This window comes from Prionailurus viverrinus, chromosome A1 (assembly GCF_022837055.1).
Source record: "Prionailurus viverrinus isolate Anna chromosome A1, UM_Priviv_1.0, whole genome shotgun sequence".
NCBI lineage: Eukaryota > Metazoa > Chordata > Mammalia > Carnivora > Felidae > Prionailurus > Prionailurus viverrinus.
The window spans coordinates 88120397-88242292 of NC_062561.1; the positions used below are offsets into that span (position 1 = coordinate 88120397).

Here is a 121896-nt window from a genome sequence, read left to right on the forward strand (position 1 = left end):
AAAATGCTTATTTAATTATTTTGTTTGAGAGATTGAGAGAAAGCTTGAGCAGGGGAGGGGCCGAGAGAGGGAGACAGAGAATCCCAAGCAGGCTCTGCACCATCAGCATGAAGCCCGATGCAGGCTTCAACCCACCAGCTGTGAGATCATCACCTGAACCAAAACCAAGATTGGACGCTTAACCAACTGAGCCACCCAGGCGCCCCGCCTTGGCTCTTTTTGTGTGTGTTTCATTTACAATAATGGTGATGTTTGCCATCTTCAAAATACCTTCAAAATACCTGTAAAGAATAAGAGTACTTATTCACGCTCTGTTGGCCAGAGCATACGATAGGAAATATGCTTGGTATTGTGACTTTTCATTAATACATCTAACTTCATGAAACCAGGGTCACCAGGATTATATGAGATGCATTTAGTCTATTCTTATTTTTTAATCTATTCTATTTGTGTAAAATGCTGCTTTTCATTTCCCAAGTATATTTCACTTCTCACTCATTGCTGTCATTACCCTAATAGGAGACGACATTGAAATTCATGTTCTAAGTCTTTACTGGGGTAGGCTTTCTGTCAGAACAGTGAGGGACAAAGGCAAAGATCTTGGCTCTCCTATTCATGAGAAAGATGCAAACTTACATGTTTCACTGATGGCCAGTTTGCGTTTAGTGACCACTGTGCCCTAATTCAACCCCAGTGCTTTGGAGGTCGGAGGTGACACTATAAGTCACAGTTTCCTGAAATCTCAGCACCACATGACAGGGTTGGGTGTTAAAATTTTCATGCACATTCTGTTCTGATTTATGATAAGTTAAATGAAAAAGTCACCTTCTTTCTACAACTTACTGTTCCTTTCTGTTTCTCCACTTACTTATGTCTTCTTCTTATTATTAACCCAGGGATTCTAAATTATATGAAAAGTGGACATTGATCATCATCTGAGAACACCATTTTTATTATTCTTAAAAAGGTCTTATCTAAGTTTTTTTCTTGAAGGACCCTAACTCCTGATGTTCCTCTTTTCCCCCCTCCTTCAGTTCTTTCCTATAATGCCATGTCCAATGGAGCTAAAACCTGATTAGAAGCTGAATGCTCTCTGAGAGCCGAAAACGGTTTTCATCTGGGATTTTCATCAGTTTCCCTTAACATTGAACACACATTTCTTCTTCTCATGTTTATTTTTACACTCATTGGGTTGGGGATATCTGGCCACTAATTTGACACTTTTCCTACCAAACAGTGCATGGCCCTTCATCCATCATCAAATGTGTTCACTTCTTGATCCTCTAGGGGGTTCACTTTGGACTCTCTAGGTAAATATTAGACTTAAAATGTTATTTCATGCAAAGTATGTGCTGGTTGGATAACCCTAGAGTTTCAACCATTAAAAACTACCTGAATCTTACATGGTGTTCAAAAGTCTTTGTGTTTGAGGTCCAGTCCAAGATGGCAATGTAGGAAGACTTTGAATTCACGTCCTGCATGGAGACACCAAATCTCCACCTACTTATAGAGCAATTCCTCCTGAAGAAGACCTGAGGGCTAACTGAACAGCTTCGTCACAACAAAACATACAGAGACACACAGAGTATGAGAGAGAGACATGGTAATGAAGAGAACCCCCACCCCTGACACTGTGTACTGCAGTGAGGAGTGATAGCACATGAGCAGACTTGTTTGTCTTGGGGCACAGAAAAGAAATCCATGGTTTAAGGAGCCCTTAGAATGTAGAAGGGCAAGCCTTTGAGTCCTGCCAAACAGCAGGGACCTACTGGAACTCTCTCTGTGTGGAGTGGCTGGTGAGCACCATGGTTTACATTCTCCCTCCACCTTCATGGCATGGATGGAAGCAGGATCCAGGGGCTGTCAGTGGCCTGAGCCTCTAGCCCACACCAGTCCCAGCCATCCCACCAAGGTGGTGCCCGCACGGCACCAATGGAGACAATCCTGATCGGTGCTCAGTACATCTCCAACTGTCATGCCAAGGTGACACGTGCAAAAAACACCCAGAACACTCCAAGCCCACACCACTTAGGCTGCAGAAGGCTTGCTACAACATGCCAGGGGGAACAGTGATCCAGATCCACTTGGGTCATGTCTGTGTCAGCTCCAGCTGCCCTGTCAGGGGACTGACTGAATGAAGCACCTCAGCAACCTCCAGCCCACACCCTGCTTCAGCTCCAACCACCATACCAGGAGCACCCTAGGACATTCTGGCCCATGCTGGTCTTGGCTCCAGTTGTCTCCAGCATTGAACACCTCAGGACAACTAGTCATGCCCAGTTCAGCTGCTGTTGCCCATCTAGAGTCCCCTCTGCAAGGAGCAGCACAGGAAGCCTGCATCTGCCCCACCTCATCTTCGGCAAATCCTCAGAATGCCCCCTGTGCAGAGCACCTGGGACCACCCCGCCACCGCCCTGCATCAGGTGCAGACACCCCACTGTAACCACACCCTGATGAAAAAGTTCTCAGACACTTATACTGAGTAGATGTGCAAGGCTGCCCCTGCCAACCAAACAGCAGCAGAGGCAAATGGCACATAGCCTTTATTTCATGTTCTCCAGGAATAAACATCAAAGCATGTCAAAGCATGGGAGGAAAACACAAAGAACTTCCAGACATATACAACACCTACATCTGTTATATATGTGAAACAGGTGGATGTGCAGTTTCAAGGTCTGCCAGGTGATTATAGTGGGTCTGTTCCCTCACTGGTTCCTGGAAGATCATGGGTCTCTCTTCTTATACTAACACCTTCAACAGCCTTGAGACCAGAACATTGCTGACCTTTCAGCAATTACCCCATTCACTTTCCCAGGGCTTACAATACACTCAGTAAAAATAACTCCAAATCTCACCCCTTTTGTTTTTCATTAGCAGGACCAGAAGTTGTCATGGAAGTGGTGAGCATCTGAGTATTGGTAAGACCACCTTGGGTGACTTGTTAGAGGAGCAAATAGACATCATCATTTTGAACAACTGCAACAAAAAAACACAGGATTATTAGCAGTATTATAATAGTGTTAAACCAGGAGTATAGTTTGAACCTGGAGAAACAGTTTTTTTAGTTTTTCCAGTTAGAAATGTCATTGAGAATGTTAATGAGGCCTGTTGGCCTTCTTGCTGAGGCTGTTGTAATTGCTTTTGCAATCTATTTTAAATTGTCAATGGGGACATTCAAGGGCGAGTCAAATGCCCGATTAGGATGTCTATACATTTGATTCCAGGACTCATTGTGTAAAGTGGAAGTGATGCAGTAAGTTGTGAAACCTGAGTCACATATAAGTTGTGATAAGGTCCATAAGGCCTGTTGATGTTCTCCTAGCCTGACAAACAATGACCTCTAATGCCTGAAGTCAGGAAAGAATTTGTTGATCAATTATTGTTTTTTCTAAATCTAACGTTGTGTTTTGCATATATTGACTTATTTGGTGTGCAGTCTGTAAGGAGATAGCTAAGGAGGAAACTTCTGTAGCTGCTGTTGCTGCAAGTGCTGTAGTGGTTAAAATAGCCATCAACAAATGCCTAGAAACCTTTTGGTTTCTCATAATGCTATTGCATTCAGTAGCCTTGAGACCAGAACATTGTTGACAATGTAATGATTATAAAGATGCTCAGTGAACTGAATAGAACAGTGGGAGAACTCATGGAGAGCTTCATACAAGATATAAAAGATTAAAAAAAACAACTAAACAGAGTTGAAGAATACAATAACTGGAATAAAAAATACACTCCAGGGAATAAACAATAGATTAGTAGATGCAAAAAATGGGTCAAAAATGTGGAAGAAAGAGTAATGGAAAGTACACAAGATGAATAACAAAAATGAAAAAGAATTTTTAAAAAATGAGGATAGGCTAAGGGAACTCTTGGACAACATTAAGTGAACAAACATTTGTATTGTGCATCAGCTGGAGAAGAGAGACAGAGAAATAAAGGGACAGAAAAATTATTTAAAGATATAATAGCTGTAAAATTCCCTAATCTATGTAAGGAAACATTCAGGTTCAGGAATCACAAAGAGTTCCAAACGAGATGAATTCAATGAGTTTCACACCAAAATATAATAATAGCAATGTCTACAGTTAAGGAAAAAGAGATTATTAAAAGTAGCAGGAGAGAGGTAGCAGATTACGTACAAGGGAAACCTCATAAGGCCATGAGCTGATTTTTACTAGGAACTTTGCAGACAAGAGAGAAATGGCATAATATATTCAGAGTTGAAAGGGAAAAAAACATATAATGAGGAATATTTTACTTGGAAAGGTTATCATTTAGAATTGAAGGAGAGAGGGACAGTTGGACGGCTCAGTCAGTTAAGCATCTGACTTTGGCTCAGGTCATGATCTCAACAGTTCGTGAGTTGAGCCCGGCATTGAGCTCTGTGCTGACAGCTTAGATCCTGGAGCCTGCTTCACATTCTGTGTCTCCTTCTCTCTCTGCCCCCACCAAAACTAAATAAACATTAAAAGAATTAGAGGGGCGCCTGGGTGGCTCAGTTGGCTGGGTGTCTAACTTCATCCCAGGTCATGATCTCGTGGTTATGAGTTTGAGCCCCACGTCAGGCTCTGTGCTGACAGCTCAGAGCCTGGAACCTGCTTCGGATTCTGTGTCTCCCTCTCTCTGCCCCTCCCTAGCTCACGTTCACACTCTCTCTCTGTCAAAAATAAATAAACTTACAAAAACATTTTTTTAAGTTAGAATTGAAGGAGAGAGAAAAATTTTCCCAGACAAACAAAAATAAAGGATTTCATCACCACTAAGCCAGTCTTCCAAGAAAAGTTACACAGACTTCCGTTTTTAAAAAAGATTTTATGTTAATTCCAATTATTTAACATAGAGCGTAATATTAGATTTGGGTGTACAATATATTGATTCAACACTTTCATACAATACCCTCATCACAAGTGCCCTCCTTAATCCCCATCACCTGTTTAACCCAACCCCACACTCACCTTTGGGAATCATCAGTTTGTTCTCTATAGTTAAGAGTCTGTTTCCTGGTTTACCTCTCTCTCTCTTTTTCTCCCTTTGCTTGTTTTTTTTTCCTTAAATTACACATGGGAGTGAAAGCATATGGTATTTGTCTTTCTCTGACTTATTTCACTTAGCATACTACTCTCTAGCTTCATCCATGTCATTGCAAATGGCAAGATACCATTCTTTTTAATGGTTGAGTAATATTCCTCTGTGTGTGTGTGTGTGTGTATCACATGTTTATCCATTCATCAGTCAACGGACATTTGGGCTGTTTCCATAATTTGGTTATGGTAGATAATGCTGCTATTAACATCAGGATGCATGTATCCCTTTGAATTAGTATTTTTATATTATTTGGGTAAATAACTAGTAGTGCAATTTCTAAATTATACTTCCATTTTTATTTTTTTAAGTTTTTATTCAAATTATAGTTAGTTAACATACAGTATAATGTTAGTTTCAGGTGTAGAATTTAGTGATTCAAAATGTACATACAACATCCAGTGCTCATCACAAGTGCCCTCCTTAGCCCCCATCACCTATTTAACCCATTCCCCCACCCACCAGGGTAGTTCTATTGTTTCCACAGTGTTTCCTTCATATTGTTTCCACAGTATAAAAGGACTTCTTTAAGTGGAAAATTAAACATCATAATTAGAAGAAAATGATGAATAAAAAGGTATAAAATGTGATAACATACACAAAATCTGGAGGGAGGTGTAAGAAAAAGTTCTTTTACAAAATGTTTGACTTAAGTGACCATCAACTTAATATAGACTGCTATATAGTGAAGATGCCCTATATGAACCTCGTGGTAACCCCAAACCCCAAACCTACAATAGAGACATAACAAAAAATAAAGAGAAAGAAAGTCAAACATAACACCACAGACAGTCATCAATCACAAGGAAAAAAAGGAAAAGAAGAAAATAACAAAGAAGAACCACAAAAAAATTCCATAAAACAATTAACAAAATGGCAATAAGCACCTAATTATCAGTAATTACAAATGGAAATAGTCTGAATGCTGCTCCAATCAAAATACAGAGGGTAGTATAATGGATAAAAAAAATGAAAACCATCTATATGCTGTTTTCAAGAGACTCACTTCATACCACAGATACATACTGGATGGAAGGATGAAATAAAAATATTGTCTGCAAGAGAGGGGAGTTAAGATGGTGGAATATTAGAGGGGCCCTATGCTTCCTTTGTGTCTTGAAAACAGAAAATTATCAAATACTTCTGAATACCCAAACATCCATATGAGGACTGAGAGAACAAGCTGCACAACTGGAGGGACAAAAGAGGCCACATCATGGAAAGTAGGAGCTGCACAGAGGTGAATTGGGGGAGGAAAGAATTGCAGGTGTTGCGGAGGGGAAGGAGCCCTGATCAGAACCAGACAGAGAGAGAGAGAGAACACAGTGTGCAGGTGATTGCATAAGAAAAACTCTCTCCCAAAATCATCAACTGGGGAAATGAGAAGGACTGATTATCACAAGTTTTTACAAGTAGCAGAGCTCGAAGTCTTAAGTTTTAGAAGTCTACAACATCAACTGAAGTCGACTCTGCCAGGTGTAGCAGTGCTCCTGCAGAGAAGGAAAGCAGGCACATTTTCACTCTTCACAGATGACATGATATTTCACATTCAAAACCTGAAAGTCTTCACCAAGAAACTGCTAGAGCTGATACATGAATTCAGCAAAGTCAAAGGATATAAGTTCAATGTACAGAAATCGGTTGCATTTCAATACACCAATAATGACACAGAAAGAGAGATATCAAGGAATCAATCCCACTTACAGTTTCACAAAAACCATCAGATACCTAGGAATAAATCTAACCAAAGAGGTAAAATATCCTAAAATTTCCTAAATATCCTAAAGTCCTAAAATATCTGAAACAATCCTAAAATTTTTATGGGACCAGAAAAGACCCTGCATAGCAAAGTAATGTTGAAAAAGAAAACCAAAGCTGCAAGTATCACAATTTCAGACTTTAAGCTATATTACAAAGCTGTAATCATCAAGACAGTATGGTTACTGGCACAACAACAGACACATAGATCAATGGAATAGAAAAGAGAATTCAGAAATGGACCCACAAATATATAGCCAATTAATCTTTGACAAAGCAGGAAACAGTATCCAATGGAAAAAAGACAGGTTTTTTTTTTCCAGCAAATTGTGCTGACAGAACTATACAGAGAAATGCAGAAGAATGTACACTTATGCCATACACAAAAATAAATTCAAAATGGAGGAAAGTCCTAAATATGAGACAGAAAATAATCAAAATCCTGGAGGATAAACAGGTATCAATGTCTTTGACCTAGGCTTCAGCAACTTCTTACTTGGCATGTCTCTAGAGGCAAGGGAAACAAAAGCAAAAATAAACGATTGGGACCTCATCAAGATAAAAACTTCTTCACAGTGAAGGAAACAATTCAACAAAACTATTAGGCAACCAATGAAACGGGAGAAGATACTTACAAATCACGTACCAGGTAAAGGGTTAATATCCAAAATCTATAAAGAACTTAACAAACTCAACACCCAAAAAAAAAAACAAATAATCAAGTGACGATATGGGCAGAGGACATGAATAGACACTTTTCCAAAGACATCCAGATGGCTAACATTACTCATCATCGGGGAGATACAAATCAAAACCACAATGAGATACCACCTCATACTAGTCAGAATGGTTAAAATGAACAACTCAGGAAACAACAGATATTGGTGAGGATGTGGAGAAAGGGAACCCTCTTGTACAGTTGATGGGAATGCAAACTGGTACAGCCAATCTGGAAAACAATATGGAGGTTCATGAAAAAATTAAAAATAGAACGACCTTATGACCCAGCAAATGGCTCTACTAGGAACTTGTCCAAAAGACACAAAAATGCTGATTCAAAGGGGCACATGTACCCCCAATGTTTATAACAGCGCTATCAACAACAGGCAAACTGTAGAAAGAGCCCGTATGCCCATCGACTGAATAGTGGATAAAGAGATGTGAGATATATATATATATATATGCGAGCGCGCGTGCACACACACACACACACACACACACACACACAGGAATACTACTTCGCAATGAAAAAAATGAAATCTTGCCTTTTATCGTTTAATACGTAGAATTTTTCTTTTTTCTTTTTCTTTTTTTTTAAATGAAATTTATTGTCAAATTGATTTCCATACAACACCCAGTGCTCATCCCAACAGGTGCCCTCCTCAATGCTCATCACCCACCCACCCCTCCCTCCTACCCCCCACAAATCCTCAGTTTTTTCTCAGTTTGTAGGAGTCTCTTATGTTTTGGCTCCCTCCCTCCCTAACCATTTTTTCTTTCCTTCACCTCCCCCATGGTCTTCTGTTAAGTTTCTCAGGATCCACATAACAGTGAAAACATATGGAATCTGTCCTTCTCTGTATGACTTATTTAACTCAACATAACACTCTCCAATTCCATCCACGTTTCTACAAAAGACCGTATTTCATTCTTTCTCATTGCCACGTAGTATTTCATTGTGTATATAAACCACAATTTCTTTATCCATTCATCAGTTGATGGACATTGAGGCTCTTTCCATAATTTAGCTATTGTTGAGAGTGCTGCTATAAACATTGGGGTACAAGTGCCTTATGCCTCAGCACTCCTGAATCCCTTGGGTAAATTCCTAGCAGTGCTACTGCTGGGTCTTAGGGTAGATCTGTTTTTAATTTTTGGACGAACATCCACACTGTTTTCCAGAGATGCTGCACCAGTTTGCATTCCCACCAACAGTGCAAGAGAGTTCCCGTTTCCCCACATCCTCGCCAGCATCTATAGTCTTCTGTTTTGTTCATTTTAACCACTCTGACTGGTGTGAGGTGATATCTGAGTGCAGTTTTGATTTGTATTTCCCTGATGAGGAGCAATGTTGAGCATCTTTTCATGTGCCTGTTGGCCATCTGGATGTCTTCTTTAAAGAAGTGTCTATTCATGTTTTCTGCCCATTTCTTCACTGGATTATTTGTTTGTCGGGTGTGGAGCTTAGTGAGTTCTTTATAGATTTTGGATACTAGCCCTTTGTCCGATATGTCATTTGCAAATATCTTTTCCCATTCTGTTGGTTGCCTTTTAGTTTGTTGATTGTTTCTTTTGCTGCACAGAAGCTTTTTTATCTTCATGAGGTCCCAATCATTCATTTTTGCTTTTAATTCCCTCGCCTTTGGGGATGTGTCAATAAGAAAGTGCTGTAGCTGAGGTCAGAGAGGTTTTTTCCTGCTTTCTCCTCTAGGGTTTTGATGGTTTCCTGTCTCACATTCAGATCCTTTATCCATTTTGAGTTTGTTTTTATGAATCGTGTAAGAGAGTGGTCTAGTTTCATTCTTCTGCATGTTGCTGTCCAGTTCTCCCAGCACCATTTGTTAAACAGATTGTCTTTTTTCCATTGGATCTTCTTTCCTGCTTTGTCAAAGATTAGTTGGCCATACTTTTGTGGGTCCAATTCTGGGATCTCTACTCTATTCCATTGGTCTATATGTCTGTTTTTGTGCCAAAACCATGCTGTCTTGATGATTACAGCTTTGTAGTAGAGTCTCAAGTCTGGCATTGTGATGCCTCCTGCTTTGGTCTTCTTCTTCAAAATTACTTTGGCTATTCAGGCTTTTTGTGGTTCCATACAAATTTTAGGATTGCTTGTTCCAGCTTAGAGAAGAATGCTGGTGAAATTTTGATTGGGATTGGATTGAATGTGTAGATAGCTTTGGGTAGTATTCACATTTTAACAATATTTATTCTTCCAATCCGTGAGCATGGGATGTTTTTCCATTTCTTTGTATCTTCTTTAATTTCCTTCCTAAGCTTTCTATAGTTTTCAGCATACAGAACTTCTACATCTTTTGTTAGTTATTCCTAGGTATTTTATGCTTCCTGGTGCAATTGTAAATGGGATCAGTTTCTTGATTTGTCTTTCTCTTGCTTCATTATTAGTGTATAAGAATGAAACTGATTTCTGTACATTGATTTTGTATCCTGTGACTTTGCTGAATTCACATATCAGTTCTAGCAGACTTTTGGTGGAGTCTGTCAGGTTTTCCATGTATAATATCATGTCATCTGCAAAAAGTGAAAGCTTAACTTCATCTTTGCCAATTTTAATGCCTTTGATTTCCTTTTGTTGTCTCATTGTTGATGCTAGAACTTCCAACACTATGTTAAACAACAGCGGTGAGAGTGAACATCCCTGTCGTGTTCCTGATCTCAGGGAGAAAGCTCTCAGTTTTTCCCCATGGAGGATGATATTAGCTGTGGGCTTTTCATAAATGACTTTTATGATGTTTAAGTATGTTCCTTCTATCCCTACTTTCTTGAGGGTTTTTATTAAGAAAGGATGCTGAATTTTGTCAAATGCTTTTTCTGCATCGATTGACAGGATCATATGGTTCTCATCTTTTCTTTTATTAATGTGATGTATCACATTGATTGATTTGCAAATGTTGAACCAGCCCTGAATCCCAGGAATGAATCCCACTTGATCATGGTGAATAATTCTTTTTATATGCTGTTGAATTCGATTTGCTAGTATCTTATGGAGAATTTTTGCATCCATATTCATCAGGGATATTGGCCTGTAGTTCTCTTTTTTGCTGGGTCTCTGTATGGTTTAGGAATCAAAGTCATGCTGGCTTTATAGAATGAGTCTGGATGTTTTCCCTCCCTTTCTATTTTTTGGAATAGCTTGAGAAGGGTAGGTATTATCTCTGCTTTAAATGTCTGGTAGAATTCCTCTGGGAAGCCATCTGGTCCTGGACTCTTCTTTGTTGGGAGATTTTTGATGACTGATTCAATTTCTTCATTGTTTATGGGTCTGTTCAAGCTTTCTATTTCTTCCTGTTTGAGTTTGGAAGTGTATGGGTGTTTAGGAATTTGTCCATTTCTTCCAGGTTGTCCAGTTTGTTGGCATATAATTTTTCATAATATTCCTTGATAATTGCTTGTATTTCTGAGGGATTGGTTGTGATAATTCCATTTTTATTCAATGATTTTATCTATTTAGGTCCTCTCACTTTTCTTTTTTTTTAAATTTTTTTTTTCAACGTTTATTTATTTTTGGGACAGAGAGAGACAGAGCATGAACGGGGGAGGGGCAGAGAGAGAGGGAGACACAGAATCAGAAACAGGCTCCAGGCTCTGAGCCATCAGCCCAGAGCCTGACGCGGGGCTCAAACTCACGGACCGCGAGATCGTGACCTGGCTGAAGTCGGACGCTTAACCGACTGCGCCACCCAGGCGCCCCTCACTTTTCTTTTTGAGAAGCCTGGCTAGAGGTTTATCAATTTTGTTTACTTTTTTCAAAAAACCAACTCTTTGTTTCATTGATATGCTCTACAGGTTTTTTTAGATTCTATATTGTTTATTCATGCTCTGATCTTTATTATTTCTCTTCTTCTGCTGGGTTTGGCGTGTTTTTGTTGTTCTGCTTCTATTTCCTTAGGTGTGCTGTTAGATTTTGTGTTTGGGATTTTTCTTCTTTCTTGAGATAGGCCTGGATTGTAATCTATTTTCCTCTCAGGACTGCTTTTGCTGCACCCCAAAGCATTTGGTTTGTTGTATTTTCATTTTCATTTGTTTCCATATATTTTTTAAATTTCTTCTCTAATTGTCTGGTTGACCCATTCATTCTTTAGTAGGGTATTCTTTAACCCCCATGGTTTTGAAGGTTTTCCAGACTTTTTCTTGTGGTTGATTTCGAGCTTCATAGCATTGTTGTCTGAAAGTGTGCATGGGTGCATGGTATGATCTCAATTCTTGTATACTTATGAAGGGCTGTTTTGTGACCCGGTATGTGATCTCTCTTGAGGAATGTTCCATGTGTACTTGAGAAGAAAGTATATTCTGTTGCTTTGGGATGCAGAATTCTAAATATATCTGTCAAGTCCATCTGATCCAATGTATCATTCAGGGCCCTTGTTTCTTTATTGATCCTGTGTCTAGATGATCTATCCATTACTGTAAGTGGGGTATTAGAGTCCCCTGCAATTACCACATTCTTATCAATAAGGTTGCTTATGTTTGTGATTAATTGTTTTATATATTTGGGGGCTCCCGTATTTGGCACATAGACATTTATAATTGTTGGCTCTTCCTGATGGATAGATCATGTAATTATTCTATAATGACCTTCTTCATTTCTTGTTACAGCCTTTAATTTAAAGTCCAGTTTGTCTGGGGCGCCTGGGTGGTGCAGTCGGTTAAGCGTCCGACTTCAGCCAGGTCACGATCTCACGGTCCGTGAGTTCGAGCCCCGTGTCAGGCTCTGGGCTGATGGCTCAGAGCCTGGAGCCTGTTTCCGATTCTGTGTCTCCCTCTCTCTCTCTGCCCCTCCCCCGTTCATGCTCTGTCTCTCTCTGTCCCAAAAATAAAAAAATAAAAATAAAAAATAAAGTCCAGTTTGTCTGATATAAGTATGGTACTCCAGCTTTCTTTTGGCTTCTAGTAGCATGATAGATAGTTCTCCATCCCCTCACTTTCAATCTGAAGGTGTCCTCAGGTGTAAAAGAGTCTCTTGTAGACAGCAAATAGATGGGTCTTGTTTTTTTTTTTATCCATTCTGATACCCTATGTCTTTTGGTTGGAGAATTTAGTCCATTTACATTCAGTGTTATTATTGAAAGATATGGGTTTAGAGTTATTGTGATGTCTGTAGGTTTCATACTTGTAGTGGTGTCTTGTAGTTTGTAGTCCTTGCCACATTTCACTCACAGAATCCCCCTTAGGATCTCTTGCAGGGCTGGTTTAATGCTGATGAATTCCTTTAGTTTTTGTTTGTTTGGGAAAACCTTTATCTCTCCTTATATTCTGAATGACAGACTTGCTGGATAAAAGATTCTTGGCTGCATATTTTTTCTGTTCATCACATTGAAGGTTTTCTGCCATTCCTTTCTGGCCTGTCAAGTTTCAGTGGATATGTCTGCCACTAGTCTTATGGTTCTTCCTTTGTAAGTTAGAGCCTGTTTATCCCTGGCTGCTTTCAAAATTCTCTCTTTATCCTTGTATTTTGCTAGTTTCAATACGATATGTCATGCAGAAGATCGATTCAAGTTACGTCTGAAGGGAGTTTCTGTGCCTCTTGGATTTCAATGCCTTTTCCTTCCCCAGATCAGGTAAGTTCTCAGGTATGATTTGTTCAAGTACACCTTCATCCCCTTTCTCTCTCTCTTCCTCCCCTGGAATTCCTATGATATGGATATTGTTCCATTTAATTGCATCACTTAGTTCTCTAATTCTCCCCTCATACTCCTGAATTTTTTTATTTCTTTTTCTCAGTTTCCTTTTTTTCCCATAATTTTGTCTACTAATTCACCTATTCTCTCCTCTGCCTCTTCAATCCATACTGTAGTCTCCCCCATTTTATTTTGCAGCTCATTTATAGCATTTTTTAGCTCCTCATGACTATTTCTTGGTCCCTTGATCTCTGTAGCAATAGATCCTTTGTTGTCCTCTATGCTTTTTTCAAGCCCAACATTAATTTTATGACTATTACTGTAAATTCTTGTTCAGTTATATTGCTGAAATAGGTTTTGATCAATTCGTTAGCTTTGTTTTTCTCAATTGAGGATGATATTAGCCATGGGTCTTTCATATATGGCCATATTATGTTGAGGTATGTTCCCTCTAGCCCTACTTTGTTGACTGTTTTTATCAAGAATAGATGCTGTATTTTGTCAAATGCTTTTTCTGGATCTACTGAGAGGACTGTATGGCTTTTACTCTTTCTTTTATTAATGTCATGTTTCACACGGAATGACTTCCAAATATTGAATCACCTTTGCAGCCCAGGAATAAATCCCACTCTATAGTGATGAATACTTCTTTTAATGTACTGTTGGATTCTATCTGCTAGTATCTTGTTGAGATGGTTTGCATACAGGTTCATCAGAGATTTTAGTGGGGTCTTTGATTTTGGAATCAAGGTAATTCTGGCCTCATAGAATGATTTTGGAACTTTTCCTTCCATTTCTACTTGTTTGGAACTGTTTGCGAATAGTGTTAACTCTTCTCTAAATGTCTGGTGTAATTCCACTAGGAAGTCATCTGGCCCTGGATTTTTGTGTCTTGGGAGATTTTTTATTACTGGTTCAGTTTCTTTGAGAATTATGCATGCATCGCTTTGAGATGAATACGGATGCAAAAATTCTCCATAAGATACTAGCAAATCAAATTCAACAGCATATAAAAAGAATTATTCACCATGATCAAGTGGGATTCTTTCCTGGGCTGCAGGGCTGGTTCAACATTTGCAAATAAATCAGTGTGATACATCACATTAATAAAACAAAAGAAAAGAACCATATGATCCTATCAATCGATGCAGAAAAAGCATTTGACAAAATTCAGCATCCTTTCTTAATAAAAACCCTCAAGAAAGTAGGGATAGAAGGAACATACTTAAACATCATAAAAGTCATTTATGAAAAGCCCACAGCTAATATCATCCTCCATGGGGAAAAACTGAGAGCTTTCTCCCTGAGATCAGGAACACGACAAGGATATCCACTCTCACCGCTGTTGTTTAACACAGTGTTGGAAATTCTGGCATCATCAATCAGACAACAAAAGGAAATCAAATGCATTAAAATTGGCAAAGATGAAGTTAAGCTTTCACTTTTTGCAGATGACATGATATTATACATGGAAAACCTGACAGACTCCACCAAAAGTCTGCTAGAACTGATATGTGAATTCAGCAAAGTCACAGGATACAAAATCAATGTACAGAAATCAGTTTCATTCTTATACACTAATAATGAAGCAAGAGAAAGACAAATCAAGAAACTGATCCCATTTACAATTGCACCAGGAAGCATAAAATACCTAGGAATAACTAACAAAAGATGTAGAAGTTCTGTATGCTGAAAACTATAGAAAGCTTAGGAAGGAAATTAAAGAAGATACAAAGAAATGGAAAAACATCCCATGCTCACGGATTGGAAGAATAAATATTGTTAAAATGTGAATACTACCCAAAGCTATCTACACATTCAATCCAATCCCAATCAAAATTTCACCAGCATTCTTCTCTAAGCTGGAACAAGCAATCCTAAAATTTGTATGGAACCACAAAAAGCCTGAATAGCCAAAGTAATTTTGAAGAAGAAGACCAAAGCAGGAGGCATCACAATGCCAGACTTGAGACTCTACTACAAAGCTGTAATCATCAAGACAGCATGGTTTTGGCACAAAAACAGACATATAGACCAATGGAATAGAGTAGAGATCCCAGAATTGGACCCACAAAAGTATGGCCAACTAATCTTTGACAAAGCAGGAAAGAAGATCCAATGGAAAAAAGACAATCTGTTTAACAAATGGTGCTGGGAGAACTGGACAGCAACATGCAGAAGAATGAAACTAGACCACTCTCTTACACGATTCATAAAAACAAACTCAAAATGGATAAAGGATCTGAATGTGAGACAGGAAACCATCAAAACCCTAGAGGAGAAAGCAGGAAAAAACCTCTCTGACCTCAGCTACAGCACTTTCTTATTGACACATCCCCAAAGGCGAGGGAATTAAAAGCAAAAATGAATGATTGGGACCTCATGAAGATTAAAAGGTTCTGCACTGCAAAGGAAACAATCAATAAAACTAAAAGGCAACCGACGGAATGGCAAAAGATATTTGCATATCGGACGAAGGGCTAGCATCCAAAATCTATAAAGAACTCACCAAACTCCACACCCGAAAAACAAATAATCCAGTGAAGAAATGGGTAGAACACACGAATAGACATTTCTCTAAAGAAGACATTCAGATGGCCAACAGGCTCATGAAAAGATGCTCAACCTTGCTCCTCATCAGGGAAATACAAATCAAAACCACACCGAGGTATCACCTCATGCCAGTCAGAGTGGCTAAAATGAACAAAATCAGGAGACTATACATCCTGACAAAGATGTGGAGAAATTGGAACCCTCCTGCATTTTTGGTGGGAATGCAAACTGATGCATCTGCTCTGGAAAACAGTGTGGATGTTCGTCCAAAAATTAAAAACAGATCTACCCTATGACCCAGCAGTAGCACTGCTAGGAATTCACCCAAGGGATACAGGAGTGCTGATACATAGGGGCACTTGTACCCCAATGTTTATAGCAGCGTCTTCAACAATAGCTAAATTATGGATAGAGCCTCAATGTCTATCAAATGATGAGTGGATAAAGAAATTGTGGTTTATATACACAATGGAATACTACATGGCAATGAGAAAGAATGAAATATGACCTTTTGTAGCAACGTGGATTGAACTGGAGAATGTTATGCTAAGTGAAAGAAGTCATAGAGAGAAAAAGATACCATATGTTTTCACTGTTATGTGGATCCTGAGAAACTTAACAGAAGACCATGGGGGAGGGGAAGGAAAAAAAAAAGTTAGAGAAGGAGGGAGCCAAACCGTAAGAGACTCTTAAAAAGTGAGAACAAAATGAGGGTTGATGGGGGGTGGGAGTGAGGGGAGGGTGGGTGATGGATATTGAAGAGGGCACCTGTTGGGATGAGCACTGGGTGTTGTATGGAAACCAATACGACAATAAATTTCATATCAAAAAAAAGGAAAGAGAGGAGGTGAAGGGAGGAGAGAGAAGCAGATGAGGACAGGGAAGGTAGGAGGGGGAAGTGAGGGAAGAGGGGGAGGGGAGAATAGGGAGAAAGAGGGGGAGTAGAATGAAGAGGTGGAGGAAGGGAAGGGAGGAGAAGGAGTATGGAGAGTAGGAGGGGAGGGGAGGAATGAGAGGGGAGGAGACATGAGGGAGGGGAGAAGAGGAGGAGGAGGGGAGGGCAGAGAATGAGGGAGGAGGACAGGGAGGGGAGTAGGGGTGGGGAGGTGGAGGAGTAAGGAGAGGAGGATTGGGAAATGAAGAGGAGGAAGGGGAGGGGAGGTCGGAGAGGTGAACACCAGGAGGAGGAGGAGGGCGAGGGAAGGGGAGGGAAGCCAGACATTAACCGCCCCTCTCCACTCCACCCCCCCCACCCCACCCTGGCTCCATAGGAAGTAAGGGAGAGTTTCCTCCCTATACTCATGAGAGCCTTCCCAGGACCACAAAGGCCCACACAGAGGGTTGTGGGTAAGAACCACCACCAGGCACTGGATGACCCAAGCCCTTGCCTTCCCAGGGCCACAAAGACCCCACACAGAGGTGTGTGGGTAAGGACAACCACCAGGTACTGGATGACCCAAGCCCTTGCCTACCCAGGACCACAAAGGCCCCAGGCTGAGGGTTGTGGGAAAGAACTACCACCGGGCACTGCATGACCCAAGCACTTGCCTTCCCGGGGACACAAAGGCCCCATGCAGAGCTATGTTGATAAGAACTACCACCAGGAACTGGATGACCCAAGCGCTTCATTGCATTGACACCGCGGTATTTCTCTGAGGACATCTCACCCTTCCTCCCCGCCCCAACCACATGGCACCTGCACCGTCCGCCTAAGGGACGCCACCCCCCCACCCCTGCTTCTTTCCCTGGGGGAGTCCCCGAGGATCTTCCTGGTGGAGGCACTGCCCTCTTGTTCACTGAGGTCAGTGCAGGAGACGCAAGGACCTCTCGGAGATCACATGACAAGGGACCTAATGTGTAGAAGGAACCCTCCCATTGTAGGACTGGAGGCCAGGGAGCCAGAGGAGGGGGTAGGTCCTGCAAGGGGGTGGCCCAGGCGGTGCCTGCGGCCAAGCCATAAAGTCCCAGTGTACTTGGAGAGCTGAGCCAAGTACCCGTGATGGGGTGGGGGGGGCGCACACACCAGCTTAAATGCTGGGAGGACCCAAAAAGACTCTGTGAACACAGCCCAGGGCAGGAAACAAGAGGCTGGCGTGTAGCAGGGGCAGGTGGGCACGGGGTGGGGGGGGGACGGGGAGGGGCCCTTCAGCTCTCCTAGGGCCTCTGCCCTCTGTAGGACAGACCCTGCAGGGAGCCAGGCTCAAGGCAGGTGCAGGTGTGGGTGGACCACGCAAGCTCACTGGGTCCTGGTGCATCCCTGGAGCAGGGTGCTGGACTGCACACACATCCCTGCAGAGGGCGCCCGGGAGCCTGCAACTTGGAGATTTCCCTTCTATCTTATGTGTTTTCCATTTGTTTTTTTTCTTTTTTTCCAGTTGCGGTGACATTCCCATAACACAAAGTCAACCACATTGAAGTGAACGATCCAGTGACATGCAGCACACTGACACAGGCTTGTACGGCCACCACCTGGGTCTCGTGCCAGAACAAACCCCTGAACTGCTTTGTGGTTATATTTCCCCCCTCATCCCCACTGCCTGACAACCATCAATTTGCTCTCTGTCTGTCTGCATGTACCTGTCCTGGACATGCCATGGCAATGGGACTCTACAGTCTGGGGCCCCCTGTGTCCTTCCTTCCACCTGCACTCAGGGAGCCCATCCCCATCTGGGGTTTATCACTGTGCCTGAGGGCCTTGGTGCCATCTCCAGGAGCTCTTCCCACTCAGGTAAAAGGCTACGGACCATGTGCATGCTCACCAAGGACCACTTGTCCAGGTGAGCCCACCTTCAGGATCCATTCCATCACGGCTGCCAAACCCCTTAGGTGCTTCCTCTAATGTCACATCCCCAGTCCTCCATCCTGACTCAGAAGTATACCCAACCTGGGTTTTAGATGATGTCATTATCCGCTTAAAGCAATGCACGGGGAGATGAAAATGAGTGGCAGCATAACTCTTCGTATTTATATAGAACAGGGGAGCAACTTGATTACCAAATAGTTCGCTCTCCTGATAGGGACACAGAGGACGGTGTGGGTTGGCAGCATCAGTCCCTGTGTGAGCATGGATTTGGGAAGGGGACACAAATCTTCAGTCCATAAAAATCTGAATTCAACCAAATATCCCATCTCCAGGAGGGACGCAAACTTTCCCTGTTTTTTTCCCTCCAAAACTCTCCCAGAAAATGTGCAGACTTTTGGGTCAACAGGAGGGAAGAACAGATAGGGTTCAGGCCAGTGTCTTACTCACACAAGGGGTAATGGGGCTGAGTGTTCTGAGCCCAGCCCAAGTCAGGTCCCCAATGAGGAAAGACTGTCATGGCCCCAGACATGGAGGAGGAGGTGGCCTGAATTCCTGCACAGGAGTCTGGGGTGGGGGGTGAATGCTAGAATTTGACCAACTTCAACCTGAACATGAGAAACTTTCCCAAAGGGACCAGGCCCAGCCTGTCCAGGACTGGAGGTGTTTTGATAATGCAGAAACTTTATCTGAGTCCCCCAGCCTCTGCCCTTGGCCTGGATCCTCGCACTCAAGAGCCAGGTCTCCACCTAGGATCCTGGCCCAGCCCAGACAGCCATCCTCACCCCAGGGGTTCCTTGCTGGGTCTTTCTCTCTCCCCTTATCTCCTGCTACCAGGACCTTGCTCCCCAACACTCAGTGTGTTCAGTTCTGTCAAACACACCCTTTAAGAAGCCCTTGGTTTATTTATTTTTTCTATTGCACCTTCCAGAAAGGCACAGTTGGTCATTTTTCCAGAAAGTCCTAGGATTCTACAGAAGCTGGGGAGCTCAGCCACTGCTCTCTCCTATCACATCTGGAAGACTTGTTCTACACCTTCCTGGAACTTGTGGAGAAGTCAAGCGATCCCCTCAAGGCCACAGAATCTCCCTGGGAAGCCCTACAGCCCTACTACTTGGAAAGGTGAGTACTTTCTATTTTAAGGGCACTCATCCACATGTCTGTGTTCTCCACTCCTCCCCTATTCTTGAGTGACAGGGAGACCCCAGTGGCTTTGACCAAAGGAAGGAAAACACGGAAGAGAATGAGGGCAAGTGCCAACATACCTCCTCATGCCAGTCCTGCGTGAGGAGGTGCTGGGCCGAATCGCCCAGACCAGCACATGTGGTTCAGAACACTTGTTCTCAAAGCTGAGTTCATAAATATAAATCTTTGGAGCATGCTGGCCTCAGGCCATGTCTGTCTAGGAGCCCTCTGGCTCGAGTGCTCCCTCCTCCAACTGCGAGTTTTCTTGGGCTGTAAGGGGGTCGACAGAGGTACTTCTGGCCTTGGAGTCACCTGACTAGGGGGTGGTTTTTCTCTCCCAGCGTGCTCATGTTCCATGACAGAGCACAGCCAGAGGTCGGGCAAGGCTCCTACACAAACAGGTGAGGAGACAGAGCCCGTTCACAGGAGGATGTGTCCATGGTGTTTTGCAGACACATGACCACAAGAGAAAGGTCATCCACAAGTAGGTGGACACAAGATCAGGTGGCCACTGTTGTGTCTCTGTCTCTAGGGTAAGCAACTTGTACAGGAGTAAAAGGGGCCAAGATAGTGAAAAGGGACCTTTCTCTCCCCTAGCCATGTTTCCTTCACTTCCGTTAGCCTCCCAGTGTTGACTCATCCCCCACCAAGACAGAGAGAGAGAGAGAGAGAGAGAGAGAACAAGAAAGAGAGACAGAGAGAGATAGAGTAGGAGAGGGAAAGAGAGACAGAGACAGATAGGGACAGAGAGAGAAACAGGGAGAGACAGGGAGAGAAGCTGGGAAACACAAAGACAGAAACCGAGACTAACAGAAGCAGACAAACAGACTGGAACAGAGAGAGACAGAGACAGAAACAGAGACAGAGACAGAAACAGAAACAGAGAGAGACAGAGATAGAAACCAAGAGAGACGGTGACTGACAGAGATAGACAGAGACAGGAACAGAGAGAGACAAAGACAGAAACAGAAACAGAGAAACAAAGGGAGACAGAGACAGAGAGTGACAGAGACAGAAAAAAAAGGAAAGAGAGAGACAGACATAGTTGGAGAGAGACATAGAAACCAAGAGAGGCTGAGATACAGAGAGAGACAGACACAGAAACAGAGAGACAGAGACAGAGACAGGGAAAGACAGAGATGGACAGAGAAAGAGACACACAGACAGAGACAGACAGAGACAAATACAGAAATAGAGACAGAGACAGAGAGAGATAGAAACAGAGAGACAGAGATAGAGACAGACAAAGAGAGAGAGACAAAGATAGAAACAGAGGGAGAAAGACAGAGACAGAAACTGAGAGAGACAGAGACAGAAAGAGAATCAGAGACAGAGACAGACAGGTACAGAGAGAAACAGAGAAATAGAGAGAGACAGAGACAGAAACCAAGAGAGACAGAAATTAACTCAGTCCAGCCCTGTCTCCAGTGTCTGGGGCTCAGGCCTCTCTGTCTCCAGCAGCCATGGCAAACACACAAGGTCGAGACATCTTTCCACCCAGCTGCTCCATCATCTTCCTCCTCCTGAAGCTTCTGTCCTACAGCCTCTCTGCAAAGGGTAGGAGAGCTCCCCATGTCCCTTCCCCATGTTAGGAGGGAACCCCATGCATGGACAGGAACACAGTAGAGGGCTGAACTTGATCCAAGCAGTCCTTCCCTAGGGACCCTGGGCACCAGCATGGGGTGGTGGTGGGGAACCTGGGTGTGGGTGGGTGTCCCCTGGGCGTGGGCAGGGGGAGATACTGGGCACAGGTTGGGGGGGGGACCTTGTGCCCGGTGGGGTGGATGGCCCATGGTTTCCTCTCACCTGACCTAACCCATGCTTTCTGCTATGACCACATAAGGGAAAGCCGATTTCTCTGTCTCTGGTCCCGGCCAACCGGTCCTGGCTATGGTGGGGGAAAGTGTGAAGCTGCAATGCCATCTGTCCCTCAATATCAGTGCGGAGGACATGGAGGTGAGGTGGTACAGGAAGGAGCCGTCCCCAGCTGTGCACCTGCGCAAGAAAGGCAGGGACATGCCTGAAGAACAGATGTGGCAGTATAAGGGCAGGACGACCTTCTGGACGGCTGGCCTGGCCCAGGACCAAGCTGTGCTGACCATACACAATGTCACCGTGTTCGATAATGGGACCTTCCACTGCAACTTCAAAGAGAGCACAGGGTCTGCAGAGGCCACCCTGTGGCTGAGAGTGGCAGGTGAGGGTTGCTGCTGGGGCTCCTGACCTTCTCCTGGTCTGCCTGAGACCTTTTCCCCCAGCTGCAGATCGTCCCATTATGACCCTGGCCTGGGCGCTTCCCACAGCGGGCGCTAACGTGTTTGTGGCAGCCTGGCGCATCTCACAGCATGCACTAATGTGTTTCACAAGGACAGGTACATTCAGGACACCTGGTTCCTTTTCAAAGTTACCCCCACTGTCCTGGAGAGAGGGGTAGCAGAGGTAGGGATGGGAGGACAGAGGCAGAAAGAGATACAGAGAGGAAAAGACACTGATTTTGCAATACAGGAAAGGTATTTGATCTTCCTGGGCCTTTTCTGTTTTGTTCTGTGGTTTCTCAGAAGAGGGTAGCATATATGGCATATAAATATTACACAGAGCAAGTAGTCTGAAAAACCCTGATACCTGCTGGAAATTTTCAGGATCTGTGCTTTTCTGTCAGAAATGGTAATGGTTGCAGAGGCTGCAAAGCCTGTCTCTTCCCACAGGGCTGGGCTCTGAGCCCAGAATCCAAGTGCGAGCTGGCCGGGATGAAGGTATCAGGGCAGAGTGCACCTCGGAGGGCTGGTACCCAGAGCCCCAGGTGGAGTGGAGAGACTTCAGGGGACAGACCCTACCTTCCACGACCAACCTCACAGTGTCGCCAACAACGGGCCTCTTTGCGGTGGTGTCCAATGTGACTGTCTGGGACAGGGACGTGGGGAACCTCTCTTGCTCTATCTCCAACCCCCTCCTCCAGGAGAGGATGGAGACCAAGAGCCACCTACCTGGTGAGTGTTCTGCTCCATTCGACCTCAAGATCTCTGAGCACCCCCAGACAATCAGTAGTTAATATCCAATACTCCGCATAGTTCCTTGTGATGAGACCTTGTGAGATCTAGTCTGTCAGCTTCCAACTACACAACACAGTAGTTAACTATAGTTTCCATGCTGTATGTCACCTCCCTGGGACTTATTTTATAACTGGAAGTTTGCACCTTTGACCCTCTTCACCCATTAGCTTCCCGATCTTTCACCTCTGGAAACCACCAATCTGTTCTCTGCATCTATAAACTAGGCTTTCTGGTTTTCTGGAGGTTTGGATGGTGTTTTGTTTCATTTTAGATTTCACTTATCTGTGAGACTCTATACATTTTTCCCTGTCTAACTTCACTTAGCAAAGTGCCCTCAGGTGCATCCATATTGTAGAAAATGCCTGGATTTCCTTCTTGTTTATAGCTGAATAGCATCCCGTTGTACAAATATATATTTTTTTCTTTATCCTTTCATCCATTGGTGGACACTTGGGCTGTTTCCATATCTTGACTATTGTAAATAACACTGCAATAAATGTAGGGGTGCATTATCTTTCTCAGTTAATATTTTTGTTTTCTTTGGATTAATACCCAGAAGTGGATTGATGTGGTAGTTCTATTTTTATTTTGGGGGGGAACGTCCATCATCTTCTCCACAGTGTCTGCACGGAGAGCTCCTTTCGTATTAGCAGTAAACAGTATTCCCTTGTCTGGATGAACCACAGCCTGTTTATGCATTCACATTCTGAAGGACACCTGGGGGCTTCCAAGTTTCACTCTGTATAAAATTTTCCTTCTAAACAACCTCAAGTTTCAGAAAATTTGCAGGAATGATACACAGAATGCAGACCCACTCAGTATGTAACCTTTTGCCATTTGTCTACCATCTCTCTCCTGTGTGTCTGTCCATGTCTGTCTGTACAAAGGCACACACATGTTTTCAGGTCATGTCAGGTTAGTTCACAAGCACCTGCCCCCTGACCCATGAACCCTGTGGCTTGTGTGCCCTAAGAACACAGGTGCTCTCTTACCCTGGTATTCTTGCCTCCCCAAACTCTCTTTTAGGTCAGGTTCCCAAAAGTTTCCCATCAATGGCATGGAGGGCAGTGGTGCCTGTGATCCTCATTGTGGTGGGGCTTGTAGCAGCTGTCTTGTGGCAGGAGCCACCTGTCTTTTCTGGAAACGTCAGAGGAACAGGAATAGGGTGCAGCTGGAAGAAGAGAGACTGAACAGAGAAGAGGAACAGCTGTCCCAAGGTAAGCAGGCCCCAGCGGGACAGACGTGCTCCTTCCAGCCGGGGCACTTGTGTGGAGCCCTGCATGAAGGCTCTCCTTCATGCACCCTCAAGCGCAGGAGGAATGGGAGAGACCTGCCCAGGCCCCAGCTCAGGGACTTCCCACCTACCATATGCCCAGTGAGATCCTCCATCACTAAGAGGTGCTTGGCTGCTCTTCACTGGGTGACTTGGGGAAGACTGGCGGGTCTCTGCTGTGGAGACAGATGTGAGCTTGAACCTGGGAAAGTCTAGCAGTCGAGGGTGATGACAACATCCTGAAAATGCTCAAGCAACAAATACAGCAGCAAGCCTGTCACCTGAGAGGATCTTGTTGTGAGCGCGGGGATCATCATCAGTATGGATCATTCCACTCGCCTGTCTGCTCTCCTCCCTGCCTCCTGTGTCCTTGCTCATAGCTGTCAGGCCCCGATCCGGGGAACAGGTCAGAGATGTGTCTTTATGACAGACATGGGAAGGCTGGGCCATCAGGCTACGCCCCACAAAACCTTTCCCTAGGAATACAGTGACCTGGATTGTTTTTTGGGCACTGAAGAAGGGATATTTGCTCTTCCTTTACAGGGTCCCTGCGAGACCTCATTACATCCTGTTTTGACTTAGCTTCACAGAACATGAGCTTTCGCCCAATCTGGTCAGTGCAAACCCTACAGTTTCACATCTTTCTGTTTCATTTCAGGCTGGCCAGAGGACATCATCTATGGTGAGGACCATGCTGGGGGCTGGAAGGGCCTGCTCCCTGCATGTGTGTTTATGGGCGCATGTGTGAGTGCATGTATGTGTGGGTGTTACTTGTGCATGTTGTACATTTATGTGCTCATGTGTGTGTGCATGTTATGAACATATGTGCACGTGTTTTCATGTGTGTGTGCAGTGTGTACAAGTATGTGCATCTGTGCATGTGTGTTCATGTGTGCCTTGTATGCACATGCACTCGTGTTTCTGTGTGTATGTGCATGTGCATACGAGTGCTGTGTTTGCATGTTGTACATCTATGTGCATGTGTGTGTTTGTGTGTATGTGTGCACATACATCATGTGTATGCACATGGACTCATGTGTATGTGCACGTGTGTGCACACATGTGTGATCCATTCTATTGCAGAGTGCAGAAATGCTGTGCTAAATGCTGGTTCCATGGCTGTAAACACCAAGTTTAGCTGCCCTGAGGGACTTTAGCTCCTGTTTACTACCTGAGGGACAGACCGGCTGCAGAGCCTGGGCAGCAAGAGAGCCAGATCTTCTGAGGCACAGTCACTGTGGGGGACACTGTTAACACAGAGAGTGCAGAGCCAGGACACTGTCTCAGTGGGAAGTGTGGGGCGTGTGCACAGGGTCCTGGACAGAGAATGGTGACACACAGGGAGCCACTTCCGCTGCTCTGGGATGGCCTGTGTGCACAGGGTCCTGGACAGAATGGGGACACACAGGGACTCCCAAGGAGGCATGGTTCCACCTCCATGCAGGAGCACAGGTTGGGGACCCCAACCCCTAAACCTGATCCTCTCCTCTTCCCGCAGTGAGCCCATCCCTGGACCCTGACACTGCAAGCCCCAAGCTCACTCTCTCTGAGGACAGGAAGACTGTGAGGCGGCTGTTCTTTGAACAAGAGCTGCCCAACGCCCCCAGCAGATTCGACCGGGACCCCTGTGTGCTGGGCCTGGAGCAGTTCTCAGCTGGGAGGTATTACTGGGAGGTCCAGGTGGGGCACAGGAAGGCCTGGAACCTGGGCGTGTGTCTGGAGAGCTTGGATCGGAAGGGAAGGATCCCCAAGTCCCCTCAGCATGGACTCTGGGCCCTGGAGCTGTACAAGAAGGGGTTCTGGGCACTTGCCTTCCCAAGAGTTCGCCTGCACCCTTCGGAGCCCCTGCATCGTGTGGGCGTTTTCCTGGACTGTGATGCAGGCAGAATCTCCTTCTACAGCATGGGCAATGGATCCTTCATCTACGCGTTCTCTGGACTGTCCTTCTCGGCACCCCTGAGGCCATTCTTCTGCCTCTGGACACACGACCCCAGCCCCCTAACCATCTGTTCAGAATGCCAGCCCCCAGAGGCCTTGGGGCCTCCTCAGGGTGAGGGACAGGACAGGGTGGGAACCCTCCTCCAGCAAGACCCATGATCTCTCTGCTCCAGCCTGTCACCGATTTGGGGGAGATGTATCCATTCTAAGTCCCAGCTAGATCACATACAAGGGTGAACCTTTCTGAATAATCCCCTATTACCTTCATTTTCCTTCCCTGTAAAATACTGGCAGTATATTATGGGCTGAATCATGTCCCCTCCAGTTCACATGTTGAAGCTCCAACCCCCAGGGCCTCAGAATGGGGCTATATTTGGAGATGGGGTCTTTACCGAGGTGGTTCAGGTAAAAGGAAGTCACTAGGGTAGGCCCTGATCCCATCTGATCCCATGTGACTGGGGTCCTTAATAGAAGAGGGGATCAGGGCATAGACACACACAGGGGACAACCGTGTAAGGACATGGGGAGGAGATGGCATGTGCACGCCAGGGAGAGAGGCCTCAGGAGGAACCAGCCCTGCCACACCTGGATCTCATGCTTCCAGTTCCCAGGACTGGGAAAAAAATAAATGCGTTGTTTAAACCTCCCAGTCTGTGGTATTTGTTACAGAGACCAAGCTGACTGTTACACCATATCATTACATGCTGTGGGATGATTTTCTGAAATGAATTTGGGGCATATGTTTAATGTTGAGCCTAGGGCCAGACATGAAGTAGTTGCTCTGTAAATACTAGCCTTGCTCATTCCCTCCTCTCCCACCTTCTTCCTGTCCACCCCCCTCTCCTACCTACCCACTTCCCCTTCCCCTCCACTCTCCAACACTCACAAAGTCCTAGTCATCTGGTCTACCCTGGATGCCTCTGTCTTCCCACCCCATGGTAGGTCGGTGCAGACAGAACTACACTGAGGCGAAGCCAAAGATTCCAGGGCTCCCTAAGGTTGGTCAAAGTCAAATCAGGGCATGTGGGCAGAGAGAGTAGCCTAGACACAAGTGTGGACATGGAATCAAACAAGGCATGTACATGGAGGCAAGGTAATACTCGAACCACCACCAGAAGCCACTTCCATTCTGCCTGTGATATTTACAAATGACATACTGGATAAAAGGCTAGTGTCCAAAATCTATAAAGAACTCACCAAACTCCACACCTGTAAAACAAATAATCCAGTGAAGAAATGGGCAGAAAACATGAATAAACACTTCTCTAAAGGAGACTTCCAGATGGCCAACAGGTACATGAAAAGATGCTCAACGTCACTCTTCATCAGGGAAATACAAATCAAAACCACACTCAGATACCACCTCACGCCAGTCAGAGTAGCTAAAATGAACAAATCAGGAGACTATAGACGCTGGGAGGATGTGGAGAAATGGGAACCCTCTTGCACTGTTGGTGGGAATGCAAACAGGTGCAGCCACTCTGGAAAACAGTGTGGAGGTTCCTCAAAAAATTTAAAATAGATCTACCCTAGGACCCAGCAATAACACTACTAGGAATTTACCCAAGTGATACAGGAGTGCTGATGCATAGGGGCACTTGTACTCTGATGTTTATAGTAGCACTTTCAACAATAGCCAAATTATGGAAAGAGCCTAAATGTCCTTATAATTGTTTTAAATTTTAGTTCCGACATCTTACTTATATCTGTATTTATTTAATCTCTCTGCATAATTTCTTCCTGCTCTTTCTTTTGAGGTGAATTCCTCTGTTTTCTCCAATTGTCAAGGTAATATAAAAAACAGGGATCCGGAACCTAGGATCATTTGGTCTGATAGATGAAAAAATAAATATAAAATAAAATAAAGTAAAATAATTTACACAATTGCTTTCTGTATCCATGGGAAATTTGCTTTTTTTTTATATCCCATGGGGAAGAAAACATAAATGCAGCGGAATTCTATTTTCTCTAGAGCTGAAGCTTTGAGGCACTCTATGATCAGTAGACTTGAGCTGTGTGAGGGTTTTGTGTTGGTCCTCTGGTGAAGGGGCTGTGTGCTGATTCTCAGCCAGACTTGCCATAGTGCAGATGCACCTGCAGGGCACAGGGTGGTGGGCCTTGGTGTAAGCTACTCCAGCCTCAACTTGGTGGGGCTATTATTCTGACTGAAGTTGGTTATTACAGATGGGTGGGGTGAACATGGCATCGCCCTGCTCTCTTGTCCCCAAGAGCAGAGAGTCTGTGCCCACCACTCTTCAGGAAGCCCTCACAGAAGAGCAAATAATCACCTATCTTGTATCTCTGACTTTAGCCAGATCCCTGCTTTCACCCTGCCTGCTTCTGATCTATCTACCTGTCTCAGCATAGCACTCCTGTGTTTTATCTCAGGCACATGGCTGGGTTTCAAACCTCCAAATTGTAGAGATCTCATGGTGTTCTGATCTTCTGGGGATGATTCTCACGGCACTGTGGCCATTGCTGGCTTGTCCCACAAATTGGTTGCATAACTACACAGTGGCTTGGAGTTTATGGTAAAGAGAGCAGAAATCTGACACCAAGGCTCACTGCCCTCAGCGAGCATCCCTGTTCTATGTTAGTGAACGGGGAAGCCCAATGGCACCTGCTGGATCCTTTGTCACCTGACAGGCAGTGCCACCTCTGCCAAATGAACTCCAAGCAGGGAAACTGCTTCTTCCCATGTGACCCAGGGGATCCTCAGACCACACTGCCTGCTCCTGGTCCTGTCCTCCTTTTCTACCAGAGCACCATAAGCCCACCAGGCACGACCCTTCCAATGGTGTGGATCCCTGAAACCTAAGACTCTGCGCTCTGCTGTTTGTAAAAACTTGTGGTGTTCAGCCCCTCTCCTTTTCCCGGTGGGTTTGGGGAAGATGTTTTTTCTTGTGCAGTTCCCTTTCACTCTTTCTCTCTTTCTTTCTCTCTTGCTCCTCTCTCCACAATCAGGGCTCCCTTCCCATCACAGCGCCCTCAGTCATCTCTCCCCCAATAAACTATGCACACCTTCTACCTTCCACAATGTGGTGGCTTTTTTCACCTATAGTTGTGTATTTTTGCTTTCTCAGTCCTCAGATTGATTTCTTGGGTGTTCAAATGATTTGATATTTGGGGTTTCAAAATGATTTATCTAGCTGTGTTCAAGTAATGAGGCAAGCTTAGAGTCTCCCAGCTCCTCTGCCACCTTAACTCTGATCTATAAGTTCTTTATATATTTCAGATACTAACCTTTATCAGATATATCATTTGCACATATCTTCTCCCATTCTGTAGGTTACCTTTTAGTTCTGTTGATAGCTTCCTTCACTGTGCAGAAGCAGAAGCATTTTATCTTGATGAAGTACTAATAGTTCATTTTTGCTTTTGTTTCCCTTGTCTCGGGAGACATATCTAATCAGAAATTGCTATGGCTGGTGTCAAAGATGTTGCTGCTTGTGTTCTCCTCTAGGATTTTAATGATATCATGTCTCACATTTAGGTCTTATTTTTTTTTAACGTTTATTTATTTTTGAGAGACAGAGAGAGAGACAGAGAATGAGCAGGGGAGGGGCAGAGAGAGAGGGAGACACAGAATCTGAAGCAGGCTCCAGGCTCTAAGCTGTCAGCACAGAGCCCAACAAGAGGCTGGAACCCATGAACTGTGAGGTCACGACCTGAGCCGAAGTCTCAGTTGCTTACCCGACTGAGCCACCCAAGCGCCCCTCACATTTAGGTCTTTAATCCATTTTGAATTTATTTTTGTATATGGTGTAAGAAAGTGTCCAGTTTCATTCTTTTGCATGTAACTGTCCATTTTTTCCCAACATCATTTATGAAGAAACAGTCATTTTCCCATTTGATATTCTGTCTTGCTTTATCAAAGATTAATTGTCCATATAGCTGTGGGTTTATTTCTGGGTTTTGTATTTTGTTCCATTGTTCTGTGTGTCTATTTTTGTGCCAGTACCATACTGTTTTGATCACTACAGCTTTGTAGTGTGACTCGAAGTCCAGAATTGTGATGCCTCCAACACTGCATTTCTTTTTCAAGGTTGCTTGGGCCATTTGGGGTCTTTTGCTGTTCCAAGATTTTAGAAGTGTTTGTTCTACCCTGTGAAGAATGCTGGTGGTTTTGATAGGAACTGAATTAAATGTGTAGATTGTTTTGGGTTGTCTAGACATTGTAATAATATTTGTTATCCTGATTCATTATCACAGAATGCCTTTCCATATCTTTGTATCATCTTTTATGTCTTTCATCAGTGTTGTATACTTTTCAGAGTACAAGTCTTTCACCCCTTTCATTAGGTTTATTTCTAGACATCTTATTGTGTTTGATGCAATTGTAAATGGGATTGATTCCTAGTTTCCCTTCTGTGGATTCATTATGGTATGTAGAAATGCAATAGATCTCTATGCTGATTTTGTATCATGGGACTTGGCTTTGAGGAAGTGTTCTCTTTGTGCACATCCCTGTGCACTCTACTCTCTCTTATCTTTCTCCTAACCAGAGCTCCCTCCCTTCCACCGCATCTGTGATCTGTTTCTCCCCCAAACCATATCTCCACACTTCCTACCTTCCTTGATGTGACCTCTAGTTGTGCAGTTTGATCTGTCAGTCCTCAGGTCAATTTCTTGGATATGCAGAATGATTTGATAGTTATCCAGCTGTGTTTGAGGGATGAGGCCAGCCCAGGGTCCTCCTGCTATGCCATCATCTGAGCTCACCTCCAGAAAGCAACTGATTTTTGTTTACTCACATAATAATAGACATATATAGGCAAAAAAAAACTAGGTAGTACATCCATACAATTGAATAGTGTTCCACAATGAAAAGAGATAAAGAGATAATACTTCATGTGTCATGTATGAACCTCAAAAATGTATTATTTGAACTGAAATAATACAGATATCCTATATCATTTTCACCGAATAAAGTGATCCGTTAAAAAATCACTGTTTCAAAAAAGAAAGTAGACTGTTTAGGGATGAAAGTGAAAATATTCTAAGCTTATCATGTTGTTATGATTGTACTAGTCACTACAAATTTCAAAAGCATTGAATTGTGTATTTAACATCTGTGATTTGTACTTAAATTATATAGTAATATATCTATTAAAATAAATTTATATGTATATTTATGGCATTGAACTGATTATGTTATGCTTTTTTTAGATTTTAGTTTTTTGTGAAAAGAATACCTAACATGAAACCAACCCTCTTAACAGAATTTTAAGAGTACAGTGCATTATTGTTGAATATAAGTAATATGTTGAACAGATTTCTTTCTTTTAATGCTTATTTATTTTTTAGAAGAAAGAGAGAGAGAGAAAGCATGAGCAGGGGAGGAGCAGAGAGAGAGGGAGACACAGAATCCAAAGCAGTCTCCAGGCTCCAAGCTTTCAGCACAGATCCTGACACGGGGCTTGAAATCACAAACTGTGAGATCATGACCTGAGCCAAAGTCAGATGCTTAACTAACTGAGCCACCCAGGGGCCCCTGTACAGCAGCTTTCTAGAGCTTATTCATCTTGATTGACTGAAGTCTTGTGCTAATGTGTTTTTGGGGTCATATCTATGAAATAATTTCCATGACCAAAGTCAAGAAGATTTTCCCCTTTGTTTGGTTCTAAAGGATTTACAATTTTAGGTGTTTTGTGTCAGTTTTAGTTTACAGTTGATTGTGGTATCAGAATATAGTGCAATTTAATTCATTTACATGTTGATATTAAATTTCCAAAACAGTATTTGTTGAGGAGATTATCCTTTCCCCGTTGTATACTCTTACCCCTCCTGTCAAAGATCAGTTGACTCTATATGTGTGCATTAATTTCAGGATTCTCTTTGGTCTGTTCTGTATGTCTAAATGCCAGTGCTACACTTTAGCCTTGTAATATATGTTGAAAAGAGGAAGTGTGATTCCTCCAACTTTGTTCGTTTTTGTCGAGGCTTATTTGCATATTCATCATATGTGATGGTTGCAAATAACTTTTAAGTGTATTTATTTATGTCTGTAAAAACAAAAATCATGGGGTGGGGGAGCGCCTGGGTGGCTCAGTAGGTTCAACACCCAACTTTAGCTCAGGTCGTGATCTCAAGTTCATGAGGTCAAGCCCCATGCTGGGCTCTGTGCTAACAGCTCCCAGCCTGGAGTCTGCTCCAGACTTTGTGTCTCCTCTCTCTGCCCCTCCACTGCTCATGCTCTCTCTCTCTCTCTCTCTCTCTCTCTCAAAAATAAACATTAAAAAGAGTCATTGGGATGTTGATAGGAATTGCACTGAATATGTAATTTACCCTGTTAGTATGGATATTTTGACAATATTAATGCTTCCAGTTTATAAACACAAGATATATTTCCAATTACTTGTGTCCCTTTAAATTTCTTCAATGTTTTATAAGTTTTAGTCTGTAGTTATTTTTCCTCCTTGACTAAGTTTATTCACTAGTATTTTATTCTTTTTGATGCTGTTGAAAATGGGATTGTTTTGTGGTCTACTTTCCAGATATTTCATAAGATTTGAGGTGTTGATCTCGAATCCAGAAACTTTACTAAATTCATTTATTGGTTCTAATTGTGTGTGGTCACTTTGTGTGCATATATGTAGAACTTTTTAAGCTTCTTCAATTTCCTGGTTAACCCATTCATTTTTTAGCAGTATATTCTTAACCTCCATGTATTTGAAGAACTTTCCAATTATTTTTCTTGTGTTTGATTTCACGTTTCATAGTGTTGTGATCTGAAAATATCCATGGTATTATCTCTGTTTGAACCTGTTGAGGGCTGATTTGTAACCCAAAATGTGATCTATTCTGGAGAATGTTTCAGGTGAACTCAAGGAGCATGGGTATTCTCCTGCTTTGGCATGAAGTATTCTGAACATATCTGTTAAGTCCATCTGGTCCAATGTGTCATTCAGAGCCATGGTTTCTTTGATTTTCTGCTTAGATGATCTGTTCTTAGATGTTTGTTGTAAGTGGGGTGTTAAAGTTACCTACTATTATATTATTGTCAATGAGTGTCTTTCTGTTTGTTAGTCATTGATTCATATATTTGTGTTCTTCCACGTTGGGGACATAAATATTCACAGTTGTTAGATCTGGTTGTTGGATAGACCCCTTTATTATGATATAATGCCCTTCTTCATCTCTTGTTATAGTCAGTGTTTTAAAATCTACTTTGTCCACAGTTTATTTTTTATCCATTACACTGCCCTCTGTATTTTGATTGGAGCATTCAGACCATTTCTGGTTAAAGTAATTATGGATAAGTAGGTGCTTATTGCCATTTTGTTAATTGTTTTCTAGAATTTTTTGTGGTTCTTCTTTGTTCTTGTCTTCTCTTCCTTTTTTCTCCTTGTGATTGATGATTTTTGGTAGTGTTATGTTTCACTTTCTTTCTCTTTATTTTTTATAAATTTTTAAAAAAAATTTTTAATGTTTATTTATTTTTGAGACAGAGAGAGACAGAGCATGAATGGGGGAGGGTCAGAAAGAGGGAGACACAGAATCTGAAACGGGCTCCAGGCTCTGAGTTGTCAGCACGGAGCCCCACGCCAGGCTCGAACTCACGGACCGCAAGATCATGACCTGAGCCGAAGTCGGCCGCTCAACCGACTGAGCCAACCAGGCGCCCCTATTTTTTATAAATTTTGAACATTTATTTATTATTGAGAGACAGAGAGACACAGAGCATGAGCAGGGGAGGGCAGAGAGAGGGGGAGACAGAGAATCTAAAGTAGGCTCCAGGCTCTGAGTTGTCAGCACAGAGTCCGATGTGGGGCTCGAACTCACAAACCATGAGATCATGACCTGAGCTAAAGTGGGATAATTAACCGACTGAGCCACCCAGGCACCCCTCTTTATTCTTTAATGTCTCTATTATGGACTTGGGGGTTGGAGTTACCATGAACTTCATATAGAGTACCTTCACTATATAGCAGTCTATATTAAATTGATGGTCACTTAAATCAAACACTTTCTAAAAGAACTTTTTCTTACACCTCCCTCCACGTTTTATGTGTGTTGTCATATTTTATAATTTTTGCTCATCATTTTCTCAAATTATGATGCTTTATTTTCCACTCAAAGAAGTCCCTTTATGCTGTGGAAATAGTATGGAAGTTTCTCTAAAAATTAAAAATAGAACTGGTGGGTGGGGATATAGATTAAATAGGTGATGGGGATTAAGGAGGGCACTTGTGATGAGCACTAGATGTCATATGAAAGTTTTGAATCACTAAATTCTACATCTGAAACTAATATACTGTATGGTAAAAAACTGGAATTTAAATAAAAAATTAAAAAATAAAATAAAAATAGAACTACCATACAATCCAGCAATTGCACTACTAGTTATTTACCCAGAGAATACAAAAATACTAAATCAAAGGCATAAATTCACCTCAATGTTTATAGCAGCATTATCTACCATAGCCAAACTATGGGAACAGCCCAAGTGTCCATTGACTGATGAATCAATAAAAATATGATACACACAGAAACAGACACACACACACACACACACATGCACACACAAGCACACACACAGTGGAATATTACCCAACCATAAAAAAGAATGGTATCTTGCTGTTTTAATCACCTGGATGGACTAGAGAGTTTTATGCTAAGGGAAGTAAGTCAGAAAAAGACAAACACCATACGATTTCACTTATATGTGTAATTTATGAAAAAAAAAACAAGCAAAGGGGGAAAAATAGAGAAAAAGATGTAAACCAGGAAACAGACTGTCAACTATAGAGAACAAACAGATGATTCCAAGAGGGGAGGTGGGTGACAGGATGGGTTAAATAGGTGATGGAGATTAAGGAGTGCACTTGTGATGAACACTGGGTACTGTATGCAAGTGTCGACTCAGTATATTGTACACCTGAAACTACTATTACACTGTGTATTAACTAACTGTAATTAACATAAAAACTTTTTTAAAAAAGGTATTCCATTTATCTTTTCTTGGAAGGCTGGTTTTGTGGTGATGAACTCCTTAAATTTGTGTTTGTCTCAGGAAATCTTCATCTCTCTTTCAATTCTGAATGATAACATTGCCAGGTAAAATATTCCACATTATAGGGTTTTTTTTTCCTTTCGCCTCTGGGTATATTATGCCACTTCCTTCTGTTCTACAAAATTCCTAGTAAAAATCAGTTGGTCTTATGAGGTCTCCTTTGTATGTAACTGGTTGCTTCTCTCTTCCTACTTTTAATAATCTCTTTTTAACTATTGACTTTGTAATTATTACATTTTGGTGTGAAACTAACCTCTCCAGTTCATCTTGTTTGGAACTCTTTGTACTTCCTGAACCTGGATTAACTCTTTCCTTACCTAGATTAGGGGATTTTTCAGCCATTATTTCTTCAAATAATTTTTCTGCTCCTTTCTCTCTCTCTTTTCCATCTGATATTCCATAATATAAATGTTTGTTCACTTAATGTTGTCCTAGAGTTCCCTTAACCTAATTCTTTTTTTTTCTTTTTGCTGTTCATTTTGTGTGCTTTCCATTACTGTCTTCTAGGTTGCTGATCCATGTTTTTGCATCTATTGATCTACTGTTGATTTCCTGGCGTGTATTTTTTTATTCCAATTATTGTATTCTTCAACTCTGATTGGTTGTTTTTTATCTTTTCTATCTCAGTTGACATCTTTTCTGAGTTATTGCACTGTTTTTGGCAGTCCAGTGAGTATCTTTATAATCATAACTTTTTTTGGAAGTATAACTGGGTATTTAACATTCAAAAGAAATGGTGTGCTGTATAAAAACAATTTTCTCTTGGCAAGTGGGACTTTACTTTTGAAATTTTGTGGTGTAAGGTTAAACAAGCCTTTATCACCATTTCAACACTGTATTTCAAAACAAACCTAGAAGTGTTTTGTACTCATTTGGTCCTAAGATGACAGACAGATTGATGGCCCCATTGAGGAGAAACGATGTGTATATTCTCATAGAATAAGGTGATGTCACCATTCAATGGAATGTCTCCACCCCCTTGCTCTGTTCCCTGGGGGCACATGTGTATGTATGGACATGTGTGGGGAATGTACATTCCATCTGGTTAAATATCTACATATCCGAACAATGGCGAAGAAATGTATAATCATAACTTTAAACTATTTTCAGGCATATTGTTTATCCGCATCGTATTTACTTCTTTCTCTGAGATTTGTTTTGTTCTTTTGTTTGGAGCACATTCGTCTGTCTCCCAACTTTGCTTGACTTTCTCTTTTGTTCTGTGAATTAGGTGCATCAGATACCATCCTAAAATGGAAAGAATTGTCTTCTGTCCTCTGTGTAAATTGGGTCCTTGGTGACTTCAGCTGGCTGGCTGTAGCAGTGTGTAACATGGGTTGGGATTACTGGAAGTCTGTGATGGGCCTGCCCTGGTAGGATGGCTGGAGCTGAAGTGGACGTAGGTCAAGGCATCCCTAATACTCTTCATACAGAGGGTACTCTGACAGGACAGCTAAAACTGAAGTGGGTATATGTGAGGGTGATCTTGGGGCAATCTCTTCAGAGGGCACCCTGGCAGGATAGCTGAAGTTAAAGTGTTCACAAAGAAGGGTGTCTCACATCTTTCTGTGCAGACGGAACCCTGGTGGGACGGCTGGACCTGAGACAGGGCAAGGGTATTCCTATGTTCTCTGCACAGGGGATACTCTGGAGCTTGGCTGAAGCTGAGGAAGGGCAGGGACAGGCTTCCTGGGCTTCTGTGTGAATGAGGGGTGCTGGTAAGGTAGCAGCAGATGAACTAGGTGCAAGCCAGGGTGCTCTAGGACTCTCTATGCAGAGGGTAACTTGTTAGGACAGCTGAAGGTGAAGTGGGTGTAAGCTGGGTAGTCCTGCAGTGCTCAGTGCTGGAGAAAACTGGAGCCAAGACCAGCATGGGCCAGAATGTCCTAGGGTGCTCCTGGTATGGTGGTTGGAGCTGAAGCAGGGTGTGGGCTGGAGGTTGCAGAGGTGCTTCATTCAGTCAGTCCCCTGACAGGGCAGCTGGAGCTGACACAGACATGACCCAAGTGGATCTGGATCACTGTTCCCCCTGGCATGTTGTAGCAAGCTTTCTGCAGCCTAAGTGGTGTGGGCTTGGAGTGTTCTGGGTGTTTTTTGCACGTGTCACCTTGGCATGACAGTTGGAGATGTACTGAGCACCGATCAGGATTGTCTCCATTGGTGCCGTGCGGGCACCACCTTGGTGGGATGGCTGGGACTGGTGTGGGCTAGAGGCTCAGGCCACTGACAGCCCCTGGATCCTGCTTCCATCCATGCCATGAAGGTGGAGGGAGAATGTAAACCATGGTGCTCACCAGCCGCTCCACACAGAGAGAGTTCCAGTAGGTCCCTGCTGTTTGGCAGGACTCAAAGGCTTGCCCTTCTACATTCTAAGGGCTCCTTAAACCATGGATTTCTTTTCTGTGCCCCAAGACAAACAAGTCTGCTCATGTGCTATCACTCCTCACTGCAGTACACAGTGTCAGGGGTGGGGGTTCTCTTCATTACCATGTCTCTCTCTCATACTCTGTGTGTCTCTGTATGTTTTGTTGTGACGAAGCTGTTCAGTTAGCCCTCAGGTCTTCTTCAGGAGGAATTGCTCTATAAGTAGGTGGAGATTTGGTGTCTCCATGCAGGACGTGAATTCAAAGTCTTCCTACATTGCCATCTTGGACTGGACCTCAAACACAAAGACTTTTGAACACCATGTAAGATTCAGGTAGTTTTTAATGGTTGAAACTCTAGGGTTATCCAACCAGCACATACTTTGCATGAAATAACATTTTAAGTCTAATATTTACCTAGAGAGTCCAAAGTGAACCCCCTAGAGGATCAAGAAGTGAACACATTTGATGATGGATGAAGGGCCATGCACTGTTTGGTAGGAAAAGTGTCAAATTAGTGGCCAGATATCCCCAACCCAATGAGTGTAAAAATAAACATGAGAAGAAGAAATGTGTGTTCAATGTTAAGGGAAACTGATGAAAATCCCAGATGAAAACCGTTTTCGGCTCTCAGAGAGCATTCAGCTTCTAATCAGGTTTTAGCTCCATTGGACATGGCATTATAGGAAAGAACTGAAGGAGGGGGGAAAAGAGGAACATCAGGAGTTAGGGTCCTTCAAGAAAAAAACTTAGATAAGACCTTTTTAAGAATAATAAAAATGGTGTTCTCAGATGATGATCAATGTCCACTTTTCATATAATTTAGAATCCCTGGGTTAATAATAAGAAGAAGACATAAGTAAGTGGAGAAACAGAAAGGAACAGTAAGTTGTAGAAAGAAGGTGACTTTTTCATTTAACTTATCATAAATCAGAACAGAATGTGCATGAAAATTTTAACACCCAACCCTGTCATGTGGTGCTGAGATTTCAGGAAACTGTGACTTATAGTGTCACCTCCGACCTCCAAAGCACTGGGGTTGAATTAGGGCACAGTGGTCACTAAACGCAAACTGGCCATCAGTGAAACATGTAAGTTTGCATCTTTCTCATGAATAGGAGAGCCAAGATCTTTGCCTTTGTCCCTCACTGTTCTGACAGAAAGCCTACCCCAGTAAAGACTTAGAACATGAATTTCAATGTCGTCTCCTATTAGGGTAATGACAGCAATGAGTGAGAAGTGAAATATACTTGGGAAATGAAAAGCAGCATTTTACACAAATAGAATAGATTAAAAAATAAGAATAGACTAAATGCATCTCATATAATCCTGGTGACCCTGGTTTCATGAAGTTAGATGTATTAATGAAAAGTCACAATACCAAGCATATTTCCTATCGTATGCTCTGGCCAACAGAGCGTGAATAAGTACTCTTATTCTTTACAGGTATTTTGAAGGTATTTTGAAGATGGCAAACATCACCATTATTGTAAATGAAACACACACAAAAAGAGCCAAGGCGGGGCGCCTGGGTGGCTCAGTTGGTTAAGCGTCCAATCTTGGTTTTGGTTCAGGTGATGATCTCACAGCTGGTGGGTTGAAGCCTGCATCGGGCTTCATGCTGATGGTGCAGAGCCTGCTTGGGATTCTCTGTCTCCCTCTCTCGGCCCCTCCCCTGCTCAAGCTTTCTCTCAATCTCTCAAACAAAATAATTAAATAAGCATTTTTTAAAAATAGCCAATGAAAGCCCAGAGAACACAGAAATTTTGGGTTTCCTAGTATTGGTTCTGAGACCACCTCCCCCAGCCCTGAATGAGGGGGGCACTTACATCTCCAAGAACTAGGAGTATCACCAGTGGGAAGTGTTTCCAGCCATGCCCACAGCACATCCATTCCTTGTACCTCGCCACCTCACCCTTCCTTTATGTCAGAAGAGCCACTGGTCCCCAGGAACCAGTGCTCTCAGCAGCACTGAGGAACCACTGCTCCTCAGCAGCCCCCAACTCACAGTCACTTGACCCAGAGATGTGGGACCATCTGTCCAGCATCTAGTGTCTATAAGGCCAAATTTGGGATCTTTCTGGATCCTTCCTGAAGGGGGAGTGGGGACCTGGGAGGCCCTGTTCCATCAGGATCTGAACACTGATGCTTCCACTGATCTTCTCCCCAAAACCCCATGCCGGAAATCCCCAACCTCTGACATTCCATTTGGAAGAGATTCACTTGGCTGTAAGACCTCTCTTTTGGAAAGATTTCTCTTTCCCTAAACTCTATCCTCTCCTGAAGTAATTCCCTAATTCTTTCCCCAAGCCTTGCCCTAAGGCAACAGAAATAAACCCCCATTTACAAGTTTCCAGAGAAGCTCGGGGGTTACAGGTGGTATTCTTTTCTCAGCTATGTAACAGTTCATTGTGTTATCATCTGAAGGATCAACCTAGGATGACTCTGCTTCCACTGTCACTTGGCTTCTTAGCAGAATTCATTTCCTTGTGGCTGCATGACTGAGGGCCCCAGCTTCTTACTGAATTTCATATGGGTCCACTGTAGATCTGAGAGGGCACCTGAAGTCTCCTGACATGGCATGTTTCCTAGTCCAGCAAAGGGTCTATCTCTCCAGTGTACTAAGTCCTTCCTTATATGATGAATTGTAATCACAGGGGTGCCTTCCTATGGCCTTTGTCGTATTAAATTGTCTAGAACAAGTCACAGGTCCCTCCACACTCAAGAAAACTGACAGTAGAAGCCACCAACTGGGGCAATCCCATACATTTCCAGACACTGGCAAAAGTCCCGGGAAGACAAATTTACCCCAGTAGAGAACCACTGCCCTACTCCATAGATGTCCATACACACAGTCACAGGCAGCCTTTCTTTGTAACATAGTTTGGGAAGGTCAAAACTCCTGCACCTTTCTACTTTTTGGCATGTTACATAAAACGGAGTGAGCATCTTTTCTATGCCTTGGAAAATTGTCATTTTCCTCCTAGTTTTGAATCAGCATCCAACCTTTTATCCTTTGCATTTTAAATGTTGTGACATATCTCTGAAAATTACTTTAATGTGAATACTTTTGGTCGCATCAATTACTTCAGGATATCTCCACCTTTTTGTCAAAACCGCTTTCCTTCATTATTTTGAACGTGCTATTTACACTGAGTTCTTCTGGATGGATGTCTGGAGACAACTGAACATAGGTTATGTCCACATTCCCATGAACAACTGTGTTTGTATGAGTCCACTTACATTGGATTTTAATCTAAATTCTCTTTGCATGTCTTCACTGCACTTGAATCTCTGTTGACCAATTTCCTCTTTGGAAAATCCATTTTGCAAAAATTTTGTGGACTCATCACTAAGCATCAAAGGGGGCAACACAACTACAAGCTTTTCTGGCTATGTGTGAATTTAATAACAGATGCACAGTGACCAATCCCCAACAGACTTTGAAAGAAGCGACACGATACGTCAGGGAGAGTGATGCTCATGTTATTTACATACTGTGGTAAGTTATGTTTCTACTGTTGTGTTGTAGGGGCACCAGTGTTTTTCAACAGAACAATCATGAATGAAAATTTTATATAATACAATTATATACTCACCGCATCTATATTTTCAGAACGCACAAAGGCAAAATGCTGAAACCAGTAGAAAATATATATGCAAATGGATGAAAATAAGAAAAAAAAATTACCACAGACAACAAATGAACCAGAAATTTTTCCTATGAGAATATCCTCAGAAAGACTCTACAGGAGAATACATGAAGCTCTGCACCACTGCCTTCACTAGGAAGGATGTGTGATGACAGGAAAGTAGAAATAGCATTAATGTCCAAGTGTCACAAAATGAAATAGGATAATTGCAAAATATGTTCATTGATAAAGCACTGTCTCAACGTTAAATGCAACTAAATTAATGTGTGTTCCTAGGAAATTACTCTGAATATCAGAAATAGTGAAGAACAAGAAGGTTTATAAAAACTATACATATAATAAAATGTATAATTTTAAATTATAGTTTAAAAAATAATAGGGATTGGAAGGACACCTTGAAATGATTACAAATTTCCCCCATGGAGATAATGAGGATGACCTAGGATGACAGATAAAGAGGACACTAATTTCTACCTATAGATGCATTTCTTATTAAAACTGAAAAGAATCTATGTTATGATACTACTTGTGAAATTATTTCTGGATTGTGACTATGTGGGTAATTGACTTTCATTTTAATTTTTATGAAATTTATTTTATTTATTAAATTTAGAAAGTGGAAATGCTAGAAGTAGGGAGAAAATAACTGTAGAAATATATCCAAGCAGTAATCAGTTATTAAACATCTGTATGAAAACAATTTCTTCCCCAATTTTTTTTCTGTTCATTGTACACTAACATTTTCTTTCGTTACAAAATCAGTATGTCAGCATAAATCTAAATTACTTTTTTTTCGGGGGGGGAGGTGGAATCTAACCCTTTATTTCACTTCAAAAGTTCAGCTTTGTTTTGTTTTGTCTTTTAAATATGAAATTTATTGTCAAATTGGTTTCCATACAACACCCAGTGCTCGTCCCAACAGGTGCCCTCCTCAATACCCATCACCCACCTTCCCCTCCCTCCCACCCCCCATCAACCCTCAGTTTGTTCTCAGTTTTTAAGTGTGTCTTATGTTTTGGCTCCCTCCCTCTCTAATCTTTCTTTTTTCCTTCCCCTCCCCCATGGTCTTCTGTATCAGCAGGTGGAGAATTTCCTTTAGTGCCTGAGCCTGTGGACAGTGTGGAGGCCACAGTTATGACTAGTGCCTCCCAGCATCTCAGTGTTTTGTCCAAACATCAGGTGATGATGTACTTGTGCCTAGGGGCAGTCTGGTAAAGAAACGCAGATATAGAGGTGAGAGTTGGGAGGGCCCCCAAGGATTTCCAATGGCATAGGAAAAAAGGAGAAAAATGCAATAAAATGGAACAGCCTGAGATAATAATGTTAAAGTTCAAAGCTCTTCATAAGGCTAAGGATGCTGTTTTTTTCTGCATGTGTGTGTGTCTATGCATTGGCCTCATTCATTATTTTTTTAAGGTTTTAAAAATCATTAAAATGAATTGTAAGCGTGCAGGTGCTATAACACAGGCATCTTTGGAAAGTCCTGTAGGTAGAGCTGACTCAATGTTCCTTTTTCTCACTGGTTGGTTGATGCCCAATAGGATTATCCAATTAGCATGCATAATCCTTCCTATTGAATCAGAAGAGGCTTCCAGGAGTTCTCATTTGACTACAATGAATATTACTGGGCTGCTCTTGCCTGGACCAGAGGCTTTGTTTTCTCCAGTGCCTGGCTGGTTTGCTCTGAGTACTGCGATCTGCTACTTCTGGCGGGTGCTCAGAGCTTCTGCCCTAATCCTGAGGAGAGCAAGGTGAGGAGCACGGAGAGGCAGCAGGAAGGGCAGCCCTGAAAGTGCATGAGGTACAGGAGCAGTTTCCCTTACATGGAGAACTTTCCTGGGTCCACGTGCTTCTAAGTGCCCTGAACCCTCGACTCCCAGAGCCCCTTTGTCAACATCTGTGAGCACAAAGCCTGGACAGGATCCTCTGGAGGGCAGAAGGCAGGAAGAATACATTATGACATGATGTGGTATGTGTGTGTGTGTGTGTGTGTGTGTGTGTGCGTGTGCGTGCGCGTGTGTGTGTGTGTGTGTGCGTGTGCGTGCATGTGTGTATGTGTGTGTGTGTATGTGAGTGTGTGTCTCCCTGGAATGGCTGCTGCTGTGGGAGGCCCCCTGCAGATACTGCCTGGTTCTGGTAGGTCCTTCCTGCAGGTGCTGCTGTTCTAGTGGTCCCTCCTGCAGATGCTTCCTGGGTGTGCTGGTGCTTTCTCCAGGTGCTGTCTGGTGCCTCAGCATCTCCCAACAGGAAGGGACACCTGAGTTCCCACAGGGAAGAAGGCAGCTCCAGTGGTGCTCATCATTTCCAGGATCCAGGTCTATCCCATCCAGACTGAACTGGGCTGGGGGTCCCCTTCGGTGTCAGCGGTTCTCCAGTCAATCCAGAGAAGAATGAGGCTACATGGCTGTCTTGTGCTTCTAGATTGAGAGAAACGCCAGATGAATCCCTTCGTAGGATGGGTGCAAAGAATAAGACACCCTGCCATTCCATTGTTCCTTCTCACTGCTTTCCAGAGTTCTACTTTGGGTGATCCCCATGTTACTTCCAGGGTTTATATTGGTGCTTACTGGAGAGACCAGAGAAAGTGTGTCTACACCATCTTGTCCAGACAGGAAGTTCCCATTCACAGCGTTTTTACTCACCCCGGATTCTTCTCCCATTCTGAGCCTATTTATGTACGTTGGTTTTGAGGGTCCTCCAACACAGCAGTCACAACATATACTTCCTATACCCTTTGTCGTTTTGAACTGTATTTGGTTGCCACGGTCTCCAAGTTACACGGTGCTGGAAATAAAGACGCTGTGCTTGCTACCTTCATCAAAATATAGCAACGTCAGCACATTACTGACAACACCCCATTTTATTTGACAGGAAAATTAGGGTTCCAAAAAGAAATCTCCACTTTCTTTGATGCAGCTTATGAATGATTCAAAAAGCTACATCTCTCACTCCCATCTCTGGATTCTCTTTCAGCCCCTCAGATTCCACCTGGACTGTTGGCTGGAGTCCAGCTTCCTTCCTCAGCAGCGATGTTCTCCTTACTTATCGCTATGCCTGGTGTCGGCTTTTTCTTTTTTCACGACCTCCTGCTCTGAACTCCCTTATTCCAATGAGTGATGGGGTATGTAGCATTTGTCCACGTTTCACAGGAAGGTTGGGAAAATTTTAAATGTCACAACACTTAGCTTTAAACCTCCTAAAATTAAAAAAAAAAAAAACCTCCTAAAATTTTAGAAAAGATCAAAACTTAGGCCTGTATTATTTTTGCCAGAAGCCAATCTTAGAGGGATTTCAGGATCTTAGAAATGTATGAATAAAGCTGGGAAACAGATGAGGGATAGACAAAAAAAGTATTGTTGCTGTGACTTTCTCCAGAGTGTTAGATGGCCTCTGTGTGAACCTTGACTTCCTCATCAGTTAGCGTGGTTAGTCAGTCACTAACCATGGGCTGTTTCCTGTCGTTATAGGGCAGGTTGTATTTCCTAATCTATCATGACAAAAAGCAGGTCAGTGGGCCCTGGAAATCAGCAGCAGGGGCCGGAGGGATAGATCACAAAGGGAGACAAGGAAAATTTGGGAGAGATGGATGCTCATTATGTTGACACTTTCACAGAACACGTGTGTGTGTGTGTGTGTGTGTGTGTGTGTGTGTATGTCACACATATGATATATGTTTCAACCAAGCAGTTTTGAAACCCAGAACAAAATGTATCAAGCAGCTTATTTACAAGATAATTACTAGAAACAGACCTGAGATTTTTATGAGATAGTAGAGTAGGAAACATGTACATCATCTCTGAAAATATGCCCAAGACTTAGATCCATATACAGTATGGGTGAACAAGATGAGACAAACCCCACAGGGGCATTCTAAGGATGGTCTGTGTAAGCCAAAGCAGGAAGGACCGCCAGGACCAAAGCCAGATTTCCCCAACCTGTACAGTGAGGGAGGGTGTCTTGAGTGTTGTGGGTGTGCACTTGGCAAAAGGGGGCGGTGAACCTTCCTGGTCAGGTGTAGGTTCCCACTGAAGGATTCTGAGGAGGGTCCAGGGATGTGAAGGCCACTTGGGGGCAGACGCTGTGTCTGAGGCAAGACTGGGAACAGCAGTGACTAACTAAACATGGCCTGTGGTCACGAGGCAAGGGTAGATGAGTAGTAGATCATCCCAGGTAATACGAGGCCTCACTTGTATGAAACAGGAGTTATTAAAATGGGGGTTGTTTCTGGCCCTTTCACACCTGCTGCATGACCATGGGCTACATGAGGTTTCCTATTAACTTTGCAGCTGGATTTATCTGTATTTATCCTCTTACTTTGATTATCAGCTGAGATGATTTTTGTTTCTTGGTTTTTATTCTCCAGTCCTTGCTGATTTCATATCTCACACGTGGGAAGCTGTAGGAGGGCAAAGTGTCAGCTGGTCAGAGAACACTGACATACTGCCTTGCTGGTGCAGGGAAAGCAGAGAAGGCCCCAGGCTGCTAGGAAAAGGAACTGACGCTGGATAAAGCCAGAAAGGTCAACGTGCCATAAACCATTAAAACTGCAGATTAGAGGCAATCGACACAGTGTCAGGAGATGAGAAAGAAAGCGGCTCAGGAGGGCCCAGTCTAAGACGGAGATGAGAAGGACCCGGAACTCAGCTCTTCCAGGGACACGCAGAATCCACGCCTACTCATACAGCAATGTCTCCGGAGGAACTGAGCATCAGGACAGACAGACTCTGGCAGTGCGGGGACCCCACTCCTGGCTCTGGGAACTGCATGGGGAGGGACAGCAGGGAGGGGCTGTGTGTAGATCCACCTGTGCAGGACACAGAAACAAAGCCACAGTTTAAAATGGCAACTAGAAGGTAAAGGAGCTCACCCTTCACCAGATATTGGGGGGCTTGCTGGAACTGTCCCTGAGTCCTGTTTCTCCTGCAATTCAGTAGCGCTGAGTCCTAGCCCACACCAGGCCCACATGCCCTGGAGGCCAGAGAAGGATCAGCAGAGCAACTAGGCTGTAAAGGAAGCAGAATTCTAAGTCTGCCAAGTCGCGCGGGAGCCACAGAGTGTATTGGGGAGCAGGTGGAGGAGGGGAGGGGAGGATGTAGAGGGGAGCTGGAGAATGAGGGAGAAGGACAAGGAGGGGAGGAGGGGAGGGGAGGAGGAGTGGGAAGGAGAGGAGGGGAAGGGAGGAGGGAGAAGAAGCAGATGAGGACAGGGAAGGTAAGAGGGGGAAGTGAAGGAAGACGGGAAGGGGAGGATGGGGAGAAAGAGGGGAAGTAGGAAGAAGAGGTAGAGGAGGGGAAGGGAAGAGAGGGAGTATGGGGAGGAGGAAGGGAGAAATCAGAGGGGAGGAGGAGAAGTGGGAGAGGGGAGAAGAGGAGGAGAGGTGAGGAGAGACAATGAGGGGTGAGGATGGGGGGAGGAGGGGTGGGCAGGAGGAGTAATAAGGGGAGGAGGATTTGGATATGAAGAGGAGGAGGGGGAGGGGAGGAGGGAGAGTTGAGCACCAGCAGGAGGCAGAGGAAAGGAGGGAAAATGAGGGAGGAGGAGAGGGAGGGGAGGAGAGGAAGTGGGGAAAAGGGAAAGAAGAGGAGGGGAAGAGGAGGCGGAGGAGGGGAGGGGAGTAGTGAGAGGGGAAGAGAAGTGGGAAACAGGATTGAGGGGAAGGAGAAGGTGAGGAGTGGGAGGAGACCATGGAAGGAAAGAGGGTGGGGAGGAGAGATGAGCATGTGGAGGGCAGGGTAGGAGGGGAGAGGACGAAGTGGGGGGAGGAGGAGGGGTAGGGAGACTGATGGGGAGGGGAGAAGGGGGAGGAGCCAGAACATAAACTCCCCTGGAAGAGGGAAAAGAGTTTCCCCCCTATTTCACTAGAGCCTTCCCAGGGCCACAAAGGCCCCACGCAGAGGTTTGGGGGTACGAAATACCATCAGACACTGGATGACCCAAGCCGTTCCCTTCCCAGGGCCACAAAAGCCCACACAGAGGTTTGTGGGTAAGCACTACCACCAGGCACTGGATGACCCAAGCCCTTGCCTTCCCAGGACCACAAAGGCCCACAGAGAGGTTTGTGGGTAAGAACTACCACCAGGCACTGGGTGAGCCAAGCGCTTGCTTTCCCGGGGACACAAAGGACCCATGCAGAGATATGTGTATAAGAACAACCACCAGGAATTGGATGACCCAAGCACGTCATTGCATTGATACCACGGTGTTTCTCTGGGGACATCTCACCTTTCCTACCCACCCCAACCACATGGCACCTGTGCCATCTGTCTAAGGGACGCGACCCCCCCCCCTCAGCTGCTCCTTCCCCTGGGGAGCCCCTGAGGATCTTTTGGTGGAGGCACTGCCCCCTTGTTCACTGAGGCCAGTGCACGACACAGAGGGCCTCTCAGAGATCACGTGACAGGGGACCTACTGTGCAGAAGGAGCCCTCCCATTGTAGGACTGGAGGCCAGGGAGCCAGAGGAGGGGGTAGGTCCTGCAAGGGGGTGGCCCAGGCGGTGCCTGCGGCCAAGCCATAAAGTCCCAGTGTACTTGGAGAGCTGAGCCAAGTACCCGTGATGGGGTGGGGGGAGGGCACACACCAGCTTAAATGCTGGGAGGACCCAAAAAGACTCTGTGAACACAGCCCAGGGCAGGAAACAAGAGGCTGGCATGTGGCAGGGGCAGATGGGCGCGGGGTGGGGGGGGACGGGGAGGGGCCTTTCAGCTCTCCTAGGGCCTCTGCCCTCTGTAGGACAGACCCTGCAGGGAGCCAGGCTCAAGGCAGGTGCAGGTGCCTGTGGACCACACAAGCTCACTGGGTCCTTGTGCATCCCTGGAGCAGGGTGCTGGACTGCACACGCATCCCTGCAAGGGGCGCCCGGGAGCCTGCAACTTGGAGATTTCCCTTCTACCTTGTGTGTTTTCCACTTGTTTTTTTTCTTTTTTTCCAGTTGCGGTGACATTCCCATAACACAAAGTCAACCACATTGAAGTGAACGATCCAGTGACATGCAGCACACTGACACAGGCTTGTACGGCCACCACCTGGATCTCGTGCCAGAACAAACCCCCGAACTGCTTTGTGGTTATATTTCCCCCCTCATCCCCACTGCCTGACAACCATCAATCTGCTGTCTGTCTGCATGTACCTGTCCTGGACATGCCATGGCAATGGGACTCTACAGTCTGGGGCCCCCTGTGTCCTTCCTTCCACCTGCACTCAGGGAGCCCATCCCCATCTGGGGTTTATCCCTGCCCCTGAGGGCCTTGGTGCCATCTCCAGGAGCTCTTCCCACTCAGGTAAAAGGCTACAGACCATGTGCATGCTCACCAAGGACCACTTGTCCAGGTGAGCCCACCTTCAGGATCCATTCCATCACGGCTGCCAAACCCCTTAGGTGCTTCCTCTAATGTCACATCCCCAGTCCTCCATCCTGACTCAGAAGTATACCCAACCTGGGTTTTAGATGATGTCATTATCCGCTTAAAGCAATGCACGGGGAGATGAAAATGAGTGGCAGCATAACTCTTCGTATTTATATAGAACAGGGGAGCAACTTGATTACCAAATAGTTCGCTCTCCTGATAGGGACACAGAGGACGGTGTGGGTTGGCAGCATCAGTCCCTGTGTGAGCATGGATTTGGGAAGGGGACACAAATCTTCAGTCCATAAAAATCTGAATTCAACCAAATATCCCATCTCCAGGAGGGACGCAAACTTTCCCTGTTTTTTTCCCTCCAAAACTCTCCCAGAAAATGTGCAGACTTTTGGGTCAACAGGAGGGAAGAACAGATAGGGTTCAGGCCAGTGTCTTACTCACACAAGGGGTAATGGGGCTGAGTGTTCTGAGCCCAGCCCAAGTCAGGTCCCCAATGAGGAAAGACTGTCATGGCCCCAGACATGGAGGAGGAGGTGGCCTGAATTCCTGCACAGGAGTCTGGGGTGGGGGGTGAATGCTAGAATTTGACCAACTTCAACCTGAACATGAGAAACTTTCCCAAAGGGACCAGGCCCAGCCTGTCCAGGACTGGAGGTGTTTTGATAATGCAGAAACTTTATCTGAGTCCCCCAGCCTCTGCCCTTGGCCTGGATCCTCGCACTCAAGAGCCAGGTCTCCACCTAGGATCCTGGCCCAGCCCAGACAGCCATCCTCACCCCAGGGGTTCCTTGCTGGGTCTTTCTCTCTCCCCTTATCTCCTGCTACCAGGACCTTGCTCCCCAACACTCAGTGTGTTCAGTTCTGTCAAACACACCCTTTAAGAAGCCCTTGGTTTATTTATTTTTTCTATTGCACCTTCCAGAAAGGCACAGTTGGTCATTTTTCCAGAAAGTCCTAGGATTCTACAGAAGCTGGGGAGCTCAGCCACTGCTCTCTCCTATCACATCTGGAAGACTTGTTCTACACCTTCCTGGAACTTGTGGAGAAGTCAAGCGATCCCCTCAAGGCCACAGAATCTCCCTGGGAAGCCCTACAGCCCTACTACTTGGAAAGGTGAGTACTTTCTATTTTAAGGGCACTCATCCACATGTCTGTGTTCTCCACTCCTCCCCTATTCTTGAGTGACAGGGAGACCCCAGTGGCTTTGACCAAAGGAAGGAAAACATGGAAGAGAATGAGGGCAAGTGCCAACATACCTCCTCATGCCAGTCCTGCGTGAGGAGGTGCTGGGCCGAATCGCCCAGACCAGCACATGTGGTTCAGAACACTTGTTCTCAAAGCTGAGTTCATAAATATAAATCTTTGGAGCATGCTGGCCTCAGGCCATGTCTGTCTAGGAGCCCTCTGGCTCGAGTGCTCCCTCCTCCAACTGCGAGTTTTCTTGGGCTGTAAGGGGGTCGACAGAGGTACTTCTGGCCTTGGAGTCACCTGACTAGGGGGTGGTTTTTCTCTCCCAGCGTGCTCATGTTCCATGACAGAGCACAGCCAGAGGTCGGGCAAGGCTCCTACACAAACAGGTGAGGAGACAGAGCCTGTTCACAGGAGGATGTGTCCATGGTGTTTTGCAGACACATGACCACAAGAGAAAGGTCATCCACAAGTAGGTGGACACAAGATCAGGTGGCCACTGTTGTGTCTCTGTCTCTAGGGTAAGCAACTTGTGCAGGAGTAAGAGGGGTCAAGATAGTGAAAAGGGACCTTTCTCTCCCCTAGCCATGTTTCCTTCACTTCCGTTAGCCTCCCAGTGTTGACTCATCCCCCACCAAGACAGAGAGAGAGAGAGAGAGAGAGAACAAGAAAGAGAGACAGAGAGAGATAGAGTAGGAGAGGGAAAGAGACAGAGACAGACAGGGACGAAGAAAGAAAGAGGACAGAAACTGAGAGACAGACAGAGGCAGAGACAGAGATATAAACAGAGACAGACAGACAGAGAGAAACTGAGAAAGACACAGAAACTGAGACAGAGACAGACGGAGGCAGAGAGAGACAGAGAGATACAGAAACAGGCAGAGAGAGACAGAGAGATACAGAGACAGACAGAGAGAGACAGAGACAGACAGCAACAGAGAGACAAAAAAACTGACAGACAGGTACAGAGAGAAAGAGACAGAGAGAGACAGAGAGAGAAACAGAGAGAGACATACATAGAGAGAGAGACAGAAACAGAGAGACACACAGACAGAGACAGAGAGAGATGGGACACAAATAGAAACAGAGATAGAAACCTAGAGAGACAGAGGCAGACAGAGACAGAGACAGGAACAGAGACACACAGAGACAAAAACAGAGAGAGACACACACAGAGACAGAGAGAGATGAGACACAAACAGAGTGAGACAGATAGAAACCAAGAGAGACAGAGACAGAGAGGGATAGAGAGAGACAGAGACAGGAACGGAGACAGACAGAGACAGACAGAGACAGAAACAAAAAGACACAGAGAGAGACAGAGACAGAGAGATACACATAGAGACATAAATAGCCAGGTACAGAAACAGAGAGACAGAGAGAGAGACAGAAACAGAGAGATAGAGAGAAAAAGATAGAGACAGAGACAGAGACAGAAACAGAGAGAGACAGGACAGACACAGACAGAGAGAGACAAAGACAGAGAGAGACATAAACAGAGAGAGACAGAGGCATACATACAGAGACAGAGAAACAGGCAGAGAAACCGAGACAGAGACAGGCAGAGATAGAGAGACAGAGACAGAAAGACAGAAACAGGGGGAGACAGAAACAGAAACTGAGAGAGACAGAAATTAACTCAATCCTGCCCTGTCTCCAATATCTGGGGCTCAGGCCTCTCTGTCTCCAGCAGCCATGGCAAACACACAAGGTCGAGACATCTTTCCACCCAGCTGCTCCATCATCTTCCTCCTCCTGCAGCTTCTGTCCTGCAGCCTCTCTGCAAACGGTAGGAGAACTCTCCCCACCCTCCCATGAGCCATGTTAGGAGGGAGCCTGTGCATGGACAGGAACACAGTAGGGGGCTAAACTTGATCCAAGCAGTCCTTCCCTGGGGACCCTGGACAAGGGCATGGGGTGTTGTTGAAGAACCTGCGTGTGGGTGGGTGTCCCCTGGGCGTGGGCAGGGGAAGACATTGGGCCCAGGCTGGGGGGTGGGGGCGGGGCGGGGACCCTGTGCCCGGTGGGGGAGATGGCCCATGGTTTCCTCTCACCTGGCCTAACCCATGCTTTCTGCTATGACCTCATAAGGGAAAGCCGATTTCTCTGTCTCTGGTCCCGGCCAACCGGTCCTGGCTATGGTGGGGGAAAGTGTGAAGCTGCGATGCCATCTGTCCCTCAATATCAGTGTGAAGGACATGGAGGTGAGGTGGTACAGGGAGGAGCTGTCCCCAGCTGTGCACCTGCACAAGAAAGGCAAAGATGTGCCTGAAGAGCAGATGTGGCAGTACGAGGGCAGGACGACCTTCCTGATGTCCGGGCTGGCCCAAGACCAAGCTGTTCTGACCATACACAATGTCATGGTGTTCGATAACGGGACCTTCCACTGCAAGTTCAAAGATGGCATGGCGTCTGCGGAGACCACCCTGTGGCTAAGGGTGGCAGGTAAGGGTCGCCACTAGGACCTCTGGTCTCCCCTAGCACTTATCGTCCAGCTGCAGATCATCTGATCATGGCCCAAGCCTGAACGCATCCCACGGCATGCACTAACACATATGCAGTGGCCTGGGCCTGTACCACAGCTTGCGCTAACATGTTTGGGCCTGGCCTGAGTGCATCCCACAACGTGCTCTAATGTGTTTGTGTCGGTCTACACGTGTCCCACAAAATGCAATAATGCACTAGAACAAGCAGGTTCTGGACGCCTGGCTCATTTTCTAAGTCGGCTTCTGTTACCCACACTGACCCCAGAAAGAAAGGAACGGAGGTATGGAGAGAAGGAAAGAGGCAGAAAGAGATACAGAGAGAAACAGGAAAAGACACCAATTTTGCAATACAGGAAAGGTATTTGATCTTCCTGGGCCTTTTCTGTTTTGTTCTGTGGTTTCTCAGAAGAGGGTAGCATATATGGCATATAAATATTACACAGAGCAAGTAGTCTGAAAAACCCTGATACCTGCTGGAAATTTTCAGGATCTGTGCTTTTCTGTCAGAAATGGTAATGGTTGCAGAGGCTGCAAAGCCTGTCTCTTCCCACAGGGCTGGGCTCTGAGCCCAGAATCCAAGTGCGAGCTGGCCGGGATGAAGGTATCAGGGCAGAGTGCACCTCGGAGGGCTGGTACCCAGAGCCCCAGGTGGAGTGGAGAGACTTCAGGGGACAGACCCTACCTTCCACGACCAACCTCACAGTGTCGCCAACAACGGGCCTCTTTGCGGTGGTGTCCAATGTGACTGTCTGGGACAGGGACGTGGGGAACCTCTCTTGCTCTATCTCCAACCCCCTCCTCCAGAAGAGGATGGAGGCCAAGATCTGCCTACCTGGTGAGTGTTCTGCTCCATCCAGGCCTCAAGAGCTCTGAGCACCCCAGACAGTCAGTAGTTAATATCCAATACTCCGCATAGTTCCTTGTGATGAGACCTTGTGAGATTTAGTCTCTGTCAGCTTCCAACTATACAACACAGTAGTTAACTATAGTTTCCATGCTGTATGTCACCTCTCTGGGTCTTATTTTATAACTGGAAGTTTGCACCTTTGACCCTCTTCACCCATTAGCTTCCCGATCTTTCACCTCTGGAAACCACCAATCTGTTCTCTGCATCTATAAACTAGGCTTTCTGGTTTTCTGGAGGTTTGGATGGTGTTTTGTTTCATTTTAGATTTCACTTATCTGTGAGACTCTATACATTTTTCCCTGTCTAACTTCACTTAGCAAAGTGCCCTCAGGTGCATCCATATTGTAGAAAATGCCTGGATTTCCTTCTTGTTTATAGCTGAATAGCATCCCGTTGTACAAATATATATTTTTTTCTTTATCCTTTCATCCATTGGTGGACACTTGGGCTGTTTCCATATCTTGACTATTGTAAATAACACTGCAATAAATGTAGGGGTGCATTATCTTTCTCAGTTAATATTTTTGTTTTCTTTGGATTAATACCCAGAAGTGGATTGATGTGGTAGTTCTATTTTTATTTTGGGGGGGAACGTCCATCATCTTCTCCACAGTGTCTGCACAGAGAGCTCCTTTCGTATTAGCAGTAAACAGTATTCCCTTGTCTGGATGAACCACAGCCTGTTTATGCATTCACATTCTGAAGGACACCTGGGGGCTTCCAAGTTTCACTCTGTATAAAATTTTCCTTCTAAACAACCTCAAGTTTCAGAAAATTTGCAGGAATGATACACAGAATGCAGACCCACTCAGTATGTAACCTTTTGCCATTTGTCTACCATCTCTCTCCTGTGTGTCTGTCCATGTCTGTCTGTACAAAGGCACACACATGTTTTCAGGTCATGTCAGGTTAGTTCACAAGCACCTGCCCCCTGACCCATGAACCCTGTGGCTTGTGTGCCCTAAGAACACAGGCGCTCTCTTACCTTGGCTTTCTCGCCTCCCCAGACCCTCTTTTAGCTCAGTTGTCCAGAAGTTTCCCATCAATGGCGTGGAGGGCAGTGGTGCCTGTGATCCTCATTGTGGTGGGACTTGTAGCAACTGGAGCCACCTGTCTGTTCTGGAAACGTCAGAGGGACAGGGATAGGGTACAGCTGGAAGAAGAGAAACTGTACAGAGAAGAGGAGCAGCTGTCCCAAGGTAAGCAGGCCCCAGTGGGACAGACGTGCCCCTTCCAGCCAGGGCACTCGTGCAGAGCCCAGCATGAAGTCCCTCCTTTGTGTACCCTCAAGCACAGGAGGAATGGGAGAGACCTGCCCAGGCCCCAGCTCAGGGACTTCCCACCTACCATATGCCCAGTGAGATCCTCCATCACTAAGAGGTGCTTGGCTGCTCTTCACTGGGTGACTTGGGGAAGACTGGCGGGTCTCTGCTGTGGAGACAGATGTGAGCTTGAACCTGGGAAAGTCTAGCAGTCGAGGGTGATGACAACATCCTGAAAATGCTCAAGCAACAAATACAGCAGCAAGCCTGTCACCTGAGAGGATCTTGTTGTGAGCGCGGGGATCATCATCAGTATGGATCATTCCACTCGCCTGTCTGCTCTCCTCCCTGCCTCCTGTGTCCTTGCTCATAGCTGTCAGGCCCCGATCTGGGGAACAGGTCAGAGATGTGTCTTTATGACAGACATGGGAAGGCTGGGCCATCAGGCTACGCCCCACAAAACCTTTCCCTAGGAATACAGTGACCTGGATTGTTTTTTGGGCACTGAAGAAGGGATATTTGCTCTTCCTTTACAGGGTCCCTGCGAGACCTCATTACATCCTGTTTTGACTTAGCTTCACAGAACATGAGCTTTCGCCCCATCTGGTCAGTGCAACCCTACAGTTTCACATCTTTCTGTTTCATTTCAGGCTGGCCAGAGGACATCATCTATGGTGAGGACTATATAGGGGCTGGAAGCGTCTGCTCCCTGAATGTTTGTTTATGTGTGCACACGTGTGTGTGCAGTGTGCATGTATGTGTGTATGTGTGAGTGTTGTGTGTGCATGGTATACATTTATGTGTTCACATGTGTGCCATATGCACATTTGTTAGTGTGTGCACATGCACGTGTGTGGTGCTTTGTGCACATAAGTACACATGTGTTCTCGTGTGTGCAGTGTGTGCATGTGTATTTATGTGTGCATGTGTATGCACATGAACTTGTGTCTGTGCATGTGTGTGCACACATGTGTTTGTATGTGCACATGCACTTGTGGACACGTATTGCACACGTGTGTGCACATATACTTGTGTGTGTACGCGTTGCACACATGGACTTGTGTGTGTACCCACGTGCACATGTGTATTTGTGTGTGCACATGTACTCATGTGTGTGTGTATGCATGTGCATGTATGTGTGTGTTCTCCTTTCTTTTCCAGGGTGCAGAAATGCTGTGCTAAATGCTGGTTCTATGGCTGTAAACAGCAAGTTTTGCTGCCCTGAGAGACCTTAGCTCCTGTTTACTGCCTGAGGGACAGACAGACTGCAGAGCCCGGGCAGCGAGAGAGCTAGCTCTTCCAAGGAACAGCCACTGTGGGGGACACTGTTAGCACAGAGAGTGCAGAGCCAGTGCCTTTCTGCCCCAGGGCACCATATAGGTGGGAAGCATGGGGGGAGAGTCTGGCTGTGGAGAGGGACCCCCAAGGACAGGAGGGGCAGTACTGCGAGCCACGAGCTGGGCAGGTGAAAGCAGGAAAGGGATCTGGGAACACCTGTCCCACCACAGCCACATGGTGAGGGCCCAGGAAGAGACAGAGAGAAGCCAGTCTCCATTCATTCATTCAGTTACAACCATGACCAGATATCTTCTGTGTAAGCAACTGGCCTCCATTAGTGAATGTACAGCTTCCTCCTGTCCTCATGGAGCGTAGAGTCTATGTGGGAATGTGAGCCACAAGTCAGCATTTGTTTTTTTAATTATTAAATCTGGAATAACTGTGATAGGAAAGAGCCAGAATACTAGGAGGATGGCCAGGAGCATGTTCAAGTAGGATGTCCAGACCCCTGGGAATGGTGGGGTGATGGGGTGGGTGATGGCAAGACCACAGCTATACGAGGAGGGGAGAACTCGCCCCTGTGGCAGGGAGAGTGGGGTCTGTGGTGTGTGACAGCTGGGCATGTGGAAGAGGTACCAACAGGGCAGGAAGGCTTGTGTGTGCCCCTGCAGAGCCTGGGAGGCTGAGGTAGGGGCCTGGACTTTACATGAAGCACCGTGCAATATGAGTGAGAACCTGTAAGCAGGGGAGCAGCACTGATGGAGGAGAGGATACAGCCCCGAGATGGGTCCTGGGGCCACAAGTAGCACAGTCCAGAAGGGGCAAGGCAGAGGGAGCAGCCCAAGGTGACCCCCAGCTGCATAAGTCTCTGGCCCTTCTGGCTCCATCTAACAGAAGGTTTGGGGCAGATTTGGGCCAAATAAGTGAAAATCACCATGGACCTCCTAAGACTGAGCTGTTCTCAGACATCCTGCTAAGGACATCAGATGAATCATTGGATATGCGAGTCTGGAACTCTCAGGAGAAATCGGGACTGGAGACAGGAATTGGGGTCCATGGCAAATATCTGGTATAACTGAACGCATGAGTGCTACATTTTTTGCTACACCTAAAATTATTCTTTAAAAATTTCTCTTTGGAAAAGAATTAAGATTTTTTAAAAAGGGAAGATACAGGGAAACAAGAAAGATCCAAGATCTAGCGTTGGAGAACCCTGGTATTTGAAGGTTAGAGCAGTGGTTGTGGGAGGGCCAAGGGAGACTTCACCGTGGAAATGTGCAGGTGCAGTGTGTTGAAGGAGCATCAACTTTCGTGCACCTGAGAAGTAGAGTCAGGTCAACCCGGGAAAATGGCCCAGAAAAACTGGCAAGCATGGTACAAAGAGAGGTGTCTCCTGTGGAGAGAACTGGGAGGGAGGTCTCAAATTTATTGCCTGTGTAGTTGAGCTAAGACTTGGTGAGTGGGGAATGGGAAGGTTCTGTTTGTGTTTGCTGTGGTTTTACTTTGAGGTCTGTGGCAGGAGAGCATGCCTGTTGCCTAAAAGGAACCATGTGGCGTGAAGATGCCTGAAGCCTGAAGGGAGGAAGAAAACCAGTAAGAGAATGACGATGCAGAGAAGATAGTCAGCAGCTGTGGATGGGATGGAGCACAGGTCTACACTGTGGCCAGGTGGGGGGTGGTGTGCAAGGGTCCAGCGCATACGTGATGGACAGCACAGGAGAAGATTCACAGCCAGGTGTGGGTGGTGTGCAAGAGGAATCAGTGTACACAGGACACAGGATGAGCTCTAGGGACAGGTATGGGTGTGTACAAGAGGAGTTAGCACACAAGGACACAGGCAGTGCTCCAGGGACAGGTGTGGGTGGTGTACAAGAGGAATCAGTGGACAAGGACACAGGGTGAGCTCCAGGGACAGGTGTGAGTGTGTACAAGAGGAGTTAACACACAAGGACACAGGCAGTGCTCCAGGGACAGGTGTGGGTGGTGTGCAAGAGGAGTCAGCACACAGAACACAGGATGAGTTCCAGGGACAGGTGTGGGTGGTGTGCCAAAGGAATCAGTTCAGAAGGACACAGGATGAGCCCCAGGGACAGGTGTGGGTGGTGTACAAGAGGAGTCAGCACACAAGGACACAGGATGAGCTCCAGGGACAGGTGTGGGTGGTGTGCAAGAAGAGTCAGCACACAAGGACACAGGATGAGCTCCAGGGACAGGTGTGGGTGTGTACAAGAGGAGTCAGCACACAAGGACACAGGATGAGCTCCAGTGACAGGTGTGTGGTGTGCAAGAGGAATCAGTGCACAAGGGCACAGGTGGTTCTCCACAGTCAGGTGTGCTGTGGTGTGCAAGAAGTCACTATAGAATATTTTTGTATCAATGTCAATTGTATGGTTTTGATCCTATTACTGTGGGTTATATGAGATGCTATCATGGGCATATTGTGTATGGTATTTTGCAACATCTTTGTAAGTCTCAAACTGTTTTTTGACATGAATATTTTTTAATTATGAGGGAATTTGGAATAGAAGGAGCCGGGCCCATTGTTCAGCTAGTGAGTCCATGTTTGGCCATCATAGATATGAACATGGGTGGGCTCAATCTGCATGGCCCAGACTCTACAGGGAAAGGGTTTGCATGGAGCAGAGGGAGAAGACTTCAGGAAGCAGCAATGAGAAATCGGGTAGAACATTTAGTCTTTGCTGGAAAGTGAAAGGGAGCAGGGTTCCTTCCAGAAAGAAGTAGAAACCGGGGAGAAAGTTGTGGTTCTGTTAGGAGGAGAGCGTGTGTGCTGTCCAGCTGACAGGGATGTATGGTCAGGAAACATGAGTGTCTGCGGCATCGTATGCAGACCCCAGCAACCAGCAGCATGCCTACTGAATGGGCAAGGGTGGACACCAGCCAGGAGGTTTCTGTTGTCGTGAAGGTGCCTGCACAGGCAGCTGGGGCTCCCAGCTGATCCCCACCCTCCCTGCCTCTCAGGTGTAGACAGACCCTCCCCCAGGTGACATGATGAGGGCCTGAGGGCTCTGAGAAGGATGGTGGGACAGGAGAGAAGGGATCTGTTTTGGAAGGTGTTCATCTCAGTTTGTGAGGCTGCTAAGGTGTCTCTCAGGGTTTTCCAGATGGGATCTCCCCTTCAGTGGTTGACCCCAGAGCTGTCCAATGGCATCAATGCACCTGTGACCTCATCTCATGTCACCCTGTCTCTTCACGTGTCCTCCTATGTCTTTCTCTGTCTCCCTGTGTCTTTCTCTGTGTCTCTCTTCCTCTGTCTCTGTCTGTGTCCATACCTTTCTCAGTCTCCCTCTATCTCTCTTCCTGTGTCTCCCTATGTGTATCTCTCCTTGTTCTCCTTGTCTCTCTGTCTCTGTCTCTCTCTTTCCTTGCCTCTCTCTGTCTCTGTCTCTCTATCTCTCTCTCTATGTCTACCTGTGTCTGTCTGTCCCTGTCTCTGTCTCTCACGTGCACGCCCACATAGCCCCCACACACACAAGTGCATATGCACACACACATGCACATCCACATCCATCCTGACACACGGGGCCCTGGGAGCAATGCCTATCTCACAGTGTGCCCCCCTGTCCCCTCATAGGAATCCCCCCTGGCTCTCCCTGGCTCCCCCTGGAGCCGCCTCTGCTGCCCTGGGATGGCCTGTTTGCACAGGATCCTGGACAGAGAAAGGGACTCACAGGGAGCCGCCTCCGCTGCTCTGGGATGGCCTGTGTGCACAGGGTCCTGGACAGAGAACGGGGACGCACAGGGATTCCCAGGGAGGCATGGTTCCACCTCCATGCAGGAGCACAGGTTGGGGACCCCAACCCCTAAACCTGATCCTCTCCTCTTCCCGCAGTGAGCCCATCCCTGGACCCTGACACTGCAAGCCCCAAGCTCACTCTCTCTGAGGACAGGAAGACTGTGAGGCGGCTGTTCTTTGAACAAGAGCTGCCCAATGCCCCCAGCAGATTTGACCGGGACCCCTGTGTGCTGGGCCTGGAGCAGTTCTCAGCTGGAAGGTATTACTGGGAGGTCCAGGTGGGGCACAGGAAGGCCTGGAACCTGGGCGTGTGTCTGGAGAGCTTGGATCGGAAGGGAAGGATCCCCAAGTCCCCTCAGCATGGACTCTGGGCCCTGGAGCTGTACAAGAAGGGGTTCTGGGCACTTGCCTTCCCAAGAGTTCGCCTGCACCCTTCGGAGCCCCTGCATCGTGTGGGCGTTTTCCTGGACTGTGATGCAGGCAGAATCTCCTTCTACAGCGTGAGCAATGGATCCCTCATCTACGCGTTCTCTGGACTGTCCTTCTCGGCACCCCTGAGACCATTCTTCTGCCTCTGGACACATGACCCCAGCCCCCTGACCATCTGCTCAGAACGGCAGCCCCCAGAGGCCTTGGGGCCTCCTCAGGGTGAGGGACAGGACAGGTGGGAACCCTCCTCCAGCAAGACCCATGATCTCTCTGCTCCAGCCTGTCACCGATTTGGGGGAGATGTATCCATTCTAAGTCCCAGCTAGATCACATACAAGGGTGCAACTTTCTGGATGATCCTGTGTTATCTCCACTTTCCTTCCCTGTAAAATACTGACAAAATATTATGGGCTGAATCATGTCCCCTCCAGTTCACATGTTGAAGCTCCAACCCCCAGGGCCTCAGAATGGGGCTATATTTGGAGATGGGGTCTTTACAGAGGTGGTTCAGGTAAAAGGAAGTCACTAGGGTAGGCCCTGATCCCATCTGATCCCATGTGACTGGGGTCCTTAATAGAAGAGGGGATCAGGGCATAGACACACATAGGGGACAACCGTGTAAGGACACGGAGAAGAGATGGTGTGTGGACGCCAGGGAGAGAGGCCTCAGGAGGAACCAGCCCTGCCCACACCTGGATCTCATGCTTCCAGTTCCCAGGACTGGGAAAAAATAAATGCGTTGTTTAAACCTCCCAGTCTGTGGTATTTGTTACAGAGACCAAGCTGACTGTTACACCATATCATTACATGCTGTGGGGTGATTTTCTGAAATGAATTTGGGGCATATGTTTAATGTTGAGCCTAGTGCCAGACATGAAGTAGTTGCTCCGTAAATGCTAGCCTTGCTCATTCCCTCCTCTCCCACCTTCTTCATGTTCACACCCCTCTCCTACCTACCCACTTCCCCTTCTCCTCCACTCTCTGACACTCACAAAGTCCTAGTCATCTGGTCTACCTTGGATGCCTCTGTCTTCCCACCTCACCATGGCAGGTCAGTGCAGACAGAGCTGCATTGAGGCCAAGCCAAAGATTCCAGGGCTCCCTGAGGTTGGTCAGGGTTGAATCAGGGCATGTGGGCAGAGAGAGTAGCCTAGACACAAGTGTGGATGTGGAATCAAACAAGGCATGAGCATGGAGGGAAGATGAGACTCAAACCACTGCCAGAAGCTATTTCCACCCTACTTACGGGTATGATGATGGAGGGAAGCTGGAAGGAGCCCGGGAGCTCCTGGGGAGAGCGCTCAGGCGTCCCCAGTGAGGCTGGTCCCCTGAGTGCTAGGAGAGGCCAATGGGGGCATGAGCAGGATTGGGATGGTCCATCATGTGCCTCCCCTGGCTGCAGCTGCCAGATCTGATGTAGAGTGAAGGCTTGCCCCCCAGACATGGAAGGGGTCTTTCTCCCAAGGAGGGTCCCTGGGCTGTGACCCCATGTGACCTTGAGGGTAACTCAACACTCACTCTGTGCACATTCTGTTGGTTAGTGTGTGTGCTCACACCCAGACATGAAAGAGAGATTCTACCTTAAGCAAGTTGTGTGCGTTTACACATAACATGGGAATGTCTCATTTCATCCCAATGCCCCCCACCCCAGAGGGCTGTGTTGCTGCTCCCTAGAGATGGGGACCCAGGATGTGCACAGTAAGGGCCCCATGGTGGCCATGATGCACCTGCATCCACTGCTGTACTGGGAATGCCCTCCGATTTCTCCCAAGCCTACCCGTGGTTCCATGATGCCCTTCTGCCATGGGGCACAGGCCTCCCAGTGCCCACCTACAGGGCTCATGGGGGCAGAAGGGTGCCCTACAGAGGGGTCACAAAGTGGAGAGGCAGCTGTGGGGGTCCACGTGGGCCTCCAGCTCCTCCTGGGTTCAAAGGGCATCAGGCAGTCACAGGTCAACATCATAATGTAGGGACAACATGGGTCATGGTGAAGGATGCACTTGTGTTGGAAAAGAAGGAAGGAAGAAAACTTGGGGAAACTTGGAGCAGATGTCTGCAGAGCAGATGTCCAGGCAAACACTTGCAGCTCCTGAGAAACTGCAGTGAGTTCAGTTGTATCCCCCAGAGGATTTGCCCACCCAGGACCTCAGAATGTGGCCTCATGTGAAAATGGGGTCTTTGCAAAGGTGATAAGGTGGGGGATGGATCTTGAGGTGAGAGCATCCTGGATCAGGGAGGATCTTTATGAGACAAGGGAGGGGGTTTGAGACAGCCATGTGGTGATGGAGGTCACAAACCCACAACGCCTGGGAGCTCGGCAGCTGGGAGAGGCAGAAGGGACCCTCCTGAGCCTTCAGAGGGAGCACAGCCCTGTGACATCTTGACTTCAGACTCCTGGCCTCCACAGCCCTGAGAAAACGCATCTCTGTCATTGTAAACCACTGGTTTAAGGTAGTCTCAGGGCAGCCAGAAAGGCTAATACTTATATCTTTGAGCCCAAATTATGCAGGAGGAATGGGACCTGTCCACAGCAGGGACTGTCCTTTGGGCACAGGACACACAAAGTGGAACCCAGGTTCCTACTAGCCTGAGAAGGTTTTTTGAAGCTGTTCCCTTTCCAAATAAAGTCATTGTGGTGGTTTCTCCTATGTCCACTAGATGGGGCCCTGGAGTGAGCATGATTCTGGGTGTGTCCATGAGGTGGTTCTGCATGACATTCACAGCGAATCTGCAGACTGAGGGAAGAAGATGGCACTCCCTAATGTGGGTGGGCCTGATCCAATCAGGCTGACTACCCAAAGAGGGCGTTCTGAAGAGGACATCAGCTTCCTTCCTCCCCTTGGATATGAACAGACACACGACAGATCCACTCTTCTGGGTCTCCAGCCAGCAGACACCCTGTAAACCTTGGGATTTTCCAGCTTCCATAATCATGTGCACCATTCTTTAAAAATGTATAAGGAATTTTGGGAGCGCCTGGGTGGCTCAGTCTGTTAGCATCCAACTTTTGATCTCAGGGATGTGAGTTAGAGCTTTGTGTTGGGCTCTCCACGGGGAATGGAGCCTGCTTTTAAAAAAACAAAATGCTTAAGGAATTTTTATAAATATTTATAAAATGTTTCATCTATCTAAATAAGAAGTGCTATAAAATGTGTATATTTCTACACATATATAAATATAAATATTTATGTTAAAATTTATTAAAATGTTTAGATTTATAAATATAAATATGGAATATTCATGAAGTCTTTTAAAATATTTTGTATCTATATAAATAAATAAGATATGTTATACAATGTGTATATTTCTATACATATATAAATATAAATAAATATTTACATTATTTATTAAATGTTAATTTTATAAATATAAATATGGAATATATATACAGTATTTATAAAAGTTTTATATCTACGTAAGTATAAGTAAATAAGAAATGCTACAAGATATGCATACTTCTGTAAATATATAAATGCAAAACAATTACTGAAATGCTTATATTTATATATATGAATAAAATGGACTATTTATAAATATTTTGTAGCTATATAAATATAAGTAAATAAGAAATGGTATAAAATGTGTATATTTCTATAAACATATAAATACAAATAATAATAAATAATAAATAAAAAGTCGAGGCCAAGTCGAGAAGGGGGCTCAGAGAAGCCTGACCAGAGTCTGGTCCAGGAGAGAGCATTTGTCAGAGCGAGGAAGGCCCAGTGCTCCATGCAGCCAGCCCCTGACCAGCCCAGTGGGCTCCTCGTGGAAGGTCATGTCCACTTCCATAACCCAGTGGGCTCCTCCTGGAAGGCAGTGTCCATTCTCCAACCCAGTGGGCTCCTCCTGGAAGGCAGTGTCCATTCTCCAACCCAGTGGGCTCCTCCTGGAAGGTCGTGTCCACTTCCCAACCCAGTGGGCTCCTCCTGTAAGGTCGGGTCCACCTCCCCAGCACAGTGGGTTCCTCCTGGAAGTTCGGGTCCACCTCCATGTGGGATAGAGGAGGCCCTGCATGTGGAAGGGTTGGATGTGAGCTCTGCATACACATGCAGTTAGAGCCAAGATGTGTACCCTGCCTCCTTGTCCCACGCTGCTTCCCGGGAAGACACACCTTCCCATGCCACATTTTACCTGTCAACAGGAAGCAAGGTGAGGCAGTCAGTTCCTTGGGCCACGTTTATTCTCCTACTTATGGAAAGAGTGTTTTTTAGGCTTGACACAGATTTGCATCATAAGGTTAAAGCCAGGCCCAGAGCCTGAAATGTTTGTTTCAAGGATGACCCCAGAAATGCAGCAAGGAAGGTAACACTGGGAGAGGAGGAAGACTGTTTTCCCTGTAAATTTGACTAACTAGAGACACAACAGGAGAAAAACAAACAGAAACTGATTAGCATGTGCATGATGCATACACGTAGGGGACTTGCAGGACTGCTTGGAACTTGGGTCTAAAAACTCACTTAAGACAGGAAAGTGGGAGTAGGTAGGGAGCTTATGGAAAAGCAAATGTCTTTTTGGAAAGATGAATGAGCCCTCAGGAAATAGACCAGAGATGGGCCCGTTTGGGACCAAGTTCATCTGGGATTGAGGCTGGCTTCCCTCCTCCAAGAAGAGATTAGGATTGTTCTTGGGGCATATTTAGGACCCCTGAAGTTTCTTTTTTTCAGGCAGCCCTGCCTTAGGCTGATGTAGGATTTCAGGATCTCAAAGGCCTTAAACTGAAAATAATTATGCCGCAGTCCCATATTTTAGGGTGGCATGCCCCATCTCATCTCCAAGAAGCATACAAGTCTTATTCCAGCTGTGATATGACTCAAAACCACACCTCCAGTAATAGAGAAAATTAGCAATTTTGTCCTGAAAGAGTGAATGTAACAGTGTCTATAAGATATACAGAGGCTTTTACTAACTGAGAGAAATCTGAAGAGGACTTTTGCTTTTACTAAAAAGGTGAAAAGCAAAGATAGGATTAAGCATTTGATTGCAGCAATCTGTCCAGAGGCAGCACACAGCAGACCAGTGAGAGTGGCGCCACCCAGCTCCTTCCCCAGGAACCACACTTAGCATCTCAGCATCCAGCCGCCAGAAATTTGAACTATCTATGAGCATCTGTGCTTTATCTTGATTTATATTGTGCATCTGTTAGCAAGGGGTCAACATGGTGGAGAAGTAGGGGGATCCATACTTCCTACATCTGTCAAACAAAGAAGTTCAGAAGCCAAAGGACTTTGAAAACCAGAGCCTGGGAGGAAAAAAGACAGAATCTACTAGAAAGAAAATGGGAAAGCTGGAAAAAAGATACGACTACTCCAAGGAACAAATCAAAGCACACCTGGTGGAGGGTCCAAAATATCACTATGAGTAGGGTAAAAGAATAATCAAAGTCACAACAATAGACAGCATGTAACAATCTCCAAAAAAACACCTCCTGAAGGGCCAGGACCTGGACAGTGTATGACCCTCCTTTAATATAGAAGTGCTTGCAGGTGCAGAGCAGACAAAAAGCTTTTAAAATGTATAAGGGACAGAAAACGAGACAAAATGATGAAATGGAAGAATGTTCCTCAAAAGAAATTCCAGGAAGTAGTGACAGCTAATATATTGATCAAAACCTTTTAAGCAATATAACCGAACAAGAATTCAGAGTAATAGTCATAAAATTAATTGCTTGGCTTGAAAAAAGCATAGAGGACAGCATAGAATCAATTGCTACAGAGATTAAGGGACTAAAAAATAGTCATGATAAATTAAAAAATGCTATAAATGAGGTGCAAAATAAAATAGAGGTAGCCACAGCATGGATTGAAGAGGCAGAGGAGAAAATAGGTGAATTAGAATATAAAATTATGGAAAAAGAGGAAGCTGAGAAAAAGAGAGATAAAAAAAATCCAGGATTATGAGGGGGAGAATTAGAGAACAAAGTGATGCAATCAAGCAGAACAATATCCCTATCATAGGAATTCCAGAAGAAAAGAGAGAGAAAGGGGATGAAGGTGTACTTGAACATATCATAGCTGAGTACTTCCCAGATCTGGGGAAGGAAACAGGCATTGAAATCCAAGAGGTATAGAGAACTCCCTTCAGATGTAACTTGAATCAATCCTCTGCATGATATATCATAGGGAAACTGGAAAAATACAAGGATAAAGACAAAATTCTGAAAGCAGCTAGGGATAAATGGGCCTTAACATACAAAGGTAGACACATAAGGATGGTAGCAGACCTATCTACTGAAACTTGGCAGGCCAGAAAGGAATGGCAGGAAATCTTCAATGTGATGAACAGGAAAAATATGCAGCCAAGAATCCTTTACCCAGCAAGTCTGTCATTCAGAATAGAAGGGAGAAGTGTCTATTCATGTTTTCTGCCCATTTCTGCCCATATTTTATGATTCTTGGAGCAATTGTGAACAGGATCAGTTTCTTTGTTTGTCTTTCTGTTGCTTCATTATTGGTGTATAAACATGCAGCTGATTTCTGTACATTCATTTTGTATCCTGCGACTTTGCTGAATTCATGTATCAGTTCTAGCAGACTTTTGGTGGAGTCTGCTGGGTTTTCCATGTACAGTATCATGTCATCTGCAAAAAGTGAAAGCTTGACTTCATCTTTGCCAATTTTGATGCCTTTGATTTCCTTTTGTTGTCTGATTGCTGATGCTAGAACTTCCAACACTATGTTAAACAACAGCAGTGAGAGTGGATATCCCTGTCATGTTCCTGATCTCAGGGAGAAACCTCTCAGTTTTTCCCCATTGAGGATGATATTAGCTGTGGGCTTTTCATAAATGGCTTTTATGATGTTTAAGTATGTTCCTTCTATCCCAACTTTCTTGAGGGTTTTTATTAAGAAATGATGCTGAATTTTGTCAAATGCTTTTTCTGCATTGATTGACAGAATCATATGGTTCTTTTCTTTTGTTTTATTAATGTGATGTATCACATTGATTGATTTGCAAATGTTGAACCAGCCCTGCAGCCCAGGAATGAATCCAACTTAATCATGATGAATAATTCTTTTTACATACTGTTAAACTCGATTTGATAGTATCTTGTTGAGAATTTTTGAATCCATATTCATCAGGGATATTGGCCTGTAGTTCTGTTTTTTTGCTGGATCTCTGTCTGGTTTGGGAATCAAAGTAATGCTGGCTTCATAGAATGAGTCTGAAAGATTTCCTTCCCTTTCTATTTTTTGGAACAGCTTGAGAAGGATAGGTATTATCTCTGCTTTAAATGTCTGGTAGAATTCCCCCATGGAAGCCCTCTAGTCCCAGACTCTTATTTGTTGGGAGATTTTTGATAACTGATTCAATTTTTTTGCTGATTATAGGTCTGTTCAAATTTTCTATTTCTTCCTGTTTGAGTTTTGGAAGTGTGTGGGTGCTTAGGAATTTGTCCATTTCTTCCAGGTTGTCCAGTTTGTTGCCATATAATTCTTCATAGTATTCCCTGATAATTGCTTGTATCTCTGAGGGATTGGTTATAATAATTCCATTTTCATTCGTGATTTTATTTATTTGGATCATCTCCTTTTCTTTTTGAGAAGCCTGGCTAGAGGTTTATCAATTTTGTTTGTTTTTTCAAAAAACCAACTCTTGGTTTCATTGATCTCCTCTACAGTTTTTTTTTAGATTCTATATTGTTTATTTTTGCTCTGATCTTTATTATTTCTCTACTTCTACTGGGTTTGGTGTGTCTTTGCTGCTCTGCTTCTATTTCCTTTAGGTGTTTGTTAGATTTTGTATTTGGGATTTTTCTTCTTTCTTGAGATAGGCCTGCATGGCAATGTATTCTCCTCTCAGGACTGCCTTCGCTGCTTCCCAAAGCATTTGGATTGTTGTATTTTCATTTTCATTTGTTTCCATATATTTTTTAATTTCTTCTCTAATTGCCTGGTTGACCCATTAATTCTTTAGTAGGGTGTTCTTTAACCTCCATGCTTTTGGAGGTTTTCCAGACTTTTTCCTGTGGTTGATTTCAAGTTTCATAACATTGTTGTCTGAAAGTGTGCATGGTATGATCTCAACTCTTTTTTACTTATGAAAGGCTGTTTTGTGACCCAGTATGTGATCTATCTTGACGAATGTTCCATGTGTACTTGAGAAGAAAGTATATCCTGTTGCTTTGGGATGCAGAGTTCTAAATATATCTGTCAAGTCCATCTGGTCCAATGTGTCATGCAGGGCCCTTGTTTCTTTATTGATCCTGTGTCTAGATGATCTATCCATTGTTGTTAAGTGGAGTATTAAAGTCCCCTGCAATTATCACATTCTTATTAATAAGGTTTCTTATGTTTGTGATTGTTTTATATTTTGGGGGGCTACCGTATTTGGTACATAGACATTTATGTTAGCTTTTCCTGATGGATAGACCCTGTAATTGTTATGTAATGCCCTTCTTCATCTCTTGTTACAGCCTTTAATTAAAGTCTAGTTTGTCTGATATAAGTATGGCTACTCCAGGTTTCTTTTGACTTCCAGTGGCATGATACATAGTTCTCCATGCCCTCACTTTCGATCTGAAGGTGTCCTCATGTCTAAAATGAGTCTCTTGTAGACAGCAAATAGATGGGTCTTGTATTTTATCCATTGTGATACCCTATGTCTTTTGGTTGGAGCATTTAGTCCATTTACATTCAGTGTTATTATTGAAAGATATGGGTTTAGAGTCATTGTGATATCTGTAGGTTTCATGCTTGTAGTGGTGTCTCTGGTACTTTATGTTCCTTGCAACATTTCACTTACAGAGTCCCCCTTAAAATCCTTTGTAGGGCTGCTTTAGTGATGATGAATTCCTTCAGTTTTTATTTGGGAAAACCTTTATCTCTCCTTCTATTCTTTTTTTTTTAATATGAAATTTAGTGTCAAATTGATTTCCATACAACACCCAGTGCTCATCCCAACAGGTGCCCTCCTCAATGCCATCACCAACCTTCCCCTCCCTCACACCCCCCATCAACTCTCAGTGTATTCTCAGTTTTTTAAGAGTCTCTTATGGTTTGGCTCCATCCCTAATTTTTTTTTCCTTCCCCTCCCCTATGGTCTTCTGTTAAGTTTCTCAGGAGCCACATAAGAGTTCAGAAGTGAAGTGATGAACTTTGTTATGTGAATTTCACTCCAATTAAAACACACACATACACACACATGCACACATGCACATGTGCACACACACACACACACACACACACACACACACTATGGCAATCCCTTACTCCAGAGTTCAACTTGGGAACATTTACAGGATGGCCAATTGGCCATAAGTCCTTCCATCCATGTAGATGCCTCCAGGCTTCAAGTTCAGACACATCCAGGTTTTCCACATGCTGTGACTGGGTGTCTGTGTCCCCCATGCGGCACTTTTCTGCATTTTGCACTAGCAGGACCTCTCACGCTCAGCAATGTTCTGGACTGTGTCTGCTGCCCTGAGCCTTTCCAACCAACCCCTCCTCTTGGGATTCCTGCCCACCAAGTAGAGGGACTGGAGATGCTCCAATAGTCCCACCGCCTCTGCCTGTCTACAGAGCATTCCTCCCCAGACTCACTAGGGCATGAGCCTGTAAGAAGCCACCATCCTCTGGGATTCTGTGCACATATGTGGCAGGGACTTCTGATATCCTGCATCCAGACCACGTACCTTCCCAGAGATTCTGGTCTCTGTCAAAATCTCCCATGGGTACTCAACTCCATTTCTGGTAGACAAGAGTCTGTGGTCCCATGACCCTAGAGTGTAAGGGGGTTGGAGGATCCAGTGGGATCACTGATGATAAGAAATCCACAGTGCTGCCCAGAACTCAGTGATACACTCCCCAGGGACAAGCAGGTTCAGTTGATACATGTCGCCCACCAGGCTCTGCTGCTTTGACGGGTCATATAACATCTCTAAGCTCCAATAGCCTCTTCTGAAATGCTTGGAAGTGTCACTCCACGGTGCCACTGGAAAGCATAACTATTTGCAACTGTTCTGGGAGCACTGAACTACAATTCACAGGGAAGGCAGTATCATTACACTGTCAGGAGGAACATAAGCAGATTGCCAAACCAGGACCAGTGGCAGCCAGGTGAAAAAAAACAAAACAAAACAAAACAAAACAAACAACACACAGATAAAAAATTAAGCAACTTTCACAAGGAAAAAAAAAAAAGTCAGTCAAAACCAATCTGCTCAGGGCAGTCCACTGCCTGCAGGTGAAACACACACAGGTCAGCACAAACTTTTCAGAAAGCTTGGGGTCCAGGTACCTGCCTGCAGGGTGCAGAAGGGGTAAGAGCAGCCAGGACATAAGAAGCCCAGGAGGCCAGAGAGAGGAGGCAGTGTAACAAGGCCCCAGAACTATTTGGGTTTGTTTTTTTTTTTCAAACCTGCTTTTCTTGCAGGCTGCCAGGTTGACCCGTTGACCTACGTTTCTTTGCTAACTCAGCTAACAGGCACCTCTAGACTTCTCCACTTTTGTCCTGGTTCAGAACGGGCCAATATGGGACCCACGTGACTGGGAGATTCTGGAAGAGCTCAGACCCTGTCTGAGGGGAGGGGGGGGCGCGGGGGGACCAGAAGTCAGCAGTACAGAGGAAGGCACCTGCAGTTTCTGCTTCCTGCTAAAATCAGTTGTGGCCTTTGGGGACTGAAAACCATCCTGCAGTGGCACCTGGGTGGCCCCCTCAGTTGGACCTCCGACTTGGGCTCAGGTCATGATCTCGAGGATGGTGGCTTCCAGCCCCGCATTGGTCTCTGTGATGACAGCTCAGAGCCTGGAGCCTGCTTCAGACTCTGTGTCTCCCTCTCTCCCTGCCCTTCCCCCACTCATTCTCTCTCTCTCTCTCTCTCTCTCTCTCTCAAAAATAAACATTAAAAAAGTTAGTTAAAAAATTTAAATTAAAAAAAACAAAAACCACTACCTTGGAAGCTCACACATTTTACATCGTTACCTTTCTCTGCCTCCCCCCATCCAGGGCCGGCTGGGCCAGACTCCGGGAGGCTAGATTAAGGCTCACCTCTGGAGTCCTCTGGACTGTTTCAGGCCATGGGCACTTGGAAGAACCTAAGTAGGGTCTTAGCTGCGGAGGAGCCGAGAGTACAACACTAGATGGGAAAAAGGGAGTGAGCGGCGGGGGAGGGGTGGGGGAAGGGGGAAGTTTTCCTCAACCCTCTTAGAAGTCCCTGGCCGCGTCTGAAAATGAAACTGACAGAGGCAGTGTCACAGGAGAAAAGCCTACGACCTCATTCAATAGAAGCTTTAAGGGAGACAACCTTCCTAGGAGACAGACCGGAGTATTGAAGGCTAGGCTCAAGAAGAGTGCGCAGCTCTGGAGGAACAGGATTAAGAGCCTGGGGTTAGCGTTGCACCCAGGCGAGGAGCTCAGCAAGGCCTGCCTTGGGGTTCCCCGTATTCGGAGATAAGGCGTTAAGGGCCTGGGCCATTACCAGCCTGTGTGCCAACCTTGGCTGTAGGACTTCAGCCGCACAAAGACAAGGAAGGACAAGGACAGACGAGACGGGAAGAGACAGCAGTAGGTCTTCTGGCTGTGTTCGGTTTTGCAGCAGCACGGCCTGGACGATGGTCGCACCGCCCAGCAGCTTGTGCAGCTGGGGGTCGTAGCGGGTGGCCAGTTGCAGGCTGACTGGATGATGCGCGCCCTCTTGCCTGCGTGCACCTTGCAGCCCTGCAAGTCTTGGTTACATGCCTCCCAGTCAGTCGCCGGCCAGAGAGCTTTATATTCCGGGAGCGCCGCCACTGGATGCTGTATTCATCAATGGGGTGTGGGGACTTGCGTCCCTGGATCTTCATTGGCTGCTGTGCGACGCCATGTCCTGCGCCTTGTCCAATCAGACGAGATCTGGAAAGTCGCTTCATTTGCATACAGCCCCGGAGTGCGGTCCTAGCTGAGCTCCTGGCTGGGCTAAAGGGCTCTGAAGGCGCGTGCTTTGGAGACGCCTGAGGGTCTCCGGCCTCCCGGTCGCCCCTGCGGGCTTGTCTGGCATAGGAATGGGCCTTTTGGCTCGGGCACACTCCTCAGGCCCCCGTTCACGCTCCGGTTTCCTCCGAAGTTGCTGACCCCGGTTGGCAGGCGGGGTGCGCGGTGACCCCGCAAGCCCGCGGCAAGAGGAGGCCTGCAGCGAGCACAGAAACAAGGAGCACCGAAGTTGCTGACCCCGGTTGGCAGGCGGGGTGCGCGGTGACCCCGTAAGCCCGCGGCAAGAGGAGGCCTGCAGCGAGCACAGAAACAAGGAGCACTAGAGCGGCTGGGCTGGACTTCCCAGAGTGTCGCCTACATCCTGGTCGCCATGGCACCGGCCAGGCGCTGCGCCCCAGCTGTGCGCTCTCCTCCACCGGGGTACGAGGGCCCGCTCGGTCACAGGAGGCGAAGAGGTGGCGCTTCGGAGCCTCGCAGTCAGGATAAAATTCCTCAAGGTAAGGAAAGAAAGGAGGCTGCGCGCAAGAGCGACCGGGAGAGGTTGCCTGTGCAAAAGGAGACCCCATCCTTGGTCACCGAACGAGGTCAGTGGTGGTTTTGCTGTGGGATTGAGACCGTTTACAAGATGATGGTTCTGCCCAGAAGGAGACATGAGTTTGTATCCGTGGCCCACGTGTTGCGTTTTCTGTTGCTTTTTTATGTAAATTTGCCCACTCGGCTCAAAACCGACCTGAAGAAACAAGACTGTGGAGATGGTTGTCGTGTCCTTTGAAAGTTTCATTCTGACTGGTTGCCCTACTTGACCATTTGTTGTGCTGATGATGTTTTAACTGACATTTTTTCCTAAGTGGTTTCATACTTACTTGGCTCACTAGCACATCGCTTCGCGGAGGAATGTTTAATAAAACCTCAGAGTCCAAAAGATTATCTTCAAAAGGGGGGTCGGGGTGGATTTCAGTGTATTTGTCTCATTTAAATTAGGTCTTCAGGGACGCCCGGTGGCTCAGTCCTCTTCAGCTCAGGTCACCAACTCACAGTTCATGGGTGTGAGCCCCACATCAGGCTCTGCTATTACTGCACAGCCCAATGCAAACCTCTGCACCTCCCCCACTCACACTCTCGCTCTCAAAATAAATTTTTAAAAAATATTTAATAAATCATGACTCCAGAGTAAGATTCCTGTTAGGAAATGAATGAAACACCTCAACTTTGATAAGCCATCTGACTGAGGGGACTCCCGAGCGCCTGGCAGCTACTTTACTGCTTTTTTATTTCAACGTATTTATTTTGAGAGCATGCTCCAGAGCGGGGGAGGGGCAGAGAGAAAAGCAGAGAGAATCCCAAGCAGGCTCACTACTGTCCTGGAGGAGCCAGAGGCAGGGCTCGAGCTCACAAACCTCAAGATGGTGACCTGAGCTGAAATCAGGAGTCAGATGCTTAACCGACTAAGCCACTCAGGCATCCCTTTACTGCTTTCTTCTGCCCAAACAAATGTCACTTTCTGACGAGTTCCAGCTGTTACCCAGTTTGTGGTCTTTTGTGCCCTTCCAGGAACTAGCCTTCCCTGAGAAGATGCTGGGCATGCACTGTGCCAGGTCTTTGGATGCTCTGGGGACAGCGGCTCTGGTAGCCCAGGGAGGCCCAGGGCAGGGGGCTTCTGGAAGCAGCTGCCGCTGGGGACCCCTACCTGGCTTGGAGTCTTCAAGACAGGAAAGAAGGAAAAAGAAGACATTCCAAAGAGGATGGGCAGAGGAAGGTCCCCAGAAATCTGCATGGTGTGTGGTGGGCCAGAGACCTGTGGAGTCTGTAGGTCTGGACCAGTATACATGCACATTAGAGTCGATGTTCTCTGTTCATTTACTGCAGCCCCCAACACCTTCCAGGATGTGCACCGCTGTCATATTCCAAAAGCTTCTCAGGATTTTCCCCCCCAAACACGCACAGGCACCCACACACTTGATGAAGAGCCAGTTACAGAAATCCGAGTGACTTACGCCACCCTGGAACTGACTTCCTTCCCAGGCGTGAAGTCCTGTGTTAGGTAGGGACCCCCAGTGTCTGCTGGGTCACCTTGGTGCCTTTTCTTCTGCTTTGCTGTCACTTCCTTTATCTTCATTGCCCTCCCCAAAGGCACCTACTCAGACAGGTACCACTCACCAGTTTTTGGAGTGTCCTGCAACCTTGAATTGTTCGGCGTGCACACATTTTAAGTTTCAGTAAAAAGTCCGTCCTGTTGTTTTGTGTTTTTTTTAGTTTAATTTTTTTAATATCTTATATTTGAGAGACTGAGTGCAAGCAGGGGAAGGGCAGAGAGACAGAGGCAGAATCTGAAGTAGGCTCCAGGCTCCAAGCTGTCAGCACAGAGCCCAATGCTGTGCTCGAACTCCTGAGCAGTGAGACCATGACCTGAGCCATTGTTGGAATGGACTGAGCCACCCAAGTGCCCCAAATAGTGCCATCTTATACTTCTTTATTTTTGTGACTCAGCATGGTGCCCTTAGACAGTCCAAGTTCCCCTGTGTCTAGTTCCTGTGTCCCCAGGGCTGCAGCCTACTCCGTGGCCTCCATCCCCCATTTGACTTCCCACCTCCCCTTGTGGGGCACTGGAGTCTGCCCTGCCCACCCCCTCCCCCATGACAACAGAGCCTTGAATGCTGGCATGTGCATCACCCTGTGGGCCTGGGGAGGACATCTTTGCAATAGGACATTTGTAAGCAGGGTTGCTGGGTCCAGGGTCACTACACCCTAAATGCCAGGACATCTGGCAGCTTGAACTCCAGAACGCAGCAGGAGAGCAGGGGCTTGGGGTAAGGATGCAGGGGAAGGGGGGGTTGCTGTCCACTGCCCCATCTCCATCCGGACATTGTGACTTCCAGGCACTACTAACTTTGAGCATTTCTCCCTGGGCTTCTGAGCCTTCTGGCTCCTCTTCTGCACCAGCCTCAGCTGTGGGTCTTGAACCCCATTGCTCTGGGCTCTTCCTGATCTGCAGGAGTTTCCTGCATGGTCTTAGTATGACCCACGTCAGTTGTGACATGCCAGCCTGCGTTAACTCTGGCCGTGGGCCGCCCGGCTGAGCAGAACAGGCATTTTGTACAAGCCTTTGTATCTTACCTGAGGGGACAGTTCCAAGCACTGGGTGGCCCCACTGGCAGGCAAGGATTGACAGTATTCTCTTGCTGTGACCCCACCCCACCGCAGGACCCCCACCACCCACGGTGAGAGGGTGGGTGTCAGTGCCCAGGTCTACAGAGCTCTGCCCCTTGGGAGGAGCTGCACCTACATCCAGGACACCATCGGCAGACCAGCCTCTCCCCGGACACCTCTGCTGGTCTTAGGCAAGCACATCCGGTCGGGGCACCCTGTGTGCACATCTCTGCAGGACCAGCTCCACCACACAGCCCCCACACTGTAACGGGGACCCAGGTCACGCCCAACCTCTCAACACTACAAACAAGGTTCCGTGACTGTCCGAGGTGCACCGGGGCCAGAAGATGCTGTCATCCAAGGCATGCTGGAGTGCGGTGACACAGGGTACAGGGTAGCACCCGGCCCAGGGTGTAGTTGGCTGGGAGGCAATCTCTGAACCTAACCCCCAGGGCACCCTGCTAGGAATGTTTGTGTGCCCAGGGGCCCTGGGCCACTCCAGGTGGCCTGACCATGTGACACAGGGCAGGGTCTCTGGTCTGTGGCTGGACTTCATGGCACCTGTGTTGGGCACTTTTACTGGACTCTGCTGCTCCCCACTTCTCCCTTCAGCTGACCTTTACCTGTCTCCTCACCCTGTGATAAACGGTCACTGTGAGCACCACAGCCTTCAATGAGCTCTGGGAGCTTTTCTGGCAAATCACCAAGTCTGGGGGGCTGGGGGCGGGTCCCGGGCATGCCCCCTGCCCCCCACCGACCTCCCAGCCAGCCTGCTTCTCCTGTTTATGGAGCTTACTCTCTCAGGCGGCTGTTCAAAGCAGCGGTGCTGGCTCACACCCCCTCAGGGCGTCCTGACCCACATCATCTGGGTTCCTTGTTTCCAGCCCTAACAGAGAACTGGGGTGCCACCTCCCCGGCCCTTCCCGGAGCCTGTCTGACCAATGGTGTGGGCCTCTCCTGCCGTGCTGCTGTCCTGCACCTGGTCAATCAGCACTCCGCAGAGTGCAAAGGGCCCCCCAGTGTGTCTCTGCCCGCCAGACTCAACATCCCTGAAACTGGAAACAAGCAGATCCGCCTGGGATAGATAAGGGGGATCGCCAGACTCAACATCCCTGAAACTGGAAACAAGCAGGTCTGCCTGGAATAGATAAGGGGGATCGGAGGGAAAGGCATTTGGGCCCTGCACAAAGGAACCGGTTTCCTGAAAGTGCCCCCGGTCTTCTAGCAGACAAACCTCCACTTCGGGGCCTCTGTGCAGAGCCCTGCCTGCTCTCCTCGGGCTCCTGCCCCTGCACGGACCTGGATCACACGGAGGGGCACACACGAGGACCGCTGAGAGCCCACATGAGACCTTGCTTTGCTTGTCCTCACACGCAGGAGCTTGTGAAGATATTGTACAGTTTCTATAAGATGTCATTTGAGCGCGGACTCGAAGGCAGGGGACTGGCCGGCCGCACAAATCTGGAGGAGCAACACTATTCCACAGGGCTGAATAGGGGCACGAGGCGGGGGGGGCGGTGCCAGCAGGGAGCAGGTAGTTGGGGTGGGTCACGAGGCCCTGGAGGCCAGCGGGGCACTTCGAGAAACTAAGTGGGTAGTGGGCCTGGCTGCAACTGCAGGCCATCCACACTAGAATGTTCCTGGCTTGCTGGACACAGACTCCCTACAGTGCCCTCCCTATGTCCACCCCACATCTAGAGTGGGACGCTTCTAGCACTGTCCCTGGGTCTGAGGAGTCAGGATTATTGTTACTTGGCCATGGTCCCACGGTTTGTCCAGCACATCTCCACAGAGAAGGCAGGCAGGCAGCTGGCCAGGGTCACTCAGTGGAGGCAGAGAGCCCATCAGAGAGAAGTCCCATCTGCGGGAGCCCTCTTCCTGCAGCAGTGTGGATACAGCACGTCCCTGGAGACCCTCTGGGCAGGGGAGGAGGCAGATGGGAGGAGGGATGCCAGGCAAACCGGCTGGAGCAAGCCCTCTCTACTGGGCTCCATGAACACCAGCCACACCCAAACTCGCAGAAACAGAGGGGCAATAGTGCTGAGGCCTCATCTGGGAATGTGCGAATGCACCTACAGGCCTTAAGTCTGCACCATCTGGGAAGACTCCCAGCCTCAGCCATCCTTAATGGCCCCGTGTCAACATTCTAGGACCCCACATCCCCATCTCTGTGCTGCGGCACTATTGGCTGCCCTAATGTACATGATGATGCTACCACTAAGTCACAAGTCTGCCACATTCGTCTGTTGGAGAAAACCTGAAGCAAAGGGAGCCAGAGGCAGAGCGAGAGGGAACATGGCATCCACGTGCAGGCCTGGGGGTGACCTGTACCCACACTGGTCCTCTGCCCCGGGACACATGCTGTAGGGAGCTCTAGCCACAGTCGACCTGCCTGCCCGCCCTCCCCTCCAGGTGCCGTGAGCCTTCTCTTCCCTGCACCCTAACTGGATGCCCCACACATGTGCAGGGGTCTGGTCTGCATGTCCAACAGAGCGGCCCCATCGTGGGTGGAATTTAAATGGGGTGGGTGCCAGGCCTGCACAATCTGGGCTGCCTGGCAACCGCCGTGGGCCACGGAGACCCCAGGCAAATGAGACTCAGTGACAGCAACAAGAACTTTATGAAGAGTCGTGATACATTGGGGTCAACAGTACCCACCAGTAGCTACAGGTCTCTACGGTAAAACGGTTACAGCCTGGGGACCAGGAATACCCACAGGGAAAGGGAACAGGGACACTGCTAGGGGCAGTCTTGGCCCACCCAAGGTGGCCACCCATGGTATGCGTCCTGCGTGTGCACCTCGGTGCAGACCCTCATGGGTGAAGGTCATTGCGGGTCCAGGAGGAGGTGATGGAGGAGCTGCTGGGCAACAGGCCAGGGTGGATGGAGCTGTTACCGTCTGGAGCCAGCAGAGGGCAGGACATCACTGCAGGAGGGTGTGGAGGGAGAGGAAGCTGCTGTGAGAACACCCAGGCCAAAGGCGCCCCAGCCACCTGCTGATGCCTGCCCCCAACCCCGCAGGGCCTTGGCACCCTCCTCTGGGGCCCGGACACAACAGGGGGCCCACCTGAAGCAGCATGCTGAGTCCCAGGTTGCGGTGCCTCCTCTCCAGCTCCGAGACAGCCTGCAGCAGTGACCCAAAGCGCTCGGCCGGGTCTGTGTCCTCGTCCTCTGCGGACCCCTCCTCTTTATCCGCCTCCTGCAGGAAACGCTCCTCCTCCTCGGCAAAGAAGGCCCGAAGCTTCTTGTAGTCAGTCAGGGCCTTCTTCCTGCGGTCCATCACGTGTCCCTGCAGGGCAGGCAGGTGGACGGCACGGAGGGACACCTGTGTCCCAGGGCTAACCCTGGGGCCTCCCGCCTCACCTCTGCCCACCTGGGGAGAAGGGTTGGCTGCACAGCCAGCATCACTCCGCTGCATCCCTGCCAAATGGGGTCAGGGCTCACACCCACACCCTCTCCCTGGGCAGACCCCAGGCTGGAGGACACTTGCCTTCCAAACGGCAGCAGCAGACTCAGCCTGGCCGTGCAGGTCCCGGGCGTCATTCAGGTCTTTCCGCATGATCTCCACAGAACCCTTGTTCTCCTGGAAAGACACATGGTTACTGATGGGTGCAGTCAGAGGTCCAGGGTCCCCCTCACCTGGTCCGGGGGCAGACTCAGCAAAAACGGACTGCAGGGACCAGAGGGGGGTCTCAGCAACCCCTCTAAGCTCTCCCCAGAAAGAACTCTGATAGGAAAGGGTCTGCCAAGAATATAACCAGGTAACCAGACATAAGACCACCCCTTGGGGGGGTGGGGGGGCCCAGTGTTACCGTCACCGATGGGAGGGATGGAGCACAGCTTTTCAAGAGTGCGCTGACCTAGACCTAGGGTTCCCCAGCAGAAGCAGAGCCCAGCTCCTGTCCACCTGCTAGCAGCAGTGCAGCCCCTAGCCACCACCCACCAGTGCCACCGCCCGGGGCTCACAGGAACCGCAGGACCCACCCCTGATAATTTGCTGCCATGCTCTCTCCTCCCTCCTCTCAGGTGGGCATGGACCACCATGTCTCAGCACCAAGAAAGGATCCGTTTTTACTCTCGGAAATAGCACTGCCCCCAGCTCTTCGGGGTGGGGGGGGGGGGGGGAGGGGAGGTGGTCCCCTGGGCCCACCTGCACCCAGACTCTCCAATGGCAGGTTTCTCCCCAGGGTCAGGTGCCCCACGCAATGGTCCATGGCACAGCCAAGGTTTCAGAACCAAGTGGGTGGGGGTCATGGAGCGCCAGTATGAAAATGGTCCAGGTAAAGGCGGGAGGTGGGGCCGCACTGGACCACAGCAGGTGACAGCCCAGGCCGACTGCGTGGTCCACTAGACAGAACCTCGGGGGGAGCAGGGGCACTGCCACAGGGTGACGTCACGCCTGGAGGAGGGGAATGAGGTGCGGTAGGCGAAATACGGGGGTGGGGTCAGCAGATGGTCACTGTCTTCAGTACGGTGCAGGGAGGGCCGGAACTGTCTGAATCCTAGCTGGGAGAGGAGTGTCGGTGGTGGAGAAAAAAGAATACGGTCCAGCGATGGGGCGGGCACAGCCGCCTTACAGGGCTGGGGGATAAGGGGAGAAGGCACCGTCCAGGAGAGAAGGAAGGGGGGAGAGGGCACCGTCCGGCAAATGAGGGGTAACCGAGCACACTTCAGAATAAGGGATCCGGATTGGAAACAGGACAGGGTACCGTCAGAGGTTTGGGGGCCGGGGATGACTGGAGGACTGGGCCCCGCTCGGAGGATGGAGACTGCACTGTCCAAGGCCAGAAAGCACGGATGGGGAACAGGACACCAAGCCGGGGGGGGGGGGGGGGGGGGGGCGGGGGGAGGGGGGGGATCTGACACCGGCCGAGGTGTGGGGGCGGGGAGCCGGGGTTCAGGCTGGGAAACAGAACACCCGCTGAGGGTGTAGGACGGACGGCTGGGGAGGGGAAGTCAGAGCAGCCCGGGGATTGGGGGGAGGGGGGGGTTCGCAGGCCGGGGACGGGCCGCGCACAGGCCGCCGCCCGCACCTTGCCGCGCAGCGCCTTCCTCCAGCGCGGCTCCCACTCTGGCGGCTCGGGCCCCGCGGCCATGCGGCAGGCGGCGCACAGCGGGCCCCCGTCGGCACGGCACAGCAGCTGCAGCGCCGCTTCGGAGGCCGGGCCGTCGCGCGCGGGCGCAGCGGCCGCCTCCTCGAGCGCCAGCAGCCGGCGGCTGAGCGGCGGGCGGCCGGGCTCCACGGCGCGCTGCCAGCAGTCGTCGGCGCACTCGGGGCACGGGAAGGGCCCGTCCTCCTCGGCCCAGAAGCGCACCACGCACGCCCGGCAGAAGCGGTGGCCGCAATCGGCGCGCACCGGCTCTCGCGGCGCGCGCTGGCACAGGGCGCAGGCGGCCTCGGCGGGCAGCGCCAGGGCGGCGGCGGCGGAGGCCCTCCGGAAGGGCGCGGGCGGAGGCACGGTGACCAGGGAGTGCGGGCGAGGCCGGCCCGAGACGAGGCGGAGACCGGGGACGGGGATGGAGAACACGGCCGGAGAGCCTAGGACGTGGACCAGGATGGCGACTGGGACGCGCGGAGCGGGGACGGCGGGGCGCCCCACGCAGGGTCCTGGCAGCGGTGCGCTCCACGCAGGGTCCTGGCAGAGGTGTGCTTCACTCCTTGGGATCCTGGCAGCCGTGCTCCCGTTACAAAGTCCTGGCAGGGGTGCGCGCTCCTCCTTCGGAGTCCCGGCAGCAACACTCTCCCCGGGAAGGTCCAGGCAGCGGTGCGCGCGTCCCCTCCCGGGTCCTGGCAGCGATGTACTCCACCCCTCTCAGGTCCTGGCAGCGGTGCGCCTCACTCTCCCGTCCGTCGCCCGGCCCACGTCCTCGCACCCTGAAGTCTTACCAGGATGGTCATTTCTCCTTAAATTACTCGTAAACAATAGGGAGAGGTGTCATATTAGTATATGAAAACTAATTTCTAAATTTTTTTTGTAAGCTGCCAGGACCTGGGCGGCGAGCACCCCGCCCCTGCGCTGTCGGGGCGGGGCTGGAAAAGGCCTTGGTGGGGCCCTCTCCTGCAACGGCTGGGTACGCGCGGTCCTGCGTGGGCCTTTTCCTCGTGCAACTGCCACGCGCGGACCCTGCCGCATGCAACCGCCCTGCACGCGCCTTGTCGGGTGGGTCTTTCCCCCGTGCAGCCGCTGGGCATGCGCCGTCCTGCGTGGGCCCTTTCCTCGTGCAACCGCCACGCGCTGACCTACCCCCAAGCAACCGCTCTACACGCACCGCACCGCGTGGGCCCTTTCCTCGTGCAACCGCCACGCGCGGACCTACCCCCATGCAATCCCTCTGCACGCCCGGCCCCGCGTGGGCCCTTTCCCCGTGAAAGAGCTGGGCACACGCCGCCCCGTGTGGGCCCTTTCCCGGTGCAGCCGTGCAGCCGCTGGGCATGCACCGCTCCACGTGAACCCTCCCGCAGAGCCTGTGGTGCATTCTCCTGGGCATCCCGTGGCCTGGAGGAATCCAGAGCCAGGAGTTTTCACAGATTCAGACCAAAGAGATCCCAGATGACCCAGAGCCCCAGGACATTTGTTAGAATTTCTTTAGGACTGGGGGAGGGGGGGGGTCGGGAGGAGGAGCAATCTGTTTTGTTGTTGTATTAAAAACAACCAAGCGTGCAGTTTAAAAAAAAGAAAAAGTTACTGTAATTTACCACTACATAATTTTTGTTCTTTTAATTTATCTAAATTTTAGTTAATATACAGTGCAATTTTGGTTTCAGGAGTAGAATTTAGTGATTCACCACTTACATACAACATCCACTGCTTACCCCAAGCGCCCTCCTTAATACCCATCATCCATTTAACCCATCTCCCACCCACCTCCCTCCACCAACCCTCAGTTTGTTCTCTGTACTTAAGAATCTCTTGTGGGTTATTTTTCAACAAACCCCTTTCCCATATGTTCATCTGTTGTTGTTTTTTTCTTAAGTTCCACATATGAGTGAGATAATGATATTTGTTTTTCTCTGTCGTGTTTCATTCAGCATAATATATTCTACCTCCATTCATGTTGTTGCTAATGGCTAGGTTTCATTCTTTTTTGTGGCTGAGTAATATCCCATTGTATGCATAAGTATGTATGTGTCTGTTTATGTATACATACCACACTTTCTTCATCCATTCATCTCTGGTTGGACATGAGCTATTTCCATAATTTTACTATTGCTGACAATGCTGCTTTAAACATGGGGGAGCATGTACCCTTTGAATCTGTACTTTTGTATCCTTTGGATAAATCCCTAGTGTAATTGCTGGGTCCTAGGGTAGTTCTATTTTTAAACTCTTTGAGGAACCTCCATACTGTTCTCCAGAGTGGCTGCACCAGTTTGCATTCCCACCAACAATGCAAGAGGGTTCCCCTTTCTCCAAATCCTCAGCAACACCTGTTGTTTCTTGTTAATTTTAACATTACTTTTAAATGTTAAAAAATTAGCCTGTTATTCCATATGAGTGCAAAGTCTTCCGAATTACATTGGTTTCCATTTTTGTATGTTTGTAAAAACATGTCACAGACTTGAGAATACGGTAAATGGGCAGTGGGAAGTAAATGCCGGTTAGTTCTGTGGAGTAATCATCAAAAGAGGGCTTCAAGCCTAGCATACCTGATTTGTTGGGTAAATTAAGAACTTAATGGAGAGAAAAGAGAAGGAAGGAAGGAAGGAAGGAAGGAAGGAAGGAAGGAAGGAAAGAAAGAAGAGAAAAAAGAGAAAGGACGGAAGGAAGAGAGAGACAAAGAAAGAAATTAAGCAAACTCCACGATAAAGTGGAACAATAATCAAGAACAATAAAGGTAACTAGCCAAGCTAGGAAGTATTCAGCCACAAATAATACAGGGTTCATAAAATTTAGTACAGAAAAATACAGTGGAGAAATACTGCCCTACCCCCCTGGGATTTGTCAGTTCACACACTCAGCATTGCTGAATAGATGTGGGGGTGGGGGGGAATACACTACTCTGACCAGTTATTAAGAAATAGGAACAGGTACACCTGGAAGGCTCCATCGGTTAAACGTCTGACTCTTGATTTCAACTCAGGTCATGATCTCACGGGTCATGAGTTCCAGCCCCTGAGTCAGGCTCTGCACCGACAACACTGACCTGCTTGGGATTCTCTCTCTCCTTTTCTCTCTGCTCAAGCTCTCTCTCAAAATTAAATAAATAAACATTTTTTTTTAAAAAAAAGGAAATAGGAACATAAAATAAGACTTTTTTCACTACTAAGTTTGCAGACCCCCCCAAAACCCTGATTTTGCAAATACTGCTTCTGTGAGACAGTGTAGTAATATGTAGTAAGCACCTTCAAATTTTTCTTAACATTGGAATTCCTTTTTTAAAAAATACGTTATATTAAAATAGCCCAAAATGGAAATAAAGCCTTTCCTGATTTGGTTTGCTTTGGAGAAATGTCTGTCCATCCCTACTTGAGGAAAAAAACAAAAACCTCCAAGTTCCAATAGCAGAGAATGAGCAAATCGTAGTAGCTATCCATTTGAAAATGTGTGCATGAGAGACTTGGGGTAATGAGAAATCACGAACATTGTTTCATAACCCCCTAGATCTGCTCCAAATTCCAATGCGGGCTTTTCCCCAACATCAAGTAATTCTCTGTGACATCAGCTGGGTGCTGTACAATTTTAACTCAGTTCTACCCACGGACAGGGGCAGACCCCACAGGTGAAGGGCTCAGTCCTACAAGTCTGCTCCCAAATCCAGACGCCAGCTGCAAGTGCAGGTGTCACTGGTGCTTCTGAAGGAATGGCTATAGATCAGAGGTTCCAATCACACTGTCCCATCGTCCCTCTCCTGTAAGTGCTGTGCCCCATAGACATTAATAAACTTTTTCTCTCAATCTGTTTTTCTCTTGTCAGTCTAATTCTGGGGGCCCCAGCCAATGAACCAAAGAAGGGTAAAGGAAAAAGGTTTTTCCTCCCCTACACTTTTCATTACAGGAAATAGTTACCCTACGTCTGCCTTGTGTATTTGATCTGTTTTATAGCATTTGGGGTCACCCTATGTTAAGTTCTGTTCTCATAAACCAGGCTGTCCAGAGGGACGGTAACCATGTGGTCAGCTATACACCTGGGGAAATGATTGAAGACACCAGGTGTTTAAGAAGAGATGATTGGGGGGGAAGGAGTCCTGGGGGGTCTCAGGGGGTTGAGCACCCCACTCTTGATTTCCACTCAGGTCATAATCCCAGGGTCATGAAACTAAGCCCTGCATCAGGCATAGGGTCTGCTTAGGATTCTCTCTCTCTCTCTCTCTCTCTGCCCCTCCCCACCCTCTCTGTCTAAAAGCAAGTATTTTTAAAAATGTTTTAAAAATAGGGGCATCTGGGTGGCTCAGTCAGTTAAGGGTCCAACTTCATCTCAGGTCATTATCTTACCACTCATGAGTTCGAGCCCCATGTCGGGCTCTGTGCTGAGAGCTCAGAGCCTGGAGTCTGCTTTGGAGTCTATGTCTCCCTCTCTCTCTGCCCCTCCCCTGCTCACACTCTTGTCTCTCTCTCAAAAATAAATAAACATTAAAATTAAAAAAAAAAAAAAAAGCAGACTCGGGCCCGCGCCTGGCTGGATCAGTCGTTAGAGTGTGCAATTCTTGATCTCAGGGTCGTGAATTCAAGACACACGTTCACTATAGAGTTTGCTTTTTTTTTTTTTTTTAAAGTGACATGATGAGTGTTTTGGGTTTTTTTTTTTTATTTTTTATTAATTTTTTTTAACGTTTATTTTTGAGACAGAGGGAGACAGAGCATGAACGGGGGAGGATCAGAGAGAGGGAGACACATAATCCGAAACAGGCTCCAGGCTCTGAGCTGTCAGCACAGAGCCCGACGCGGGGCTCCAACCCACAGACCACGAGATCATGACCTGAGCCGAAGGTGGCGACCTAACCGACTGAGCCACCCAGGCGCCCCTAGAGTTTGCTTTAAAAGAAAGTCTGGAGCGCTTGGGTGACTCAGTCAGTTGAAGACTGAACTTCTTTGGCTCAGATCATTCGGTCAGTGGGTTCGAGTCCTGCGTTGGGCTCTGTGCTGACAGTTAAGAGCCTGGAGCCTGCTAAGGATTCTGTGTCTCACTCTCTGCTCCTCCCCTGCTCATGCTCTCGCTCCCTTTCTCTCAAAATAAAATAAAATAAAATAAGGAGCGCCTGGGTGGCTTGGTCGGTTGAGCATCCGACTTCAGCTCAGGTCATGATCTCAAGGTTAGTGAGTTCGAGCCCCACGTGGGGCTCTGTGCTGACAGCTCGGAGCCCGGAGCCTACTTCGGATTCTGTGTCTTCCTCTCTCTGTCCCTCGCTCGCACTCTGTCTCTCTCTCAAAAACAAACATTAAAAAAAAATAATAAGATAAATAAAATGAAAATTTAAAAAATCCTGACTGTGCAAGTGTCACATTTGGCAGGCTCAAAAGCAATCAGAGGTGGTTAACTGTCATTGCCCCTCATGCTACTGCTGGCGGGGTGGGCCTGGTGGGAGCAGGGAACAGTACCTCCCAGCTGTTAGGAAAAGGACGAACACCACCAACTTCTCCCAGAAGCAGAGTAGAAGTTTCCAAATGCCCGCTGAGCCCCGCAGACTGCGCATGCGCCCTTCCCGGAACTACTGCCCCAAAGGAACTCACGGCCTCATTAGACTATATTTGCATAGCGGTTTCTCGGTGTTGGCTGAGAAAGATCCAAAATGGCGCACCGGAAAGAGGCCCTGCGGGGACTGGGAGGACGGAGGCGGGACCAGAGGAGCCGGAGAATGTGGAAATACTAAGGCAAAGGCGGGACCTTTGGGGGCGCGCTCTTCCCTGAGTTCCCGCTCCACCCTTCTCTGCGTTCACTGCCAGGAAACGCGTGCGTCCATAAGAGTCTGGGTCTGAACTCCGAGGGCGAGGACAGGGCTTCCGCTGGCGTGTCGTTGGGGCCAGGCGGATCCGCAAGGACGGCGTGAGGGAGGGGCCTCGCCGCCTCCGTGACCTTTGTGCAGCTGGGACGCTGACCACCCCCTCCCCCCATCTTTCATCTCCTGTGCTTTCTGAGGTGGGAAACAGAGGCAAAAGGAAAAAAAACCCTAAATCTCCTTACAACTTACAGCCCACTGAGGAGTCCCTGACTAGGGCGAGTGTAACATTCCTCAAGGAAGACCTAGTTCTCTTCATGCTTTGTTGGGGGGACAAGTGGTTATCTGACCGGATCGCAGTCATGCCTGACCGGAGTCTCCATCGGTTTGTAACTGTCTCAATCATTTACAAGGAAAAAAGCAATCTAATCACTAGCCAAACTTCCAGAAACCTATAGATTCAGTTTTCCGGGTCCTTGATGTCTTCCTCCCGCTGTAGGGGAGAAAATCTGATAGGATCAGTCACTCCTCACAAGCCCCGTGCTGCCTCTGCCCACTGGTGCTGTCGCCGCCCTCTAATAAAACCACCTTTTGGCACTGATGACGTCTCAAGAATTCTTTCTTGGCGGTCGGCTCTGAACCTCAGCAATTTCTACATTACTTCCCAAAGCCCTGTGCACAGAGACCCTACCATTTTCAAATCCTCTTGCTCTGCTCTCATCACTTGTGTTTTCTACATTTTACCTGAGGCATGGGAGGGAGGATCTTTGACTAAATCTTTGGTCTGGGGAGGATGGAGGGAGGCAGGGCGAAAGAAATGACCCAACACTGGTTTGCCAAACTAGATGGTGTCTCAGTACAGGGAAGACGGTTCCCCCATCTCCTGAGGAAAGACACATCGACTAGGGTGGACAGGGGTCCCTCTTGGGGAGGCTCACCAGACCAAGAGGTCTACGGATCGAGGATGCTCCCCTGACCCAGGAACGTAGTTGGGGCTTCCAGAGAGATGTCTCTGGGCCCCAGGCTATCCAGATGACTCTTAGGGTTCAGCGGGGACACCTGTAGCCCCAAAGGATTGTTACTGTCTTTGTCTTTCCTCTAGGTGGACAGGAGATCACAACTCTTTGCCTACTGGAAGGTGTGAAACAATGTATCTAAACCCACAAATTAACATGGCTAAGGTACACTACAGGCTGCCAGAAAAATCCTTTCTAGAAAGGCTCAGGGATGCGCTAACTACCCGTACCCATTTGGGCCCCGAATCCGAGGCTGGCCAACTGATTCCTCGCCCGGTCAGCCCCTGACACCAGAAGACAACTCGATAGGCTCCCCTGCCCAAATGCAGGTGGCCTCTTCCATGTTTTATCAGTGGGATTTAGAGGAGGAAGACCAGGATAGAGAAAGAGAAGGGGAAAGGAAGGGCAAGACACCAGCACACAGCCGGCTGCCCTGTGACCTGGCCACTTTAGCCTCCGTAGTCTCGGTCCCCTGGAACAATGGCCGCTACTGGAAACTGCTACACTTTAGGGAAACCCAGACACTGGGGACACACATGTGTCCCCAGAGGGAGAAGCTATCCACTCCCTACCCCCTTTGCAAAGCAATGGGACACTGGAGGAGGGACTTCCCCCCAGGACTGCCCCTTCTCCATGGATGGCCCTGCAACAAGGAGACCCTATGCCCCTTCCAGCTCCTGAGCAGGAGATTACTAGGTGACCCTGGAAGTGGCAGGTAAGACTTCAATTCCTGTTGGATGCGGAGGCCAACTAATTACTGGGTCCTAACCTCCTCAGGGTCTGTCTCTTCTCGCTGGGGTCTGTGTTGCTCAGCTGTCAGGACTCTGGGAGTATCTTCTCTGTCCATCCCCTGGGTCTGTGTTGCCCAGTTGTCAGGACTCTGAGAGTATCTCCTCTGTCCAGGAGCGCTCTGATTGCATGGACAGCACTGATTTTCCTGTAGCATTGCTGCTCTTACTATGATACCTCTGCGTCCTTATCTGCTTTTTTTTTTTTTAATTCTGTTAGAGTTTATTTCTTTTCAGAAGGAGAGAGCACTCAAGCAGGGGAGGGAGAGAGAGAGAGGGAATCCCAAGCAAGCTCCAGACTGTCAGCTCAGAGCCCGACACAGGGCTTGAACTCACAAACTATGAGATCGTGAACTGGGCCAAAACCAAGAGCCAGAGACTTAACTGACTGAGTCACCCAGGCGCCCCATCCTTCCCTATTTATTTTCCCAGAGTCTAAGGCATCTCAAGTGCCTAAAATAAGTAGGTAAATTCTCAGTTTCCACATGGGTGAAACCTCCTCCTTTGCAGTGAAACCCCAACAACCCTCAAGGAGACAAGTAATAGTGAGGGAGCATAGGACAAGCTGACAGGTTACAAACTCCACTCCCCACCCTCCACCCCCTGGTGGAATGTGTGATATTCCTCAGACACTCCTGGCTGCCCAAGAACAAAGGAAAGGTGTTTTTAAAATGAAATTCCCTTACTGCCTACAGCCCATTGAAAAGTCCTTGACATAGGCCAAGTGACCTCCCTCTAGGAACTCAGCTGCCTGTATGAGGACACTTTGCTGGGGGCAAAAGAGAATCTTGGCTTAACATTATCCTGACCCCCCAGGACCCTGTAAGTCTACTTCCTTTATCCCAAGATAGATGCTGGCAATCATACTCCAAGCTTATGGCCCCCAATATATATCTCAAGGCTCTCATTACTGAAGTTTTATTAAACGGTAATAAATGGTGTTTCCCTAACAACAGCCAGCCCCTCTCAAGGTCCTGGAAACCTTGCTTCCAAAATTCCTTAGAGACTTACTCTATCCCTGACTGCCTCCCAACTTGAGGGTGTATAATCAGTCACCCCGTCATGACCCCAGTACAGCTCTTCCTGCCCACGGGTCCTGTCCTTGTGCTTTAATAAAATCACCTTTTCGCACCAAAGATGTCTTCAAGAATCCTTTCTTGGCCATCGGCTCTGGACCCCACAAACCCCCATCACCCCAAAACTTCATCACCGTGGTCTTCCCAAATCACAGGGCCCTAGACCTACTAACTGCAGACCAAGGAGGTACCTGTCTATATGTAAAGGAACAGTGTTGTTTTTCCATGTTAACCAGTCAGGCAAAAGTCCAGGAAAATACCCAAAATGTCCTCCGTCCTCCACCAGGCAGACAAAACTGAAGAATTCCCTCAAAGAAGGGAAACCCTTGTTGCTCTCTGTCCTGGGGCCTCAACTCATCCTTCCAAGTGTCCTGGGCCTAGCCCTTGGTCCACACCTTCTTAGCCTCCTCTTTCACTTGCTCCCTTCCTGATTCGTTGGACAGTCCCTTGGAGTAATGCTGGACACACATTCCACACTAGAGAGACCAATCCTGACAGAAAGCAAGGAACTTTGACTCAGGAGCATCACCCCTTCACAGCAGAAAATAGTCAAACAAAAGGCCTCCGCTGCCCCCCTCAAGCCCCTCAGATTTCAGGCCAAAAGTCCTTGAGTGGGGAGTGATGGAGGAGGCAACTACCCAGGTGTGAGCAGGGAACCTGACTTACCAGCTGTTGGAGACCATCAACTACCCCACTGCAAACAGAGCAGAAGTTGGGGACAGCCAGGGAAAGTTCCAGACACTACGCATGCAGTCTCCCCAGTATCTACTGCCCTCAAGTGACCCACAACTTCATTGTAATACATCTACATTGCAGCTTCACCCCCACAGGTGTTACATGTCACGTACCCTTCAGGTTGCAGGAGACAGTGACCCCTTCCCCAGTGCCTCACCCTATGCAATTGTCCCATCTGGCTGTCCCGGAATCAGATCCTTTTATAATAAGCTGATAATCAAGCAAGTACAATGTTTTCTCTGGGTTTGTAAGAGATTCTGAAAATCACACCCATCAGGCTGATACGTCCCCCAAACTGGTAGACTTCCTAAACTAAAGACTCTTCCTTATTTGTTTCCCTTTGGATTTTTCCACTTACTGTCTTCACTTTGGGGTCGAAAAGTGGGGGTAGGGATGAGGATAGGAATATTGATGATTAAACAAATTGCAAGTACTGAGAAAAAGAAAACGGTGGATAGGAAACATGGAAACATAAACTGCAGTTACAGTGTGATCTGTGGGAATCATTTTCCAGGATTTCTTAGGGTTTCAGAACAGAACACTTGAAAAGTCATCTTTCAACCTGTTTTCCATCGTGATGTGTGTATTTAAAGCTGTATTCAGTCTAAAATACAGCTAAGCTCAATCACTCTTGCAGGTAGTATTTATTTCTTTTTATTACAATGTAAATATTTCTGGAGCATCTGTGTGGCTCAGTTGGTCACAGTTACGCATCCGACTTCAGCTCAGGTCGTGATCTCACGGTTCGTGGGATTGAGCCCCGCATCAGGCTCTGTGCTGACAGCTTAGACTGCTTGGGATTTTCTCTCTCCCTCTCTCTCTCTGCCCCTCCCTTGCTCATGCTCTCGATGTTGCTCAAAATAAACAAATAAACATTAAAATAAAAACAAAGGGGTACCTGGGTGGTTCGGTAGGTTAAGTGATTAAGCGTCTGACTTCAGCTCAGGTCATGATCTTGCAGATTGTGGGTTTGAGCCCTTGAGTCAGGCTCTGTGCCGACAGCTCAGAACCTGGAGCCTGCTTTGGATTCTGTGTCTCCCTCTCTCTCTCTGGCCCTCCCCTGCTCTCACTCTCTCTGTCTCAAAAATAAACATAAAAAATCAATTTGTCAATAAATTATATTTTAAAAATTAAAAAAAATAAGTTTTAGGAGAAAAAAAGAAAATCTATAATTCTATATTGCCAGAATTTCAATTAGACTACAATAAAAGCATGTTTGCTAAATAAATAAATAAATAAATAAATAAATAAATGCTTTTAATACCCCATACAAGTCCATTTTTAACCCAAATGTGACCAGGTTATATCCTATTTAGTGTCCATATATATCAAATTTATACCTGATTTTGGTTAGTGACTTGAAACCATAGCACACTAGGAATGCAGAACACGACAGTTTAGAATGTTATGAGCCCTTTCACATGACTAAACAGATGATAAAGGTTTCTCATGCGCTCAAATGACAAGTAAGTTCCCTGCTTGTGCTAGCAATGATTATGTTGATCTAGAGTTCCTTGCACTAGAAAGTAATGTCTTTCTTTCACGTTTTTGATCATTTTACTTTACATTCTACCTTGCTAGAACTTAAGATGTAAACATGGTAGAAAAAATGAGAGATACTGGAAATATCTAGACGTGATATATATGGGAGCTACTGCACACTAAAATGTGTGGGACCAGATAAGCTCTACTTAAAAGGAAATGTGTTTTGGGGCTCCTGGGTGGCTCAGTCGGTTGAACGTCTGACTCCGGCTCAGGTCAGATCTCACAGTTCGTGAGTTCGAGCCCTGCATTGGGCTCTATGATGGAAGCTCGGAGCCTGGAGCCTGCTTCGGATTCTGTGTCTCCCTCTCTCTGTGTCCCTCTCCCGCTCTCTCTTTTCTCTCTCTTTCTCTCAAAAATAAATAAACATTAAAAAAAAGGGGAAATTGTGTTTCTTTAAGCTCCTATATTGGGGGGCACCTGGGTGGCTCAATCAGTCAAGCGACCAACTCTTGATTTCGACTCAGGTCATGATCTCTTGGTTCATGAGTTCAAACCCCATTCTGGGCTCTGTGCTGACAGTATGGAACCTGCTTGGGATTCTGTCTCCCTCTCTTTCTGCTCCTCCCCCATTCTTGCTCTCTCTTTCAAAATAAATGAATAAACTTTAAAAATTAGCTCATATATTTTGGGGTGGGGGGAGGCTGATTGCATCCAACAAAAAGATAACTGGAAATGTTGAGGTCCTACCCCTGGAGCCTGTTAATGTGACCTTATTTGGAAAGAAGGTCTTTATGGATGCAATCAGGTTAAGATGAGGTCATACTTGACTCATGTGGCCCTAAGCCAATGGCTGGTGTCCTTATGAAAAACAGGGAAATTGGGCCACACACCCATGCAGAAAGCCACATGAAGATGGGGACAGATTGGGGTAATGCATCTACAAGCCAAGGACTGCCAGGGAGCACTAGCGACCAGGAGAAGAAGCTACATGGAGGCACAGAACGCTCAGAGGGAACCTCAGATTTGGAGCCCCCAGAACCATGACACAATAAAGGTCTGTTATTACTTCAGGGTGCCCACTTTGTGGTAATTTGCTGTGGACACTGAATACACTGTTCAACTCAGTATGCTGAAGGAAAAACAGAGTAAACCAAAGTAAACACGAAGTAAAAAAGTAGATATAAAAGCAAAAATTATTAAGCCAAAAAATAAGAAATAAACTACAAAGCAAACTCTTTAAATCTACGATTATATTCATCTAATGCAGGGTGAAAGGTTGTATAAGTTCTCCATTTATTGTGATTTTTTTTTAACAAGGAAAAATCAGCACTTAGATACAGAAGGAAACAGCATTGTAAAGCTCTTGTACTAAAGTGTTAATAAGTCAAGTTATAACCCAAAAATTTTAATTAGAGATTTATGAACACTTATGTGTTATTTGAAAGCCTCCTTGAAGTATTCAACAAACTCTACAACACAGAAAGCCAAACTTTGCAGAAGGACACAGAGAGATCACACAATGGACGGACACATATCAGGTGAGCTGAAGTGAGAATTGAAGCAATCACCAGTCTTAGAAAGTACACAGCCAATACCATGATGTCAACAGACAAAAACATAGGACAATACATTTGTCACCCAGAGGCACAGAAGGACTTCTTCAACAAAACTAAAAAAGTACAGAATTTAAGGCAAAATCAGTGAAATGGAAATTATAGCAGAGTTAAGAACAACTGTTTTCTTAGTGATACTGTATTTCATATTCGAAAGTTGCTAAGAGGATAGATCTTAAAAATCTTGTGACCATGTGGGGTGGTGGACATTAACCAGACTTACTGCGGTAATCATTTCACGATATATCCAAATATCGAACCAAGATACTGTATACCTGAAACTAATGTAATGCTATACGTTGAATGGACCCCAATGAGAAAAAACAATAAAGGTCTAAATGTTGTTTGGCAACAACGTGAGGCCAGTTTGCACCTTTACTAGACCGACAAGAATAGAAGAGCTGTCAGATGTTAAGATGAGCAAGGCTGTATGGAGAAGGAGGGAGGGTGGCCTGGGAGGGCACTTCCTCTGGGGGGTCTCTCCCATAATCTCACATGACTGCAACCTCACCAGATGAGTAAAGAAGGTCATTTCCTGGCAGGTGCAGGAACCTCAGGATATCTTTGAGACCTCATGAAGAGGAATTTGCCCAATTCTACAGGTATTGCAGCCTGTCTGATGGCAAGTATTTGGCTTGGCTTCTGGCCTGGAGAGGCTATTAAAAGTTCAACCCGGAGATTCCTTATAAAAGTTTCCAGCAAAGCAAACTTTAAAAGATCCTCATGACCAATCACTATTCTTGCTGAGCTTATGTAAATAATTAGGCCAGATTTGTTAAGACTGGATTTGTTCTACAAATGCATTGGTCTCAATTTTGCTATCTCTGGAAAGGGTGGGTTTTAGAGAGAACAACTAAATTTCAAGAATGCACAGTTATGGATGTTAAATGCTAGTTATGATTGTCTTTAAATGTTTGTTGTTTGCCTAAACTAGACAACTTGAGGTAAACTTCAGAAAATTATTACAATATTTCATATATAGGCAATCTTCTGTGCTTGTTATACTATGTGGATAATAATAAGACCCCATGGGCATATGATTATTTAAGCAACTGAACAGGATGGATCTCTAAATATGCAAACCATATCTTCCCTAAATCTGGTCTGACAGTTACCAGAAACCCACCCCTTTCAAAGACTTGGAGGTGGACTTTACAGATATACAACCAAATAGAGGATTCAGTTTCAGGTATTACCCCATGGATCCATCACTCCAGAGTTAAGGCCAACTCAGATGAACCCTCAGCCTGGCAATGTGATCCAGATCCAGTCAACCTGCTTAAACTGACCCTCAAAAAGACACTGGCTCCTGAGATCTCCAGCCCTGCTCCAGCCACGCCCCGGAAGCTGGCTGGCCTGCGCATGACAGAAGCTTGAGGAATCAACATGTGGACCAAGCCCAGGTGTTTGGATGCAACTCTGCCATCCCTTGCCCCTTACTGGTGCCATAGCCCTGATCTTAATTCTTACTGTTGAGCTGATAGAGAATGCACCAACAAGCTGGACATGGGACAAAAGATGCATGCTGGGTCTCACATACCTCCTCTGAATGGGAGAATTATTAAGTATTGCCTATATATTATGATAACCTCTCTCACCTTCACAACTGCCTCTTACCCACTTTGCCCCCAGGATTGTTATATGACAATAAGGGAGTCAAGGGCATTCAGCGCCTTCACCTCCCTCCACAAAGTTTGCCACAAGGGGAAAACACCCACTCTGTCAGTCACCTGGTGACTCAACGATAAGTATTGGACCATAGAGATAACCCAAAATGTCAGGAACCCATGTCACAACAAGGGCCTCCAGAGAGGGAAGAGAGCTTGCTACACTTACCTTCCTCAATGGGGGACCTCGGATGGGAGAGAGGTGCACAACAGGTCCCTTCAAACAGTTATGAAGGATACCCAGGATAGGGTAATACAAGCCATAAAGGTGACCACTCCCCCGGCAGCCTACCAAAGTTTGAAACTTTCAGCCCTCAATCAGATGCTTATCAATTCCCCACTCCAATGTTGGACTAACACCACTCTACCAGTCCTCCACAAAATAGATAATCACACCCAAACCTGCTGGATGTGCTTCCCCTCACATCCTTTAGCCCCAAGTCCCAGGCTAAATGGGCAGTCCTGCTACCCATTCTGATAGGAGCGGGAATTGCGACAGGAACAGGAACCAGAATAGGGGGCACAGGTTCATCCATAGGACTATACCATAGACTATCTCAAGAGCTAAATGAACGGGTGGAACGGGTGGCAGATTCTCTGGTAACCTTACAAAGCTAAATAAACTCTTGGCGGCAGTGACCCTCCAAAATAGGCAAGCCCTCGACCTCCTCACTCCAGAAAAAGGAGGGACTTGTATCTCTCTGGGGAAGGAATGTTGCTATTTCCTAAACCAGTCAGGAATAGTTACAACTAAGGTTAGGGAACTCAAGGAACGAATTCAATTTAGACAACAGGAAAGTATCAATGCAAAGGATGGGATCTCACAGATTGGGCATCCTGGCTTCCTGCCCTGGCGGGTCCCCTCGTCTCCATAATTTTACTTATATCTATCGGCCCTTGTATACTGAATGCCATGGTACATTTTATTGAAAACACTGTTCCTCGCCAAACTACTGCACATATCTTAGCCTTCTGAGAGTACCAACCTGTAAAACTGAAAGGTGATGCCTACTAAAAGTTTTTTTAAAAGGCATCAAAGGGGGGAATGTTGGAGAAGTGGATAAAGTACACCAAAGATGGCTGATTGAGCTAAAGCAAACTCTGGACTCTAGCTTAGAGACCCCTCCTCCGGGTTCTTCTTCCTTTGTTTGCTGCATGTGCAAACCACCAACCACCCCCACACAAATATGGAGGCTGATAACTATAAATTACCCTTCCCACTCACATTCAGGGCTCAGATCTTTGGAGAAATGGTCTCCTCTGACCCACCGGTGTTAAATAAGTCTCCGATCCACCAAGATCTCCGAGTGCCGCTTGGTTTTTCCGCCAGCGTACCAGCCTGGTTCCCTAATAGGCCCAGCCCTGGGAACCCACAGAAGTAGCCCCCTGAGGAAGAAAGGAGACTTGACTCCTGTAAGGAAGGGCAGAAAGTCCTAGAAGCACATGGCCTCCTAGTTTCTGCATCCTGAAGCCCTGACAGCTGAGGCCTTGGGGCCCCAGCAAGGACTGCCCAGGCCATGGCTACCAGTTCCTAAGACAGGAAATAATTCACCCAGAGGCATGCCTTTCATATGCAAACTCACCAACCCAAAGCTCACAGGCCTACTCACTGCCTCCTCTAATCAACCTGTGCCCAGGCAGGTGCCAGACAATGGGAGAGCCCTTCCACCTCACAGCCCACTGAAACAGTCAAACTGGCCAACACTCACCTGTCCTGCAGAGATGCACTAAAGGTCTCGCCCACAAGACCTTTAGTGCAGACCCAGGGCTGCAGGTCCTGCAGACCCAGGACTTCCCCATGCAGTCATGTGCAGCCACGTGCCCCTTCCTCTGGGTAACTGAGTGTCACAGCACTCTCTAGCTCTCTTTTTTATGCTTGTTTGTTTTTGAGACAGAGGGAGACAGAGAATACCAAGCAGGCTCCACGCTGTCAGCACAGAGCCTGCTGTGGGACTCGATGCCACGAATCTTGAGACCATGACCTGAGCCGAAATGAAGAGCAGGTGGCTTAACCAACTGAGTCCCCCAGCGCCCCCAAAAGCTGTCTCTCTGATGGTGGTCACCTCAGCATACCTGAATAATAGTAGTAAGACCCCTATATTTTAAAATAGCAAAAAATGACCCACAGCAAGAGGCAGTAGAGGCCACAGCCGGGCTGCAAGCTCAGGATTATGGGTGGATGTTGGGAGGCAGGGGGACACATTACGGGTGGATGTTGGGTGGCCATGGGAGGCAGAAGGGGGAGCACATTATGGGTGGATGCTAGGTGGCCATGTAGATAGCCAATGCTTATGCAGGAAAGAGGTGTGACCAGGCTCCAGAAGGTTCCAGGGCCCAGTTGCAGGAGGCAGCGAAGGCAGAGGCCAGGTTATCTATTTTTCTGGGAACAGCAGCAGGCAACTACTTTCTATGATGAGTGGAAGTTGCAAAAAGCATTCAGGTCTCTGACTTCTGAAGTCAAGACCAGTCATTGGTTGTAGGAAAAAAACAAGCCACTGAAAAAAAGTGAGTATCAACCCACGGAGGCAAGTTGAATTCAGTAATAGTGTATGCTGGTAGCTTTGGGAAAGAACTGGAGCTTTTCCCTGAAGGAACACGAGATAAATCTGTGTATATCAGAATCACACGCTGTGAAACAAATAGGAACCGACAAACAACAAAATCTGTGTAACTAACAAGAGAGAACTCATGGGAGTTATGCAGATGGGAACCCAAACCACAGGTGGGGAGGCGAGCTGAGCGAGAAGCCGGGGTGCAGGCCGGCGGTGTGCAGGGGCTCGCGTGGGTACTTGGAATAAGGAAGCTGAAACAGCAGCCAAAGCTCCCGCCACCACCCCCCTCCCCCAGCCCCTGGGAAAAGCATTTCTTGAGCCCATTCCCACTTTGGAGAAATTACTGGAGGTGGTTCCCTCTCTCAGATACTAGGATGCGTTTGCTGTCCCAGCAGAGGGCTGGCCACGGAGGTCGGAGACAGCTTGAGGCTGCAGACAGCCCACAGCAGGAGGAGACGAGGCAGAGCCTTGGAGGGGCTGACCCTGGGCAGCCGGATTCCAGTGCAGGCCTACCACGGATTGGTGGATCCGGAGTTCTGAACGCGAGCCTCCCGTCGCCACCCCCCTCCCACAGTCCCGCTCCCAAGCGAGTCTGAAAAGCTGGCTCTCTCCCAAGACCGCGAACGGAGAGCCAAGGGCGTCGGGAAACCCCGCACAAAGTCACTTAGTTGGCACTGCTGGTGGCCCCCGTGGCTATCGTCGGCCCGCGCCGCCCCCCCCCCGGGGTCCCCGGGCGGGGCGCGGCGAGCGGGGCGACGACCGAGCACAGGTGGGGGACCGCGGAACCCCCTCCCCCGGCCGCCCTTCCAGCGCGCTGGGAGGGCCGGGTGGAAGCGGGGGGTGGGTACAGGGGTGCAGAGGTGCAGGTCACAGGGGGCTGGGGTGGGAGCGCAGAAGTGCAAACGATGCCTGGAGGTGTAGGGGTGCTGGGCACAAGGGCCGCGGGGATGGAGAACTGCAGAAGGTGCCGGGACGTGCAGAGGTGGGGGAAGACGGGGGGGGGGGGTGGGGGGGGTGGCACAGAACTGCAGAAGGTGTCAAGACCTGCAGAGTTGATGGGAGGCGGGGGGGGGGGGGGGCTGTCACAGAATTGCAGCGGGTGCTGGGAGGTGTAGAGGTGGGAGGAGGCAGGGGGGCGCACAGAACTGCAGATGGTGCGGGGATGTGCAGAGGTGTAGCACAGGGGCGCGGGGACGCAATACTGCAGGCGGTGACCGGATGCGCAGAGGCTGGGGGTGCGGGACCTTCGCCTCAGGGCCCCCTCACGCCCACAGCCGCCTGGGGGGCACCCCTCGGGCACACAGTTAGTCTCAGGAGGCCCCTGAGATGAACAGGAAGAGCCAAGCCTCTGGTATTTACCAGAACAGCCCATCTGGATTGGTTCAAACAATCCTACCCGGTTGGCTGAGGCACGTTCTGGAGCTTTCTAAAGCTTCCCTTTCCCAATCGCCTTTGCTGCGCCCTCAGTTTGGTGTCTGAGCTTGGAATCTGTTGTGTTTTGTCCATGTTTGTGCCTTAACGTTTTCACCCCTGTCTTTGGACATCCTCGAGATTTCCTAGCATGCGGGTGACAATGGCAGTGCGGCTGCCCTGGAGGGGAAGAGGGGGAACCTTGGAGAAAACCTCATGGCCTGGGGTGTCCCCAGGGCACGGTCCTGTGGGTGAGGCCGGCTGCCTCCCCAGCCCCCAGCCTCCTCCCTACACCCTTCCATCTGCCCCATCCTCCTTTCCCAACACCCTCGTGCACATCTCTCCAGAGCTCTCCCTTCCCAGATGCAGACCACCTCTCCTGAAAACTCAAAACCTATCAAATACATCAAGTATAGGAAAATCGTTCTCATAAAATGTCAAGTTTTGTGTTTTCGGACGTATGTGCGATCCGTTTTCTAGATCTCCTCTGTTAAAAAGTAAACTGAGGCCTCTTGGGGCGCTTGGGTGGCTCAGTGGGTTAAGCATCTGACTCAGCTCAGGTCATAATCTCACAGCTCGTGGGTTCCAGGCCTATGTGAGGCTCTGTGCTGATGGCTCAGAACCTGGAGCCTGCTTTGGATTCTGTGTGTCTCTCTCTGCCCCTTCCCCGCTCATGCTCTGTCTCTGTCTCTCTCAAAAATAAATAAACATTAAAAAATTAAAAAAAAAAGTAAACTGAGGCCTCTTAAAAATGTTACAAATTTATTTGAGCAAAACTGGATTGAAATCAGGCAGCACACAGTCTCCCAGCAGATAGCAGGGAGTGCCAGGGAGCTGCAGGAAATGAAAGACTTAACCAGGCAGAATGGTGCAGGAATGAGGAAGTAATTCCAGGCAAGAAAGCAGGTGGCTTATGACAAGGCCACCTTCTTTTGGGAAAGGGATGGCAGGGACCTACCAGGCAGATTTTGTCACCAGTGCTGACCAGGGAATCCTGATTGTCTGGTCAAAGCTCCCATTTCTGGGAGAGCTAACACTGTCATTGATTGTTTCGGTTTGGTGAGCTGGGGCTTAGAAGTGACTCCATATTTGGGGTCTGGAGTCTTGTTTTAATAATCCCTCCTAAATTTTTAAAAAAATGTTTATTTATTTTTGACAGAGAGACAGAATGAGAGAGAGCAAAGCAGGGGAAGGGCAGAGAGAAAAGGAGACAGAATCCGAAGCAGGCTCCAGGCTCTGAGCTGTCAGCATGGAGATCATGACCTGAGCCCAAATCTGAGGCTTAACCAACCAAGCCACCCAGGGTCCCCCTCCCCTTCACTCTTGATGTTGCAGATTCTCCTACTGAACCAGTAGCTGCCCAGCAAAAACCCCTTGAGCCTCTGGCCACAGACAGTCTTTATTATCTTTTAACTGAGTAAGGAGGTGTGTGCTGAGGCATTGGAAATCAAGGGGAAGGTTTGTGCCGGGCAGAATGACAGGATTGCCAGAATCGCATCGTGGAGAATCCAACAGACATTGGAGGTTAGATTATCCCCCTCAGCAATGGCCCGAGATATGTGGCCAGTGGCATTATCCGGTGTTTACAAATGACCAGATGGCAGGGGGAGCCTTCCTCAATTTGGAATACGCGCCCAAGTTTCGACACCTGGTGGCTTGGCAGTGGGGTCCATGGTCAAGAGTACTCAGCAGGGTCCTTTTGCTGAATCTTGCTCTTGCAAGAACGTCAGAGTAAAACAACGGTCTGTAAATGGCAAAAGTTAAAAATACCCATGGTCAGGGGTGCCTGGGTGGCTCTGTCAGTTGGGCTCCCGGCTTCAGCTCAGGTCATGATCTTGTGGTTCACGAGTGTGAGCCCCACACCAGGCTCTGTGCTGACAGCTTGGAGCCTGGAGCCTGCTTCAGATTCTGTGTCTCCCTCTCTCTCTGCCCCTCCCCAGCTCACACTCTGTCTCTCTCTCTCCCTCAAAAATAAATAAAAACACTTTAAAAAATGCCCATGCTCAAACATTTGGTGAGTGTTCTTTTGATAAGGAAGTGTAGATGTTTCTGTGGCATACAATTTAAGGTGCTAGCTGGACAAGGAGAGTATCAACAGATTTCTATGTACTTTGAGCATTTCATGGTATATTAGTAACATACACCCACACATACAACTTAAGGTTTACCATGATGTGTTTGAAGGTGCTTGCTGCATGATTTGTATACCATAATTGCATATCAAATCAAGCTAACTGGTCTGACGTCTTTCTTTAACAAGGTGAGACACACGTCCTTTGAGATATTCCAGGATCCCTCCAGGAAATGTCAAAGTTATTTTGAGGTCAAAAGGCTCCAGGGGCGCCTGGGTGGCTCAGTCGGTTAAGCCACCAACTTCAGCTCAGGTAATGATCTCACAGTCAATGGATTTGAGCCCCACGTCGGGCTCTGTGCTGACAGCTCAGAGCCTGGAACCTGCTTTGGATCCATGTCTCCCTCCCTCTGTCCCTCCCCTGATCATGCTGTGTCTCCCTCTCTCTCAAAAATAAACATATATATATATATATATATATATATATATATTTTTTTTTTTAAGTTTAAAGACAACACGGGGAGCCTATGTGGCTCGTCAGTTAAGTGTCCGACTTCATTCAGCTCAGGTCATGATCTCACGGTCCATGGATTTGAGCCCCACGTCAGACTCTATACTGATGGTTCAGAGCCTGGAGCCCACTTCAGATTCTGTGTCTCCCTCTCTCTCTGTCCTTCCCCTGCTCATTCTCTCTCTCTCTCTCAAAAATAAACATTTAAAAAAAATTTAAGGCTCCATTTAGAATTTGATTTGGGGAAAATATCAGGTTTGGACATTTGATTAAATAGGATCACAGATTATTATGAAATAATACTTACTCATCTACTCGACCAAAGTGGCAATTGAAGATGTTAAAGGCCCGACCCTGTTTAGCTTCCAAGATCAGATGAGATCAGGTGCATTCAGGGTGGTATGGCGTAAGATGAGAAAACTGGATTTTCTTACATAATCAAAGACCTGCTAAAGACAACGTGAAACACAGTAAGGTATTTTAGTAGGACACAAAATCTTTGCTGCCTGTGCAGATTACTTAAATGTTAAAAAAAATCCTGGTTATAATTTCTTATTTTTTTAAGTTTAGTTATTTATTTGAGACAGAGAGAGAATGAGCAGAGGAGGGGAAGAGAGAGAGAGGGATAGAGGATCTGAAGTGGGCTCTGAGCTGTCAGCACAGAGCCCTTCATGGGGCTCAAACTCACAAACCATGAGATGGTGACCTGAGCCAAAGTTGGATGCTTTACTGACTGAGCCACCCAGGTGCCCCTGAAAATGTGTCTTTGATTTGGTGTCTGACATCTGTCCTCTGTGAGGTTTTTTTTTAATTTTTTAATTTTATTTATTATTATTATTTTTTCTTGAGAGACAGACATGAGCAGGGGAGGGGCAGAGAGAAAGAGGGAGACACAGAATCTGAAGCAGGCTCCAGGATCTGAACTGTCAGCACAGAGGCTGATGTGGGGCTCAAACCCACAAAAGAAAGATCATGACCTGAGCTGAAGTCAGCCCCTTACCCAAGAGCCACCCAGGTGCCCCTCCAAAATCCTGATCTTTTACGGTATCTGCAAGCATCATGAAATGGATACAGGACATTTGGGGAATGGTAAAGACAGGTGGACCTTGAATTGTTTCTAGAGCTGCATTTCTGCTTTTGCAAAGCAAAATCCCTTATGGGATAAGGACAGTGGCTTTTAATTCCCCAAAGAATCATAGTAGAGCCTGAGTGCTATCAAGGCGCTAATGCAGCCATCCAGCCATATTACACTCAATTTGCTTCGTGATATCAGGAACATTTCCAACTACAATGGAAAGCAAAAGATTCCTATGTTCTAGGTTTACAGCTGTGTGTCTTTGGAATATTTCAGTACATGCTTCAGCACAAAAGGCTTCAGAATGTTTTCCTTTATCTCTGTGTACATAGCTTTATTTTAACTTAGGAGAGGAGGCCTAAAAATAAGTTCCTAGCAGGCTCTGAATATCAGCTTCCAGTTTGGCCAACCTGTGATGATAGAGCCATGTTTAAAAAAAAAAATCCTTTTAGGGGAACCTGGGTGGCTCAATTAGTTAAGCATCCTATTTCGGCTCAGGTCATAATCATGTAGTTCATGGATTTGAGCCCCATGTCAGGCTTTGTGCTGACAGCTCAGAGCCTGGAGCCTGCTTCGGATTCTGTGTCTCCCTCTCTCTCTGCCCCTCCCCTGCTCATGCTCTGTGTCTCTCTCTCTCAAAAATAAATACACATTACAAAATTTTTTTAATAAAAAAAACCAAAGATCTAATTTTTAAAAATGTTTTTCTCCTGCCAGTCCGAATTTGGAAAGAAAGGGACAACGTGAGATTTTACCTTCCTCTCTCCATCAGGCACCATAGATGGAGATCTGCTAAGACTTCTCATCCTTTGCCAGCTCCTGCTTTTACTCCCAGGACATCATCTGCAGGTTCTGGAGTGAGCCTGGTGTCCCAGCAGGTCTCATCTTGGTCACCAGAAACTATAAAGGAGGAAAAACAATTTTCTGTCGAGCCTTTATGGTGACTACTTGGCTGAGCCCCCTTTTTCTCTGGGACACCTCTTCATCTAGGTTAAAAGTTCTCCACTGTGGCCACTGTGTCTCAGGATTATCTTTGGACATCCAGATGGCTAATAGACACATGAAAAGATGCTCAACATCACTCATCATCAAGGAAATATAAATCAAAACCAGGATGAGATACCTCCTCACATCTATCAGAATGGCCAAAACTAACAACTCAAGAAACAACAGATGTTGGCAAGGGTGTGGAGAAAGGGTAACCTTCTTGCACTGCTGGTGGGAATGCAAACTTGTGCAGCCACTCTGGAAAACATTATGGAGGTTCCTCAAAAAGTTAAAAATAGACCTACCCTATGACCCAGCAATTACACTACTAGGTATTTACCCAAAGGATAAAAAAAATGCTGATTCAAAGGGACACATACACCCCAATGTTTATAGCAGCACTATCAACAATAGCCAAATTATGGAAAGAGCCCAAATGTCTGTCAACTGATAATGGACAAAGAGGATCTCTTTTGCACTGCTAGTGGGAATGCAAACTGGTGCAACCACTCTGGAAAACAGTATGGAGTTTCCTCAAAAAAACTAAAAATAGGACTACCCTATGACCCAGCAATTGCACTACTAGGTATTTATCCAAGGAAAACAGGTGTGCTGTTTCAAAGGGGTACATGCACCCCAATGTTTATAGCAGTGCTATCAACAATAGCCAAATTATGGAAAGAGCCCAAATGTCCATCAACTGATGATGGATAAAGAGGATGTGGTATATACATGCATTGGAATAGTACTCAGTGATGAAAACAAAATGAAATATTGCCATTTGCAACAACATGAATGGAGCTAGAGTGTATTATGTGCTAAGTGAAATAAGTCAGTCAGAGAAAGAAAATACCATATGATTTAAGTCATATGTGGAATTTAAGAAACAAAGCAAATGAGCAAAGGGAAAATAAGAGAGAGAGAGGCAAAACAAGAAACTGACTCTTAACTATAAAGGACACACTGATGGTTACCAGAAGGGAGATGGGTCGGGGGTGTATTAAATGGGAGATAGGGATGAAGGAGTACACCTGTTGTGATGAGCACTGGGAGTTGTTGAATCAATTCTACACTTGCAACTCATATTACACTGTATGTTAACTAACTGGAATTAAAATTAAAACTTAAAAGGAAAAAGATTATCTCTGGTAATGTTAAACTGCTTGTTCAGCCTTTAAACAAAATCCGATTTACCTGAGGCCTCACATAGGACCCAATCCAACCCCAGACCTAGCCCAGTTTCTAAGTCAGACCCAGTCTGACTTCAGCCGATTTCCAGTCTGGAAAGAGACATGCTCTGATAAAGTCTGAAAGCTCATAACACAGGAGGACCAGGACCAACCAGGACTTATCCATGACCACTGGAGGCGGCAAGACAGCCATGGGCTCAGAGGGGCTAAGCAGGTGCCTGTGCCTGGTTCCCAGTTGCTCTGGGACTGACAGGGGTTTCCCTGAGGTCCCACTTCTGATACCAGCACTGCTGAAAGAGAAACTGAGGTATATTGAAAATTGTGAGAGTGTATTTCAGCAAAGACTGATTTGAATCAGGCAGCACCCAGTCTTGCAGATAAGAAGGCGTTCGGAGGAGCCGAAAATGAAAGACTTCTATAGGCAGAAAGGGGGGAAGCAAGGAAGTCATACGGGGCCAAAGATGGGTGATTATTGCAGGTCACTTTCCTTTAGGGAGGGGACAGCAGGGGCCTATCAGTCAGATTAGTGGGACAGGGTGATTCCTGATTGTTTCATTTTAAGTTTATTTATTTATTTTGAGAGAGAGAGAGAGAGCAGAGAATCCCGAGCAGGCTCCTCGCTGTCAGTGCAGAGCCCAACACGGGGCTCGAACCCACAAATTGTGAGATCATGACATGAGCCAAAGTTGGACACTTAACCTACATTTTTACCAGGTGCCCCAACATTTTTACTTTTTTTTTTTTAGTTTATTTTTGAGAGAGAGCATGAGCAGGGGCTGAGCAGAGAGAGAGGGATACAGAGGATATGAGCCAGGCTCCATGCTGTCAGCACTGAGCCCGCATCGGGGTTTGAACTCAGGAACCGGCTGAGATCACAACCTGAGCCAAAGTCAGACACTCAACCCATGGAGCCACCCAGGCTCCCCACATGATTTTTGCATATCTGTATGTAGACGGGAAGTAATAGAAATATACTATATACGCATGAGGACGGGAGCTCACTCTTGTGGAGGAACAAGTAACCAGAAAGGCCTGTGTGGCCTCCAGAGCATTTTGTTCCCTGACCCCAGCCCCTGGGGGCACCCGAAACCTGTCCTAGGTGGGGAATGGGTAGCTGTGCAGCTCAGGGGCTGAGGGGCCAGCACATCTGGCCTTTGTGTCTGCGTGTCTGTGTGGGCACTGAGATGGCAATGATCCATTCCACAAGCTGCTCACCCAACACCAGATTCAGTTCCCTGACCCACCCCCCACCTCCCCTCCACCGTGGTCTCCAGCCTTTCATTCCCACCTGGAGCTGGGATTTGACTGAAGACCCCCTCTCTCCTGCCAGCTGAAACAAAATGGAAATGAGCACAGGAAGAAAAGGACGGGCCCAGCCTGGGAAGCAACCCCAAAACCTTGCATGGGTGCGGGGTTAGCACCTGTCTCCTCCAGGGTCTTGTACGCAAGGCCGGCCACAGGAGCCCCAGCACCCCCGCCACGGCCTTTGTCTCAGGTGCACGCTGGAGGCTGTCTCCAGGACAAAGGCTGGCCAAGCTGCCTTCCTTCTTTGCTTTGTGAACCTGCAAAGCGTGCAAGGAGGTTTACCTCTTCTCTGCAGAGCTCCAGTGTGCGTGCACTGTCACTGCAGGCACCCACCTACCTGCAGCTCCCAGCCACAACCATTATGGTCTGGCACCCTTCCTGCATCTGCAGGGTGCTGCCTCCCTGCAGAGCCCTCCCCCCACCCCACACCCCTGCAGGATCCATAAGCAGCGAGTGCTGCTGTAGTTGGGGGCGGGAGGGCTTGCAACATTTCATCTACAGCAATGCTCATTGGTGGGAATGTGTAAGACACCAGGCTGGGGTGGGGCAAAAACACTGCACAGCATCTTTATCCCAGCAGAGAAAAAGGATGGTGTCCGTGGTGGGCACAGGAATTCAGGATGATGAAATGTGCTCCTTTCACTGATTCCATCATTTGTTCCACATAGTTAAGGAATTGCTACCAGCACCAGGCACTGTGCACTGAAACCATTAAGAAAAAAAAATGTTTTTATTTTTTATTTTTTTATCATCCCACCCCCTTTTAAAATTATTCTTCTAGAGGCACCTGGGTGGCTCAGTTGGATAAGCATCCAACTCTTGATGTTAGTTTAGGTTGTGATCTCATGGTTGGTGAGATTGAGCCCTGCATTCAGACTGTGCTCTGAGTGTGGAGTCAGCTTGGGATTCTCTCTCTCTCCCTCTGACCCTCCCATGCTTCCAAGTGCTCACTCCCTCTCTCAAAAAAAAGACAGGTCCAGGGCGCCTGGGTGGCTCAGTCGGTTGAGTGTCCAACTTCGGCCCAAGTCATGATCTTACAGTTTGTGGGCTCAAGCCCCGCGTCAGGCTCTGTGCTGACAGCTCAGAGCCTAGAGTCTGCTTCAGATTCTGTGTCTCATTCCCTCTCTGCCCCTCCCCCACTTGTGCTCTGTCTCTCTCTGTCTCTTAAAAATACATAAAATGTAAAAAAAAAAAAAAAAAGACAGGTCCTCCCTGAAAAAAAGACCCTAACTGCCATCAATCCCCTCCTGGGGTTTCATCACAGGAGGGAAGAAAGAAGTCCACGCCACAACCAGACAAACATTGTCACAGACTATCACACCTGCTATCTATTCTCCAAAAGGCCCACTCATCTTTCCTAAACACCATTCACTGTCCCCCTCAGAGGCCCACAGCCCCCTCCCCTGCTCCAATTCAGATGGTATATAAGCTCTCAAGGGGCGCCTGGGTGGCTCAGTCGGTTGAGTGTCCAGCTTCAGCTCAGGTCATGATCTCACAGTTTGTGGATTTGAGCCCCACATTGGGTTCTGTGCTGAACACTTGCTCAGAGTCTGGAGCCTGTTTCGGATTCTGTGTCTCCCTCTTGCTCTCTGCCCCTCCTTTGCTCGTGTGTGCGTGCTCTCTCTAAGATAATAAACATTCAAAAAAAGATAGTATATAAGCTCTCCCTCCAATCTCACCGCTTTGGGAGATAGTCACCCTTTTCCCCTGGGAGGCCCCCATGCATGTAATAATAAAAATTAATAAATTCATACACCTTTTCTCCTGTCAATCTGCCTGTTGTCAGTTCACTTCCCAGAACCAGCTATCAAAGCCAGGAGGGTGGAGTGAAAGCATTTCCTCCCCAACATTATAAATGTGTTAGAGCTTCAATATCCACTGGAAGTGAGCCTCACTGAGACAGAAAGACCTTCTCCAAACAGTGAGCTTCAAGACTATGTCAGAGAAGTCTGTGCTCACGAAATCTGCAGGCAAAAGGACAGAGATTCTTGCTTGGAGTGCACCTCGTGTGCAAGATCGGGCTTCCGACGTCTCCCACTGGTGCTGGGAAGCAAGACTAATCATTTTTATACTCATTAACTCCCACAGAAAAAAAATAATGATGGCTACAAAAGTGGTTTGGGGTAATGATCCAGAAACAAGCCTTTTTTTCTATTTCCTTAAGGCACCTTGTATTCAAAGGCTTTATTCTTTTAATGGAGTCAGCGATTGTAGAATTCAGTACAATTTCATCTACAATACTTTCATCTTTCCAGGAGAGACCAATTATAAGATTTTGGACTTTTGTTCGTCAGAAACTGAAACACAGAGTGATGCATTGGTGTTTTACTATTTTTCTTCTACACACCACATCATAAGTAGTGTTCCTTCTTCAAAATTGAGTGCAATTCACTATCCAAATATTTAAAATTTCTTGGCACCAATCAGCCTGATTTTCAGGGTCAGCTCCTGCCTCCCACGTGTTTAACTCGGGACATATTTTCTTCAGCCTTTTGCTACCCATCCATAAAATGGAGTTGATAATAGTGCATACCAGGAAAGGATCTTATCAGCACTAATGTGAATTATGTATTAAATGGTTACCTAGATGATAATGAGCTCTATAGAAATGTTTGTTAAACCAACTCCATTTTTTAAGGTAAATAGATAAAATGGTCAATGCTGAGTATATCCAAAGCAGCTCAAGGCACCCACAATCTCAAGAGGCCCATGGATCTCACAGGACATGTGTGAACACACAAGACATGTTTGTACAGACATATTTGCACATAGAGGGCATTTGTGTGGGTATCTTGAAAGCATCTTGCTGACTGTTCTGAAGCTGTGGTCCATTTTGTCTGTTGGGGGCACCGTTAAGTTTCCTGGCCTCTGGATGGTTACAGTGGCCAAGTAAGTGACACCCAGACCAGACCTTAGACCTTCTCAAAGTGTGATATGCATTTGAGTCTGTTTAAAATACATCTGGTGCACCTGGGTGGCTCAGTCGGTTAAGTGTCCAACGCTTTTTTTTTAATGTTTATTTATTTTGGGGAGACAGAGCATGAGCGGGGGAGGGATAGAGAGAGAGGGAAACACAGAATCCGAAGCAGGCTCCAGGCTCTGACCTGTCAGCACAGAGCCCAGTGCAGGGCTCAAACCCACAAACTGTGAGATCATGACTGGAGCCAAAGTCAGACACTTGACTGACTGAGCCACTCAGGTACCCAAGAGTCCAATTTTTGACTTGAGCTCAGGTCATGCTCTCACCGTTCTTGAGATTGAACCCCACATCGGGCTCTGTGCTGACAGTGTGGAGCCTGCTTGGGAGTCTGTCTCCCTCTTCTCTCTGCCCCTTCCCCACTTGCTCTCTCTCTCTCTCTCTCAAAATAAATAAAAATAAACTTAAAAAAAAAGAAAAAGTGGGGCCTGGGTGGCTCAGTCGGTTGAGCATCCGACTTTGGCTCAGGTCATGATCTTGCAGTTTGTGAGTTCAAGCCCCGCGTCGGGCTCTGTGCTGACAGCTCAGAGCCTGGAGACTGTTTCCCATTCTGTGTCTCCCTCTCTCTCTGCCCCTCCCCCGTTCATGCTCTGTCTCTCTCTGTCAAAAATAAACATTAAAAATTTTTAAAAAAGAAAAAAATACAACTTTTGAGTCAATACCTTTGAAATGGGGCCCAGGATTCTGCATTTCTATTTTTTCTTATGTTTATTTATTTTGAGAGAGAGAGAGAGCGAGAGAGACTGCACAGGGTAGGAGCAAAGATTGGAAGAGAATCCCAAGCAGGTTCCATGCTCAGTGTGGCCCAACACAGGTCTCAATCTCAAGACCATGAAATCATGACCTGAGCCCAAATCAAGAGTCAGACTCTCAACCCACTGAGCCACCCAGGCACCCCAAGAGTCTGCATTTCTGAGCTTCCCAGGTGTGATGCTCAAGTAAGTAAATTCTTAACACCTTATATTTCCATCTTGGCATTTAACATATAGGAGACCTTAACTCATGTCTATAGGAGTTAATTTAATGGGGGAGGCAACTCAGGGACTGATAACTTCTGGTGAAAACAAGACAACATATCCAAAATGGAGTGCCTCATGCTAAGTGCCATGTCACGGAACCAAGACTGAATTTATTGCAAGTGTCAGCTGTCCCAGAAGTGGAGCATTAAGCTCCAGTGAATCAGGAATCCCCTGATTGTGGGAGGCTGGGCCCCGGTGCCAGGCTGAGACCGGGTTGAGCAACGGTTCCCTGCTGACTCAGCCAACCCAGTGGTTCCCCCTCCCATTCCCCCATTTTCAAGGGCATACGAAAGCCTTGTCAAGGCTGAGAAAGTTAATTCCTGAAGCCTGTGGTCTGTGGGTGTTGGCAGTAATGTTACCTCTCCTTTTATCTACCCCGAGTCAAATAGAAACAAACATGGGAACTGTGTTTTGCTAGCAATCTTATCAACAAGGTCTTGCTGTGACCCGTTTAGAAAATTCACAAGGAACACAGAACCAAATGTTTTGGTTGGCAGTGATTATGTGAAACCTGTTTATTCTTAGAATGGCCTGACCCTTATGAGTCTTGATATAAAAGATTGTGTACAGCAACAATAAAGCCGTCACTTGGGCCATCAGCCCAGGGGACCCTCCTGTTCCCAAACTGTCTTCTCTTCTCTCTTTTTTTCCTTACATTCCCCTACCCTCAGGACCCTGATCTCGGTGTTTGTTGCTCCGGTCGCAACACTGATCAGCACTAGTGAGGTAATCAGTCTGATAGGCCTCTTCCATTCTCTAAAAGAAAGTGACCTCGCAATAATGCTATTTTTCCTTTCCTGTGACTTCTTGTTCCCTCTCTGTTCTGCCGATACAAGTCTTTCATTTTGTACGGCTCCATGGAAATCTTCTCTGTTAAATTGGATGTTGCCTGATTCTAAGCAACTTTTGTTCAATAGATTCTTAATATTTTTGGTAGGCCTCAGTTTAGCCTGTAACAATTCTATAAGCCTGTGTTCTGATGCGTTCACAGACAAGATGAGACCCTAGATACGGAGTACCTAGCACGCAGCGATCACTTCAAAAGAAATTAGTCAGCATTGAAATCAAAGGACTGTTTCCCCGGAAGCCCCTTCATCAGTCCTTCCACTTGCAAGTCTGCCCTGTTGCTACACCTCCAATGTGAGTGCCTTCACAGATTTTCAGTGTTCAGCCGTTTGGATTTACGCCTGAGTTCTGACATTGGCCTTTTGTTGGGGGAATGATGGGAAATAAATAGTTAAGTTATTCCCATTCCCCTTTGCTGAATAAGCATCAGCTAGCATCCCTAGCTTTGGGCCTCAGAAACGTGTTTACCCCTTGCCTGGAGAAGATGGAGATGCAGCGTTAAACCGACTTTTATTTCCTTATTTATTATTATTGTTGTTATTGTTTATGTTTATTTTTATTATTATTATTTACCCCATCCAGAACCGGTGACCACACAAAGGCCCCTCCTCTCCCGGTTTGAACAAAGATGCTCAATCTGACTCCCAGCGCGAGGCACCTGCGTCTTCGGATTGGTGGGACTGCCATCCAATAGGAAATAAGAGCCAGCATCTGCTATTTACATAAACTCCTAGCGGTCCCAGAGGCTCACAGCCTGGCGTCCAATCAGATTCCCGCGACTTGGAGGCTTCATTTGAATATGGACACAATAAATAGCGCTGCCTGCGCTCGGCGCACTCATCTTGGTTCCTGCGACTGCACCGCCCGGGTTCCGGTGCCCAGTCCGCGGGCCCCCTGCCCCTTCGCCCGCACACTCGCGCCCCAGCTACCTCCACTCTAGCCGCCTCCTGGCGTTCCTGCGTATCCCGCCAGCCCCGAGCCCGCGTCCCTGAGACGCCCCCGCCGCCCCCACCCGGGCATCCGCGCCCCCTTTGGAGCCCCTGTGCCCGCGCTGCCTGAGCCCCGGAGTCCCCACCACCGCGTTGCCCCACCCCCACCCCCGCGCTGCCCGGCCAAGCCGGATCCTTCCCACTCTGCCCAAGAAGGGCTCCAAGAAGGCCGTCACCAAAGCGCAGAAGAAAGAGCAGCCGCAAGGAGAGCTACTCCATCTACGTGTACAAGGTGCTGAAGCAGGTGCACCCCAACACCGGCATCTCGTCTAAGATCATGGGCATCATGAACTCGTTTGTCAACGACATCTTCGAGCACATCGCCAGCGAGGCCCCTGCCTCCACCATCACGTCCTGCGAGGTGCAGACGGCCGTGCGCCTGCTACTGCCGGGCGAACTGGCCAAGCACGCTGTGTCTGAGGGCACCAAGGCCTTCACCAAGTACACCAGCTCCAAGTGAGGCGCGCCGGGCGCCCTGGAACCCAAAGGCTATTTTCAGAACCACCTCTGTGCTCAGAAAGGAGACTGCCAGCCGCTCTGGTTGTGATGTACTGCTCCGGCAGGGTTCTGGGGGGCGCTGCAATGCGCCATGGAAAGCGAGACTGGACTTCAAAGGCGCAGACCCTGCAAAGGCGCGTTGAGTCAGCATCTACCCAGCCAGCAGCCAGAGAGGGCATGGCCTTAGCTTTAGGCAGAGACCCGGTCACCTCCAGGAAGGCCTCAGGCCAACCTCCCTACTAGCACCCCCGTGTCTCTTAATGGATTAGGTCTGCGTGCGCTGGACAGATGTGGGGTTCGATGAGGCCCTGGGTGTTGGGCTCAGTCTTGGCGGTGACGCTTGGGCTGGTCCTTCCCTCCTTTGCCTCTTGTCAAATACACGAAAGCAGTGTTCAGTTTAAGCAGCTTTTTGTGGGCACCACAGTTCCTGTTTGAAAAATCAGAACAGCGGGTGCACAGGTAGTGGCCTCCATCATCATACTCTGCTAAAATCATTCATATTAGGAGATCAGTTTATGTGGGGTTTTTTAAATTTTTAATGTTTACTTTTGAGAGAGAGAGAGAGCGTGAGCAGAGGAGGGGCAGAGAGAGAGAGAGGGAGACAGAATCTGAAGCAGGATCCAGGCTCTGAGTCCCAGGCCACTCAGGGCTCCAACTCACAAGAACCATGAGATCATAACCTAGGTCAAAGTCTAGGCCCAACGGACTGAGCCACTCAGGCGCCCCTATTTTGGTTGTTTTGTTTTTTGTTTGTTTTTGGTATATACTTTTAACGAAAGCCTTGTAAATGGTGATAGAGCCTTTTTGACAAAACAAATGGAGCACTTTAAACACATACACACAAGTAAACCATATGCAAGGTGGATTTAATTTGCCCACTTTATTTATAACTGAAGCAGCAGGCTTGACTGTGGCCCAGGCTTCTCTCGCTCTAAAAAATACCCCAGACTACAAAAACCACCACAAGAGCATCCCAGTCTGAAAGCAAAACACTTACCAGGATTTGAATTTCCAGTTCAGTCCCAAGAGGTGGGCAGAGGCCTTCTGATTCCTGGCCCCTAGGGGTGTCCATCTCTGGTGATGTCACGCTTTCATCAAATCTTAGCCTCCTACACTAAATTCTTTGTTTTGCGTTTGTACTTTTTTTATTAAAGAGATAGCCCTTCCCTCTCCATCTTTGGTTTACTCCATAGTAATTAGCAAATTGGACTTAAAGTTTTTGGCTGAGATGAGGGGAGGAGAGAGTCTCTTCAATGCATTTTATTTTTAAAGTTTATTTTTATTTATCTTGAGAGGGAGATAGAGAGTAAGCAGGGGAGGGGCAGAGAGAGAGAGGGAGACAGAATCCTAAGCAGGCTCCACGCTGCCAGCATAGAGCCCAATGTGGGGCTCAAACTCACCGTGAGATCATGACCTGAGCCAAAGTCAAGAGTCAGAGGCTTAACCAACTCAGCCACCCAGGTGCCCCCTCTCAAATACATCTCAGGGGATACCTGCAAAATCCCTCCAGTGCTTTCCAGAGCCTTACTCTTTGGCCTGTACTTTTGGTATTTCAGGCCTAGAGAAGTCTTCCATTGTGTTGATTCCTTACTCTGTGAGTCTAAGCATTTTTAAATACTCAGTGAACCCCTTCCTTCAGCCTCCAACTTAATGCAAATAACATTTCTCTTTGTTGTAGTAGTATTACTGACTGGGCTCTGTATTCAGATTCTCTCCATTTTCTTCATTATAAATTCTCAAGGGCAGGAACTCTGTTGCTCTGCATCGTCCTTAATAGATTCTCACTCCCGTGGTAGGAGAGGGCCCAACCAGGCCCATTCTTCCTCTGGGGCTGCCTCAGCATCCTCCACACTGTTCAGCAAATAGAGGCAGCCTCCTCCCCTCCTCCTCCTCCTCCTTCTCCTCCTTCTTTTACTTCACACTAATTCTGTGTGTCTGAGGAATGAAGGGACTGAGAAATTAATCGACATTTTGCATTACCCACAACAAAACATTTTCATGCAACTGTATTTGGGAATTATGTTTATTCTGCTTCTTGATTTTATTTTAGGGACTAAATAAACTGTGTTGTTTCTCACTGCTAGCACAGTCCCACACTACTGGAGACAAGTTGCATTTTATTAAACCTAGGTCTGAAGCTTATTATTAAAGCAGAGAATGACCTGGATCTGGGACACTAGTTTCCTGTTACCAGAAGTGCTCATTAAGATTGTGATGCCTAATCTTCCTTCCATAGGTAGAGGAGGGCTCAGACCCAATCAGGAGGCCCTGCTTCATAGTGTAGGACTGGATTCTGTAGTTTCCAAGAAGAATCAGACAGCTCTTGAGAAGATTAAAGGTGTTGATTTTGACGTAGATTACTGTTTTCAAATCTGGGGATCCTAACTAGCAGGGAAAGAATTGAGTAAAATAACTGTGGCAAAACTTCCGTATCTATGAGTTGTGTTGTGTTGTTTTTGTAAATATTTCAGAGTGTGTATCTATGGATACACACTAATAATGGAAATGAAATGATGCACACTGCTATCATTGAAAGCATAACAATACTCTATATGTCCACTGATGCATAAAGTGAGGCAATAGGAACCACCATCAATCCCAATAAATGAGGTAGGTTTCACTAAAATTCTGAGAATTACTTACGATCATGTATCTGTGATAACTAGCTATCAAAACTTATGTTTTCAATAAATGTGTACTGCCCAGATGACTTTTAAAACACTTTTTGTCACCTGCAAGTATTTTTAAATTTCAATTTACGTTGGTGTGTGTGTGTGTGTGTGTGTGTGTGTGTGTGTAACGAAAGGTAATAGATAAAAACACTCAAAAATATAGCTTACATTTGGATGAAATTCTCAGGAAGAAGTACAATGGGGGTGAGTTCAGGGAGGAAAAAAAGGATCATGTAGAGTATCTCACTGTTAACGAAGAATTTGATCATGTGTTCTAAGAATTGATTACAGTATCGAATTGCTATTTCAATAGATACTTTTAAAAGATTGATGTGATCGTGTCACCCATATTTCAGTAAGAAAGATTTTTATAAGAGCATTATTTGAAAATGTGTCAAAGCTCAAGAACTTTATTTAAAAATTTATTTTAATTTCTTTGATGTGACCATTTTGCTTTTTTACAACGTCCTACGTTGGGAATTGCGCCCTTGTAACTATAACAACTAAGGATAAAAATATTTTAGATGCCAACTGAAAAACGTGTCAGATTTTAAATTCCTTTAGATTGGACCCACGCAGGAGAAGGAACAGGGTGGGTGGGCTTCCAGACGCTGGGGCGGAGGGAGCTTCGACTGTGACGTTCTCAGACCCTCCCGCCCAGCCCGGCTTCGACCAGCTTCCTCTGGAGATGATTTGCAAAACATGACTGATACCTTTCATTAAATGTTTGTTCCTTGCCTGAGCGGATGACACGACCAATCGGTACATCTAAATCTCAGAGTGGCTCAAGGAAGTCCTTGTTAGGAATCCCCTATTTACAACGAAGAAAAGCCAAATTGATGTCCTTTTCCAAGTAAAGGCTCTTGGTGCCAAAGCGCTTTCCCTGAGCCAAGATGACACTTCCCTTAATAAATGCCATAAATTCGAAAAAAGAGGTAATTCTGCGTCACTAATGCTTCACAGAAAATGATGTGGCTGTAAGAGGGAGCTATTTGTCCAGAAAAGGGGGGATTACATTAAAGGGGAATTACTTTCCTCCTGAATTGATCTCCCCCATCCCCACATAGGCTAAAGCTACCCGCAGCAGAAATCGGGTTGTTACATGTGGCTCGCGCGCACCAGACGCTTCCATTTCCCTTTCGGTTTCAAACGTTTTGCCTTTGTAAGGTCCAGTCACGCCAACATTCTCCCAGAAATGTTCACTGCTTCAGGATAAAGATGTCTGGTCGAGGGAAGGATGCAGCTGCAGGCGACACCGCCTGGGGCCTCGCAACACCGGAGACCTCACTTCCCAGCCCATGCATCAGAGACACTGGGGCGGGGGGGATTGGCACCTCCTGAAAGAGGTGACCCGCGCCCTTCACCCACAGACGCACGCCGCGCGCAGACAGGCCTGGGTCTCGGAGTCTACGAGCGCAAGCGCCGGGGATGCACCCTTGCAGCCACCAAAGGACGAAGAACTCAAGGTGTCTACTTAGCGGGGCGATGCATCAACAGCCCTCCGCAGAGGGGAGGGTGGACACGGATCCTTGACCGCCAGGCCGGTTACCATCCCAGACCTCCATAAGAAACAGTTACACACTCTCGCCTTCCACGCACACACACAATGGGGCGCGCGCGCGCGCACACACACACACGGACCCAGTAACCAGGAAACCACTAAGGTGCACAGAACGGAACTGATTCACAGGACAACCCTTCACCGTGTTCGAAACCCTTTTTCGATTATGTGGGTGGCTCTGAAAAGAGCCTTTGGGTTCCAGGGCGCCCGGCGCGCCTCACTTGGAGCTGGTGTACTTGGTGACGGCCTTGGTGCCCTCAGACACAGCGTGCTTGGCCAGTTCGCCCGGTAGCAGCAAGCGCACGGCCGTCTGCACCTCGCGGGACGTGATGGTAGAACGCTTGTTGTAATGCGCCAGGCGGGAGGCCTCGCTGGCTATGCGCTCGAAGATGTCGTTGACAAACGAGTTCATGATGCCCATGGCCTTGGACGAGATGCCGGTATCGGGGTGCACCTGCTTCAACACCTTGTACACGTAGATGGAGTAGCTCTCCTTACGGCTGCGCTTGCGCTTCTTGCCGTCTTTCTTTTGCGCTTTGGTGACGGCCTTCTTGGAGCCCTTCTTGGGCGCGGGTGCCGATTTAGACGGATCAGGCATTATGGCAAGTCTCTCCAAACAAAAAGAACGTGCAGCCCGAGCAACTGTATTTATACGTCCCGTATGCAAATGAAGGATCCAGAGGTCCTGGTATCTGATAGGTTCGAACGCCGCCTAACGTAATCACTGGAAAAGGTGCATGCAAATTAGGGGATGATGGACTCCTTTTCTGATTGGTCTCCATTACTATCCAATCAGATGAGGTCAGCTCCACTACCTCCGGACCATATATAAGGGCTCAGGGGGGCTGGCGGCCTCGTTACTTTGGGTCTGTCTTCTCGTCTTTCTTCTGTCTCCGCGCCCGAGTTGGCAATGTCCGGCCGAGGCAAACAGGGCGGTAAGGCGCGTGCCAAGGCCAAGTCGCGCTCTTCTCGCGCGGGGTTGCAGTTCCCCGTAGGCCGCGTGCACCGGCTGCTCCGCAAAGGGAACTACTCCGAGCGGGTCGGGGCCGGCGCGCCGGTGTACCTGGCGGCGGTGCTGGAGTACCTGACTGCTGAAATCTTGGAGCTGGCGGGCAACGCGGCCCGCGACAACAAGAAGACGCGTATCATCCCGCGCCACCTGCAGCTGGCCATCCGCAACGACGAGGAGCTCAACAAGCTGCTGGGCCGCGTGACCATCGCGCAGGGCGGCGTCCTGCCCAACATCCAGGCCGTGCTGCTGCCCAAGAAGACGGAGAGCCACCACAAGGCCAAGGGCAAGTGAGGCTGCGGAGGCGGGCCGGCAACGGCCGTGTGCCCCGGGGGCCCTGTGACACCAAAGGCTCTTTTCAGAGCCACCCACGGTTTCAAGAAAAGAGCCACACTGACCACGCAGCTTTGTCTTACCAAGGCTGCGTCCTTCCGGGCGCACGGAGAGCCGGGCCCGAGGCACAATCCGGGAGCGGGTATGCGCACCGTGGCCTCCCGTGTTGTTTGCCGCAGGGAATGCTACCGGACACGTAGCCGCCCTTTGCGTTTGAATCTCACTCCTAAACTGCGTCTGGGGTCTTAAATTAACCAGCTCACCGTGAAGGTGTCTGTCGTTATCGGTGACCAGTTGCCTTGCACTCTGCAACGTGTCGTTCGGTCACATTTAGACACCCAGGTACAGGCTGTCTGCTTATCCGAGGCCCGGATAACAGGGCAGATTCACCTGCCTTTGAAAATAAGTCTAGTTGTTAGAATCCGCTATTTGCGGTTCTTATGGGTAACCCTTAAAGATTTACATTCTAGAACGTATGGGTGCTTGAGGGAGTGGATATTGCAAAGTTTTAGGAAACATGAGGTCGTTGGGAATTATGATCTGGAGATTGAGGTCTTGTAAAGAGTCTGTTCTAAAGGCGTTTACAACATTCAGAAAGAAAATTATGTTTTTAAACGAAGTGTAAACTTTTTAAAGAAAATCTTACTGTAAGTAGAATGACCAAAAGGATTTAAATTGTTCAGTCTGGGTTGGTCAAACATTAATTCGAGTCCCCTAACCTGATAACTAAAGTTAGAGAATAAAATAATTTGTACATTGAGTTTGGTCAGGAAGACCAGGTTGTTAGGATTAGATTATGTAATATATGAGTGGATATTTCAGAAGATGACTGTTTACACAAGCTCCTCACTCTGTAATAAAGGGGAGTTGGACATTCCCAAGGGTTCTGGCGAAGTCGTCAAAATGTTAATAGCACCCACCTCATGGGGGCAAGGGATTAAGTGGTTAATTCATAATAATTCCTTTAAAACAATGTCTGGCATGTGCACAACACACACACACACACACACAGAGCTTGATAACTGCTAGTTATTCCTAGTATCAAGATCTTTGCCATTTTCATTAATTTTTTTATTATTATCGCAATAAATGCAGGCCAGTAACACAATTCAGGAATATTATATAATTTATATTAAACTTAGTAAAATTAGGTCTACTCAAACCAGGGCTCCCTAGACACCATCTGGAGCTAACCACACATCTGCTGGTCTTGAGAAAATATCCTAGTGCTGTGAAAGTATTCGCACCAAGGATCTACAAACCCTGCTCTGACGGTGTGCATCTAAACACAGGAGTCTCCTGCAGCAGAGGTAGGTAGTGGACCACATTGCTGAGTGGGCAGCATTTCTGTGACACAAGCAAGGACTGTCCAAGAGACCATAGAGCCTTCTGGAGATGGATCCATTATGTTCAATTGTAGCATAAATTTTTGTTTATGCACTGATGATCATGTAGGCCATTGTATGTCATCAAACCCCTCAGTGGTATTTAGGAAATGTTTTTTCAGGGCCGGCAAGGTTAGGTATGCCACGTATCCATGGAGTTCCCAATTTTTAATTTCTTAAATGGGACGTTGAGAGGGAGGCAGTGAGGTGGGTGGTGCTCACAGAAGCAACCCTTCATCTGTTATCTCTAAGGCTGAGCTGTCCCCTGGAGATAACATCAAGCAACAAGAGCTATTCAATCTTTTTTTTAAGTTTATTTATTTTTGAGAGAGAGACACAGAGTGTGAGCCGGGGAGGGTCAGAGAGAAAGGGAGACACAGAATCCAAAACAGGCTCCAGACTCTGAGCTGCCAACACAGAGCCCGATGCAAAGCTCGAACTCACAGTGAGATCCATGGCCACTCAACCGACTGAACCACCCAGGTGCCCAAAGGACTATTCAATTTTCAATGATTTAAAATTAAATACAAGGGGTGCCTGGGTGGCTCAGTTCGTTGAGCCTTAGACTCTTGATTTCGGCTCAGGTTGTGATCTCACAGTTCATGAGATGGAGCCCCAAGACAGGCTCTGCTCTGACAGCATAGAGCCTGCTTGGGATTCTCTCCCTCCTTTCTCTCTCTCTCTCTCTCTGCCCCTCTCTCACGCATGTGCACTCTCTCAAAATAAATAAAACGTTAAAAAAAATTTTTTAATGAATTAAATTAAATTAAATTCTAGGATGCAGTTTCTTAGCCTCCCTAGCCACGTGTGGCCAGCAGCCAACGCATGGAACAGCACAGGTGGAGAAGCTCCATCATCGTGGAAAGGTCAGGTGGACAGCTCTGGTCTAAAGTTTAATCCTCTCTTGGGGGTTATCTGGTTCATGAATGTGATGCAATATCCAGAGCTGCCTGCCTATGCAGGAGAAAGCCCATCAGACCCTCGCTTCAATAAGGAAGAGCCATATGGCCCAGCAATTGCACTCCCAGGTATACACAAGGACTCAGTTACTTGTACACGCACATTTACAGTGGCATTATTCCTCATGTCCCAAAGGTGGAGACAGCCCAAGCAAATGGATGAACAAAATGTGCTCTGTCCACACAGTGGAACAGCATTCAGCCATAAAATGGAGTGCAGCACTGGTACATGCTACCACGTGGATGACCTTCAAAGACATGATGTTCTGTGAGAGAGAAAGGTCACACAGGGTATGACTGCACTTATAAGAAACAGAACGGGGGCGCCTGGGTGGCTTAGTCGGTTGATCATCCGACTTTGCCTCAGGTCATGATCTCACAATTCATGGGTTCAGGCCCACATCGGGCTCTGTGCTAAACACTTGCTCAGAGCCTGGAGCCTGCTTTGGATTCTGTGTCTCCTCTCTCTGCCCCTCCTCTGCTCGTGCTCTGTCTCACTCTGTCTCTCAAAAATAAATAAATGTAAAATAATTTTTTTTACAGAAACAGAATGGACAGAGCCATAGAGATGGGAAGCAGATTAGTGGTGGCCAGAGGCTTCTCGGGAAGTGGGGAGGATGGCGGGGAGACTGCCAGCCTCTACAGAGCTTCAACACCTTCTCCATGCTCACTGCATCAAGTCACATGCTCCCTTTCCCCATGCCCAGATCGTCTCCGTCATTCTCCCCATGTCCCTGTGGTATGAGCAGTTTACTGAGAAAGGTGAACCAAAGATGTACAAGGTCCCACAGGAAGAATGCAGAAACACCCATGCCCCCTGCCAGTAAACTGCTCCCAGCTTCTGGAATTCTCCACTCACCTCATCCAGGTCCCATAATTCAACTTGCCCCTCTCCTGGGCAAAGGGTCTGGCCCCAGCCCCAGCCCACATCCATTCATTCTCGTCTTTTTACCGACGTTTTCAAGAATCTTCCAAGTGAGCAATCATGAAGGACCCCCTCAATTTCTGTGTTGGTTTAGAGCCTGAGTAAGAGCGTTGGGTACAGGCCTTGAGGTGGACTGGGTCACCCAGCTTGAGAGCTGTCAGGTCCGGGCTGCCCTAAGCTGTTCTGCCCACACGCTGCTCTGTCACATGGAGGTCCCAGACCTGGTCATCAGAATTTACCCTCATGTTCCCAGGAAGGGCAGTTTCCATGCATTGCTCACCAAGCCTCACCAAGGGTCTGCTTTTCCCTCATGCCCCTCCCCCCACCCCAGCAAAAGCTTGAAAAGTGCATCCTTCTCTCTGCCCACTTCCTTCTTCATGAGTAATTTGGTCCCAGGCAGGATTCTGGGAGGACAGGTCTCTGGGGAGGCCAGGTCCTGATGCTTCCCTCCTCCCCAAGACAGTGGAGCCCATGACCTCCCCTCCGGCCAGTGCTGCCCTTCAGGACACCCTCTCTTACCCATTGCCCTGTCCTCAGCTTGCCACAGCCCCCGGCAGCCCTTCTGGGGGCCTGATCTGCCCGTTCTCTCCTGTGGGATGATGGATCAGCCCAAAATGTCCCAGCTGCTGGTCTGAGAATCAGTGGTTACAGCCGGGCTCCCCAGGAAAGCTGGGTGACCATGCTGAAGGCCAGATTGTGGGAATTTGGGATCAGCTGGGAGGGTATCATCTGAGGGGGTTATCTAGGGGGTCAGGGGAAGGGTCAGTGGTGGGGGGTGGTGTTAATCTGGTAGGTCAATGTGGAGTCAGCTGGGAAGACACTGGTCCAGGTGGCCTCCTTCACATGGCTGGGTACCTTGTTTCTTCTTGTATACAGTCTCTTTCCAAGGCTAATTTGGGCTTCCTTACACCATCCCTGGAGGACAGAGTCCCCTGGACCCCTGAGGCTCAGCCTGCACACTGTGATTCATACCCCATGCTGGGGTTCACAACAAGTCTCACTCCACGGTGCTGGGAACATCAAGAGCCATGCTGCCATCCACCACGGGTTCTGTGGCTCAGCTACAAGGCTTCCTCTCTCCTCCTGCTCTCAAGCCAGGGCATCAGTGGGGCCCGAACGTCGCAGCAGCTGTCTTCTAGGAGCCACAGGCTATCACCTCCTGATTGGGAGTTCCATCCTCTCCTGGCGGCCAGGCTGCACTCTGCCTCACCCCCCATGGCGGCACCTCCTCGTCTTCCCCAGGCAGACATGCCCTGTTGGAGACCATCAGCAATCCAGGAGTCTCGGGATGCAGTTTGTCTCCATGTCCCGGGTCCCACCCCTAGTGCCACCTCCCCCAAAATAGATATGACCCCGTTCTAATGTCCAGAACTTGTGAGTGTGATCTCATTTGGAGAAAGGGTCTTTGTAGTGTAACTTAAGGGCCCTGAGATGAGGTGGTCATCTGGACCACGCAAAGAACTCTCAGAACTCCACGCTGAAAAAATCACTCTTTGATTTGTGGACAGGCCAGGCCCCTCTTTTGCCATTCACCCTGTTCCCTGCATCCTAATTCTCTCAGCCTGGCTGCCACCTCCTGGAGTGACTTTTTGTTATAGTAGAATCTTCCATTCTGGTGGAGAA

General features: G+C 47.2%; 5 protein-coding genes, 1 long non-coding RNA gene and 1 pseudogene across 10 annotated transcripts; 5 read left to right on the forward strand and 2 right to left on the reverse strand.

Moving 5' to 3' along the window:
* Nucleotides 1-19328: 19328 nt before the first annotated feature.
* LOC125177245 (butyrophilin-like protein 10) lies at nucleotides 19329-26641 on the forward strand. The gene is given in 9 exon segments (XM_047879385.1): nucleotides 19329-19671; nucleotides 21177-21291; nucleotides 21578-21931; nucleotides 22440-22721; nucleotides 23799-23890; nucleotides 23893-24001; nucleotides 24716-24739; nucleotides 25556-26124; nucleotides 26126-26641. Coding segments are annotated over 8 exon segments (1614 nt in total). The 5' UTR covers nucleotides 19329-19671; nucleotides 21177-21197; the 3' UTR covers nucleotides 26216-26641.
* Nucleotides 26642-49156: 22515 nt separating this feature from the next.
* LOC125176282 (butyrophilin-like protein 10) lies at nucleotides 49157-60443 on the forward strand. 5 transcript variants are annotated; one of them, XM_047877494.1, is made up of 7 exons: nucleotides 49157-49499; nucleotides 51249-51363; nucleotides 51666-52019; nucleotides 52614-52895; nucleotides 53975-54166; nucleotides 54766-54903; nucleotides 59358-60443. In XM_047877494.1, the coding sequence occupies exons 2-7, from the start codon at nucleotides 51270-51272 to the stop codon at nucleotides 60014-60016; spliced, it is 1719 nt and encodes a 572-aa protein (XP_047733450.1). In that variant the 5' UTR covers nucleotides 49157-49499; nucleotides 51249-51269; the 3' UTR covers nucleotides 60017-60443. The 5 variants fall into 5 exon arrangements, with proteins under 5 accessions (XP_047733450.1, XP_047733474.1, XP_047733467.1 ...); XM_047877518.1 differs by having other exon boundaries at nucleotides 54880-54903; XM_047877511.1 differs by having other exon boundaries at nucleotides 51265-51363.
* An 11113-nt stretch (nucleotides 60444-71556) lies between these two features.
* On the forward strand, nucleotides 71557-73832 carry LOC125167425 (uncharacterized). Its single transcript, XR_007152786.1, has 2 exons — nucleotides 71557-72094; nucleotides 73149-73832. It is a non-coding gene; the product is annotated as an uncharacterized LOC125167425 (long non-coding RNA).
* A 3513-nt stretch (nucleotides 73833-77345) lies between these two features.
* On the reverse strand, nucleotides 77346-95799 carry RNF187 (ring finger protein 187). Its single transcript, XM_047856489.1, has 8 exons — nucleotides 95709-95799; nucleotides 95269-95385; nucleotides 85482-85814; nucleotides 80735-81241; nucleotides 79778-80556; nucleotides 78235-78327; nucleotides 77812-78033; nucleotides 77346-77670 (listed from the first exon to the last, which is right to left on the reverse strand). The coding sequence occupies exons 1-8, from the start codon at nucleotides 95797-95799 to the stop codon at nucleotides 77668-77670; spliced, it is 2145 nt and encodes a 714-aa protein (XP_047712445.1). The 3' UTR covers nucleotides 77346-77667.
* A 2313-nt stretch (nucleotides 95800-98112) lies between these two features.
* LOC125164054 (H2B.U histone 2-like) lies at nucleotides 98113-111391 on the forward strand (annotated as a pseudogene).
* A 3157-nt stretch (nucleotides 111392-114548) lies between these two features.
* On the reverse strand, nucleotides 114549-116269 carry LOC125146776 (histone H2B type 3-B). Its single transcript, XM_047823571.1, has one exon. The coding sequence runs from the start codon at nucleotides 116258-116260 to the stop codon at nucleotides 115880-115882; it is 381 nt and encodes a 126-aa protein (XP_047679527.1). The 5' UTR covers nucleotides 116261-116269; the 3' UTR covers nucleotides 114549-115879.
* A 265-nt stretch (nucleotides 116270-116534) lies between these two features.
* Nucleotides 116535-117115, forward strand: LOC125176569 (histone H2A type 3). Its single transcript, XM_047878222.1, has one exon. It carries the CDS (start codon nucleotides 116573-116575, stop codon nucleotides 116963-116965), a length of 393 nt encoding a protein of 130 aa, XP_047734178.1. The 5' UTR covers nucleotides 116535-116572; the 3' UTR covers nucleotides 116966-117115.
* Nucleotides 117116-121896: the final 4781 nt, after the last annotated feature.

Coding starts and splice junctions, on each gene's coding strand:
- LOC125176282 (XM_047877494.1), top strand. CDS start 51,270: ATGGCAAACACACAAGGTCGAGACATCTTTCCACCCAGCTGCTCCATC. Junction 52,896..53,974: donor GGCCAAGATCTGCCTACCTG/GTGAGTGTTCTG, acceptor TCGCCTCCCCAG/ACCCTCTTTTAGCTCAGTTG. Junction 54,904..59,357: donor GCCAGAGGACATCATCTATG/GTGAGGACTATA, acceptor CTCTTCCCGCAG/TGAGCCCATCCCTGGACCCT.
- RNF187 (XM_047856489.1), bottom strand. CDS start 95,799: ATGGGGAAGTCCTGGGTCTGCAGGACCTGCAGCCCTGGGTCTGCACTA. Junction 81,242..85,481: donor CCCCGCAGGGCCTCTTTCCG/GTGCGCCATTTT, acceptor GGATTCCTCCAG/GCCACGGGATGCCCAGGAGA. Junction 80,557..80,734: donor GCGGGGTGCTCGCCGCCCAG/GTCCTGGCAGCT, acceptor CCAGGACCTGAG/AGGGGTGGAGTACATCGCTG.
- LOC125146776 (XM_047823571.1), bottom strand. CDS start 116,260: ATGCCTGATCCGTCTAAATCGGCACCCGCGCCCAAGAAGGGCTCCAAG.
- LOC125176569 (XM_047878222.1), top strand. CDS start 116,573: ATGTCCGGCCGAGGCAAACAGGGCGGTAAGGCGCGTGCCAAGGCCAAG.